Consider the following 143,772-nt stretch of genomic DNA (forward strand, 5'->3'; position numbering starts at 1 on the left):
GTAGTTAAAGTAATATTACTGTTTCTGTTTTTTTTTTAAAAAAAAAAAGTTAGATAAAGTACACTGTAACTTTTTCCTATCCATTAGTTAAAATTTTTGCCTGTTAATATACATTATGAAAAGGCTTTCCTTTCTCAGTTAACAACAATCAAAAGAACAGAAGTAAATTATTTTCCAGTTTTCACTTTTTCACAAGATATCCATGCAGCTTTTGAAATTGTGGGCAGTCAGTAATTTAGAAAGAGTCCCTCTAGTGGTAGAATTCGGGATATTTTCCCCACTTTCTGAGGGTTTTCTTTTTTCCTTGACTACTTATAACATTTTGAGGCAGCAGGTCCTATCATTGAACCTTACTCTTCTAAATATCAATTCTGGAGAATCTGCATGTCATTGCCCTGGAAGAAATAATTTGAGGATAAAATGATGTGTTGAACAGCTGCAATGCACATACTTCAATAAGATATACACAAGATTTATATAGGAATGAATATACTGCTTTTGGTTTTCTGTCAATATTGTTATTCTGATTTAAGATATTAAATGTAAAGATAGTTAACTACATAACTTAGTAAAGAATACACAACACCTCCCTGGAATGGGATGTTATTTTATTGGGACATTTAGGAAATAATTAGAATGCAACCCTCTCTCTAGAAATACCTAAACATAATCATCTCTTGATTCTTTTGATGAAACTAACATTATTACCTCAAAATAAATTAAGAAATAAAATACTGATGAAAATATTCAGCTGTCCTTTATACTCTTATCTTTTATTGCCTTTTAATCTTTCTACAGAGAAATACAGGCATAAGTAATGCAATTATTGAAACTAATGAAATATATCTTATAAAGCTTTGCTATTCTTCTAGATGAAAGTCTTCCAAACATTTTAAATTCCAAAGGATACATAAATCACAGCTTTCAGCAAAACTATTGTCGGTGGAACCAAAGCATTTGAATATCAGAACACCTTTCAGCTAGGTAAGAGGGTGAATTACAACACTGTAGATTTACTTAAATAATATATTGCGTCTGGTTGAATGAATAGTTTTGTTGCTGTGACCCATCACTGTAGAGTGTAGATGATGATTTTTCCTCTGCCTGTAATTGACTTTTCAGTCATTTCCAGAAGTCACTGATATATTTTGGATGTTGTCCCTTCTACCTGAAACAACTGTGTGCATATTTTCAAAAGCTTTCATACTGTAAAAGATAGAAGAAAACAAAAGCTGCTGGGTTTTTTTACACTTGTGACATCAAGTAGACAAATCTTTTAGAACTGTGACATAAGAATAAATTTATTGTTCATAGTTCTACTTCTACAGGAAGCCATTATTATATTGCAGGCTGTGTGAAGCTGGTTCAGTGCAGACTGTAATAATATGCAGGTTCTTCCATAGGGAAAAAAACAGAGATAAATATAGTTGAAAATTTCAGATTTGTATATATATTAAAAATGAACAAAAATGATTATATATATTAAATTGATTATTAGAAAATGGGATAAAATCTATGAACCGCCTAAATAATCAAAATGCTAAGCATTCTAAGGCTCATAAATTAGAAGATTTTCTGTAATATTGCACAAAGTATTGAATTGCCTTCTTAAACTAGGGCTAATGGGATCAAATGTAATCTCTTTTTAAGGTTCCATCTCACCATAATTGTGCCATTGGATTTTGTATGCAGATTCAAATAATCAGTTAACCTGGGGGCAATTTAGCCTTGAGATGACTACAATAACTTTTCCAATCTGGATTTACTTCAAAGGTGCAATCAAGCAAAGTTAAACATTTTAAAATTTTGGAGGATGATTGCCACCGAGAATGAAGACCTTATTGGTCCATCATCAGAATTTTTTTAGGATTGGTGCAGAAAAAATGACTCTACAGAGAACTGAACAAATGTAATTACTGGAGCTGAATTTATTTTAGATATTGAGCCATGATCCTTTTATCATGAGCCTTAACCCTTTTCTATCAGCATTTTTTCAAATATTGCCATCTTAAATTAACAGAATTCATGAAAAGAAGATCTAATTTGGGGCAACGTACATGATTTTATATGGAAGTGAACTTCAACTACCTTTTAATCTCCACCTTTCACAGTTAGTTCAGCTTTGCTGATTGCTTGGCCTAGTTCATTGACAGCCAGCACTTTGTATTGGCCGGCATCTGCTGATGTGACTCCAGGGATCACAAGGGAGCAAACTCCAAAATCATTTTTGCAGAGAAAGGCAGGATCCTGAGAGAGATTCTTGTTACCCTTGTACCAAGTGACCTGAGGGGCTGGATCTCCAGTCACAGCACAACTCATGTGACAATTAAATCCTAAATTCACCACATGTGGTTTCAGTTGGACAAGGAATCTTGGAGGTTGATCTCGGTTGATCCCCTTATATCTCAGAAGCTTCATTTCAGGTTTATCTGGAAGAAGTGCAAAAATAAAACCAGGAGAACAAAGAATTATGCTAACAATTAAGGATTTTTCATTGTTATTTCTATTTGCAAATATAGCTGGCAATATTGGCTTGATAATGATGAATTACAATAAATTATCTACCTTTTCTGTTCTCATTTAGGAAAAGTACTAAACCATGTAAGTTCATTCGGTATTATTTTATGTTCCAGATTGGAGATCATTGATCTCCAATCATTGGACGTGCTAACTGGTCACTTTGTACTGATATTCAAATCAATTCAAATCAATTCAAATCAATTCAAATCAATTCAAATCAATTCAAATCAATTCAAATCAATTCAAATCAATTCAAATCAATTCAAATCAAAGTTGTCCAATATAATATCAGATACCCTAAACATGCCTCAGGAATACACCAGTCCATGCTGCAAATGATTTTATTTGTTATAATGTGAATCCAAATAAACCCAAGCCTGAAAAAATATGGTATTTTTGGAGTCATGTTATAGATGAATTGCTTTAACAATCTGATTCATTAAAGCAATAGCCCCACATAATATAAAAATGCATTTTCGTGAATAGAGATGCTGTTTTTTAAAGCGTGCACAGCTCCCCAAACAATAGTTATCTATATTTACCCTTTTCTTTTTGAATAGTCCAAGGGTTCACTGTTTCAGAAGGCTTGCTGACCCCTACACAATTTTTTGCCAGAACTCTGAAGAAATATTCCCGACCTGGGATAAAATTTACAACTGTATATTTGTTGGTGTAAATGTCGTCAGCCACCATTTGCCATGGGCCTTTTCTGGAATCACATCTCATAACCATGTAGGTTATGTTACCGTCTCTCTTTTCTGTGGGTGAGGGCTCCCATATCAGAGTCACCGTCCCAGGGACCTTCTCAATGAGTTGTATAGGGCCAGGAGACTCTGGAATATCTGCAAAATAAAACCAAAATCAGGAAGAATGTCTAAGTGTTTCTAAAGTGGAGCAATTTGATTATTTATTTATCATGAAATTTAGAAACCCTACAGAAACTATATTTAAATATCATAGATTTAGAAACTATATGGAATAGAAAGAATGTAAATATATCGAAGAAAGAAGAATAGCTCCATGGACTTCAGTCTCTCATCCTGAAAGTTCTCCTTGATGGATAAAAAAAATAGTTCTGTTCAGTTGTTATGTCTCATTTATCAATATTTTAAATCTCCTGAGATACTTTTATAAGTGTAAAGGTGATCAGCACACATTTTCCATCTAATAAAGCCAGAGGCATGGCACAGTAAAGGAGTGTGACCAACTCTTCTCAAGCAAAAGTAATTTACAGGAGGAATCTTTATTAATAGGATTAACATATACTGTAAAGATGGTGTTAAGAGATGATATCTGCTTTGATTAAAAGAGAAAATAAGGTCAACAGATACTGTACTAAACTACCACTTCTCTTGAACATAGTAAGATGGGCCTTTTTAACTTTGTATCTCTCAGATGGGTTGTTTACAAATCCAAAAATGCCCGGATAATGTGGACAGGAATTTCTGAGAGCTGTTACCCAAGTCCATATTGAAGATGTCAGATCAGCGAAGGGTGAATTAAAACTTCATTCCTATTAAAACATATGTTTCTGTACTACTTCTCCCTATAACGTCTGTATGACGCACCATTTTCAAATGGCTTCAAACCAGTGGTGGGTTTCAAAATTTTTTACTACCGGTTCTGTGGGTGTGGCTGGGTAGGCGTGGCATGGCTTGATGGGCATGGCTTGGTGGGCATGGCAGGGAAAGGATGCTGTAAAATCTCCATTCCCTCCCCAATCCAGGGGAAGGTTACTGCAAAATCCCGATTTCCTCCCAATCAGCTAGGACTTGGGAGGCAGAGAATAGATGGGGGTGGGGCCAGTCAGAATTTTTACTACCGGTTCTCCGAACTACTCAAAATTTCTGCTACCAGTTCTCTAGAACTGGTCAGAATCTGCTGAAACCGACCTCTGCTTCAAACTACTGCTTATAACACCCTAGCATACTCTTGGTTTTAATTACCAGTAGTTACTCAATCACTTCATAAAAGGTGAGGCAACTAACAGTCTTAAAGTCTTCATTGGAACTCTTTAGTATATTGCAGGCCCACCCTTCAAATCTAAATTGAAAGGGCAGAGGCTGTCTATAAGTTAGGCAATTTTAGCTTGAAGCTTCATATGGAAAGAAGAACTCATGGGTAATGCACAGCTGATATTCTCCTTGCTGAAGGATTGTTATTTAAAGAGTAGTTAGGATATTTCATTTGCTTTTTTTCCTTTTTCAAGCACTAATGCCTTTGCATACAGAGTTTCTAACAGGCAAGAGCGTTTGCAGGATAAGGTCAAAAGAGTCAAGATGGTGACCACAGCCATGCAACTAAAGCTCCACCCCTTTTTTATGCAAAAGCACATTATATTTAATAATAAATTAAGAATGCACATTAAAAATAGGCAGAGCTTCAATTAGGGCGTCCTGCTCAAGCAAGGGGTTGGACTAGAAGACCTCCAAGGTCCTTTCCAACCCTACTATTCTAAGGTTCTAGGTTCTATATGACTAGTTTTCCAGGTAAGGCAATAGGATCAAATGTAGAACATGCATAATTGCAGATTTCCTTGTATGATGTTTACCTTGAACTCGAACTTGAAAACTGAATGTTTCCTTTCTCCCATGCTCCGTTTGAAGGCTGATGGCATAATGTCCACTGTCAGAAAGCTCAGCTTCTGGTATGATGATTTGGCTCAGTCTTTCTTTGGTGGCAATTGTGGCCTTTACTGGCAGAGAAAGCCCATCTTTCAGCCAAATCACTTCAGAAGATGGGGATGCCTGTTAAACATGAAAAAGACATTAATTTTGAATTACTTTTAAAGTGTACACATAGCAGTGGTATGAACCAGCTTCCACGTAACAGTTTGTACTATATTGCTTCTCCATTTTTTTTCTTTATTGTGGCATAATAGCAATTGATGACAGATAGACTGGAGTTATGATCCTAAGTTTCTTCCACTCGTATTGAAGTGATCTTATAGTTTGGCTAAGCCAAACAAGAACTTCTTAATTTACTGATATTAGCAAAGAAATATTCCACAGACAATATCTAGAATTCCAAGTAAACATGGAAGACATCATTTTTTAAAAAAAAATAATGCACAAGCACATAATTTTATTACATTATCATAGCAGCTCAAGATACAAATTTCTCTAATTAGAAGTAATTCCAAATAAGACAACCAAATGATTCTAAGTATTCTAGCTTTTCTTTTATTTCAAGGATTATTATAAAGTAACATATAAAATTATTTTTTAAAACAATTCCAAATCTCTACATAGCTTCATTTACTGGCATATAAAAAAAAAAAGCACAGAACAGATTTATTATATATTGCTTGCAAAGGCTATACTTACTTCAAAAGGAATACGGACATGGATGGCATCCCCTGCTTTCACATTCATGAAACTTTCAACAGTATCCTTCACTAAGAACTTGGGGTTAACTGAAAATACATACATACATATATACATACATATATTCCTACATATATACGTAAGTAAGTAAGTTTTGGCATCATATTGTTTAGTTCAGTACTGTAACTGCAATATATAAAATGCTCAAAACAACTCTTCACTCACCACTGCATATTCTATAGAATCAAGATGTTTCATCATCTAAGAAGTATGCATGCAGAACAGCTGGGTATCACCTTCTCAAATGGCCTAATATCCCATTTGATTTAAAAATGACTGTGAAAAATAATCAGTTTAATATATTTCCCTTGTACACTTGTTAAATATTAATAAGGAGAGCAATGCTGTCTTTTCCTCAGAGTCAGGCTTTTGCAATAATCTCCATTAAAATAGCTATGAATGATGATATTCCAATATATCTTGAAGGTTTCAAGTTTGGAAATACCCTAGATATGAGCTAAATATGTCCCAAGTATTCTTCTTTAGTTTCTTCTTCAATATAACTATGACGTGTCTTTTCCAGTTCTCTCTCAATGTCTTCTGGTTTTGGCTTTCTGTCAAAAATCCCCTTCTGTGTTCTTTCAATAATGTTAGCCTTTTCTAGAACCATCTAGAGTAACGTCCATGATTTATCAGGTTGTTTCCTTTTATCTTTCAAGTTCTCCCATGAAACCCAATTCTTTAATAATTAATTTACAGGACTATCCTCAACTTACCTGGGCCTTCATAAGATCTGACCTTTCTGTCCTTATCCTCATTACATTGAATCATATCATTTCGTTCTCCAGCCTCTTGCCCACCTGTTAAATAACAGCTATATCATAGATTTCACATGCTTTGTTTTTTCCTTTCACTATTTTTGAACAGAATTTCATATAAATAGGAGAAATAGTCATATAATTTCATATAAATAAGGTAGTCCAGAATTATCTCTATAAATATTTAATTTTCAAAGCAGAAATTACATAGTTTGACTTACCAGAAGAAGGTACTGCCTGAACACAAGTATCAACTTCAACTGCGTCACCCAAACCACCATCACTAATTGCTCTCACACGTAGGAAATATGGTTCCCTGGCTTTTAATCCTCTAAATGTATATGTAGTTGTTTGTATTGGGACAGTATTACACCGAGTCCATTTCAAAGTATCAGAGTGTCGAATCTCAACAATATATCCTTTGATAAAACTTTCTTCTGCTGATTCTGGTTTCATCCATGATAAGGAGAAGCTACAGTAGTCAGTATTAACCACTTTTAGATCTTTCACTGGACCTGGAGGTTCTGGAAAAAGGAGGGTTAAAATTCTGATATCATTTCAGGGTTGCTTTTTTACATTCTGTTTCCCACTGTTTCCTTTGTGTTATTAACTCTTTATGGTCCATTGGTCTACTGAAAACCAGTAGGAACCCCTGTTCTTCATTCCTTCTTTCCCTCACCACAGAACATTTTCTAATAGTAACTTACTTTGTCCTACTGTCAATGGAATAGTTTCAATTTCCTGAAAATCGAATATCATCCATTCAAAGAAGCCAGACAAATTCCATTTTATCTATAGATCGCCAAATACCTCATCTCATTATTTGGTATATGGTATTTGTTCACTCACTTCTGTTTTTTAGATAATCTTATTAGGTTTTTTTTAAAAAACTAACAGAAATTAATAATTAAAGAAATAAGTTTTTAAAAAGGAATTCGTGAATATGGTTAATGATTATCTTGTCCTTTGAGAGAATAGGAATGCACAAAATGAAGAGGGTGTTTTTTGGAGCGTTATATTTTGGGACGTGAATCAGGGGTGGGTTCTACTTGCCTTTACTACCGGTTTGCAACGGGGCTGTGCATTTCTGCGCATGCGCAGAAGCGTTCTGATGATGTCGGGGCTGGTGGGCGGAGCCTCACGCCAGTTTTACTACCTGTTCTATAGAACCGGTGTGAACCGGGGGCAACCTACCACTGACATGAATGTATCTAGAATACTGAGAACTGTTTCAGAAAGGATTCTTCTATAAATAAATAACTATAACTATTTTGAAATTCTTAAACCAGCCAAGAGTGAGTTAAGAGAACTTTCTGGAAAAATGCACAATGCTTTCGGAAGGGACATTTCATAAGGGAAGTAACATAAATATATATTGAATAATAAGCAAATAAATATAAGAGAGGAAGTAAACTACTTACTCATAGGATCTTGAGCATAAATAGCTTCTGAAGGTGCGCTGGCCTCGCCCACGCCTGAGTTATTGATGGCAGCCACACGGAATTCATATTGCAGTCCCTCCTTCAAATTATTCACTGTATATTTCCTGTCTATAGCATAAATGAGCTAGTTTTATCTCATAAACAATGGATGTATGCACATTATTGTGTTTGCAATTATTATCCTGATAATTTAGATCACATAATTCTCAATTATTTGAAATTAATTTATGCATATACTTCATCTTTGTTTTGTTGTGAGGTTTTTGAATATTCTTTGCATCTAATTGTTACGATCCATTCTGACCAAATTTCAATGAATTTAAACCTAGAGAATAATAAATAAGATTCTGTAGCATTCATGAAACTTATATAGAAATAGAAGAATCATAGCAATCCAATTTTGTGAGCACTGAAATAGAAATGCAAAAAGAGTCTCCATGATTGGAGGAGCAGGGAAGACACAAATAGGAAATTTCTATTATGACTTTAACACATTATTTTCTATCTGGTGACCAATGATCTTCTGACTTTAAGATCAAATAGACACAGCGATATAAAAGGTATCTGGGGAATATGACAAAAATAACAGAGAGAAAGTGTATCTTGGGACTGGGGCTAATGCATGATTGCAGAAATTGAAGAAAGTCATAAACCACAGGTTGTAAAATAACACGTACACATTCTCTCTCTCCCCACACTTCTCTTCCCCCCCCCCATCGCTGTCTGTCTGTCTGTCTGTCTGTCTGTCTGTCTGTCTGTCTGTCTGTCTGATTCTTCTGGGCACAAAGAATCTCAAGAAAAATCTGGAGTTTGTTTTTTTTTAGACCGGGTCGGGTGGGAAATATATATTCACATATACATATATAACTTAATTCAATAATATACTTTCCCAAAATGATACAGGTAGCTCTCGATATACAACCACAACTGACCCCAAAATTTCTGTTGTTAAGCAAGATAGTTGTTAAGTGAGTTTTGCCCCATTTTATGACCTTTTCTGCCACAGTTGCAATTGTTAAGTTAGCAACATGGTTGTAGAGTGAATCTGGCTTCTCCATTGACTTTGCTGTCAGAAAGTTGCAAATGGTGATGACATGATCCTCATGATGATTGCAGTACTGGGATCCTGCAACCATCATAAATATGAGCTGGTTGCTAAGCGACTGAATTTTGATTATGTGACCTTTGGGATGCTGCAACAGTCATGTGAAAAACAGTCATAAGTCGCTTTTTTCAGTGCCATTGTAACTTTGATCACTAAACAAATGGTTGTAAGTTAACCTGCACTGTTAACTATAAAATACAGGTGAGTATTACAATTCCCTTTAATTAAATCTTTTAGCCGCCTCCTAGCTCTTATAGAAACATAAATTACTTACCTGTTATGGGCAAATCAGTGACAGATGTCCAGAAATTACTGCCTTTCTTGCGTTTCTCAACTCTGTAGCCCAAAATTCGTGAATTTCCTATTTTATGTGGTGCAGACCATGAAATTGTGATGGCATCTTTGTTGGCACTGTTAACTTTAGGTGGAGCAGGAGGGCTTGGAGAAGCTGAGGAATTGTTTCCAAGATTTTAAAATTATGATGATTCATTGTCAACTAAGATAATAAAAAAACAGCTAAGAGAGGATCTGATTTTAAAAGTAAAGTAAGTCAAAATTGATTTTAACTGACAGGTGCCTCAAATAGCCCTCATAAAGCTATGTAAGAGGGACTGGGTCGTTGTGAAGATGGCTGCCAATTAATGATCTTCAGATGTGATAATGGTTAACATAATTAGGTTTTATTGATTTTATTACCATAAGATCATATTTCATCCTAAACCCTGTCAGATTTGCCCTGAATTTTCCTCCATCAGTGCTCTAGGACTTCTGTTGTTTTATCTCCGGAGTCCTAAAAATCAGGGAACTCCCTAGGACCCATTTAGACTGGGATCCCCACAACATTGTCCTCTGATTTCCAAGTAGCACCTCAGGTCTCAGTTGCATCATGCATCAGAGCCTCAGGAACCACCTCTCAAGTCCCCTCTGCAATCCTCTAATAAGATCTATCAGATGCCTGAGGGACTCTGATCAAATAAATCCTTTCTCCCTGCAATGAAAAGCAGCTACAATATAGTGAATTCCAAAACTTTCAGAGAGAGATCTGGCCATACTGAGATGTAGAGATTTTCCTTCCTATCCCAAGAAATAGCAGCAGTTCAAAATTGATTCTTGAATATCTTGGATCCATATTAGCAAAGTGAATAAATTTTCTATTACTATTTATTGTATTGATGAAAATCAATAAAGATAATACATTAGTATTATCTTAGGAGCTTTCTGTAAGAACTGCCAAAATAATGCATCTGATGAGTTGCCTGAAATGCTCAAGAAATAATATTTGTGCAAAGAACTCATGAGGTTGAATGGCAATGTTCATGTTCAGTAGAATGGAGTCTACATTTAATATTAATGACAAATTCTTTAGATTTTGCTATAGTGTTAGCAAAATCTAACACTGTCATAATCCTTTGACAAACATACATGAAGAAAATAACAAATCACCTTTTGCAGCAGCCATGACTTCATCAGATTCCAGGGCCTCACTGGTGCCCAAGGAATTCACTGCTTTCACCCTGAAGTAATAGCTTGTGTCATGTTCCACTTTGTTGGTGGTGAAAATAGTAGAGCTTCCACTGATTTTTCCCAGTGTCACCCAGGTCTTTCTACCAACCTGTTGCCTCTCAATAATATAACTCTGGATTCGTTTACCACCATCATCTCTTGGGGGCTTCCACTGAATAGTTATGCCATTTGCGGAACTGTCTACAACCGCTACAGGCCCTGTTGGTGATTGTGGCTTATCTAAATGAAAGACCAAAACAGACAACATGGGCAAGGGCTTTATTATAATCACATGGGAGAAGCTAGCAGACTAAGGCTAGATACAAATAAATTATAAAAAAGGAAGCTAATGATACTCTAAATGCACTATTTAATCCCTTGACTATATTGAATTGGCGAATCAGATGCTAATGGATTAAATACTAGCAACTCATTCTCATATCTCCTCTTGCTCATCTGCCTATTACTGCAATTGTCTTCTATCTGAGAAACAAGTATTCTTCCCAAATGGAAGAAACTTCCATCTCTGGTTCCCAATATGAGGTTCCTTTTTCCTCAGAAAGAACAGTACACAACAATAATGACAAAACAAATAAAACATTTGGTCAAAGGAAGAGTTCAGAAAAAAAAATGGTATAATTATAGCAATGTATACATTATATATATTGTATACTGTGTTTCTCAACCTTTTTTTTTTTGCACATGGCCTCCCTCTGACTTTTTTTTTCATCTGTATCCCCTCTATGTCCAAATTCTATTACTAGATATAGACATGAGACAGTAAGTGATGTATTTTCTGATGCAAGACAGTATTTACAATATAGTACACCTTGTTTTTCTGTGGCCACCTCACCAAATTCTGTGGCCCCTCACAGAATTTGGTGAGGTGGCCACAGGTGAACCACCTGTGGAACAGGTGAAATGTCTCTCACCTGTGGTCCCCTTTAAATGTCCTAGGGACCATAGAGGATCTTGTGGCCCTGGTTGAGCATCACAGCTGCACATTATAGTGCTACAAACAAACTTCCTGTATCTGTCTTTGATTATATTGAAAAGCATTGTCTACTTTATTTCACATCAAATTATTTTTATCCAGCTTCCCATGAAGAAGCAATAAAAATTCTTCCACGTACAAATGTTTAACAGTACTTCATTTTTTATCTGTATTATAAAAATAGTTGCTTGAATATTACAGTTCCCTCACCTATCACTTCCAGCTTGAGAGGAACTTCAAAACTTCCACACTCATTCTTTAATCTCACTTTATAATCCCCAGTATCCTTCCGGCTGGTGCTGGGTATGGAGAGTCGAGTAAAGTTCTCTGAAGAATCTATGTTTATCCTGTCATCATCCAGAAGTTCCTGATTCTCCTTTAACCACATTACTCTGATTGGCTTCCGACCTTCAAATGGAATCTTAACCATGGCGTTTTTTCCTGCCTTTACCATGATAGGTTCCTTCTTTAGTTTTTCCAGAAGTGTGGAGTCAACATTTGGAGGATCTGAAAAAGGGTACACTAAATAAGCCACTGAATGTAAACAAAGTTGAAAGCTTGCTACTTTTGACTTTTTAAAAAAGATCTTCTGACAAAACATGATATCTTCTGGCAAAATCTTCTGGCAAAACATGAGTGACTGCATAACTTTACTACTCATTGAATGTTTAAATTCTCTCAACAACAAACCTCATGAAAATCTGAAAGAAAGCTAGGAGTGAATGACATGCCCCTCCCTCAATTTTAATTTCAACCTTTTTCTAATGTATCCAGTCTTATTAATCTCCATTTATTTTTCCAAGTTCACAAATTTTAAGATTATTTGACAATAATCATTTATTTTCTCCCAATGATGAAGCTTAAGGACCTGTTTATATATATGTGTGTGTGTGTGCATGTGTGTGTTTATAGATAAGAGATGGGTTATTGGAAGAAAAGTTCATTTGTAGTATTTTAAGAGAAGGTGATAAGTTACTAAAAGTGTTTATACTTGTGATAAAGGGGGAAGTCATTTCTATATATATATTTCTTTTCTTTTTCTTTGCTATATTCTTATTCTTTTCTTTCTTTTCTCCATTTTCCTATTTTTCTTACTTTTCTTCACCTTATATTTATCTTTTTTAAAGTTTATATTTTTTTTATAGTGGCTACTTTTAATAAAATTACTATTAAAAAGAAATTCAATCTATTTTTTTAAAAAAAACTATGATTCCTACCAACCAGAACATAAAATCCCCTAGCACATGTACAATTCCTTAATAGTTTTGTTAAAACACAAAGAAAAGTATTCCCAAGATGAAGCTAATAAAATGATCCAATATTATAACCAAGGGAAGATGCTGTTCTAGACATTTAGAGCAACATAAAATACAGTACAAAGAGTGAAGGTAGGACCCATTGCTAACACTCCATAAGAGAAATAAGATTTAAATATTAGAGAAATTGGGAGTCAAGAGTTATACCAGATAGATAGGTAGGTAGGCAGGCATGCAGGTAGATGATAGATAGATAGATAGATAGATAGATAGATAGATAGATAGATAGATAGATAGATAGATAGATAGATAGGCTTGAACAGTGGTCCAAATGAATAAAATGAAATTTAATTGGAAGAAATGTGAAATGTACATTTGGGTGGGGAAAAAAGGAAATGTATAAATATAGAATGGGAGAGTTGCAATAGCACTTGTGAAAAGAATTTGGATGTTGTAGTAGATCTCAAACTGAAAGTTACAATTGCATTTTCAAAAAAGAAAAATGCTACATTTGGATGCATTAACAGGAACTTAAAGTCCAGATTATAGGAAGTGCATTGTCTCACTCTGCCTTGGTCAGGTCCCAAATGGAATATCGTGTCCAGTTCTGAGCATCACAATCTCAAAAGCTACTGACAATCTGGAGTGAATTCAGAACATGTGAACTCCAAGATGGTGAAGGGACTGGAAACCCAGTGTTATTAGGAACAGTTAAAAGAATAGGGGCTAGTTCTGCAAGAGAAGATGGGTGAGGAGAGGAGGAGAGATATGTTAAAATGTAGATATCTGTAGCTGCTATTATATAGAAGAGGGAGTAGACTTGTCACCCTAGGGTGTAAGATCCAAATTAATAAGTTGGATATTATGAGATAGTTCCACTTGATAAGAGCTGTTAACCAGTGGAATAAATTGCTTCATTAGATGGCATTATCTGATAACTGGAAATGTTTAAGCAGAAGTTGAAATGCTTTATTAGATACTGAGTAGGTGAGTCTATCAAATCTATGATTCTAAATTTAAAAGGAAGGAGACTGAGAAGCAGTCTAAGTGCTAAGAACAATAATGGAAAGTTATTGCAAAAAGAACAAGCATTAAGAGCAAGAAGCAGAGGCTTGACATTACATTCAGGTGTGATATACCCTGTAATGAAGTGGGAAAAGTGATGATACATGATCCAAACAACAAGAGGAGACAGGGAATTTTGCAAGACAGTTTATTGTAGTGATTAAGGCATTAACTAGAAAACTAGGAGACCGAGTTCTAGACCCACCCAAAGCCAGCTGGGTGAACTTGGTCCAGTCACTTTCTCTCAGCCCTAGGAAGGAAGCAATATCTGAAAAACTTTGCCAAGAAAACTGCATGGTCTTGTCCAGGCATTCTCCAAGAATCCAACACAATTGAAGAGAAGAAATATAAAATAATAGAAAATATTGCAAAAATTAATAGCTTACTAATGGTATATCTTCCAAGGGCTACTGGCTCTCAGCTTTTGCAGTACCGAGATTTTGATCTACATGGCTTATTAATTCAATGTCCTCTCCATTCCCTTCAGTGTTATGAACTCACAAAACTCTTATTCTAAAGCTAGAATGGCAATATCTATGACTATAGATATCGTTCAACCTAGTTTTATGCATTTTTCCATCAAATATTGAAAACCCTCTACAAGTGATCAATTACAATTTATGAAAGAACAATCTATGGGAAGCCTGCTGCATAATGACAGTATCAGAGAAAGCAAAGACGGTATCAAGAAATCAAGAAAGAAAAATAGACAGTGTTTGAAAAAGTATTGGAACAGGTTTCCCCAAAAGTGCCTGTCTGTAGTTTTACCAATGTATTATGACATCTCACTCTGATTGCTTCTAAAGAAAAGGAGAAAAGGATTGGCCACTCATGTATTAAGCGCATGATTAACCAGCGGCACTTAGCCATTGCCATTTGATCTGCTAACATGGCTAGGGTTACCTTCAACAAAAATAGATGCTTCTGTGCAGATGCCTTCAGCTTCAAATTTATATTTTCCAGCATGACTGTCTTCTACCTTGTCTATTATCAGTTTATGGACTGGCCCATTTTTCTCAGTAGAGAATGCTCCTAAACCTGTTACCTTGTGGGAAAGTTGAAAGAATGCAGAAAAATATGTTATCTCAAAAAAAAAACCAAAAAAAAAAACCACCATGCAACATTGAACAAACAATTCAGTCTGGTTCAACACTAACTTTACTACAGATATGCGGAACTTTGAAGTTAAACAATCACTTGTTCAGATTTCAAAATTGGGCCAATGAGATAGACAATTTTCAGAAATTAGTAGATGTCAACTACTGGAAACTTCACAGTAGAATTCACTGATCTTTTTTGTAAAAGTCATTAATATTTTTGAATAGATTCATTCGCTCATTTATGAATTCCATTTTATTGTTTTTAAAGAAACTGTTGCACAACTGTGGTGATTCTTCTTGCTTCAGATTATATTCCAATCAAATACATATGCATTTTTGTTGTTGATAATTCAACTCCATAACTGATAAACATATTACATAATTTCCTCCCAATGGAATTAAGACACGGTCTCTTTTTACTATAATTTAAATTGGCAGTAAGGAGCTGTTCCACTGGAATTTTAAATACTTATGTTAGTTTTGTTTTATTTTATTTATGGTTTCTGGTTTTAAATTTGATGGCATTCTTTCTTTCTTTATTATTTTGAATAATACCAAGAAGAATGTAGTCCCATATAACACACTGTGTTATATGGGACTGCCCTTGAAAATTATTTGGAAACTTCAACTGGTGTAGAAAGGTGTGGTGCAAGCAGTTATTGGCACCAGTTACTTGATGTATGTGATATCACTGTTCCGGGTGCTTTTGGGATGCTTCCGGGTGCAATTCAAAGTGCTCATTGTCATTTTTAAAGCTCTTCATGGCTTGGGACCAGTTAGTTACAAGATCATTTTTCCTCAATTGTTTCCATCCACCCTACCTGATCTGGCAGGAGGAGTATGTTCCTGATACTGATGGCTAAAGAGTCTCAGTTGGTAGGGCCAGAAGGAGAGAATTTTCAGTTATGACATTGGGCTTTTGACACATCAGTTGGAACATTAAGATATGAGATTAGATTGGGCCCATCTGCATTTGCCTTTCATAAGACCTTGAACAAGCCTAAAGCCCTGAGAATAGAAAAGAGCCTGTTGTCCTGGCTATGTGATTGATTGGTTGGATAATACCCAGCCTCTATGTCAAGGGTGTCAAACTCAAGGCCCGCAGGCTGCATCTGGCCCACAGGGTGCTTAGATCTGGCCCACAGGCCCCTCCAGGAAACAGCAAAAAAATGGCCTGCGGTGCTTCTGCCAGTGAAAATGGAGCTCAGGAGGGCAGTGCGGGCCTCCCGGGCTCCATTTTGGACCACGATGGCCTCCTGCAACCCTCTGACAATGAAAGCTGAGCTCAGGGAGGTTGTATGTGGCCTACCTGGGCTCTTTTTTTTGGCCGCGACAATCTCCTAGAGCCCTCTGCCAGTAAAAATGGAGCTCGGGGAGGCTGCATGCGGCCTCCCTGGTCTCTGTTTTCACTGGCAGAAGGCTCCAGGAAGCCATTACGGCCAAAAACAGAGCCTCAATGAGTGACATCGAGCTGGTCACACCCCCTGGCCATGCCCCCCCAAGGTCAAACACAATCCTGATACAGCCCTCAATGAAATTGAGTTTGACACCCCTGCTCTATGTGTTTTATTTTTATTTTTGTTACATTTATATTTATTTTTTTTTAATTTATTTTATTGTAAGCTACGTAGAGTCATGTAAAAGGGGGATAGGCAGATATATAAATTGAATTAATAAATGGATTAGTTTTATTTTCCTTTTTCCAAATTATTACTTATTACTATGATAGTACACTTGTTCATTGTTGCCGGTACTTTCAATTTGATTCCCAAATAAAATTTCATTGGATACAATATGTGTGAAACAAGGAGTCCTTCATCTATCACAAGTTAACAACATCGTACCTTCACTCCATCCTTAAACCAAGTTCCCTTGACCTGATCATTGTTGAGACGGCAAGACAACTCAGTTCGTTTTCCTTTCTGAGCATGAAGATCAAATAAACCTTGATGCAAATGGCAAAGTGGTTCTGAATAGCCAAGAAACAGAAACGCTCATTTTAAAAAGATGGTTTTTTTTAAATTATACAACATATCTTATAAATGCATATTAAAACGCACTTTAAAAAAGAACTCATTCATAAATATATAAATACCTCTCAAGTCCTCTTCAAGCAGTTTTTCTCCTCTCCCTTTCCTTGAAAGATCAGCTGGTGTAGATCCACTGGCCTCTAAATCAGAGAGCTGCTTTCTTCTGTCACCAGCATGAGATACAGCATCATAAAGGCCAGAAGCCTGGTCATAACCCAGGAACTCTTCGCCAAGGATGTCTGACTTTTTCTCATGTAGTGATCTATTAGCATCTGTAACTCCTATACTATCTCCACAATGTACAATATCTTCATTGTAGTGATAATTGAAGTTTCTTTCATTATTAAATCCTGCCTCACCAGCAATTGTGCTAGATAATGCATCATCCTTCCCATATTGCCCACTTATTCCCATTATACCACTAATACTTCTACTACCTGGCACTCCATTCTTTCCATAAAGCCCATCTAATTCTCCAGCTACACCATTTCCAATGAGGTAACCATTTTTTCCATAAAGTCCACTTACATTACTAGCACCATCAAGTTTATCTAAGATCTCTCTTTTCGAGATATCATTTCTTTCACCAAATCCAGTGCGTTTTCCACCTGCCGTGCAAATAGATTCACCTGCACCCTCAATATTCCCAGCTCCGAATTGATTAAATACACTGTCTTTGTCATAAATTCTACCAACAATGACATATCCAATTGGGCCTGCTCTACATAAAATATTCTGTCCATCTCCTCTGCCAACATCTCCAAGTCCATAAATGTCTACTACATTTGGCATTTTGTCTTTGCCATAGTTTCCATCTATATTACAAATGCCACCAGATTTATTAGTGCCTGCAGTTAATGGTATGCTCTCGATACCATCTTTGTCATATAGACTATGTACTACTGAGCCATGATATCCAATAGTGCATGTTCTATTTGGTATGCCATCCTTATCATAAGATTCATCCATGTCTTTAGAATCAATTTCTCTCCTGCCTGTGACACCAGGTATATCTCCCTTGCCATTGAGTTTACACCCAGCACAGACGCCATCCGATGTATCACCCATTCTAAATCCAGCAGTACTTGTATCATTTGGCATGCTGTTCTTGCTATAAAATACAGCAGTGCTTCCAGCTCCAATGGGTCCACTAGCACCAATTCCACTTAGCATGCCGTCTTTATCATAGAGCCTAGAAACTCCTCCAGGACTAACAAGTCCATCTGACATTCCATTCTTATCATACATTCTAGCTGTTTCTCCAATAACATTAGTTTTGCTAGCTAATCTTTCACCATTACTAATTTCATCATCAACAGTACCAATTATGATACTATTCTTGTCAAAGATTCCTCGACTAGCATCTACTTTCCTCAATATGCCACCTTTCACATAGAGCCCATCTATTTCCCTAATACCACCACCGTCTGAATAAAATCCACATGGCATAATACTCTGGCCAGGCAGTCCAGAAGTATCTGCTTCATTTTGCATAGCATCCTTTCCATAGATTCTACCAGTGTCCTTAGCATCACTAAAACCTTTGCCATACAGCATATCATGCCCACTAGAACTATCAGCTCCACAACTGCTTGCTTTATTTGGTATGCCATTCTTGTCATTGAGTCCAGTGATATTCACCGTATTACCATATTCATTAGCTCCAATTTTATCTAGCAGGACACCTTTACCATACAGTGTATCTATTCCACCAGCACTACCAGCTATATTAGTGTCTGTTTCACCTAGCATGCCATCCTTCCCACAGTGTCCACTAGTACCCTCTGTTCTCCCTAGCTTACCATAGTTTCCTAGTTTCCAATCATAAAGTCTACCTATTCCCCTAGCATCAGCTCCATTTAATTCAACTTCTTTGCCGTGGTGTTCATTGATGTTTCTAATAGTATAAGGTCCCCCAACAACAGCTCCATCAAGTGTAGAATGTTTGCAATAAAGACTGCTTATGCTCGTGGCCCTGTCTTGTCCAATAGCACCTGTGCCTCTTAATATATCATTCTTATTATAGAGTCCATCTATATTGTTAGCAAGATTACAAGCACTCATTCCTTGTAGCACAACATCCATATTATAATATCCATCTATGCTCACGGTACCATCAGGTCTAACAGCTCCTTTTAGTACATCCTTCTTGCCACTTTTGCAAGTATCAGCATCAACTATCATACTATCCTTGTTATGCAGCACTCTTAGTCTTTCAGCATCATTATGTCTACCAGTGCCTGATTCAGGTGGCATTCCTTTTGTCCCACAGTACACAACTATCCCTCCAGCACTAGGAAATCTAGCTACCATTTCAGATTCAGCCAACACTACATCATTGACATAAATCTCATTCATTGTCCCACCATCACCTAATCCACCTACCATATTGCCATAGCCATTTTTTGTGCCATCAAGCTGAGGTCTAAGGCCTCTGACTTCCTCTAAATGATTATCTTTGTCATAAAATTTCCCTGCAACTCCTTTATCACCTCCTGTTACATCAAACTCGGCTGTTAGGCAACCATCTCTATGAAGTCTACTTCTGCCTCCAATTTCTGAGAGCTTATTATCCTTGAAATAAAGCATTCCTGCACCACTTAACTCACCATCTTTAATACAGAGACTTCCATTGCTGTCAAACCTGACTCCTGATTGATGAGAATCACCCAATGTAACCTCCTTGCCATAAAGTCCTTCTACCTTTTCTGTTATGTCAAATCCAACTCCAGAGCCAGCATTGTATCCCACAATGTATTGATTGCTATTGACCTCTGCAGTGCCTAATATGGAATCTTGGAATCCCAAAACTGATCCTCTGTTAAATCTGTCTGCAGGGTCTACTCCATTAAGTGTGGAAACTTGTCCTTCTGAATTTTGCCATCTATTTGTACCTTCAGGTCCAGTGTTGAAAACTAACATTGCATTTTTCCCATATTGGGAGATCTTGTCAGTCAAACTACCTATTCCTCTGATATTTCCACCTAGCACTGCATTCTGATCAAATCCTATCTTCTCATCACTTCTCAAATATCCATCTTTTTCCAGGCTGTTATAAAGCTCTGCATTGCTATCATGGCCATTCCCATACTGGGCATCTTTGCCCATGCTGAAGTCTGCAAGGAGATCTTGATCTTTCTGCCTTTCTCCTTGGTGACGTTTCTTAGCATGCTCTTCATCTAATGGTTTGCTCCATTGTCCAGCTTTATCACTACTGTCCTCTTCAGATTGCTTTCTCTTTTCTTTAGAAGCTGTATTACAAATATACTGATGGTTAAATTGAAATGGCAAAGCCATTCATTTCTTGTAATTTAATGCAAAATAATTCAATTTAATGAATGAAACACCTTAATTAAATAAACATCAGTCCTCCTACTTTTGCATTGTGATACTGGGTGAGCTTTTTAGTTCCATATCATGATCAGTAGCAAAAATAATTGTTTATTTAAAAAAAACAGCAAATGAAATTATTGCCAATTTATCATTTATAAACATCTCATTTATGAACAGTAGTTATAGTAGCAAAATAACTATTATTATAAACACAGATTTTCAAATTGCAAGACATTATAGCTTCTATGTTATATGAATGATTTACATTAATTAATATTGATTTAACAATGATCACAGCTATCAGTTTTACAATAGAGTTTCCACATTCAGATAGTTTAGGGATATATAATGATTCCAGTACTGCTGGAAACAGTGCACTATACCAGGCAAATTATTATTATTATGTTTTTAGAAACATATTCTTTGAAATCCTTCAAAGAAAAAAAATTATTTAAGATCAGTACATTAATGATCTTTGCAAAGCACACTGGACAACAATTCCTAAGCAAATGTTATTGTTTAGAGTAACTGGAAGAAGTCATTAATGATTAAGGAATCTTAAAACTTATTCCAGTATTTTGCCATTTAAATCTCTTTGCAACCCATAATTAGGCATTTCTCAATGAGATCTTGAATATAGCACTGTTAGATGTTTTTAGAAAGGAATGGGGTACATCTGCAGGGTTATGTTGTAAGAAATCAAGATTAGATCATCACTCACATTTGACTTCAAGCCAAGTACTTGAAGAACAGCTTCCAGTATCAATGGTGTAAGTCTCTTTGTCAGAGGATTGGAAGTTTTTAATGCCTAGATGGTAAATAAGGCCATCATTCAAGATTGATATATTGTTATTGTCATTTGATTCTAAATGAGTTACTAGGCTTCATAGAAGGTTCATTAAAAATAGCATTGTCTTTCTGGTGGCACTTCATTCTCACTAGGTAGAGAGCAACAGTTTACAGGAATGTCTGAAATAATAAATTAATTGGAAATAGACATACAACAAATTCAAAATGTGGGGCAGAAGAAACCTGTAGGTGGAAAAAGCATGGCAAATATCGATTTCATTTACCAATGATTGAAGGTTACCTATCTATTTTTCAAACTTAGCTGAGAATAATCAGATTTATCATGTAGGTTTTCTCAACTAATATTTGGTGATAAAATGTCTTCCTGACAACGTCGGTAACAAAATATCAGCATGCATTCATTATTTCTATCCAGGAGCCTGGATAGCTCAACAGACAGAGCACTGTAATTTAACACCAGCTGTCTGCAATTAAAGTAAGATAGAATCTTGCCAGGCTCAAGGTTAACTCAGCCTTCCATCCTTTCTAAGGTAGGTAAATTGAGGACCCAGTTTGTGGGGGCAATAAGCTGACTTTGTATAAATATACAAAAGTATGAAGGATATTGCTTAACGCACTGTAAGCCACCCTGAGTCTCGGGAGAAGGGTGGCATATAAATCAAATAAAAAAAAAAATTCAAAAGTATTTTTACAATCCATTTTGCCTACAATCAGGATTTCCAGCACACAAACAATTAAAAATGTTTTAAATGATATGATTTTGTCTTGTTTTTATATTTAAAATTAGAAGCATGTTTTTATATCCTACAAATATTATATTAAGAAGGTAAATTACTCAAATTTCAACTTCACAATATATTAAAATGTATAAAAAGGCTTTAAGCTCACATTTTGAGAAAAATGTCCACATCGATGCAAGAAGAAACTAACTGAAACCATTTTCTTCTGTCCTAATTTCAGCTCCCAATTTATACAACAGCTTTCTGTAAATGTTGGATTCGTTTATGAGATTGAGGGTTATTTCACTTTTTGAGGCATTTCAATGTTGATTTTGTACGTAATGAATTATACATCTTGGCATCTATACTTACTATATACTTTGAAAAGGCATGTTTATTCCATATAATGATGACTTATTAATCTGACATTTTTCATAATATATTACTTAAAGAACTAATATATAAGGATACTATAAAACCTTGGCTTGAATCTTTTAATTGATCACTTTAATGCCAGTCATACTACAATATTATACTTACTACAATCTTGGCATTAAAGAGAATAGGATTTCTTTCCACGTTACATGCACAAGATCACATACTCTTGATTAGATGAGTCTAGGGTTGTCCAAAATTGCTTTTCTACTTGTTCTTGTATTAAATTATCATTCATAGAATTATTCATTTGTTAAAATCACATTCATTTTCATTATTATTCTATTAATTATTGTTCATCATCTTTAAATCTATATTTTCTCTATATTTTCTATCCACCAACCACAATGTGAAACATGGCAAATTTTAGGGGGAGGGGAATGGGGAAAATCATCTTTAAGATCACTTTTTAAAACTACAAATAATAAAGTTGGGGAAATGCAGGGTTTCTTCACAGTTGTGCTAAGCAAACTGCACTCTTAATATAGTATAATATGTGAACCTGAGAGGCAGTTTGGTGTAGTGGTCACATCAGTCTAGGCCTGTCTTAAGGAACAAAGCTGAATGGGCCAGTCACTCTCTCTCAGCTCTAGGAAGGAGGCAATGGTAAACCACTTCTGAAAAACTTTGTCAAGAAACCTGCAGGGACTTGTCTAGGCAGTCTCCAAATATTGGATATGATTGATTGGAAACATGGAAGTAGTAGCAATATCACAATCTGACATTATTTTTTTCCTACATTTATGATAGTGAACATAAAAGAGGGGAGGAAGAAGAATTGGTAACTCTAAGGAATATGAATATGATTTTCAATATGGAAATTTATTTTATTTATTTTGACTGTTCACCGCCCTGAGTCCTTCGGGAGAAGGGCGGTATAAAAAATTAAATAAATAAATAAATAAATAAATAAATAAATAAATAAATAAATGCCACTACTTTTTTATATGCTTTGAAGTTTTTCTAGCTTGTTATACTGAAGGGCAGATATTACATGATATTTACCAACAGCTGTTCCAGAAAGGTAGACACTCAAAAAATGCTTTGGAAATATAAAAAGCAGCGCAAGTAAGATTTGAAAAATTTACGTAATGTTATTCTGTATTTTTAGTGAGCTCTCTGGAATCCAACTGTGGTTGATTGAAAAAAGCTAAGCAGGTTCTTACCTGCTTAGGATTTGAATGGTTGAATGCCAGAAAACCATAAGGCTCTAGCTACAATGGAAAGTTTATTGAAATTATATATAAAAGTTATAGAAAGCAGAAATGGCAAATGCAAATCGCTTTCTTATTGCAAAAAAAAAAAAATGTTCATGAAATCAGGAACAAAGCCTGACTCAGAAGACTATTTGATTGTTATATATGTTTATTAGAAGCTGATTTAAAAACAAAACAAGAACAGAACAAAAAGCCTGTCTTTTATCATTGTCTGGCAGTTTTGGAGAACCTGGTTCTCCTGCTCCTTCTAGACTCCCCATGTCATAATTAAAATATGACATGTTCCTTATTTCTCATCTATCCTAATTTCAGTCTGAGAAAATGAATGCTAAACATGAGCAACAAATGAATATGACGTTTCAAACTTAGCTACATCTTTAGCATTTATTTCTTCACTAGTAACAAATGAAATGAATTAATCCTAGTTTGTCAGATATTTCATTTGTTATGAAACAAATGCACACCCATGTGAAGCCTTTGGTCAGGGAGCCTTACTTTCTGCTTCCAGTTCAGTGGAGAAGATATCTACATCTTCTACTTTGACCTGATAAATGCCAGCATCGTCTGGCTGTAGATCATTGATCATAAAATGGTAGTTTTTGCCCTCTTGCTGTAAGCGGTGCCTTAAGTTGTCATCATTGACTCCAAAATTGATCTTCTGGCCATCCTAGAAGATAAGAGAACAAATAAACAGGCAAAGCTACATCCTTGTAAAATAAATCTGACTTCACAAGATTTGAATTATAGTTACTTTAAGGAAAACATAGTAGGCTCTAATTTGTTATTAGCCATATCTGAATTGGTCAAATCTACCAGTAGAGTTTTCCTCCTAAAACAATAACTTGTTTAGGGATGAACAGTAGTCAATTTATATTGCTAAGAAGAACAGAAGACTGCTATAGAAAAGAAATGAATGCATGAGAGTACAAAAGACTCAAGAATCAGATTGCTATTGCCCCCATGAGGACTATTATCCAACCATGTGGAAAGGCTGCTGTTCTGCTGAATTGTATTCTTTTTGTAACATCTAACCTGGATTTGTTTTATTTTCCTGTTTCTCTTCTTTCTTCTTTCCTCTGTTCATTTATCTCTTTTATTATCACCTCCATTCGGTCTTTTTAAAACTGTTCTCCTAATATTTGTGTTTTATATACTACCATAAAGGAGGTCTATATATGAAACAATACTGGCTTGTATCTCAATTCTGAGATAAAATTGCTATTGTCAAATGAAGTGTTAATCTGCTTGTTCCCATAGCTGTTTAGCTCCAGTTTAGTCATGGCAGTCTCTCATAAAGTTCATGTGTCAAGTGGGCCAAATCACTATCCTTCCTTACTTTGTAGAGGCAAATTCTGCTCTCTGGGTTTTTCAGTTCCATCTCTAGATCAAATGTAGCATTTCTTTGCTCTTTATTGACTTTTAGATGCTTCAGATTTGCAATACTGTACACATACTGTAAGAACAAGAGAGAGGTAAATCATTTAAGATATTATAACATTTTATATACAATATTCACACTAGCAAAATAGAACAAATTCATTGTTGTCAAAGGAACACAATTTTTGCTCCATTTGAAGATGTTAAGACAATTAATTCTCAGTGGAATATACCATGCAAATAGACTCAAAACTTGCGACAGGATCCCTTTTAATGATTAGTGGTTACTTTGGCCTTAAAATGCAATGAAAGTTTGAATTCTGTTGATATTCTAATTAACATGTCAGTGACAACTTATTGAATATTTATCTAATCAAATCACAAGATATGAAGCAAGATGGTCTTACTTGAGCCTGTTTATCCTCTCTTGCCTTCTTCATTTCCTGAAGTTTTCTCAGCATCCCACGGAAATCAACAACTCCATATTTTAAGCAAATCTTCTCATAATCTTTCTTCTCTGCATTTATTAATATTTGTGCAATCTGTTCCATATCCATTTTTTTCTTTGGAACAGCTGAAGGTGTTCTACAGGTTAATTCCCAAAAGATAAACCCAGAATTGAATTGCAAGAGACCTAAAATTTGTCATGTAATTGTGGAAGAAGCATATGAGGGAAAAGTTTGGAGGGCTACTTTTTATTATTACTTTTCTTTGGAAATCCATTAGGGAAATTTCATATACTTTGCAAAAATGTATATTGTTTGGTTTATAATAACAGTCATATAGAAGACATATTAATTACAATTTATTGTTAGAAGCAAAGCTAACTCAGTACTGAAAACCTAATTTGGGGAAGTGATGAGTTTTCTATTGGTATTGTCAATAAAGAAAACTTCATCAAAGCAAATTTAACATCTATCCCTACACAGTTTAAATAGAAAAATATATTTAGGTGCTCTTGCAAGTATCTTTTGTGGGACAGAATCATCTGACACATTTAAGAAGAAAAAGTTAACTATAAATAATTGTTGATTATGTCTAATTGTTGATAGATTGATTATATAGAAGATATATTACTGAAGAATCCTTTATTGAAGACAGATTTTTATTACTAGCAGAAGCAAAACAACAACAAAACAACAATTTAGTTTACTGGAATCCGAACTTCTGTGTGCCATTGTTGTACTATTATTGCTAGTACAGAACAAAAAGAAAATAAAGCTATTTAACATAAGCCATTGTTGGAAAGCTCACCGTTTCTTTAATGTTTTTCTGAAGTCCTGAATCTCTTTCTTTAGATCTATAAAAGATTTTAAACTAGCATGAAAATTGAGCTTACATCACAAGAAATGTACAAGCTTTAAAAATGATTTAGAAGAAATGCTTTGTATCTCCATGTGAACCTAAAGCAGTATTTTTAAAACTTGGCAAATTTAAGATGTGTGAACTTCAACTCTCAGAATTTCCCAGCTAGCATATTCAACTTCTGGGAGTTGAAGTCCATACATCTTAAAGCTGCCAAACTGGTCTAAAATCAATAGCAGCTTCTTAAAGAGTTATATTATTATTCTTTTAAAGCAGCAGCATTTTTTCATGAAAAATGCTCTCATGAAAATCTGCAAAAAGTCAGATTCCTTTAATGAACAGCAGAGACGTGCTGCTTGCATGAAGTAAAAAAAAGAAGAAGTACTTGTTCCAAATCATATTTAAAGAGTACATAACAGCTCATAATTTAAAACTTACTAAAACTTTAAAGTGATTCAAAATTGCCAAGCAGTCACTAAAGACTTGGGATTGGCCTTCTAGATTACCACTATTATGATTTTTTAAAATAACATTTATGGCAACTCACCTGCCTGTTGTGTCACAGGAAGCAGTGTTTTCTTCTTGAAGTCTACTGATCCATTTTGATAAGGGATAAAAGAAAAGGAAAAGATAGTGAAACAGAATGAAAATCCTTAATTAACAATACCATGGTAAGAATACTCACAACATAATCAGACCATGCAGAATTTAGAGTGATTATAGTTAGCACTTATACAGTCTTCAGTGAGACAGATGTACATGACTTGTATTAAAACATCTGAACATTTATGGAAACAGCTTTTTTAGACAACTTACAAGGAGGTTAAATGGTGACTTTAGTTTATGAATAGGCGACATGTAATGCTATGCAATGTAAAAAAGGAGCAGGCTTTGGTCATAAGATCATGACCACATCTTTGAGGTTTGTTTGTTTGTTTGTTTGTTTTTGACATATACACACATGCATACAGTTGTTGCCCCTGATTTCAGCCCCCAAATTGATAGATTGCTCAAGCAGATTGCCGCATGCTAAAATGATTTAATTACCCTCTATAATTTTGAGACCAGCAGTACAGGCCGCTTCCCCATACTCATTCACAGCAATACAACGATACAAATCAGCATCATCTGAAGTAATTTTGTTTATCTTCAAAGGGAAAATAAAATTAAATCATGGCAATGAATAAAATTATAATTAATAAAGTTAATTATAAAATTCAATTTATATCTGTCTATCTGTCGGTCCATCCATCCGTCCATCCATCCTTAAAAATTAAATGCTAAACCTTACCTGAAAGATAAATTCATTTGTGGCAGGATTAAAAGATATTTGGTATTTCTGAGAATCATCCATTTCCCTATTACTGCACTTCCATAAAACCTTTGGTTTTGGTTCACCTTTGACCACAGCTCTGAAAATGGCATTTTTACCTGACAAAGAAGAAACAAAAAACATGTAAGCTGCTTTTCAATGGGAAGTAGAAATCTAAAATAAAAAAAAATACATATTCCCAATGGAACATTGGTCTTGAATTCTAAAAGTCCATTGTGCACATTAAAAATAAATCATTTTTTTAGAGAGCAGAATGGCAAAAAAGCATAGCAAAGGGCATATCTTAAGGGCAACAACCAACCTTGTTTCATTTCTAGCATTTAAGATCCCCATGCTTTAAATCAGGTATCAGGGACAAACCAAAGCAATTAGCACTTGCCAGGAGTTTTTACACTGATTACAATAAATTGGTTAAAAAGATTGCTATTCAGTTAGAAACTTAAGAATGCAGGTAACAAATCCTTAAGAAATCTCACCTTCCTGTAATGTTACAGTGATTGGTTTCCGCTCAAAGTCAGGTGGGCTGTACCCCTTAGGAATATCTTCTACAAACTGTGTAATGGCCACCCCAGGGAGGGCAGATTTATTCAAAGATTTAACTGAGAAGTAATAAAGATCAAAGTCAAAAATCAAAAGTTGATTGCAAGTCAACTATCCAGATATCTATTTCTACAAGATTGCAAAATGGCTAGGCATTAAGGAAATAGCATACATAAATTATATATTGTACTGTATTTTTAAAAATTTCTATACAAAACTAATTAGACCATTCTAATGCAATATGGATATAAGTCTGCATTAATATTTATTTATTTATTTATTTATTTATTTATTTATTTATTATATTCCATCTTTATTATTTTTACAAATTACTCAAGGTAGCAAACATATCCAACCCACCCACCTCCTCCTATTTTCCCTAACAACAACTCTGTGAGGTGGGTTGGGCTGAAAGGGAGTGATCCAGTTGTCTTTCATGGCTAAGGCAGGACTTAAACTCATGATCTCCTGGTTTTGTCTTAACCAGCAGACCAACTGGATCTCCCAATATGTATTGTTGCAGTAATTGATGTAGAATCCCAGATTGTAATTGAAAATATGACATTTCTCTAAATTTTCAGCTTCAGTTCTCTGCTGTCTTTCCCTCTCCTATTCTTTCCATTTCTACCATTAGAACTCAACATTTTCTGACTCTAAGCCCACACAAAGCTTTTCTTGGAGCTTAATCAGATGTTTACCTCTACACAGATAGCGTTCTCAATTATCAGAACTCCAGAACTGTGACATTATATTGGGAATATTTATAAAACCCCATTTTACTTCTGAACTACCAAAAGGATATCGAAAGTAAGATTAATAAATTAGTAAGAAAGAAGTAAGAAAATAAGAAATAAATTAGACCTATTTTTGTCATATTGTGTACAATTTAAATGATTTATGATTATATATTTAATTTCAACAGTTCAGGGGACTTATTTTTAGAAATGCTCTGTTCGGTAAATCACATATTTCTCAGCGTGTGAATTCCAACCATTTACTTCAAATTGAACGAGACTGGATAAAAATATTAAATATGTACGTCCAAGCCATTGAAATAATGTTGAGTGAATAAATCCTTTCCTGGAAGAACTAATTGTCTAAGCTTCTAGTGAAGACCTTACCTCCTCTCCAACTTGCCATTGTTTTCTGTTGACAACTGGAATTCAGCAGTTTGGTGAAATCTACCTGCAAATCAATGCCTCATTGTTATTAGTGGAAATATCTAACTATCAACATTTGGAAGAAACTGTTTTAAAAGATATCCTGAGATAGAAGAGAGGGAGGGAGTGAGGGAGAGGGGGGAGGGAGAGAGGGAGAGAGAGAGAGAATGAATCATATTGCATAAGCCAAAAATGCTTATAACATCCTATCCAAAATTGGACATTTTTCAGAGCTTAAGCTTTTAAACTTCTTAGCAGTACTGTGCTGGTTGAGAATTTTAATTATCAAAGTTCACACATCTGGAAATTCCTCAGCTTACAAAATTCAAAAACTCTAAAGATACAGTCCTGAATGTACTAGAAATAAATTCCACTCATACCACTCGTCACTTAATTTTGAGAGCAATTGCTTTAGGATGTTCAATTCTTTTCATATGTTGTTTTAAATCCAGTCTGCGCTTCTTTGAGGGGGAGTTAATGTTATTGATATTATAGTTCAGTGGTGGGTTCCTCCTGGTTCAGCCCAGTTCATTCGAACCGGTAGCGGTGACAATATGACGTCACCAAACCAATTCTCTTTGTCTGGGAGCTAGGCCCTCCCGCCCGTCCCCACGTTATTCCTACATTATATTTCTTCTTTTTTAGCCCAGCTGATAGATGCGGCAGAATGGATTGCTGCACCTCAGCTGGGCAAATTCCTAACCCACCTGCGCGGAGCGCAAGGTTGACACGCATGCAAGCAAAGTGAACATGTGTGCGGCGATCACGTGCAAAGCTCGTGCACGAAGAAAACCGGTAGTAAAGCCAGTTGGAACCCACCACTGATATAGTTCCCTGTGCACTGAGATAGGCATTTGGATTTGCAGAAATGCTGCTCATAAATGGAGAAGCTGTTTTCATGCTACCTCGTGGATTTCATCTTTAGCATATTTTAATAAGCCAGAAAGCTTAGTTTTTATTATCTGTGATTTTGGATAAATTTGTACTGAAATGAGAAAAGAATTGAGAATATGTAGCAAATAAAGACACTAGGTGGTGCTAGAGACAGTTCAAAATCAGTAACCATATTTGTTTGCTTACAAATATCAGCATTTTAGAGACAAAAATGTATTAAAGTACAAAGTTTTGTGGCATATATAGATAGTTAAAATGGAGTGTTTCCTAAACTGGTTAATGAATACAAATATACTAGTGAAAAAGAAAGCAGTGATGTCAAGGAGAAAAAAAACTGTGAAGCTGTCATCCCTAAATAATTTATGAACAAAGAAGATACAGACCTTTTGGAAAAGAACAGTTCTTACATCCCTTTGGGAACAAGTTTTGTCTGTTAAATCCTTGTCTCTGCTTTTTTTTCTTTAACCAGTTATTAAAGGAACCTGTTTTAACTTTTCTTATGCTTTTCAGGATCCTTTGATGAAAGGCTGAAGCTTTTGAAAGCTGTTTCTATTGGATCACCCATCCATGTGCTGAAATTCTGAAAGCAATATTGCAGGTATTTGTTCTATAACTGTCCTCAAGTGAACATCCTGAATCTCATCTGGGGCACAACTTGAAATCTCTGTTATCATCCCTTCAATAACAAATGCACATATACACATATATCTGGAACTAGCTCCTTAGTCATTCCAAAAAAGAGGGGTGGGGGAAATAATCTGACAAAAGAGTATATGGAGTGCAGTTGTAAGCCAAATTTATTTTTTGACCTAGATCCAGCTTTTATTTCCTCTGAGCTCAGTCTATTTCTGCTGTGATCCTACCTGCTTAAAGCAGTTGTGAATTTCAGCCTATTTTTTTTTTCATATGACCAAGCACATGTTGCCAGGGTTAATATAAATGGATCCGGGAAAGCAACTGCCACCGAATAGTCTTGTTGCCTTTCAGTCATGTCAGGATTAACTTTGCAGTGCTCTTTGGGAGAGGCCGGATGCTCTACATTCTCTACTTTTTCCTAACACCAACTCTGAGACTTTGGGAATCATGATGTGATCAAGATATCAAGGATATTTCTAGATTAATCAAGCAGTGCAGAATTAAACCAGTACTTGGTTTATGATCCAAGCTAATCATATGGTTTATGATTCAAGCTATGTGTCATTTCATCGTGCCTTCAAGGGCGTTGATCAACCAACTTGTACAATGGGTCATGATCTATGCTTGATAGCATATTCTTGTAAATGACAGCCAATTGATATTTTAGCATAAATTTGCGGGATGGATGCCATAACTGGATGTTTAACAGTTTCAGGGTCTCCAAAGCCATTCTGCAAATTCTAAATACATATTTGTACCGTGGCGATTAGCATACAGTAAACACAATGGCGCTGAATGGATTCTAATATGCAGAATTTAGAAATGTCTATGGGCAGGTGGACAATCTCCTGAAGCTTATGCAATGTTGAGGGAATATTGAGATTAAAGCTGAGTCATACAACTATTCTGTATCTCTTCTCTCCTGGAGTAGCAATTATTGTACATTGCAAGCTGTAACTCTTTGTTCTGTAGATGTATATCCAGTATTTTGAGGATCATCCATCAAGTATTTGTATTTTGGTCACCATGATACAAAATAGATGTTGAGACTCTAGAAAGGGTGCAGAGATGATCATGGGACTGGAAGCTAAAACATATGATGAACAATTGCAGAAACTGGGTATGTCTCGTCTAAAAGAACGGTGACATGAAAATAGATTTCCAATACAGTATTTGAGGGGCTGCCACAGAGAGAAGTTGTGGGTGCAACATTTTTAAGAAGAGGTTTTAAGATGAAATTGGACAGACATTTGGAATGGGGTACGGTCCCTTGTTTGAGAGGGAGTTGAACTAGAAGATCTCCAAAGTCCCTTCCAATTCTATTATTCTGTTAAGTGAGCAGATGTTGTTGCACTGTTAATGGGTTGCCTAGACCACTCCAACACAAATATTCTAGCATACAACTAGGCAGCTTTAGAAGACATGCTAAAATTAACAAATTCAACACTCTGCATCAAGGACTAGGAGTGACATGATAGCAGTGTTTCAATATCTCAGGGGCTGGCACAAATGGGCAAGAAGCAATGGGTGGAAACTAATCAAGGAGAGAAGCAATCTAGAACTAAGGAGAAATTTCCTGACAGTTAGAACAATTAATCAGTGGAAAAACTTGCCTCCAGAAGTTGTAAATGCTCCAACACTGGAAGTTTTTAAGAAGAGATTGGATAACCATTTGTCTGAAATGGTATAGGGTTTCCTGCCTAAGAAGGGGGTTGGACTAGAAGACCTCCAAGGTCCCTTCCAACTGTTATTCTATTCTATTCTATTCTATTCTATTCTATTCTATTCTATTCTATTCTATTCTATTCTATTCTATTATGTGCTTTTAGCTTAAGAAGTGTGATCACTTCCTTGGCAGCAGCTCCAAATCACTGCAAGATAAATGTTACCTCATTCTTATGAAACTCTTTATAGGATTTGAGAACTATTTCCAGAATTATTTCAAATGATATCTTTTGATACACTATCAAAACGGAGTCATTTTTTTGAAAATGTAAGGACTGAATATGTCAGAGAAATACTTATATCTTCTTTTGAAAAAAGATTTAATACAGCAGCCATGTAATACATAATCATTATCTCAGTTTTCATTTGTCTTTCAAAGGTCTGATAAGGTGTCATAGATTCAAGATGCACTGGTGAGAAAAATAAGATACTGCATCTAGGCAGGAAAAACCAAATGAACAGATGTAGAATAGGTTGTACCCGACTCAACTGTAGTGACTACAAGAGGGATCTAGGTGTCCTAGAGGACTACTACTTAAGCATGAGCCAGCAGTGTGCTGCAGATGCTTTTTTAAAAAGCCAATATAGTTCTAGGCTACATCAAGACTTATTCTCCAAACCTTCTGACGATAGGACAAGAAGCACTGGGTGGAAGCCCACTAAAGAGTGATCCAATCTGGAACTAAGGAGAAACTTCCTGACAGTGAGAACAATTAACCAATGGAACTGCTTGCCTCCTGAAATTGTAGGAGCCATCGCTGGAGATTTTCATGAAAGTATTAGACAACCATTTGATGGGATGTTGTAAGTTCTCTTGCCATGGGCAGGGGGTTGGACTAGAAGACCTCTGTGGTCTCTTCCAGCCCTAGATACTATGTGATTAAACAGTTATTTGGTCAAACCATGGCTGTTACTTGATTAAGTAATGTGTGTGTGTATGTGTATGTATGTGCACATGCACATCTGTAATTTATTGTCCATCTTTATATAGTAGTAATTGGTATGAAGAGAAGGACCAGTGGAGACATGATAGCAGTGTTCCAATATTTGAGGAGAGGGTCAAGCTGTTTTCCAAAGCCTTGTCTGGCCTTGTCTGAAGGCCAGACAAGGAATAATGGATGGAAACTGACCAATGAGAGATTCAACCTAGAAATGAGGAGGAACTGACAGTGAGAACAATCAACCAATGGAACAGCTTGCCTTTGGAAGTTGTGGGAGCTTCATCACTTGAGACTTTCAAGAAAAGATTGGACTGCCATTTGTCAGAAATGGTATAGGATCTCCTGCTTGAGGAGGAGCGGGGGCTGGACTAGATGACCTATAAAGTCCCTTCCAACTCTGTTAATTTGTTAATACTATACACATGGATCTATCTTGTTCAGATATCCAGGGACAGGAATTAATTATGAATACAATTTTGCTAATGTGAGTTTGTCCCAATTCTAGTTTTATAGTGAAGAATGGGATTATCTTTGAAATACGTAGATCTGCATTTCATTCTGTGTCCACAGGCTGAAATGCTAAATATTGGTGTATTCTGTATGCATTCAGCAAAACGTGTGTTACGTGTGTTAATCTTGGCATGTAGCTTTTAATAACTGTGAAAATGCTCTTGACATTGATTATAAAGTATTCAGCACACTTCGAAAAACAGGTGGCCAACTTGCAACTTCTAGACCAGAGGCAAGAGATATTTATTTAAAGAGTTTGAAAAGTTTAGCATGCCTTTTCTGCTGTAAGTCTTTTCTCCCAGCAACCAATGTTGACATTCCAATATCCTTGTGTAGCTTAAGTAGTTTCTGTATTTGTCTGCCTGCTGGTCAACATGCAGCAGGGATTAAAATCTAACTTCACAAATATAGAAAGCAATATAGGCAGCTTCCAGGTTTTAAATTAGCTTCTTCCTTTCCCTCAGTTAAATTTGATTTAAAGGACTGGTCAGCATTGTTTGTTAACCTAATGCATAATTTAAAAGAAATAAAGCATTGCTTTTAAACCTGACATTTAAACTTCTGCTTTTAAACGTCTTGTTTGTCCCTGAGGTTTCTTTGATGCCTCTGAAAGACCCTTGCAAGAACAAGTGAAAACATTAGGCAAAAAATGTTTGAAAGTACTCTGAAAATTAGCCTAGGTTGATTTTCACTTAATTGTCAGCTAAATTGTTCCAGGTAGCCTTATATGGTTGATACTCCTGATAAGATGGCTTCTTGCTCCAGGTAAAATTAACACTGGATATTCCAAATGTTTGGTGTGTAATATGTCTGGCATATATGTTAGCAAAATAATAATACAAGCAAACTTAAAAATATATAAATATGGATAAAATCACTGTTTTCCTCATTGGGAAGAAGGGATGGTCTTGTCAATTCTGTTACTCTTTTAGACTTCATATCAACTCACAAATCCTTGCATTCACTAGAATTTATGAGCAAATGACTTAATATACTGTAAAATGCAGTCACTGTGATTCTTAAACTCAACATTAACAAAAGCTCTCATGTCCCTCTTTAGATAAATCTTTATATTAGAGAAACCTACACTTAAAAACCAAGTGTAGGTTTCTCTAATATCCAATTATATTTACATTTACATTTTGAATGTAACTACTTTTCATTGGTGAGTTGTCATGGAATCCAAATATTATTTCCAATTCATTTTCAATCACTCCACTGACCAGTTGTATAAGTCTAACTACAAAAAGCCAATTTTGAGAAGGGCAACAAAATATCAGAAGAATCCAGAGCAGGGATTCTATGTGCTGCTATTTTGGTGCTTTGTACTCCCACTTCCCCAAACCACTTTTAAATTGGCAAAGGAGGGATAAGGGGTCATCAATGTGAATTCATATAGAGTTCAAATAATACTGATACTAACCAGAAAGCAACTCTTCCCCTATCCCTTTCAATTTATATGCCCCATGCAACTTCAGAAGCTTTAAATGGACAGTTTTGAAATCCATACGTTTTTCTGTTATTGAAGAGTAACAATTTTATTCAATCATTTAAATCATCAACTAAATTCCCCTGCCATGCAAGAGCAATCTGTAAAAAGTCAGGAGCTTCCAAGATTTGTGACTCACCTTGTTACTCTTCCCTTTGCCTTGCAAGCATCTCCCTCTTTGCTGCTATTTGGTAGCTTCTCTGTTGCAGCCAAGGCTGTGCAAATGAAGATCTAAGAACTAAATCAGTAGAAGCCTTTTGACTCCCCTCCTAATCTCTCTCTCTCTCTCTTTCTCTCTCTCTCTCTCGTCCTGTCTCTTTCATAGGTCAAAACTTGTCAGAGTCGTTCCCCCTGTTTTTTGCTGGAAACAACATCTCTCTTCTGGGCATTATTATTTCAAGCCATGTCAGAAAATGCTGAACAAATTCAAACTGAACTCAATTTTTGAGATTTCATAAATCCACCTGGCAAATCTGCAAATCTGATTTTTTTTTTTTCCTTGCAAAAAAGATCTTTTTCCCACAGAGCTTTCCTCTTGGAAAAGTTTAAAACTATTTCTTTGTAAAAGCACACTGCTGCTTGCACAGAAAGGAGACTTTTCAAATCTCGGAGCACATTGCAATCAGCAACATTAAATTTCCAAAGATCAGAAGACACATTTGTTAAGTTATGAACAGAATAATTAATATTGTTCTTTATTACATATTTTCTTAACCTTTTAATAACTGAGATTTTAAAAGGTTTATTTTATGAATGAGAGACTATAAAGGAAATGTACCAATAGCAAGTTTTAAAAGTTTGCATATTCCATTTTGACTTGAGGATGAAATTTGACTGCTCAAAGAAGAACGTTGATGAGCACTAGATGCTCCATTGGCTTCTGGGTCTTTTTCTGCATTTCAGCAGGTGCACACAAACACAGCACAGGAGCCAGGTCAGCAGAATTCATTGGTAGATAAAGTAGTCCTCGATTTACAATCACTTGTTTAGTGATCATTTGATGCTAATGTCATTGTAAGAAGTGATTTACAACCATTGCTGCAGCCCCACAATCATGTGATCAAAATCCAAGCATTTGGAAACAGGCATATTTTTAACATTTCAGAGAAGTCCAGGAAGACAGCTTTTCACACAATTTGGTACAACTTCATCAACAAGATCCAGTGTGTCCACATTTTGTGACTTTTCATCACTCAGCTTTAAAGTTTTCTTGTGGGCAAGCTGTATCTTGTTAGAGAAACATGAACATTTCAATGAATAGTCTGGATAATTTTGTCTTGTCTTGTTCATTCTTTGTCTTGTTCATTCTGTGCTTTGGTGGCGCAGCAGACTAAAGCACTATTAAGTAACATCAGCTGCCTGCAATTACTGCAAGTTCAAATCTCACCAGGCTCAAAGTTGACTCAGCCTTCCATCCTTTCGAGGTAGGTAAAATGAGGACCCGGTTTGTGGGGGCAATAAACTTTGTATAAAAAAGAACACCGCTTGGTGGGGGGGGGGCAAAAGCCCTATTAAGCAGGTATATACAAAAGTATGAAGGCTATTGCTTAACGCACTGTAAGCCGCCCTGAGTCTTCGGAAAAAGGGCGGCATATAAATTGAACCAATAAATAAATAAATAAATAAATAAATAAATAAATAAATAAATATTTCTGTGACAAATTCTGTATTTCTATGATAAATTGAACCCTACTTAATAAGCAAAAATGTACTTGAAATTATATTATAAATATAATGTATTCTATATTTTATAGGCTGTCCATATCAAAGATGTGCTGAAATTGTAGAAACGCTGATAGAAATAAATCAACAGTAGTATTGACAATCTTTCCCCCAGATGGAAACCAGTAAAGGAACATGCACAAAAATATTGATACTTGGCTTCAAATGAAATATCGTGTGTGAATTCAACAGCAATTTAAAAAAATTAAATAGCACATTTCTACAAATTTACTGATTCCCTCTTGTGGGTATCACAGCCTTTGAAAGAGTGATGTATGGTACTAAGCAAATAGCATACAGTGTGAGCAAGGGACAGGATGCCCTGTAAAATTAGTTGTGATAGTACTTTCATCAAATTAAGATGAAGACTGAAAACTAAATCTAGTTAGATATGAAGCAAGATAAGTGTGTGTACAAAAATGGGGGGGGGATGATTAAAACATGAGAAATTGGAGTTACAAAAATTTAAAGAAGACACAAGAAATAGATTTTGAGACAAATCTTTAAAAAATGAATAAAAGTGAGTATGGAAAAATCTATTCCTAGGTTTCCCTTCCTACACTCAATGAAAAATTCATATGTACTGAAAACATTTGGGGGCAGAGTTGCTTCTACTATTAGTTTTTGGGAAGAATTTAAGTATTTTATATAAATATTTATTTATATAAAACATAAGACACTATTAACATTCTTATTAATGGTGACTAGATTAGTAATAGCAAAATACTGGAAATATCTAAAAAGGACACTGGAGAAAAATGATATGACACACTTCTTTGATGGAAAAATTAATGTATAATTTCTGCTTAGTTGAAGAAAATAGATTTTTTTTCTGTGATATGATTTTTTTTTCAAGCACTCTAGTATTGAAAACAATAATCAACCACCAAGATGATCTTATGAGAATGAGGAAGCTGTAAATGTTATGTGAATATATTGTATTGTATGCTGATATTAAAAATGTCATTGTTTTGCAAAGTGTTAAAAATGTTATGATTTGAATTTGTGAGGTGCATAAAATAACAGAAACCAAAGGCACACACATGTATGATTGAAACAAAAAAGTCAGTCGAGAATTTATGAATGTTACTGTCCCAGAAATTCTTCTGCGCATGATTCAAGGTTCCTTTACAAAAGACTTCATGTATCCATAAAAGAAAGCTTTGTGCCTTCGCCTTCTTTCAATTCCCCAGTCAAGCAAGCCTTTATAGCTGCTTCACTGTCCAGTTTGCAGATCAGAACAGGAATGGATCCATGACTTGAAGAAACTATATTTATGGCAGTTTGTAGTTTCAAGGACATTCCTCCAGTAGAGTCATGTGGTAGTGCAGATGTGAACACAGTTGGCTCCATAGTTCTTTCAGGACCAATAACAATGGAATCCACCAGCCTAGCACCTATTCCAAAACAAACAAAGGATTTGGAATGCAACATACAAAAGCCAATCCTAAAATATAAGAGCACCCTGGCATGGAAACAACTACTGTATTTTTCGGAGTATAAAACACACCTTAGTTTTTGGGGAGGAAAGTAGGGGGAAAAAAATCTGCCTACCAGGTATTCATCTGGCTAGCATCCTTAGCCTGGTCAGCTCCAGCACATTAGTTTGCTCGCTGGTTTTGAGGTTGGGGCTGGTTGGGGCTAAAAAACAGCTTCTAAAGCAGAGCTGATTGTCTTGAGGGAGCAGCAATTAGAAAAGCAGGCAAAGCACAGAAGATTGCTTCACTTGCGTTGGGGCTGAAAACAGCTTCAAAAGCAAACCTGATTGTCAGCGGGAACCTGACTAAAGCAGGTGAAGCACGGAAGCAGTAAAGAAGGCAGCAGCTGTTCCTGGTAGCCATTTTGGGCACCACACGTCACGTTTTCGGCCTCCAAATGCATTGCGTTTTCAGGTGGCAATTGGCGGCAATGTGCTTTGGCGATCCCCGCAGCCTTGAAGGGCTCTCAAACGGAGCGTTTGGAGGCTGAAAACGTGACGTGCAGAGCCCAAAAACACAAGCCATGGTCGGTGGCAATCTCTGCAGCCAGGAAGAGGACATGCGGAGGCTGAAGGGTGTGGGCCGGCAGGTGGGCGGGGTTATATTCAGAGTATAAGATGCACCCAAATTTTCAGCCTATTTTAGGAGGGAAAAAGTGTGTCTTATACTCTGAAAAATACGGTAATTTAATTTTGAAAGTTTACAAGAAATTATTTCCACTGATAGATTTCAAAGAGAAACAAAGTTGGCATAATGGTTAAGACTGTGTCAAATATAACAAAATAGTGCAACCATGTTTTGTTATCCTGTTCCCCTGTACCCTTTGTGTTGGAGGCACTGCTTAAGGAGCTTCTAGGTTGACGGGATTAGCTGGTGACATCACTATTGCCCAGAGGAGCCCATGGAGGCTCCTTTCATGACCCTGTCAAGAAACAAGAGTGAATGACAGGAGCTCACTCCCCACGCAGCAGCACTTGGGTCTCAAACACAGGCTTGCTAACCTCCAACCCAGCATCTAACCACACAAGCTACTGTGCTCCTATCACTATCTGTTCACTACCTCCTTAACTAAAGGATGCATTTTTCGTCACTACAGCGCAAGCCCAAGAAAAAATATGTTTTTTTAAGGAACTGCTGACAGTTAATTATATATTTACTTTACTGATTTTGGCCTTTGGCCATAAATCTCTTCTCAGCCTTTTGACCAAAATCAAACGTACTGAACAGTACAGTAAACTCTCCCCTGCCAAATCTGAAGTACCCTTTCCATTCTGGATCTGAATAGCTGGGCATCCCTAGTTCATCTCTCTACCAAATCCTGGCCTATAAGGAATACCTTTGCATTTTGTTTACTACTCCTGAATCTGCAATTTTTTTTATAATGTATGCCAATATATATATATATATATATATATATATATATATATATATATATATATATATATATATATATGTATGTATGTATGTATGTATGTATGTATGTATGTATGTATGTATATGTATGTATGTATGTATGTATGGTAGCAGCTGAAATATGACCTGTTATATATGCGATTTTAATATTTTTATTTTTTCAAAATAATAAGATCATAATGTAATCTTACAATTCTTTTCAAAGCTATCTCTTAAAAAAAGCATGAGCGAACCCCAAGTTATATCACATCATATAAATACTTCAAAACATTTCATACCAATTTTGATATTATCTATTATTCCTCTAGTATTGACAACTTCAGCCTACTTGTTTCTGTACCTGGGGTATCAGGTGGACAACTGTAAATTCCTTTCACATCTGTGAGAAACACAACTCGCTTAGGAGAGAGTGTCTTAGCTAACACCTGTAATAGAAAAAAATAAACAAAAACTGCTTTATATTAAGTCAAATCATTGGTCCATTAACTTTCAAATTCTCTAGTGACTGATTAGCATCAGCTCTCTAATTCTGCTTAGAATGATCTTTCACAAAGTGATCTATTAACATGAGGAGCCTGAGAAGGCACTGAAAGTCACAATGCCTGGAAATATGAGGAATAATTTGAGGGAGACTTGTCTGCTTCAGAACCATAGGATGATTTCATTGTACCCAAGACCTCAGACTTTGAGATTGTGATGTCTTTTATTTAAAATTGTTATACATTTTGTTATCCAGATGTTACATGCAAGAATACCTTTTTCAAACAAAACACAATGAGACTGCTGTTATCTGTTCATGTTTGATGGCATTAAAAGTTTGTCTTAATTTGTACACAGCTCTGGATTTCTTCAGGCTACTTCTTACATTGGTATATACTTTACCCAATTAAGAACATGACTATATATATATAGTCCATAAATCTCTATTTCTATTTTTTAATCAACTACAATTTAAATTAACTTTGAATTGCAAACAACTTCAACTTAGTAATAGCTCTTAAAAAGAAAAAAAAACAGTCTGAAATAATCAGATATATCTGCAGCATATGAATTTAAAGAGTAGAGCTCAAATTTCTTGTAAGTATCCTGATGAATTTATAAATCAAGTCATTCCCATATCTCACCTCAATAATTGTATCTCCAGATAAGATACAACAGTGTTGTTCCAAGTCCAAGGTACAATCCCCATGTAATACAGGAATGTAACCTGCATCTAGAACATTCTTCACAGCATCAATACCAGCCTTAATGACATTCTTGTTTTTTGTTTGCCAGGTTCCAAAAGGCTGGAGAGAAATAACAAGCAAATAATTCTGTTACTGTTATTAATCAGAAGGAATTACTATTTCTGAAATAAGAATGATCTGAAAATTAAGGCATTTTGGTTCTGGTATGTTTTATATTCAGGAAATGACTTTGCCTTTTTACATGGATATACAGTAGCATTATTTCTTAATCTGTGTATGTGCCAGTTACAGTGGCAACCTGAAAGGCAACTATTAGATATGTTGGTATTATATAAAAGTATTTAAATTTGTTTCTCAAATTAAAATGCAGGTAAGAAACTGCCAACAAGAAACAGCTTGGTGAAGTGGTTAAAGAACCAGGCTAGAAACCAGGAGACTGAGTTCTAGTTCTGCCTTACAAACAAAACCACCTGGATGACTTTGGCCAGTCATTTTCGCTTAGCTCTAAGAAGGAGGCAATGGCAAAACACTTCTGAAATCTTACCAAGAAAACTTCACAGACTTGTCTAGCCGCCAGGTAGTCGCCAGGAGTCAACACTGATTCAAAGGCAGCAACAAAAACAACAAAAACTATCATAATTGATGAATATAATATATGAAGCAATAAACTTCAACAATTTACTTAGGGCAGAAAATGCAGGTTTTTACAGGATAAAGAAAAATTTCCAAAAAAATACTTTCAAGGCATCTGCGCACCTTCCGCCGCGCTCTAAAGACCTTATTATTTCACCAGGCAGGCCTGGCCTAATTTTCTCCCTCTTTTATAAAAGATTTTTAATTTTTAATATCTTTTAGTATTTTATATATTCAAATTTTAAAATTGGTTTTAAATTGATTGGGGTTTTAATTTGTCTGGGCCAAAACTATTTAATTTGATTTTAATTCTACTTTTTAAATTTTGTATGTATGTATTTTATTGTTTGGCTGTGCACCGCCCTGAGTCCTTCGGGAGTAGGGCGGTATAGAAATCAAATAAATAAATTAAATAAATAAATAAATAAATAAGGCAGATTCTCTTGATGATTCCTTCATCATACTGTTTTGAGTATGAAGATGCCTTCATACTCAAACAGTAATGAAATTAACATTATCTAACCTAGGCAAATCATCAAAATCTACCTCCTTCCAAAAAAAGGCGAACAAAAATTATAGGCCCCTTACCGAAATCCCCACTGCTGGAACTCCAGTATTCATCAATTGTTCTGTCACCACATGGTTCAACTGTAAATAAATAAAAGAGTGAGTCTCAAAATTTCCTGCCTCAATGTCCTCTTCTTAAATTTCCATATTAGTTAAATAATCCTTAGATAATGAAAGGAGTTAATAGACCCAGGATGATCCAGGATGAGAGCAAAAAAACAACCAGATAGTTAGATAAGGCATGGACATTTTTACAGATACTGCATAGAGAATATCTTAAGCATCAGATCATATAATTTTGCAAACAGTGTTGCTTTTAAGTGTTATCATGAATGGAGATACAATAAACCATCCTGATAACCATGTAAAACGTATGTTGTGGAGGTGTTGGTAACACAAGAGAATGCTTATTTTTCAATGGAAGGTGATAGCACCAGTCAATGGCACTCATTCAAAATTGGTCTGATATGGCTTTCAAATCTAGTTTTATTATCATTTGCTCCAATTTACTAGTTGGCAATGTGATTTATAATGGAGTGATCAGATAGACATTTCATGATTCTCCTTAAGACCCCTTAAGGGGTCTGTGAGCATCTTCATTATCTTTCAGAACCACTTTCAAAATAAGTTAGGGATATTCCTCATGACCTGGAGTATCAGAGCTTAGAAATTTTAAATGTGCGGCTCCTTCCTTCCTTCCTTCCTTCCTTCCTTCCTTCCTTCCCTTCCCCTTCCCCTTCCCCTTCCCCTTCCCCTTCCTTCCTTCCTTCCTGTGTATAATTCTGCTTTCAAAAAAAAAAAATCACTGGAGGGCAGGTAAGATGCCTTGCATGGCTAGCCAGCTGCCAAGCAAATCTTGGGTTGCAACAATTGTCTAGTCCATTGAGGTGGGTGTGGCTTTCCCCCCTGCCATATTATGTGAATCCTTGTTCATTTCCCATGTTCTGCTGCTTTTGGAGAACTGTTTGGGCTATTCTTTTGATGTCCCTTCCCCAGTCTCCTTGATCAATCTTCCAGCTAAGCCATGTGGCTCTCTAATGCAGTCTTCTGCATTAGGTTCACAGCTACCAGGAGGTGCTTTAGAATGCTGGAGGATCACTGATCTTCTTCTCTTCTCTCTATTATTCTCAACTTCCAAGATGGACCTGATGAAAGGACTCTGCTTTCTCTAAAGGATAAGTATGAGACAAAGGTTTCTTTCACAGGCAGGAAAAAGCCTTAAATGATCCCTATAACTAGAAAAGAGCTACCTTCCCAGTGGCAATTTTACAGTAAAGTTGTAACGTTTTCTGTTTCCTAGTTTTGAACCAGAAATTAAGGTATGATTCATGAAACTATTAGAATTCTCCTCTTCTTATGTTATTACAGTAATATTACTGGTATTGGTAGAAAATGGGTGGGAGGGGTTTTTTTCCATAATCTCTTTACCATTTTACCACAGGGGGGGAAAAACCCTATTTATAATGAGAAAATTTGTTCTGTAGTAAAGCAAGAAGCAAGCAGCATGTATACCAAATGCAGACATGTATTTCAAGACACATATTTTGCATTGATTTCATATATCTGTGAAACTATATATCATTTCAACATCTCCATATGCTCCCAATTCATCCATCTGTCAGACTTCAGTGCATCTCATATAAGGAACCCAGCAAGGACTACAGCACAATTCAGGAATGAACATGTGATCTGAGAACATTTGCAAGACACTCAATGATGTTGTTGCATACTGCTTGGTGGATACCTTGGTGACAGAAAGCCTGGTCAAACACAGCCCTTGTCTCAAATGATCACTTGCAGCTGATCCTCCTGATGTCCCCAAGGCAACATTAAATTCTTTTGCCTGGAAATGCCCGAAAGACCTGGAATGGCAAAAAGAGAGTGATTTATATGTTTGGTTCTCAGCAAGCAGTTTAAAAAAGCGATATTTGCCCACTGATCTTCAGAACCAAAGACAAAGGCTATACCGTAAACTAATAAAGGGCAAGTTTTCACTACTTGCTTATGATTTCTTTTATTTGCTTTGCTATAACTGCAAAGTATTAATAAGCGGTGCCTCAATTCACATGACCGGCTGTTATCATGCTGAAAAAGAAAAAGATTACATTCTTCTATTTTAAGTTACTATTTTTCAAAACAGCATAAATTGGAATCACCTAGCATCATTTTATCTGTTACAAATCTGCTATTGGTGAAAACACTGAACTGAGCATATCAGACAAACTCTTTGTTCAAAAAGAGTTCATGAAGGGCCTTGGTGGAGCAGCAGACTAAAGCACTGTTAAATAGCACTTAGCTGCCAGCTGCCTGCAGTTACTGCGAGTTCAAATCTCACCAGGCTCAAGGTTGACTCAGCCTTCCATCCTTCCGAGGTAGGCAAAATGAGGACCCGGATTGTGGGGGCAATAAGCTGACTTTGTATATAAAAAAAAAAGAACACCGCTTGGGGGGGGGGGCGAAAGCCCTACTAAGCAGGTATATACAAAAATATGAAGGCTATTGCTTAACGCATTGTAAGCCGCCCTGAGTCTCCAGAGAAGGGCGGCATATAAATCGAACCAATAAATAAATAAATAAATAAAATCTTCAACTTCTCACTCAAGGAAAGCTATCTTTTTCCAGTGAAAGGAGGAAAGGGGAAATTTTCTGGAAGATGACTTTGAGATGAGAGAGCTGTTTTCCAACTACATCTGATGTCCATCCTGTTACAATAGCTACAACAAACAAACAAATATCAGTAAAGCATATTTTGTGTCGGGTATGTCACATCTATTTTAGCCCAAAGAATGAATGCTTAACTGCTTAAGTTATAAAGAACATCACAATATGATGCACAGCATGAGGTTAATTTGTTTTTTTACAATGAAAGCCAAGGACTTCCAAAATGGGAGAAGAGGGATTATAACCAGAACAAACAAATCCACCAAGCAAAGCCTCGGGACCAGCAATCTCTCTTCGCCTTTTTCACTGAGGAGTTAGTATGCTCGGCTAAACTTCCAGAACTCTCCTGGTCTATGTGCCTTTTCAATAATTATTTTAAAGTGTGATAAAGTGTTTTTATGTATTTATCGTTTTTAATTAAGTGTTCTATGCTGCCCAGTCTCACTTTCTTGTGAGATGGGCAGCTATATAAATTACTTACATAAATACATACATACATATATAAAAAAGCAGTAGCAGTTGTGAAGAGAAAAATCATATACCTATTCTTTCATATATGGGGTATAAATAACCAGTGTTTTTCAACACTCAAGCTGCCCTGAGTCTTCGGAGAGGGGCGGTATGTAAATTTAATTAATTTAATTAAATTAAACACTCACTTCTGAAGGTCTATCTGCCTCCTCTTTCTTTTGACTTGTCCAGGGAAAGAGAGTTAAATCAGTATTGTTTTCTTCCCATTTCTATGTCTCCTTTGAACTTTAAAATGACTTTCCATGCATCTTTTCTTCATCCATTTCCCTGGATCAAAAAACTACTAGTAGCTACACATGCCCAATATGTCAATCATGCTGATGTCAGTGCATGCTTGCTCTGAAATAAACCCACTTTTCTAACAAGATATATCAACGAATACTGCTTGAGATCTCGGAAAATCTGGCACCCCTCTGAGTAATTAATACTGGATTAAATCAGGTTGACAATTGATGGGTGCTACTTTCATGACAGCCTTGGGGGGTGGGGGGGAGGGATTTTTAAAAAACAATCATCTATCCAGATTCAGGTTGATTAGAAATTTACAGAACTGTCAAGCATTCATACCACTGCTGTGTGCAGCTAAATGAAACTGATGTAAATTCCAAAACAGTTTATTGCAGAACTATGACAGAAGTCAAAGCAGCTAAAAGAAGCCTGTAAATGAAATCCTTGTAAAAATCTACTTTTGCTTCACTTTCAGACAAGCACAAGAGATCATTTTAAAAATGGGAAATGGGAGTATATTAGATACAGCTTCTATATTTATCACCATGGAATTTATAAACTGTAGTTAGAGAAAAGGAATGTAACTTTTACAAATATAAAATGAATATATTAAAAATAAAATAAAAACTTAAGTGGATAAACTGTATATTCTCATGTCATTTTATCTTGCTGTTATTTCTTTTGCAGCTGTAAATAAGGGATATGTGTCTTCTCAATCTGCTATCCATTTAATTATTGCTGGGGGGATTCTGAAATCCATATTTTCTTTTTTAATAATTTGTTTTCACCAGACTGGGAACTTTAAATTGGACTATGGTTCTTGAAAGAAAGGACTGTCCTAACCATTAAGACACATGGTTATGTTATTACTCCTGATTAACATATGTGTGTGTCACCGCATACAATAAATAATTGTCAACAAAATCTTTAGAGAAGAAACGTTCTGAATTTATTTAAGGAATAATTGTCCGCATGGAGTAAAATGCACCATGTTGTAGGTTTCAGGAATGGAACAAATTCTGGCAATCCATATATCAACTCCTGCTTTGAAGGTGGGGAGCCACTTCCTACTATGAAGGAGAAAGTCACAACATAAATATGCTTAATCCAATAACAAAGAAATGTGGTGTGGTGGTGTGTTGTTATTGAAATGACAGCTCTTAAGAATTGGAGCCTATTGCCCCAACTGAAATTTCCTCTGGAGAGTTGGAAGAACCCACCAAAGCAGTTGGAAAAGGACAGAAAAGACAGTTAAGTTGCCCGAATGGAAAGAGTGATTTTCACCTAATGATGTAGACTTTTTTTTTTCCTTCTTCTATTCAATTGTATCTGGTTCACAGAGACCAGATTTAATGAAATCAGCAATGCAAAGTAGAAATAGATGGTCCATGCTGAACACAATCACTATTGTGGCTATTTTGTGCCTCTACTCACTACTAACTGACCCTCTCTGCTAATATTTACAAAGGCATGCAGTAAGGAGAGGCATTGAAAGGCTGAAAATGCTAGTTGTCCAAAATGGGACTAAAATCATGCACCTGTTGTGAAGGACCAGCCAAGTGTTAGGTCAGACTGCCATAAATATTCCCTCACCATGAGGGCCTCCTCCTTTTCAAGCATGTTTTATGCCTCCATTATGTGCTATTTGATCCTCTGTTAATGCCACAATTACAAAAAGGCCATGGAGATGTACTTGATTGCTTGTCAATGGAATAAACACCTTTGCTGCAGCAGGAGATGGCTGAAAAGATTCAAGTTTCTCATTTGCTTACCTGCCTAGCAGGTATTTCTAAGCCATCAGATAAATGAAATATAAATCACAATGACCCACCACTAGCAACATAATGTTCTGTCCTCAATTAAAATAAAACAGATAATGTAATTGATTAACACCCCCCCCACACACACACACACATTATGGCAACAGGTGAAACGGTGTTTGGTTTAATTCTCTCCTTATTTGTTTATTTCAAAGATCCGTCTGGCCGCCCATCTTAAAACATCATTCTGGGTGGTTCACAGTAGTAATGAAATCTCAAACCATAAAATCCAAAACAAGAATTAATAAAGAAACATTTCTTTTTACTTTGCTTTTCTGTGGGAATGACACTTGTAAATGATCTGCTTGAATATATATGCAAAGAAACTTTAAAATGGTTCTTTGACAAGAGATTTAAGCAGCTTAAATAAGTGATTTTAGTAATGTAACCAGAGGCTAATTCTCTATTTGAAGAACCGTCAGAACAAGCTGCGATGATGAAGCACCATTTGCACAATTCAATTTGGGTGGGCATCTTAATAAATGAAATACAGAAAATCTCCAAGACAAAGCATGTAATCCCAGGTTAATAAAAACACAATAAAACCAATTCTGGGAGGAAGGAAGAACAAGTAGTACATGGGTGTCAAACTCGCCGCGTCACGTTGCAGTCACGTGACGTTTTGCGACATTTTCCCCATTCACGGGGCTGGGGTGGGTGTGGCCTGCATTTGCCACAGCCAGCCTGTGGGCTGCCAGTTTAACACCCCTGAACTAGTATGACACTAAGTAGCCTATATTTCAAACATGGCTAAAATAGTAAACTTTTAAACTAATGGTTCAAATAAAAACAGAAGTATAGAAAAATACTAAATGGATTCCTCATGTTTACTCCCAGGGCTGCATTTAGCACCTATGGTAATATCCTTGTTTTCACAGCTCTTGTTCTACAGGGTTATCAAGGCTATTTTGTTTTAAAAGGCACTGAAGGTGGAAGGGGATTAATTTTGTTGTTATGATCCCCTCCACCAATCTTTACTGTATTTGATTTGTGGTGTTTAATTATGAGAGTCAGGGTGAGAGAGTCAGATAAAATTGCTCACAGTTTCTATTTCATAGTGCTCGTTTAGCTTGCGGGAGGAAAGGATAGTGGGGTCCTGAAGCTGCCTCAACTGCTGATTAAACCTGGTCAAGGTTTTCTCTACTACAGTGACATGTGCCGTATTTCTAGTTTAATGAGTCTAATTGTTTTAAATTAGTATTTTTATAAAGTTACATTCTATGCAAACTGTTGTCTTTTTTGGTCAGGGAAACCCTTCCCTTCTACTGATGGTACATGCAGCCATCTTACTTCCAAGGGGAATTTATTCAGGAATGGCCTGCTTTCTGAATTACCCTGTATTCCAATTCTATTAAAATATTTGGCAGGGAAAGTAAGCCCAACAGAAAAAACAGGGTTATGAACTGAACCAGCAGAAAGAATTCCAGAATCCAAAGGGAGCAGAACAGCTTGAGAGGACAGTCCCCAAGTAGAGTTTATCAAAATACACAATTTTAGCAGAGAAAGCTGAAGCTTCCAAAACACCCAGACTATATTTTCAGGAGTTTTGAGTCTGCAGAAATCACTGTTATTCCCTATATTCGATCAGAAGAATAACTAAGGATCTTTAGAAGCAAATGTTTCTAAAAGGAAAAAAGGCCAAAATAAGAAAATGGTCTATCGAAAACAGGGCATGTTCAACAATCATAGATGGCTCTTCTAACATTTTTCAATTACATACCTAATGGCTGAACTACATGCTTCAGGGACAGGGATAGCGAGTGAGTACTCAAAGCTATGTCCCTGAATTGCTAGAAGTTAGAACAAAGCATAATTAAGAACAGTAATTAATAAGTTTTAAATGAGGATAGGGAATTTTCAAGGTGGCATAAAAATTGACTAACATAAATCATAGTTGATGATAGCTGATGATATGGTCAAACACAAAGTAGACACGAAAAGAGAAGGTAAACATAAATGCAATTTACAAGAAGACCAATTTGAAAGAAGCACTGATTTCATTTCCAAGGCTGGTCATCATTTTTAAAGTGGAGAGGATATTTGTTTCAAACTATTTTTAAGTAACAGATGTTATGAGATCACCACACATCCCAAAAGGAGAGGCAGGATGGCTATCAGTGTGCTGCTCTGAAAGGTTAGGATGGTATGAAAAAGGCACAAAGAGAGGTCAGCAAGCTGAGGGGGTATTTGTAGATAGCTCCATGTGCTACTACAACCGTATGCAGGCACGTCCCATGACAACACTGCCACTGAGTCTATAGAATTTCTGTCACATAACTAGCCCTCTATATTGGTTCTCAGACTTCATTCCTTCTCGCCAGTCCTAAGTAGAGCAGCCCACTGAGTTTACGCTATCCAGTGAGAAAAATATATGGGAATGATAAGACTCCTTCCATAATGTCACTACGCAGGGTGGATAAAAATCAATGATTTTTTTTAAAAAAACAAATCAATTTTTTTTGATTTAAATCAGATTTTTTTGATTTAAATCGGATTTTTTTGATTTTTATCGAATTTATTTTAATAAAAAACTTTTGGGGTAAAAATCTATCATAAGATAGTTTTCTATTTAAGATACATAAATAATTTAGTTTATTCAGCATGAAATGGAGCTTAGTTATGTAGCATGAGGCTGTGTATTCTGCAACACTGGGACTATCGGTGAGTCAACAGCAGGTCAAAGGAGTAGCAGAGATGACAGTTGTTCTTTAAAAATTATGATTTAAATCGAGTTGATTTAAATCAAGCCTTTTTACTAGTGATTTAAATCATGATTTAAATTGTGATTTAAATCAACTCGATTTAAATCAAATCCACCCTGCTACGCATACATGCATACAGATCAGTAACAAAAGTTGCCTAGGGTGCTTTTTAACGCTGTAAATGGATTTGAATCAACTGGATAGTTAGATTAAACACTAAAATCTAGAGTAGTTGGTTGTTGTCACAAATTCTGTGACAACAAATTCTGGTTGTTGTCATAGAATTGACAATTCTATGTGTGGTCTATTTTTATATATAAAAATATATGCATATGCATGTGTGTGTGTGTGTATGTGTGTAGAGGGAGGGAGGGAAGGAGAGAGAGGGAGGGAGGGAGAGAATGAGACTACAAATATCATTGTTTCCTTGAGCAGCTCCATATCATGATGTTCTAGCATCATCTGACATCAGAAAGCTTTAAGAAAAAAAAGGTACGTGGAATGATCCACATGGCATCCTCATTAGCAACTAGATACACCAGTAACCAAAGTGAAGAGGAGACACATGAGCTAATGACAGATCCCAATGTGTGTTTCCAGATTCACAAATCTCTCTGGTATCCTTGGCTGGCACATAAGCATAGGTATTTGTCTTAGAAACATGCTTCTCAGTTAGGACATCATATAGACAGAATCTTTGGACTTTACTGATATGCAAGTCAACTGACAGAGTTTTGTATTTTGGAGAGAATTATTACATGAGAAAGTCTTGTTTCTTAAAAAACAAAAAGACAAAGGAAATCAGCACCTGTGTTAACATGGTTTCCCAATAATAAAGTAGCACCCTCACCTTGCTGGGATCCTAGCAGTTGGCATAAACTGGTGAGTTGGCCATAAATGAGTCATGCCCATTATTTTTTTTATGGGGGATATTTGCCCTGGACCACATGCAAAGAAGGGACACTATCCAAAGCATTTCATAAATTTAATTTTAGTATTTGAAATGACCAAATAGATAAATGCTTTTATTCAGAATGTACTCCCCATACATTCTTATTTATGTATGGAGCCACTGATTTCAATGGACAAAGAACAAGGAAAGAAAAATGCCTTAGGGTAGGTTGCAGTGGGAAGGGAAGATGATGGCTTACATCTGTGATGGCGAAACTGTGACATGCGTGCCAGAAGTGGCACACAGAGCCCCCTCTGTGGGCATGCGCACCGGCCACCTGGTCTTCAGTTTCCGGCGCTCCGGTGCACACGCATACATTCCAGTTTGGGAACTCGGTGCCAAAAAGGTTCGCCATCACTGGCTTAGATATTTCACCATCAGGGCTCCCAGAAAAGATCTGATTTTGCCTGTGCCAACTACTTCAGGAGAATAAGATTCTATTCATATTTGAATACTGAAAAAGTATTCAGAAATGGGGAGAAGAATCAGATTTCTAGAATCATTAGTTTTATTGCATTTTCATCATATATATTATATCTTAAAACTACCCATTCACAAGTCAAAAGTCTGTTGCAACTGAGGGTCATTCATTTCCTTTGAAACAAGACTTACAGAAATTGGTAGACTAGACAACTATAGTTTTCTAACTCTCCATGATACACAAATAATAAGTCAATTACTTGTGAAAATATCTGCAAAGGATGACAGTATACGCAATGGTTCTTTACCCACTGCACAAATTGCTTGTGGAAAAAATACATAAAATGTAATGATATGACATACACATTTCTATTATTAGATCAGGAATGGATTACAGCTGAAGTGGGAACCCTATAGCCCTTCAGATGTAGATGACTGATATCTTCCATCAGGTCCAGCCAACTTCATCAATGATATGGAGGGTTATGATTCTATTTTGATGAATTAGACATTTCTAAGGAAATGCAGAGGAGTAAACTTAGGCCTTTTTCACTCATTTGTTAAATTTACATCCTTTCCTTCAGGACCTCAAGGTGGCATTCACAGAATTCATGTCTCCTCACCTTCTGTAATAATCTTGAAAGGTAGGTTGGACTGAGTGACCGGTACAAAATCATGCCTTGAGCCAACATGAATAAAAATGGAGTTGAACTTGAGCTGCATCACACAAAAGGCAGGAAGCAGATGACAAAGGATGCTTAAGCCCTGAAAAAACTGGAAATATTGCCTGCTATTCTTGTCTTCAGTTATGATACCAACATTCCAATATCTGCCGCAAAGAAGCCGGAGTTAACCTATTCTCCAAACAACCTGAAGGCAGGACAAGAAACAATGGACAGAAACTAATCAAAGAGAAAAGCAACCTAGAACTAAGGAGAAATGTCCTGACAGTTAGAACAATTAATGAGTGGAATGATTTGCCTTCAGAAGTTGTGGGTGCTCCAACACAGGAGGTTTTTTTAAGAGACTGGATAACCATTTGTTTGAAATGGTATAGGGCAGTGATGGCTAACCTTTTGGCCATTGCGTGCCAAAAGCAGGGGGAGATTGCATGCCCACACCAATAATTCAATGTGCCCCACCCCCCGTGTGCGACGCCCCCCGCTCCTCCCGCTTTTGGCACGCAATGGCACGGTGGGCCCAGTAGGCCCGGTTTTTGGTCTCCCCAGGCTCCAGAGGCTTTCTAGAAGTCTGGGGAGGGCGAAAACACCCCCCCCAAGGCCTTCCAGAGGCCAGAAATGACCTGTTTGCCGACTTCCGGTGGGACTGGAAGTCTGGAAACGGGACATTTCCGCCACCGGAGAGCCTCCAGGGGGGTGGGGAAGGCTGTTTTCGCCCTCCCCAGACTTCTAGAAAGCCTCTGGAGCCTGGGGAGACCGAAAAATAGGCCTTCCCCACCCACCCTGGAGGCCCTCCAGAACTTCCGGTGGGCCAGGAAAGCCTGAAAATCAGCTAGCCAGTGCGCGCATGCGTGTCGGAACTGAGCTAGGGCAACACTCGTGTGCCCACTGATATGGCTCTGCGTGCCACCTGTGGCACGCGTGCCATAAATTCGCCATCACGGGTATAGTGTTTCCTGCCTGACCAGGAAGAAGATCTCCAAAGTCTCTTCCAACTGTTATTCTATTATTTATCTTTATCACCCTTTTTGTATCTCCTTTCTATTTCCAAAGATTCAAGAAGCTAAATCCAAATGATCCAGCTACAATTCTTGGTAATCAATGTGGAATTCTGGTATTTAAATAAAAGTAGCCATGGCATAAAGACAATCTGATGCTGCTCAGAAATTGTCATACAGAAAAAAGTTCCTCTGATTAAAAATAATGGAACATGTCTGAGGAATACAGGATTGTAACATATAAGCACTGTATTTTATTTCCTTATTCCATTAGAAAAACAAACTCCACTGGAGTTATTTTATTCCTTCCATTTTTTCTATTGTTTTCCAATTTTTCAGAAAAAATGAGCCTTCCAAAAAAGAAACCTGTTCCTACCTAGTACTACCTAGACCAGGGTGTCAAATTCAATTCCATTGAGGGCCATATCAGGATTGGATTTGACCTTGGAGGGACAGCTGGAGGTGTGGGGTGGGCGTGGCCAAGGTGGGTGTAGCCATGGTGGGCATGACACGGAATCGCACCTCCGCAGACATGGTTTTATATACTTATAAAAATAGGGACGCATACATACCTGTGATTTTGTTTTTTTAAAATACTTACTTGATCACCTTATGAAAGTGAGACCAGATCAAGAAACTGACTCCAAGAAGACTAGAGCTATAAATTATTGACATGGGCTAGTAGCAGAATCCTGCAAGCCTGAAAGATAAAATATTTTACTTTTCCTCCCTTTTACAACCTTCTGAGTCAAGGACGGCCTCCTGCAGTACTCTGGAGGCCCCGATTTGGGCCTGGGAGGCCTCCTGCAGTACTCCGGAGACCCCGTTTTGGGCCTGGAAGGCCTCCTGGGCCACTCCAGAGGCCCCATTTTGGGCCTGGAAGGCCTCCTGGGCTACTCTGCCCTATTTTTGCTAGCAAAGGCACCGTGAGCCAGTCCTTTGCTATTTCCAGACCGGCCCCGCAGACCAGATCAAAGCACTCCATGGACCGGGTCCGGTCCATGGGCCTTGATTTTGACATCCCTGACCTAGACCTAAGGAGAAATTTCCTAACAGTTAGAACAATTAATCAATGGAACAATTTGCCTCCAGAAGTTGTAAATGCCCCAATACTGGAAGTTTTTAAGAAGAGATTGGATAACCATTTGTCTGAAATGGTATAGGATTTCCTGCCTAAGTAGGGGATTGGACTAGAAGACCTCTAAGGTCCCTTACAACTGTTATTCTGTTCTGTTCTACTTTACTCTGTTAGAAAATTATGATTATCATTGATTGATTTACCTATACTATTGGAAAGACTTACATCATTCACATCCTACCTTATGACTGAAAAGTAATAGTGCAACAAGTCCATGGCACCTCTGAAGAAGTCAAAAGGGAAATTCAATCAAAAGCACCAGCAATGAAAATAATCACAAGTGAGAAGGGCTAGTTCAGGGGTCGGCAACCTTAAACGCTCAAAGAGCCACAAAGGTCCTAACCGGAAACTCCCTGTTCAATTCTGGAACCAACTGGAAATCCAATTCCCCCACCATAGAGTCTCTTCCTAGTGCAGCATCCTTTTTTCTCTACCTGTCCTAACAGAAAGCACTATCAATTGTGGAGCTGACCGGCAACAGGGAGCCACAGCAGAGAGATGAAAGAGCCACATGCGGCTCCAGAGCAGTGGGTTGCTGACCCCTGCCTAGTTGAACTTCACAAGCTTGATATCTTCACTAAGGTCCTGAAAAAAGGCAATCTTGCCTTGATTTTAGAATTCAAATTATAATTTCTTCTCTAGACAAACAGTCATATAAGTTAACATGAGAACCCATGGCAAGTCACTGAGCAAACTTTAGTTTGTCATATGTGCACCATATGGAGGCTGCAAATTCCAGATGACTATTGGATCATAGAGTTTTCTGCATGTTTTTGTTTTTAATATGAATAAAGTTAAAGCATATTAAGAATATTAATAAATATTTATGGAATCATGATTATATCATTACTGAGTAAAGAAAGAATATTAAAAATATTAAGAAATATTAAAGAATATTTAAAGAATTAAAGAATATTTGTGAAGAACAAAATGCTCGTAAAAGTACAAATTAATATACATCACAGAAAAAAAAATAGGATGAATACTTCTATAAGGTTTTTCTACCACTTAGTGGTTGGCTGGATTTTTGCAGCTCATAACATAGCCAATCATTCTGTACTTGGATTTTTCACCATTCTTATTATGCATTGCATGTATTTAAGTTTTAAATGCTGCCCTGATGTTCACCTAATATGAGGCTGGGGGAACAGGGCATTTTCCCAAGCTCTAGATTGTAAATAAATTAATAATCTAGCCTAAGGTATTTTCTGACCAAATGTCACATAATGCTGCTAGTTGAGAAGCAACTGGACAATACGAGAAGAGTTGCATATACTGAGTGGGCAGCCCTAAAAATTGAATTAATAGATGAAATATATTTTCAAAAAATGACATCTAAACATACTAAAAATTGAATTAATAGATGAAATATATTTTCAAAAAATGACATCTAAACATACTATGTTCATACATATTATAGAGGTGGATATTTTGTTTTGTTAGCAAACCCACAAATGGCTGGGTTTGTACATCACACTAGGTAAAAGTCACTGTTTACAAACTTCAATGGCTAAGTTTATACAACTAAATCAATCTCAAGCAAAACATGGCACAGCGTAGGAAGTCAGTTTTTGACTCGCTGTACTAATTGCACACTATGCAGTTAGAAATAGTACATTATTTTGGTTCTGAAAACTTCTGAAATGCAGTAACGGAAAGATCTTGATGCCTGTTTATGAGGCACGTTCTTAGAGTTGAGCTAAGCCCTTCTGCATCAAAGCACATTTCTCTCAAGAGCTAACATGCTAGAAATCTTCTTGTTGGCTCCAGTTCAGCACCTTAAATGCTTCTATTCCAAGTGCTGATCTACCCGCTAAATAGTAACCCTTAATGTAATCCAATCACAGCGGGCAATGCTGTGCTGATTCCCTGTCACTGACATGCCACTCATTACAGACCTTGCCATCTGGCTTTCTTCTTTCCAAAGCTAATCCATGCCAATCAGCAGCAAATGAGAAACAGCAGGATAGCGTGCAGAAAGCGGGTGAGAATGGAAACATAAAGCTGATATTGTATGCAACCAACAGGAAGAGCAACTTGCTAAAACAAAAACAAAAACCCAGAGTTTTGTTCTCCAGGTTTAGCAGCCTGGACCACATCTACCAGAATCCACTGCCAGTGTAGCTGGTAAATTCTACATGCTGTAGTTCCTACAAACCTTTTAAAGCATTCACGTATTAAAGCATGTGATTTGGGGCCGTCGTACAATCTGGATCAGTCAGAGAGTAGTGGTCAAGTTCAAACCACCGTAATACAGTGCCCCTTCAGACCTTCCAGGCAAATGTGAATATTCTGATTCAATAATTCCATGAGTGATCAGAAAACTCTGCCAGAATCAAAGAGGAGTAAACAAATTCTGCCCAACTTTTACAAAGTTTTAATCACCTTCCTATCAGACTATGCCATTACTTCTTAGCCTGTATTTTATTCATGCTTTTCTGGGAATAAATCCCACTGAACTACTTCTGACATGCATAGGACTGCACTGTCTGTGGATTCCTTTGGGTCTTTAGACCTATTCATGCAGCCAGAACACTGAACATCTGAATATTTCTATTAATCTCCAATGCCCATTGATTCTAATTGCCCTGCAGAATTTGCATGTTTAAGGCAAACGTGTGCAGAAAGAAAGCCATGTTTGGCTATATGCACACTGAATCCTGAGAGCGTAGAAGTCTGCAATATGGGGGTCCTGGGTCATATCAAACAGTTTCAACTCTGATTTCACTGACAGCAAGGGAAGGAGTAGAGAAGTTATCTGAATTTCTCACCAGCAAATATTCTGGGTTCATAAGGCCTGAGCAGGGGTTTTAATGGTTATGTACCATCAAGTCATTTTCAACTCTTAGCAACCATTTATTTTTCCTTGCTGATCTGTCCCTAACTTGGTCCTTCAGCTCTTCCAATGCTGTCCTCATCACTACTCCCACTGAATCTATCCACTAGGTGGTGATAGTCTTTTTTCTTCCATCTTTCTGCTGAAATAACAGCAATGTATTTTATCAAAGATGACAACTGCTGCCACCTGCTGGAAATGAAACTTCATTCTTATTAAAACAAATGAAGTACCTTTAGGTCAATACTCTGACATGATGGAGGCTATCTATAAAAGGTCATGCCACAATAAGCAAGAAAAAGCTGGATATTGGATAACTAATGAATATGTAATAATTTCTCTGGGAAATCTTATCCATATGCCCATTTAAATTAGCAAAGATGCAAAACCATCACAGAAAATTCCAGATTTTAAACTAGGAATTTCAGACTTCATAATTATATTTCACCCAATTAAAAAATGTACAAATTTACCTAAGAACAATACAAAACATGAACAGTTGATAATATATTCCTGAATCTCAGGCCAGGTAACAGTTATCTCTTCATATTCATTAGCTTGGGACTTCAGAAGGACAAGAAAGAAAGAAACTGTCACAAAGGTAATTTTATGGATCAATACTTCTTCTGGATGGCCCTTTCAAGACTTGAGTACTAAATCAGACTATTTATTTAATCCTGCATAAAAAGGCTAGGCTACATCTTGTATTTAGTTATATGTGTAGCATTTCAAGAAATGTGTTATACATATGTGGCTGTTTGTACACTGACTCACTCAGACATCAAAATTGTGCAATATCAGGATTCCAGCTCATATCAAACTATTTCTCTCCTCTAGGGAAGAAGATGAATTTATTAGGGTGACTGTTGGGAAGAAAGGAAGGAAGGAAAGAAGGAAGGAAATTATCTGAATTGCTCACATAGCAAGTATTCCAGGTTCATAATGCTTGGCAAGGCTTTTGATGATTATGTGCCATCAAGTCACTGTCAACTCATAGCAACCATAGATTTTCTTAACACAACATAATTATGCACCATAGATAAAACAAAAGTGTAAGTGGCAATATTAATAACAGAATTGTCAAATGATAAGGTGAAGAATACAATGTATAACATGTCCTTGAACTGTATTAGAGCCAGAGGAATAATCTGGAAGTTGCTATCCACCAATCTACCAGGGTTCAGTTTCAGTCTCTTGACCAAGTCTTGCAAGATGTCAGAAAGATATTAATTTGAAGGTATGCAATAATTATCAATTAATTTCAGAATATTTCCCACTGTCAAGGACAATCTTTCATCTTGGATAAACCAAATTGGTCTTCCTTCTTGATCAGGTTTCAACATATCTGGATGAGGAAAATAATCAATTTACTTCATCAAAGCTATTTCATAAATATATCTGTTTAGACCCTAACCCTAACTCTAACCCTAACCCATTCCTTCAAATAAATACATTTAGGGACAACCTATCAAAAGCTTCATTTCTTCTGTTTGCCTTTATTGGCCGATATCCCTGTTTCACTTAGTTTCAATTTATTGTCCTACGTCCTGATCTAAATCTGCCTAAACTTCTGTAGTTTCAGATCTAACTGAGAAATAGAGTTGAATGTCATCAAAATCCTTGTTATGATCCCACCCAACTCAAGCTTGGAATGACTACTTCAATTTGACACCAGCACCACCTCTTCTCACTTTCCATGTCAACTGATTCTGGGATTACAGGGCATAATTTGCAGTTTGCAATTTCTATAAAGGTCTCAAGTTAATTCTTTCTTTTATTTCAGGAGCTTTGCTACCATTAATCCTGTGCCATAAAACAAGGAACAAAATACCAGATAATCCACCACTTTGTGTGGTTTATTCAAGAAGTAAATTTCAATAGGAGGAAACTCAAGGCCAGTAAACAAACAGATCATGTGCTAAATATAACTTAAAATACCTGAAGTATCCATTTATTTCATTTATTTATTTCATTTAGTTGCAATACCACACAATAACAAGCAGACTGCACTTATCATTTGACAGGATTATACATTTTAAGAATGTTAATTAACATATTTTTTTATATTTTTACTACCACACCAGGATAAAAAGACAAGGAGACATCATTTTAAGCTTTAGTGACCCAGAAAATAAAATTATTTTGCAATTCTGCAAAGGAACATTTAAAAAGAAAGTTGGTAAATGTATATTAGGGATCTTAAATTTCTGGCCCACAGGTGGCCCTGTCATCTTTTATACAAATTATACAAATTAAAACAAATAAATAAATAATCTTTTGCAGTCCACATGTAACCAACAGAAGAGCGAGGCACAGATATTGGCCAGCCCCTCTGTACAGTAATCATGAACATACATTATGAATCCTCCCTTGGGTTAGTCACTAACATGAAGCTCTGTTCCTAGGCATTGCAGCCTAAAAGGCAACTGCATTCCTAGCCTTGCAATCACAGCCACCACCACTGTCAAAACAATGATTTGTGGACTCCAACCTTGGACAGTGAAAACACCTCAGTGCAGCCTTACCTTTGCCTGTTCTGTACAGGTTTATGGCTGTACTTTTCTCCCTAAATCCATAGCAAGAAGAAACATGGCAGAGCCACTGGTGCAGGTGCCAACTCTGGCCCCATATGTGACATCTTAATGCATGGTGAGGAGTGTAACTATCTGGGCATGAAGCTGTTTCTTCTGGGCCTTGTGCCTGACAAAACCTTCATGCTGTTGCCTAATTTCCAGCAGTCTTTTTTTCTCCTGCTGTCTCAGGAGTACCAGAGTGACTTTCCTCCTCCTTTTCTCCATTGGTTGCCTAGATTTTTAGAACTCTGAAAGTGCACCTGATATGCCAATGGACAAGATGGCAATGAAGAGGCATCTCAATTCTCTTTATGCAACTGCCTCCTAAAGAAATATTTATCTCTCAGGAAATATCCACAAAATATTCCACTATGAGGTACTTGAAAGACCAAAACAAAGGCGCTTTCACTCAATTCTTTGTTTGCCATGATAAATATTTGCTTTCACTTCAAACACATGGTAAATGGGTTTATTAAATAAATAGGATATCAGTCATTAGGAGGATGTAGATCAAACATTGCATATGTTATATATAAAATATACCTTATTTCATATGTATTAAATTAGAGCTGCTGAGTTTAGTCGCAGGAAGTAGTTCATGTCCCTTGCAGTAATTTATTGGCAAGCAAACAAAACTTCCAGCCACAGAGTCACATGAGAAATTGTATTATTAGATGCTTGGATCTTGATTACGGTTATTCGATAAGACTGGACCAATTCAAAAATAAAATCTTCAGTTTTGTTGATTAATTTTAAATTAATTACTAAATATTAGGATATTAATCTATCCCGAGTCGCCAGGAGGAACCGATGCCGCCCATTTGGCATCCTGGCTCAAGGGCAGAAGCCTTCCGCTACTTCGCATGCGTTCCTACCCTGCGCCGTGCACGATTATGCATCGTCTCTCTCCAGCCTCCCAGAGCAACGAAACAAGAATAGCCGCCCTCCGCAAGGACTCCGTTTTCAGCGTCTCGAACTGGTTTTTCTGCGTCAATGCACTACCTCCTAATTTCAGAATGCAATCCACTGCAGCAGCCATTGTGTCCAGACTTGCCGGCTCTTATTTTACCGGCTGTTTTTGCTGACGCCACATCCGGCCAATTTCACTGTAAGCAATTTGAGAAAAGCCAGGCGGTTGCAGCGCAGGCAATGGAATGAAATTGAGGAGAATTTGCAAAATGACTACTGATTGCAGCATCGAACAATTTATTGCTTTTTGGGGGAGAAGGGGAGAATATGCGGGTATTTTTATTTTAACTTTTCTTCCCTGATACTCCTTTAATTAAATGCTGTTCTTTCTACCTTTTAATCAAACTCTCAAGACAGGTTAATTTAAGACAAGTTGATTCCGGTTAAAGTAAAACTGCTGATGTACAAAGGCATATAAATATATATTATGTTTATAATATATATATATAATATAAATATATAAATATATATATTTAAATAAATTTGTATATTTATATTTCAAAGGCAAACTCATATTTTATGAGTTTTGTTTTCACAACTGGAACCAAGTTTATATGCATTTAGATAATTAATCGACAAGGGGGGAAAACGGCCCTAGGCAATGCAATGCATTTGCCAACATTAGTCTCCTTTTACTCACCCCCAAAATTGCTGTACAATCTAAATCGGATGGGGGGGATCAGAAAATCCATGGGCGTTGATTATATGCCAACATAGCGGCCTCATCGAAAGAAAGGATGGCTTATAGTGGGGGAAAGCATTCTGCACATATTCATTGGCACTGCTAAGAATGTCTCCTTTTGCTGTTGTGATGGTGCTCAAAGGTAGCAAGGCAAGGACGCATGTAAAACAACCCGAAATGCCAAGCACTTCTTTACAGGCAATGAAAAGCTAGCACTGAAGTTATTCTCCAAATTGTTTGAGCAAACGTAGAGGACTCTCGTTCTAGAATAAATCGGTAAAACGACATTGCGTGTCTCTTAACCCCACATCCTGAGGAACAGCTACGCAGCCTTTTCGCCTCTCCTACTTCAATATTTTGCGGTCAACCCTGGAATCCACAGAGCGCAGTCATGACTTTTTTTTTTCTTGTTAATAAAAGGCTTGAAAATTATTAATAGTCCCTTAAATCACGGCAGCGGCTCTGGTTGGTTTGTAGCAACGTCTACTATGGTGATGTCAGCAGAAAATCACAGCGAAAGGCGGATCCGACCGTTTCTAGGAGCCGGCGCTGCTAGGTGAGTCTCTTGTTCCGTCGCCAATAGCATAAAAAAATCCCATGTCGGTTGGGAGAAAACGGGGAGCAGTTTCCTTAGCTTGTGGTACTGTGGGTGTAGCGAAGCTTGGAAGAATCCGATCTCTGCCCGTGATCTGCGTGTTTCTCTGGTGGTTCGTGTCCTGAAAAATGGTATCCTTTGAAAGGGAATTTAAAGCGCCAGCAGAAGGTGATCGGCAGGTAGGTAGTAGCTATGAACTGCTGCCGTTCCTTCAGGAGTTGCAGCAAAAGGCATCCTTATTTTAATTACCGATGTTTTTCATCATGACCTATATACAATCTCTTCACCTTTTCATTTACATAGATAAAACACAATCCAAATTCTGCCTAATGAAGAAAAATTAAGTCCGTTGCAGAGGTATCACATGCACACTTTTATGGGAGATGGAGAGGAGGTGGAAATTGTAGTTGGCCATCAAAGTTGGACATTCTGGGAAATCTGGCCATTGCATAAGAGAGCTTCCTGTCTCTTTCCCCTCTGTTTATACTTTTTCTTTCCCCTCCCCCCCCCAAGCAGGGGGAAATGCCTCCTCTTCATCTTCCTTCCCTTTAAATTTGGAGTACTCTACACCAGTGGTCCCCAACCTTTTTATCGCCGCGGCCCACTGAGCGCGCGCAGGGGTGGGGGCACGGCCCAGGAGCTTTTGCGCACGGCCCATTGCGCATGGCCCAGGAGCTTTTGCGCACGGCCCAGGAGCCTTTGCGCTGCAGCGTTCATGTCCCCCGGCCGCTGCGCGGCCCGGTGCCAGGTACTCCACGGCCCGGCACCGGTCTGTGGACCGGGGGTTGGGGACCACTGCTCTACACCACAAAGAGGAAAAAGAGTGTAAACTTTAGCAGATGCTTAAGAAAAATGCTTTAGTGAAGAATATATATGGAGATTTTAAGTCATCCAGGTCATGGTTGTCCCAAAGGTGCTTTTTCAAAAGGCAACTGGACCTCCTTTGTTTTTCCTTGAATATGTTTCCCTTCTCATCCAAGAAACTTCAGAACTGAAGAAACTTTTTGGATGAGAAGCGAAACGTCTTCAGGGGAAAAGAAAGAAAGTCCAGTTGCCTTTTGAAAAAGCAGCTTTGGGATTTTAAGGAGATGTCTGTTAATGGGTACTCCATTCCCATCACATGGTCACCCAGTTTCTCAAGACATCTCTAAAAATGATTGGAGTAGGTGTGTATCACTTCAGTCCCTGCACAGACCCATCCTCTTCAGTCTGAGCTTGACTTAAAATATAGAACTCAAACTGTAACTGTTTCATTTCCAAATCAGTAACTGCATGTGAGATTCAGGAAAGTTTTTCCAGCTTAGGTTGTGTGGCTATACATAGTCCTTGACTCACAACTATTTGTTTAGTGTCAGCTCAAAGTTACAACCGAATTGAAAACATGAATTGTGTCTGGTTTTCATACTTATGATGGTTGCAGCATCCCCACAGTCACATAATCAAAATTTGGGTGCTTGGCTACTGGCATGTATTTCTTATAATTGCACTGTTCCTGAGTTATGTGGTCACCATTTGTAACCTTCCCAGCCAGCTTCCAATAAACAAAGACAAAGAAACCAGATTTGCTTAATGACTGCAAAATTCACTTAACTATAGTGATTTGCCTTAACAATTGTGGCAAAAAAGTTGGTGAAATGGGACAAATAATCATTTAACAATTGCCTCGCTTAGCAATGAAAATGTTGCACTCAATTGTGGTTGTAAGTCAAGGACTACTTACATGATTGATTTCTAATTTGGTGACTTCTTGAACTTATGTAGAAATTGGAATACATTTAAAACTATCATCTTAGACCAAAGCTTTATGAATTAATGTAGATGTTTTTCACCCACATCATTAGCATTATCTTTCTTATCCTATTTTGACCCTGTAGATAAGGTTGTATTTATATAATTCATATGTTGAGCTATAGCACATTGGATTCGAAGACACAATAACTGGTAGTAAAAACACGGAATTTGTTCACAACTTTAAAACTAAAGGGATTTTTTTCTGGGATTGTATGACAGCTGTGGAGTGACTCTGGGCAATGAAGAGAACTTAAATAACATAAAAACAATTATAATCATTACAAAAATTAAAATACAAAGCACTCAAGAAGCAGCAAACCCAAATCACTAACACAACTGAGTGAATATGTCAGTCACTCCTTTCTCCTTTTCTTAAGATAAGAGACTTTGTTACCCAATAACTAATCCATTTTAGTTTTTTCCTGGTTACAACACCTAATAACTTGAATAATACAACTATATCTACCTTGTACTTCCCATATCTTAAGTTGGGAGGAGCCAAGAGAGAGATGGAAGGAAGAGCTGAGAAACTGCTGAAGTCAGGCCTTTCCCATTCATGACATAGTTCCCTAGTTGGTAGATGTATTCCTTGCTGGCTGGGGATATGCTAGAAGGGGATAGCAATAGCAGTAGCATTTAGACTTATATACCACTTCACAGTTCTTTACAGCCCTTTCTAAGCGGTTTACAGAGTCAGCATATTGCCTCCAACAATATGCTCGTTTTACCAACCTCGTTTTACCAACCTGGATGGCAGCAAAGCTGAGATTGGCAATGAGGACAGCAATATTTATACTGGCATTCTATGCCAGCTCAAAGATGGCTACGTAACACTTCAACACAGTATTCGGGAAAGACAATATTACTGGGTTCTTTGGAAATGTTGAAATATCCATGGTTTGTATAAGCATAGGTTTGTGTATCTTACTTTTGTATTTTTTTTTTCAAAAAAAACCCCAATCAGTTTATATGGCTGCTCATCTCAAATACATGAATGGGTAGCTACCAGTATTAAAAAGTAAATAAAATAAGTAAATTACAGTATACAAAAAATTTAAACACAAAGCAGCTAGATAAAAAAATCACAATGTAACCCAAACGTGATAATTCTTGCATCAGTTCCTATGAAATTTGAAATGCTTCATCTCTTCATAATGATGCAGTTTTTCTGTGAATTTCATTTCATTCCCATTCTGATGAACATAAACAAAAAATTAATACGTGCCATTCCTCATTTATGCTTTTTCCAGATAGGGTAATTACAGTATCAGAGTAGAACTTTGGTTTTCATATTTATCCAGCCAAATTGGGTACAAATTGCAAAGCATTCTCTGGACTGTCACAAAATAGAATGATGTTAAAATGGCTTGGATAGGTAGCTGTGATGTCAGAATGGCTTGGTTAGACCTCATAGCGCTAGAAAGAATATAGCTGGAGACTTCTGAATTCTGCCAGACTTCTGGCAGTTTGTGCAACAAGTATTTCCCAGTGGGAAATATAGCAGTGAGTTTGATAATTGGAAGATTGCACTGGCAATCAAAAAAGAGTCTACAGATTGCATAAGAAGTGGGGTTCATTATATACAGCCTTTATTCCAGGTGATATTATTCAATTGTTACGGTACTGCACGCTGGAGGGAAACATGGTACTAACCATCATCACTTTGTCTTATGAAGAAGTCTATACCAGGCACTGCATAGGAAGGGGAAGATTATTTTGGAATCTTTACATTTATGCAAAATCTTATCCAAATACTGTAGAAGGGTAACTTATTAAGTATGTATGTATGCATTAGATATGCTTCAGAAGTTTTATCAAACTCAGTATGATTCCTTTGAGTTCCTCTTAAGATTCAGAGCTTCTCAGGCATCCAGGAATAACTTGGACATATCTTACATAAGTACAATCTGCTCCAGCAGGCTTTCTTAGCTCTCAAGAGAGTTTCCTGATAAATCTATTGATGTTTGCTCTGGATCCCCCAGAGTATAAACTGAGAGCAATTTGAAATGTCACAGAACAGAAAATGAACCCGCCCTTGATGTGGTCTAAGACTGAAGCATTCAGTTCATTCTTTCCAGCTGACACAATTTTGTGGTCTCTTTTATGTGACTGAATTGGCTTTTCTGTGTCCAGGTGTTTGATTGTTTGCTGCCTAAAAGCTGAAACTTTCCAGAATATGTGTAAATGTGAAGAGCACCTAAGATAGATGTGGTAGATATTTATATATGTGGTAGATATGCATATGTAAGATCAAGTATCTTACTAAAAATGATTTTGCTTTTCAATGTTTCAGTAAAATGGAACTTGGAAAAGGTTCATTTTTATGCAACTTTTCTTAGTAAAAGATGATCTAATCTAACTTTATTGCTCTTTTTTATTTTTTATTTGCATTTTGAGAGATAGCTGCTGGGATCTCAACCTTCATCAAGATTGACCACTGATTAACTTCGACTCTACCATTAAGAGCAGCTTTTTTGAAAAAGAAATACACATTTCTTTCCTGCTATTGTAATTTTCATTACTGCACTATTAAAGTGATAAGATGCAGCTAAAAAGTTTCATTCTTTGGTGAATATGGGATATAAGTTAAACTGTGGCCTCCAGGTTACTTGCAAGGATATGAAATTTTGAAGTGTGAAAATGTGATTCAAATGAATTCATATTTCCTGTCTTTATATTCTTTTACTGTTATTAGTTTATTTGTTATGTATTCTGAACTGAAACTGAATGTTTACTTTACTTTATTGTCATTGCACATGGTACAACGAAATTAAATGCCGTCTTCAGTGTACATTATAACTATAAAAATAAAAACACGAACATACATCCTTTACATACTATATAATTGAAATTGAAAACCCGATATTGCACTATACCATAGAATTCAATTCTCTTTGTCCTTGTTTTTATTATCCTGTATCATCTGCCAGATGGTAATAGTTCCAAAAAAAGGGTGCCCAGGATGACATGGATCTTTAAGAATGTTTTGAACTTTCTTAAGGCAGCGGGAGCTATAAAGCTCTTCAAAAGAGGGGAGAGGGCAACCAATGATCCTCTGGGCAATGACATTGACCATCTGAAATGCTGTCCTATCTGCCATGCAATTTGCAAACCATACATAGATGCAGTAAATTAAAATACTCTCTATGGTGCAGCGGTAGAAGCCCACCAGCAGTTTTTCATTCAGTTGTTGTTTCCTGAGAAGTCTCAGATAGTATAATCTCTGCTGGGCCCTTTTGTACATCTTTTGTAGAAAATCTAATCTAGTTGCAGAAAAGCACAAGGTGTAACATGGTAAAATGGTAATATGTAATGAGTTATATTTAAAATCTAATGCAAGACTGATTCTATTGAAATTGTCTCCTTTGCACAAGGAATAGGAAAAGGCTGATTTTCTCTTTTACACACGCTATAAGTTCGTGTGCAACCTCCAAATCTGTTGTGAACTATTGGCTTTTGATACATGATTTTATTGCTTCAGGTTTCCAGGCCCTAAAAGGAGGAGGTATCGTCAAAATTATACATATCTTGTGGAAACCAGCTTGTCACATTCTACCAGATGAGTTGTGATATCTAAATGTCTATAATGTTATAAATGTTCTGTTGTTTTCCCTCCACCCTGCAGGTAATGTTCATTTACACGTCTGAGAAATCATGAAATCGGTGTCACTTGCAGCCATTTTTTGGTGTATCCTAATACCATCATTTGAGACCAGCAAGGTAAGGGACGAGAATAGAGAAAAAAAATTAGTTTATAATAAAATCAAATGTTTGTGTATGGATTAATTTCTACACACGAACCTGAATTCATTTACTTGCTGTAATTTTTTTGATATCTGAATATAGTCTGCAATCTTTCACTCTATTTTCTTTGATAAACACAATTATCTCAGCCTTCATATGTACTTTCAGATCCATGCTCTTCATTGTATCATATAGTCTATCAGCCAACAACACGATATTATTAAATACAAATGTACATGTATGTTCATGGCCCCAATCATCACATCTCTAATGTCAAGCTTTCCTTATCCATTTCTTTCATAAATACATTAAACAATCAAGGATATGACATACAAGGAAATCTCTATCCTTATCTTATTCCCTGTTCAGTGTTTAACCATTTACTAAACATTCTATTTATTCTCACACAGGTTTTAATTCCATTATATACCAATTTTATTGCCCTCAGCAATTAACATTCAATTTTATATGCTGGATGGGGAGCAGTGGGCTGAAACTGATTCCTGGAAAGACCAAATGACTCTGGGTTTGTGGTACTTTGGTCCATGGAGAATTGCCATCTTTGGTCTTGGAAGGGGTGGCACTGCCACAGACAGATCCAGTGTGTAATCTGCAGGTTCTTCTGGACTCACAAGTGCTGCTCAAGGAGCAGGTAGCAGTCATGGCCAGGAGGGCCTTTGTGCAGCTGTGGCTTGTGCATCAGTTATGCTCTTTCCTGGACCAACGATCCGTCCTCACAGTTAATCATGCCCCAGTAACCTCCTGTCTTGACTATTGTATATCCTGTACATGGGGCTGGTCTTGAAAAGAATCTGGAAGCTCCAATTGGTTCAAAATGCAGTGACCCATGTTGTTTTGTGCAGATGTAGATGTGCACAGGTGTCATCTCTCCTGCGGAAGCTTCATTAGCTACCGATCTGCTTCTGGGTACAATTCAAGATTCTGGTTGTCACCTACAAAATCCCCACATGATTTGGGGATAGGTTATCAGAAGGACCGTCTCTTCCCAGTTACATCCATCTGACCTATCAGAGCTGGGAGTCAGCAAATGTGGGTCCCCTCTCCTAAGGAGGTACATCTGGTGGGGCCCAGAAGAAGGGCCTTCTTCATGGTGGCTCCCTCTTTTTAGAGCATCCTGTGGAGATTAGAGTGGCCTCCACGTTGACATTCTTTTGCAAGGCCCTGAGGACCTGGTTTTGCCAAAGGGTCTGTGGAACCCAGAGTGGGATGGAGCTCATCAAGTGGCTTATTTGATTGATTGTTGTTGCTGGGGGAGGGCATTGTTTTTTATTCTTTGTATATTGGATTTTTATTTTTGTAAGCTGTCCAGAGTCGCTGAGAGTGAGTAGACAGCCATACAAATTTTCTTAAATAAATAAATAAATAAATATTACTGAAGTAAAACTTAACAGTTTTAACAACCAAGATGTAGGTCAAGAAAATACGAAGGATCACAGGTTCTCCAGCACAATATAACATGACTGGAAAGAGTATCGTTAGCTACTTTACTTTGCAGTGAGATCACACATATTGCTTATTCTACTTCTATCCTATTTTTCTTCTATAGACATTTGAAGACATCCGCTGCAAGTGTGTCTGCCCGCCATATCGTAATATAACAGGACAGATTTACAAGAACAATGTATCACAGAAAGATTGGTGAGACAAATTTCAGAAAAGATTCTCAAAGCTCATAGAATGTTTGCAAGATGTGATTGTTCTAAAAAGCTGGTTTTAAAACTGGTCTTCAGTATAGGAAGACAGTGAAATGAACTAGTCTCATGCTTTCTGTCTGATCAATTGGATACTTTCATCCTGTACATTTTATCTATTTGTATATCTGTCAAGGGAATTAACTTAGTGATGTAATAACAGTCTCAAAATGATTCCATATGATAAAAGGTTTTTAATGCCCATTGTTGCTTCTTGTTTCTCACAACTACAGTAACTGCCTGCATGTGGTAGACCCTATGCCAGTGCCAGGGCATGATGTTGAGGCATATTGCCTGTTGTGTGAGTGCAAGTATGAAGAACGAAGCACCACGACCATCAAGGTAAAATACCAATCTGTCTCTTACACCAGTTTTCTCTGTTGTCACTGTATAGAACTAAGAATTTTGGCTGTTGACAACCGTCAAAGAAACTAAAAAGAGAATCTGAAAATATACTCACAAGGAAATTAGCATTGTGAGATTGAGGCAAGAGTGTACATTGGTAGTTCTCCTGATTAGTGTTTCTCATATAGATATTACCTTGTAGTGAAAGCTGCATTTGAGAATCATATCTTAGATTTTTCCTTAAGAGATCAAGGAAATAATTTTAGTCATGTTTTGGTTATGTAAATGTTTGGTTTTGGACTGTTTAACTTTGCTGGGAAAGGTGTTATTTTCTTCATCCTTTCTTAAATCTGATGTCTTCGGACAATGCAGAATTTTGAATCTGCATAACTGCATATACTTTCAGCAGATTGAAAAGGCATCAGATTGGGGAAATCCAACTTGGTATCTTTGTCCTTATTTGGATCTTATCCTTTCTAGCACTGGTAATTTTTTAGCTGATTTCCCCTATTACAATATAGATGTTGATGCTTTGCTCAAAATATGTTCTTTTATCCTGGATCTTTGATGACATTTTGTGTTCATGCAGATTATCATCATCATTTATCTCTCAGTGATTGGAGCTCTTCTACTCTACATGGTCTTTTTAATGGTAGTTGACCCTTTTATCCGCAAACCTGATGCCTATACTCAGCCCCTACACAATGAAGAAGAGTCAGAGGTGAGTTTGATGTTCTTTAAACAGGTTTCCTTTTTCCATTTGGACTACCTGAATCTGGTGTCTTCCGTACATTGCTTCCCACACTCCCCCACTTAATAGATTGTGGGAATTAAAAGCTAATAATTTTGGAAAGCCTGAGATTCTGGAACGCTTGGCAGTAATCAGACCTTTAAATCTATGTGTTCAGTAATGGAGATTTCTACATACCAATCACTTTACAGAACAAAGTGATTGGTATGTAGAAACCTCCATGTATGTTTATTCACTTATTCACATATTTGTTCACATAACGTTTTTTGTATGCAGTGATTGAAGCCTTCCCACCCACAGAGGGTACCTTGTTCAGTATACAGCCCTTTCCCTCTAGATACCCTTCTCCCCAGTGCACACGCATCTTCATCCTTTCCAGACAGCATAATGCATGAAGAGGGTTTAAGATATGCCTCAAAATCTGTTTCTATAGTCAGCACTCAGAACTAACATTTCCAAGCTGAAACACTGCAGATAAGTTGAGATTGCAGCTTTCTGAAGTCTGGAGGTGACTGGGTTAGAGAAGGTACCTTTAAACAATTAGTGACATAAAGGAATTGGAATTCTTTCTAGGTTCTCATTTTAGATTGTGGATTGCATCTTTGAAGTTCACGCACAATAAATACGAGCATATTTTGTTTTGAAGAAAATATTTTAAAATCCTGTTAACTATGTTTCCTGAAACAACACAATTCACATTAAGCCATAGTACAAAACCAAAGGATTTTATTTTGTATTTCATTCATTCATTTGAATTAGAACGCTGAAGCAGTATCTAAAATAAGGCTGTTAGATTTTTCTGAACTACAGCTCGTTATGATCAAGACAGAGAGAAAGCTGGGAATTATATTTCAGAAATATCTCCTACTTCTGCTTTAAGATATACGACAACAGTGCAATATAACATGATTATATTGAGTATGGAAATTTATATTTTTGGTAGACAGAATGTTACCCAGACATTTCATTGTAATTCCTTTGCATTTGTTTTTATAGAAAGTAACTAACCATTTTTCATAATCTGAAGCATACTGCAGTAATATAGCTACCTTGGGATATTTTCTGTCATTAATGATGAGCAGTTTAATCTTGCTATTTTCAGTGTGCATGAATATAATATACCTGTCCATTCTGTTTTAAAAATAGTTTGATTTGTCTTTGTAGCCCAAGGTGGAGCGTTACTACTGCGCATCTGAAATGCTTTTTCTTTGAGATGTTTCTTCTTCTGTTACTGCAGGATCCCTGTTCCTTGACAGCTATACGTCCTTCAGCCAATGCCAGAACAAATACAGTGCTGGAGAGAGTGGAAGGAGCCCAGGAAAGGTGGAAGCGTCAGGTGCAGGAACAGCGGAAGACTGTGTTTGATCGGCACAAGATGCTAAGCTAGACCTTTTTAGGTGTGAGCTGCAGCTGCTGGTTAGCTAGGCAAAATTTTGTTCGCCAATACAGACCCCCAAATCTGTAGTTTAAATATCTTGCACCTGCTGTTTCTGATTGGGTTTGCTTGTTGTCCTCCTCAGTCTACCCAAGAGAATATGCTGCATTTGAAGCAAGCTGCTGGCTGCAGATTCCATCTATGAGGCTGCCACTTGCTTTATTTGTTGCTGTAAGGAAAAAAATAACTCTAGAATAACTAAAAGTGAGAAACAATTGCAACTTTGGGTTCTATAATCTGCCAAGCATTGGTCTGGTTTGGTGATAAAAATGTGGCATGCATTTATTCGTTATTGCTTACTAACCTGTGGCTTGGCTTTTAGCTCAAGTTGGATGTATTATTAATGGAATGATAACAGCAACATCCTTTTCATTCCGTTGACTGTATGCCAATATATGATCCTTCACTGTTGCAAAATACCTACAGAGAAGTGGCTTGGATCTATGTGTAACATGCTAGTTTGAAAAGTTGGCACTAAAGATAGAAATGCAATAAGGGAAATTAACTCAGCAAAAAGGAGTAATTGTATTTGGCTCATAAATTCTTACAGATTTTTTCTTCAAGGATTTTTTTTCAGGATAGTTAACTACACCAAAGAAATATGGACAGATTTTTTTTTAGCACTATCATAGTTAATGGTAAGCCATGGTTAACCCATCACAAGTATGAGTTCTGTGCTTCCCAGTCTCCTAAAGGGACCAAACCAAGAAGCTTGTGGGTGCCTCTTTCACATGCAGATTTTTAAACAATCAAGAGGTTATACAGATTCTTGTATTTCTTTGCTTTGGAGACAGCTTAATTGCTGCCTAGGTTAGATCTCAATTTTCAAAGTACATTGAACAGATGAAGCCATTGCTGTTCATACAATTGCATATGCAAACAAAGAATACTTTGCACATGTTAACTATTGAAAATCCTTTGCTTCAAGATTTATCTCACAGGAAGGAAAGTGGATTATTTAGCGCAAAGGAAATTGCCCTTCTACATGTGGCAGTTTATCCCAGTATGTAGAACTGGATTCTACTATCAAAGGACATTTATAGAAATATAGCCTTAGATTTTAATATCAGTTCAAAGAGTGACATGCAATATGCAAAATAAAATTTAACTCGACTTAATGGAAAATTTCCTGCATGCATTTGGATATGGCCTACATGGGTCATAATTGTTTTACAATACATCAACCAACCGCTTGCCCAAATGTATGGGACATTGCATTGAAATTTGTTTTGATGGTACTTGTAGCAGCCAGATTTATGCCACCAATTAAAGGGAAGTAGTATTAATAGTATGTAATGGTGAAATGTAATGTTGTAATGGTCACTCAGATGCAAAAGACACTATCAAGAGATTTTGAAGGTTGGACAGTATTTTTTCCGCATGCAAAAATATTTATGTATTAAATGATCTACTTTATCTCTTAAAATATCTCTGGCAGATTTTATCAGTCTTTGTTACTATGCAGCATCTGTTCATTAAAGAAAGTATGTACAATATCACAAATGTCAGGCATGATTCAATAACTTTTTAGCAGAAAGGGTTATCAATCACTCAAGAGTTCAGAGAATGCATAAAAACGGAGTCTAAATTCATAAAATAAATGCTAGCTATACCATATGTGGGGGCTGCTGAAATCCAGTAAATATTGCAAGCCATTAAGAGTTTTCTGCATCTCTTTGTTGTTTCTATAATCATCTATATTTTATAGCCCAATTATGTCTAGGATACATTATAATATATCTCAACAGCTGGTTACTAAGCACAGATCTGAAAAAAAATATTATCCATTGTTTACATAGAAGTATGTGGCAAGGGATTTGACTTTATTTACCGAAAACATTTATAAGCCATTTTCATTCAAATATTCAACATGATGTACAAAAATAAATCAGCAACAAAAAAGTAGTCTGAATAACTGTGTTCTAATACATCAGAAATTACATCTGATAAAATAAGACCTCAAAAATCATCATAACAATATTAACATAAGTCCTAATGTGAACAAATAATGTGTTCTACAACACTTTTACATCCCATTCTAAAGGAGAGAAATTAATGTCTAATTGTAATGTTGGGAAAAGAACAAGCTACTTTTTAAAATCTTTTTGCTACCTCTCTTCCTTTGCTTTTAATGAAGAGACACTTCTAAATATAACCTTGGTGTTGTATGCCCAAAAGTGATTTTAAGCTGGCTAAAACATTACTCATGGGGATGCCAACCAAAGGCATATATTCTAGGTCAACATTAACTACAGTTAGGAGATGTGAAAGAAAGTCTGAAGCCTGAACTTCATTTCCTAGAACCACCTCAGTGCATGACTTTTAAAAAAATCAATAGAATCATTTCATGCTATTTTGAGATATAAGAAACTTGGAGAGCATAGTTTAAAACTTCCCATAGATTTAATATAATTTAAAAACAAGTGTTAGCTCTCCATTTATAGAATTTTTTTCCAAAAAAATATACATACTATCTATCCAAATCTATGTCAGATGGTAACTCATCTAGGGCCTCAAGTACAAACCTTCCCTCCCATGCCTCCCTGGTCTTCCCTAAACATTTTGTAGAATGGGAGGATCCAAAAATATGTGTTAATTTGTGCAACATTTGTGTTTTAATTTATAAAACATTTGAGTCATTTGGTTCCAACAATCCCAGCCTATACAAACTTAGCTCCTGTGTGGCCACTTGAAATTGAGTAAGCAGCTTAAAACCTCCAAGCAAGAACGGTATACAAAAATATAACAGTACATTATTCTAAATCAATATACAAATGTACTAAAAACTATGTGAATTCCTCCAAATCAAATCAAAATATAAACACTGGTGTCCTTTTCTATTTCTTCCCATTGCATCAATGCATATCTCTCATTAAAGCAAGTCTTTGGTAAAGTTGGGATTATTCAGCAAAAGTGCATGGGAATCTGAACAGGTATCCCTAAAGTTATATTGGATCAGCAGGATGCCCTTCCCTTGAATCTATCTCAGCCTCATAATGAAAGCTTTAGATTTTAGGAATGCATAATTTTTCTTTCCTGTTATATCTTCTTTTTTTCATCAGTCATGATAACCACCTTTATTTTGTAAGCATTTTTACTGACAGCTCCAGGAAGGACTGCTTTTTAAAGAGGAATTGTGTCACTCAGAGGAGGAATTAGTTTGGCATGTTATTCCTCCTCTGAGCTAAGATGGAGATGATTCCTGAAACTGGATCCCCAAACCTATGAAGAACTTAATGGCAAATAAAGGACCCTTCAGTTTTTGGTAATGTTTTAAGACAAACTCTTTTAACAGACAAATTATCATCTTGGCTCCCCTGAATGTGACCACTGGAAGACCGTAGAGCCTTGGATGGTGCCTGCTCCATTACCTGGACTTTGGCAGTTCAGGAGGATGAAGAGACCTTATTTTGCAGACCCCAAGACCATGGCATTTTATTTCCTTCCATCACTGCCTCTTTTTTTTTTCATGGTTACAAATGTATTTATTTGATAACCAGAGGCAACCTGCAGATAGTGAATGTACCTGTTCAGGATTCTTACTGTTAATGTAAAATATATTGAGATAATTACGCCATCTGAAGGCAAAACATGCCTTGCTTTCAGCAGCTTTTCTTTTAAATCATTTTTTTTATTGTTTCTTTTTTTAAAATAATTTTATTCATAAACATTTTTGAATACAGTGTATTGTAAATACAATGTATTTACAAGAGGAAAAAAAGCCAAATAGAAAATAGTGATAAATATTAACACAAGAACTAATAACAGCAATAATAATATAACACATGTACTGAGAATAAAAGTAATAATATAACCAAATAATTTTAACTAAGTTTTTTTATATTGACTTATTTACATTTTTGCTAATGATTATTGTAGTTATAAACCATCTCTATTGTTAATACATTCATAGTCTTCCTCTAATTTCTACCTAGTCTCTAATCGCTCATAAAATCTATTCCATACCAAATAATATTCCATGTCTTCTTTATCTTTTATTTTTATTATTATTATTATTATTATTATTAATTTTTATTTTTAAAGTCTGTCCATTTCAGCACAATATAAAATTTTTCGAATTACTTCCTCATCTGGCAGGGTGTTCTCATTTTAGCTTCTCCTTCTTTCATACTGCTATTACTTGGACAATGTTTATTTTTTTTTTATCCTGCCTTTATAATTTTTATAACTGAAGGCGGTGAACATGCTGTTTTCCACACAACAGTCTTGTGAGGTGAGTTGGACTGAAAAAAAAGTGACTGACCCAAAATCACCCAGCTGGCTTCCACACCTGAGGCTGGACTCTGGAGAGCAGGACCAGAACCAATGGGTTGAAATTATATTGATGAAATACAAATTCAATATTGGAAGGTATTTATTAGATTTTTTTTTAAAAAAAATACCATCTTTATTACTTTTATAAGTAACTAGAGCAGCGAAAAGAAGTAAAACCTCTGGTAAGGAATAAGAAGCATTCACCGACCGTTTCAGTATCCTTGTTGCTTTTCAAATATGTTAAAAGACATCAGCAGCACCCGGCAAAATTGGATATCACGGCAGGAGCAGAATATCAGAATAAAATCAGAATAACGGAGTTGGAAGGGACCTTGAAGGTCTTCTAGTCCAGCCCACTGCTGGAGCAGGAGACCCTTTAACATTCCGGACAAAAGGCTGTCCAATGCCTTCTGGAAAACCATCAGCGAAGGCTACGCGGCCTTTTCGCCTTAAGACTTGTGGACTTCAACTCCCAGAATTCTCCAGCCAGCTAGGCTATGCTGGAGAATTCTGGGAGTTGAAGTCCACAAGTCTGCTTTAAATGTTCTGTTGTCCAATCTGGAATCCACAGAGCACAGCGGTTTGACTGAACGTTTAAAATAGGACTAAATTATTAATATTGCTTTAAATCGCGGCAGCGGCTCTGGTTGGTTTGTAGCAACGTCTACTACGGTGATGTCAGCAGAAAATCACAGCGAAAGGCGGATCCGACCGTTTCTAGTAGGGCGCTGCTAGGTGAGTCTCTTGTTCCGTTGTTAATAGAATTAAAAAAAAAAAAAAAAACACCCCAATGTTGGTTGGGAGAAAACGGGAAGCAGTTTCCATAGCAACCTGTTGTACTGTGGGTGTAGCGAAGCTTGGAAGAATCCGATCTCTGCCCGAGGTCTGCGGTTCGTGTCCTGAAAAATGGTATGGTTTGAAGGAGAATTCAAAGCGCCAGGAGAGGTAGGTATGCTAGTAGCTATGAACTGCTCCCGTTCCTTCAGGAGTTGCAGCAACAGGTTCCCTTATTTTAATTAGGGGTGTTTTTCATCATGACGTATATACAATCTCTTCACCTTTTCGTTTACATTTTTTTAAAAAAAATCCATATTCTGCGTAATGATGAACCATCCGTTGCAGAGGTATCACATGCACACATTTTTGGGGAAATGGAGAGGAGGGGGAAACTATAGTTGGCCATCAAAGTTGGAAAGTCCCGGAAAGCTGGCCATTGCGCAAGAAAGCTTCCTGTGTCTTTCTCCTCTTTTTATATTTTTTTAATACTTTTTTTTGTACCACCCCCACCCCCTCGAGCTGGAGGAAATGACTCCTCCTCTTCATCCTCCTTCCCTTTAAATTTGGAGTATTCTACACCACAAAGAGGAAACAGTGTGAACTTTAGCAAATGCTTAAGAAAAACGCTTTAGTGAAAAAGTAATCCAGGAATAAGAATCAGGCAGAACACACAAGGAATACATAGTCTTTCTTTGCAGTATATGCAGTGGTGGGTTTCAAAAATTTTTACTACTGGTTCTGTGAGTGTGGCTTGGTGGGCGTGGCATGGCTTGGTGGGTGTCGTGGGCGTGGCAGGGGAAGGATACTGTAAAATGTCCATTCCCACACCAATCCAAATGTCCAATCCACCAAATGTCCAATCCATGGGTTACTGCAAAATCCCCATTTCCTCCCGATCAGCTGGGACTTGGGAGGCAGAGAATAGATGGTAGCGGGGCCAGTCAGAATTTTTACTACTACTCAAAATTTCCACTACCAGTTCTCCAGAACTGGTCAAAACCTGCTGAAACCCACCTCTGAGTATATGCTTTGGGATGGGTGGAGCTAGAAATCATAAGAGTGGCAAGAGATGGGGGTTCATGGGTACTACAGTCCCATCACATGGTCATCCAGTTTCTCTCTAGCATCTCTAAGAAATGATAAGAGTAGGTGTATCTCTTCAGTCTCTACACAGACCCATCTCTCCTCTTCAGTCCAAGCTTGACCTCAAACACAGATTCAAGTTTTGGCTGAAGATGATGTCATTTCCAAATCAAAAACTCCATGTAAGATTCAGGAAAGCTTTTGCAGCTTATGTTGTGTGGTTATTACATGATTAAAATCCAATTTGCTGGCTTGTTGAGTAGAAGTAGAAATTGGAATGCAATTAATATTATCTACTTAAACTAAAGATTCATGGAATAACATACAATCTATCCCAGCAGAGTTTCGTGGGTCTCAAGAAAGTTTCCTTATAAATCTATGGGTGTTTTTCCCTGGACCCCCAGAGCATAAACTGCAAGCAACTTGAGATGTCAAAAAAGGGTTTCTTGTTTTTAAACATGCTGTGAACCCATCCAAAGTCCAAAGAGCATTGGGAGGTTGCAGAGCAGTTCCAATAAAGTGAAGAAATAAAGCTTCATGAATAGAACAGGCAAAGAACCTATACTTTGAGTGGTCTAATAGTTGAAATATTCAATTCACATTCTTTGCAGGTGATGGAAGAGTTTTGCGGGTTTTTTTATGTGACTTGACTGGCTTTTCTATGTCCAGCTGTTTGTTTGTTTGCTTGATTGTTTGCTGCCTAAAAACTGAAACTTTCCAAAATATATGTAAAAGTGAAGAGCATCTAAGATAGATGTTGTAGATACCATAGGTAAGATCTAGTATCTTGCTAAGAATACTTTTGTTTTCAATGTTTCCATAAAATGGAATTTGGAGGAGGCTCATTTTTACACAAACATTTCTTAGTGAATGATAATCTAATCTAACTGATTAATAGCTCCTTTTATTTTATTTACATTCAGATAGACAGCTGCAGGGATCTTGAGCTTGCTTTTTAATTAAGACAGACCACTAATTAACTTCGGTTCTACCAATAAAAGCAGCTACTTTGAGGAATGAATACATATTTTGTTTCCTATAATTGTAATTTGCATTGCTGCACAGTTCATACTGCTACTAAAGTCATAAGATAAAGATGCATTTTAAACAGTGTAGTTGAAATGTTTTGTAAACATGGGGAAATAAGTTACAGCGTGGCCTCCATTTTAATTAAAAGAACATGAAATTTGAAATAATAAAATTGTGATCTTTCCTGTATATTTATTTTTTTCTTAATGTTATTAGATTATTTGCTATACCTGAAAGCCACTGTACATCTGTTGCAGACAAACCAAAAATCTAATCTAGTTGCAGAATAGCACAAGGTGTAATATCTGGTAAAATGATAATATGCAATTTAAAATCTAACTCAAGATTGTTTCTAGTCAAACTCCTCTGCCAAAGGAATTGGAAAAGACTGATTTTGTCTTCTCTTCCATGCATACTGCAAGTTCTTGGCTTTTGATACATTGCTTCAGGTTTTCAGGCCCTAAAAGGAGAAGGTATTGTCAAAATTACACATATGCTGAGGAAACCAGCTTGTCACATTATAGCAGACGAGTTGTGATCTTTAAAGGTCTATAATGTTATAAAGAATTGGGTTTTCCTTCCACTCTTCAGGTACTGTTCATTTACACGTCTGAGAAATCATGACATTGGTGTCAGTTGCAGCCATTTTTTGGTGTATACTAATACCATCGTTTGAGACCAGCAAGGTAAGGGAGGACAATAGGGAGAAAAACTGATTATGTTAATGCTTATCATTTGCTTTTGGATTAATGTAATAGTCATGTCTACCTATGTCACCATAGCAGTATATGAAGCCAAGCCAACATAGCTCAGTTCAAGCATTTCACTAAATCATGGTTTATTTTTAATATAATTTGTTGATAGCAATAGCATTTAGATTTCTGCTACTATGTGCAATTCAATTATAACAGATATGCAGAAATGCCCATTATGCTATTCCTTTTTTGGGCAACAGTGTTATATAGAGTAGGGGGAAAAGTAAGAAACAGCAAGCCAAAGAAATTAAAGGCATGAGGTTAAAAAAGGGAAAAGGACTCATAGCTAAAATGAGTTTAAACTTCTTCATATACCATATTTTTCGGAGTACAAGACACACTTTTTCCCCCCCTAAAAGAGGATGGAAACGTTGGTACGTCTTATACACCAAATACAGCCATTTTTGGCCTCCTGAAGCCCCGCCGCGCTCATCTCATTTTTGTGAAAAATGGGCCCGTTCTTCGCAAAAATGGGGTGCGCAGAGGGTTTGGGAGGCCTGCAGAGTGCTCCTGGAGGCTGGGGAGGGAAAAAACTTTTTTTTTTCTTACTTACCTCTTCAAAATCTTGGTGCGTCTTATATACTGGTGCATCTTATAGTCCAAAAAATATGGTATTTCTATTTGTGCAAGCCGTCCTTCATTCCACCATATCTATTCACCACTTCATACACCCCTTTTTTATTCCATAAACTTTTCACCTCTTTCTTTTTGAGAATGTCATCAAACCCAGCCAGCATTACTTCCTTATCTCCTTTTTGCTTCAACAGCTCTTGTCTTCTGGCAGCTCCTCACATGCATGCACTAGGAACAGGCTCCTCCTGTTCTTCTGTCTCTTGGCTGTCCGCCTCTGGAGGCTCCGGAGTCTGCACATCGTTCCCAGATGGCCCTGGCCCCATCTCTGCCTCCGACGCAGAGCCCTTGTCCAGGCCTTCCCCTGAGTCCAGTACTGGCCCATTTTCCTCCCCAGTCTCCTCACTGTCCGACTCCACTGCCAGGTCTGGCTGCTAGCGGACCACAACAGTGCGGGAGAGAGGCATGCAATCTGTCCCACCATCTATCTTTGCTTGACTGTAGCTGCAATGGGGTAGTTGGCCACGCAGCATGTCCAGCAGACCAGATCACATGCCTTCCCCACATGCCTCTGCCTCTACCTGCTCCTTAGACGCTGGCCTGGCAGTCACAGCGCTCGGACTCACCTGCAATGTGCAAGTTGTGCAGCCCCAGAGCACATCAGCCAATAGGCTGGCGGGCTGCAGCTGCTGCCAGACACTGTCGGACCCCACGCATTCACTGCCTCCAGTGCATGCGCCAAGGGGTGGGGTGCCCGGTGGGGTGGGCTAGGCCAGGATAGCACGAGCTGGTCCCTCGCCATCTCCAGTAACGTGTTTTTCTGAAAATAATGCAACTTTTGGAGCCAAAAATATATATAAGACCAGATCTTATTTTGGGGGAAACATCTTCATATTACTTGCAATCTTTCACTTTTTTTTCTTGAAGAACACTATTATTTCAGCCTTTCATATATACAATTTCAAATCCAAGCTCTTTAGCCAACCACATCAATACAAAAGTGCATATATATTCATGGTCCCAATCATCACACTTATAATAATAACAAACTTTCCTTATCCATTCTTCCATAACTATATTAAACAATTAAGGGAATTTCATGCATGTATCCTTGCCTTATTATCTCTTCAGTGTTTACTCATTCACAAAAAGCATTCTATTTATTCTCCCATAGGTTTTAATTCCATTATATGCCAGTCTTATCATCCTCAGCAACTAATATTCAATTTTATATGTTATTAAAGTAAAACATGCAGCTGCAATAGCCAAGATGTAGCTCAAGACCATAAGGGTTACAGATTCTCCGGCAGGGTATGAAGTAACGGGAGAATGTTTAATTACTTTACTTTGCAATGGGGCAAAACAATTGGTCACACACTGCTTCTCTTATTTTTCTTCTATAGCAATTTATGGCCAATGGCTGCTACTGTGTCTGCCCACCATATCAGAATTTAAGTAAATTCATTTTCTGGAAACAACTATTTCAGGATGATTGGTGAGACAAATTTCAAATGTCATAGACTGTCTGCAAGATGGGATTGTTCTAAAAAGCTAATTTTAAAACAGCTCTTCAATATAGGAAGTCAGTTCAGTGAAATGAACTAAAGACTCGCACTTTATGTCTGTTTACATTGGATACTTTCATCATGTGCATTTTATCTATTTATGTCTGGTCATTTTGATCAAGGGAATAATAGTTCCAAAATTAGGGTTTTTCCAAGAGCTATTAGATTCATGTTTGATATTTTATTTTATTTTTCATTTACTGGATTTATAGGCTACTCCAATCATGAATGACTCAGATGAAGAGAAATATTCTAGAAAAGGCCACATTTTTTACATCTGTAATTACTTTCTGTTGTCTCCCTAACAACATTTTCAAAGCTTTGATGGAAATCGTAATGTTTTAGGTAGGAATCAACCGCTGAATGCCAGTGTCTTTGTTAGCTATGTTAGCTGCTGGAAGATGAAATTCTGCAGTTCTGGGAATGCTTTGAAGTTGTTATGTAAGAATTATTAAGTCATATTGAAAAAATAGGTGCAGAAACATTTTGATATGAAAAGTGACTGAATTAAATATTCTTGCTCTAGATATTGGCCTAAAATTAAACAGTCCAAAAAAAGCCAAGAGGTACATGAAATTTTTAAAATGGATAGATTCTCTCCTTTTATTCATTACACACAGCAATTAAATGTAGAATTTTTCAATTAACAATGTTTTCTTTTTTGTTTAAACTTAGAATCTAATTATAATTTGGAGCAAATTAATCTCTTAAATCAACTTGAGACCATGGGTTAAGACCATAATTTGATAACCGGTTAATCAAAATTTTCCAGATTTGATTAAATATGTTTAATTGATGTAATGAGTGGAGAAAATAAAGGTGAATGCTTGGATAAAGGGTTCATGTGTATCTTTGCTTATTAAACCATATATGATCATCCATAAACAGTCAATATGTCCAGCTAAATGTTACATTAAACTCAATACCCTCTGGAGCAGGTGGACTTCCATGGGATAGATTTTTGATGGTTGTTGTTGCTTCTGGTTTCTCACAATTGCAGTAATTGCCTGTATACAGTGGACCCGATGCCAGTGCCAAGACATGAGGTTGAGGCATATTGCTTGCTGTGTGATTGCAAGTTTGTGGAAAGAAATAATACCACCACTAAGGTAATCCTCATCATTTTCCTCTCAGTGCTTGGAGCTATTTTACTCTTCAAAGTCTTTTCAATGGTAGTTAAGCACTTCATCCATAAACCTGATGCCTATACCAAATATCAGACTATCTCTTACATCAGTTTTCTCTGTCTTCTTTCCTCAATGTATAGAACTAGGAATTTTGACTGATTCCAACTGTCAAGGAAACTAAAAGAGGCTGAAAATATAATCACAAGGAAATTGGCACTATGACATTGAGGCAAGAGTGTCTACTGTGGTGTTTCTCATGTAGATCTTGTAGTTAAAACAACAGATGTTGTTGCATGAGAGTTAACTTCTCTAGAAAAGCAAGTACATGCATTTGGGGATTCATCTTATGTTTTTGTTTTGGATTGTTTCACTCTGCTAGGAAAACGGTCATTTTCTTCATCCTTTCCTAATCTGATGCCCTTGAACAATGCAGAATTCTGAGCCTGCAGATTGTTCCAAAGTTTGCAAAGGCATCAGATTGGGGAAACCAGCCTGATACTTTTGTCCATACTTTGATCTTCTCTTTCTAGCAGTGCTGATTTCCTTTTTTGCAATAAAAGGGAAATTCCCTTTTACGCCTTGCTTAAAACATGTTCTTTTATCCAGTAATGTTTGATGATATTTCACTTCTCTGTTCATGCAGATCATCCTCATCATTTCCCTCTCAGTGTTTGGGGCTATTTTACTCTTCAAAGTCTTTTCAATGGTAGTTAAGCACTTCTTCCATAAATCTGATGCCTATACTAAGTCCCTGCACAATGAAAAAGAGCCAGAGGTGCGTTTTATCCTTTTTAAACAGGTTTTGTTTTCATTCAGACTGTCTGTATCTGGTGTCTTCCATACATTTGTTCCTATGCTGCCTCATTCAATTGATTGTGGGAATTAAAAGTTAGTAAATTTGGAAAACTTCAGAACCTTGTAGAAGGTTCATCTTGGCAGCAATCAGGCTGTTAAATGTATGTGTTCAGTACAGTAATTGGTGTTTAGAAATCTGCATGTATCCTTATTCACTTATTCACATAAAGTTTTCTGTATTCATAGAATCCTTCCCACCCACAGAGGATATCTTGTTCAGTGTACAACCCTTTCCCTCTAGATACTCTTCAACCCAATGCATGCACAAATTCATCCTTTCCAGACAGGAGGGTTTAAGATCTGCCTCAAAATCTGTGTCTATAATCAGCACTCCAAACCAATATTTTCAAGCTGAAACACTGCAGATAAGTTGGGACTGCAGCAGTGATGGGAATTTTACTATTGGTTCTGTGGGCATGGCTTGGTGGCCATGGCATGGCTTGGTGGGCATGCAGGGGAAGAATACTGTAAAAATCTCCATTCCCTCCCCACTCCAGGGGAAGGTTACTGCAAAATCCTCATTTGCTCCCGATCAGCTGGGACTCGGGAGGCAGAGAATAGATGGCAGCGGGGGTGGTATTTACCAGTTCTCCGAACTACTCAAAATTTCCGCTACCGGTTCTCCAGAACTGGTCAGAACCTGCTGAATACCACCTCTGGAGTTTGGAGGTGACTGGGTTAGAGAAGACAGCTTTAAACAATTAGTGAATGCAAGATTTCATTCTAGATTGTGGATTACATCTTTAAAGTTTACACACATTAAATATGAGCATCTTTTGCTTGTTTTCATAGACAGTAGCCATTCTTAATGGTCTGAAGAATGTTGCACTATTACCACCGCTTGAAAATGTTTTCTCTTGTTAATTATCAATAACTTAATTTAATCTTGGTATTCGTAGTGTGCATATGCTTATATTTGTTCAATTCTGTTTTAAGAGTAATTGATGTGTCTCTGTAGTCCAAGGTGGAGCATTATTACTATGCATATAAAATGTGCTTTTTGGTGATGTTTCTTCTTCTATTTCTGCAGAATCCCCACACTTGATCTCCTCCTCAATCCACCTAAGAGAATATGCTGCATTTGAAGCAAGCTACTAGTTGCACATTCCATTGATGAGGACTGCCATTTGCTTTATTTGTCGTTGTCAGGAAAATAATAACTGTAGGATAATTATTCGACTTCCAAAGTGAGAAACAATTGCAACTTAATTTGGGTTCCATAATCTGCCACGCATTGTTCTGGTTTGGTGATAAAAATGTGGCATGCATTTATTCATTATTGCTTACAAACCTGTAGCTTAGCTTTTAGCTCGAGTTGAATGTATTATTAATAGAATAAAAACACTAACATCCATTTCATTCCATTGGCTGCCAATATACGATATTTCACTCTTGCAAAATAGTTACAGAGAAGTGGTTGGATTCTGTCTTTAAAATGCTGGTTTGAAAAGTTGGCACCAAAGACAAAAACGTAATAAGGGAAATTAATTTAGCAAAAAGGAGTTACTACATTTGGCTCATAAATTCTTACAGATTTTCCCTTCAAGGATTTTTTTTTTCAGGATAATTAACTTTACACCAAAGGAATATGAACAGATTTTCTAGCACTGTCATAGTTAAGATGCTTAACCCATTACAAGAATGACTGGATGAGCTCCATGCTTCCCAATCTCCTTAAGGGACCAAACCAAGAGGCTTGTGGATGTCTCTTCCACATGCAGATTTTTAAACAGTCAAGTGGTTATACAGAATACAGATTCTTGTATTTTATGCTGGATTCACTGGATGCAAAGGAAATTGCCCTTCTACAGTACAAGTGGCAGTGTATCCCAGTATGCAAAACTGAATTCTATCAAAGGACATTTAGAGAAATATAGCCTTACATTTTATTATTGTCCCAAGAAGTGCCATGCAGCATACATCTTTTAAAATAAAATTTAAATTGGCTTAATAGAAAATTTCCTGCATGATATTGGATTTTTCCCTTGGCCAACATGATTACAATTACTTATTTTATTCTGTTTTACAATAATCTTTCGCAGATGTATGGAACCTGTAGCAATCAGGTCTAGGTCAACAATTAAGGGAAAGTAGCATTAACAATATGTAACTCTGAAATGTAATGTAACGTTGTAATGGTCTGTCAGTACCTACTATCAAAAGACCTTGGAGGATGGACAGTATTTTTCTGCATACTTAAATATTTCAGTATTAAGCAAACTACTTTATCTCTCTTGAAGTATCTCTGGCAGACTTTATCTAATCTTTGTTGCTATGCAGCATTTTTTCATTAAACACAGAAAGTTAGTATAACATAGATGTCAGGTATCATTCAATACTTTTTGCTCAGAAGGAGATATCATGCAAAGGTTTGGAGAATATGTAGAAATGGGGGGGGGGGAATCCTAAAATATATGATAGGCTATATCTGGGCTATAAAAATCCAAATGACCACTTATGGGCAGATGACCACTTATGGGTATATATATGGTCCAGCCATGTCTAAAATACAGTATGCACATTGTATCATCAGCTGGTTACAAATCATACATCTGCAAAAAATGTTATGCTTATTGACATGGAAGTATGTGGTGAGGCATTTGATTTTATGTACTGAAAATATTTACAAGCTATTTTTTTTAATTCAGATATTCAGTGTGATGTATAAAAAAGAAGTAACAGGAAAAAAAGTTGTAAGATGTCAACAATAAAATATAATAAAACAATCACTAAAATGAATCATGTTGTTAATATTATTAATACAGTACTGGCAATAATTCCAAATATTTCTAGTACATTTTGTAAACTATTGGGTTTTGATTAGCCACTTACAGTAGCAAAAATATAGGAAGCCATCAAAACTTATCATTGGGGTATTAGCTTAACATTGTCCCGCTAGAGCTGAAACTCATGCAGTAATATCAATGGCGATGCTAGCGTGAGATGAACAAAGCTGCTATCTGGAGGAAAGCAGATGGAAAACTTTTTGTACAACAGTGATTGGTCTTGACTTGTCAGTATTTCAGGCAAGAATTTCTTTCCTAGAGATTTGGGGGATTGAACCTGAGACGGATAATGTTTAACACCCCACTGCTAATGAAGAGAAATTAATATCTTATAATATGTGGGAAAAAGATTTTCCATAAAATGCCTACTGTTTCCATTCCTAGCTTCAATCATTGCCCCTTCAGTCTTAGTAATTCATTCTTTCTTTCTTTCTTTCCTTCCATCCATCCTTCCTTCCTTCCTTTTTCTGGACACAACTCTTGCTGAAGAACAATGAACAAAAATAACTGGCTTTCTAATTTTTCCATCTTCACCGATTTTTTTAAATCATTTTTTTTAGAAGATCATGATCTTTTTGCTGTTCTTAATTACCCTTAAGTTTGGGTTATTTTGAACTTTAGCTTTCCTGATACTATCCCTACAATTCAGGGCTACCTGTATACATTCTTCCCTGAAACCCTGTTCTCATCTTTACCTTCTCTTCCCGACCTCTGCTATTAAACAGTACATTATTGTAAATCAGTATACAGATATATTAAAATTCTATGCAAATTCCCCCAAAACAAATAATATAAACATCAGTGCTCTTTTTCATTTCTCCCCATTGTGTCTCTGTATAGTTCTCATTAAAGCAAATTCCTGTTAATAAAGTTGTTTGGATTGGTCAGCAAATAAGCATGAAAACATTTAACGGAGTGTCTCTCCGTTATCCTGGATCAGCAAAAAAATTTTTCACTTGAATCTACCACAGCCTCATAATTAAAGCTTTAGATTATAGGGATATACAAACTTTCATTTCTAGATCATTTTTCATCAATTATAACCAATCATTTTTAACAGGTCCAATAGATTAATAGAAATAAATCCACCAGGAGATTATTCTGTGAATGTTTTTAAGGAACAAATCATGAAAGAACAGTTTATGCTGAACTAGTTAACTTAAGTGAATATTAATTAAATGAGTAGTGGGGCCTTTAAAACAGTCTCTCTTATCCTCTTAGCTTTACAACACTTAATCCAAACACCATGTCCATACTGTGAAGTCTAGAAATGAGATTCTGCAGTTTCAGCAGAATTCAAGCCATATAATCATCAACTACAATACATAATGTTCATATTCTTTTTTGCTTTTTGTCCATGCTGCATCTGTATTTGATGTATTTGATGCATCTTCCAAATCACTAGTAACTGATTTACCCTGCCTGTAAACCGCCTCATAACATCCATATCCTTCAGTTTATCAACTTTCTGTTTAAAAGAGGGTCAGCAATCTTCAGTTATATTTTGAGAGAAGATGTGACTTTGAAAATATTAGTGGAACACTATCCGGCACCTTTAGAAGAATGCTGACATAAACAATAATGGAAATATGAACTGTATAGGAACTGTTGGGATTTATTGCTTACATACATTTATTGCTTACAGTTGAACAGTGAAGTCTGATTCGGTGTTAATACTTACATTTAAAGAATATAATGAAATGTTTTTATCGAAGGCTCCAGGAAGGGCTGCATTTTAAAGGGGAATTGTGTCACTGGCATGTTATTTCCTCTCATCCTCCTGAACTAAGATGGATGTGGTTCCTGAAACTGGATCCCAGACCTATGAAGAACTTAATGGCATATAAAGGATCCTTCAGTTTTTGAGAATGTTTTGAGACAAACTGTCTTAACAGCCTGAGACAAATTATCATCTTGGTTGTCCTGAGTTTGGCCACTGGAGGACAGTAGAACCTTGGATGGTGCCCCCTGGGCTTTGGCAGTTCAGTTCTGAGGACATCTTATTTTGCAGACCCCAACACCATGGCATCCTGATTTTCTTCCATCACTGTTTCTTTCTTAAGCTCTTCCATGGTCTCCAGTTTAGTTTCTCCTTTCACATCGCTGCTCCTTGGACAATTTCAAGAGCTTTGTGCTTCTGCCTCTTTTTGTAGCTGTTGTCAATCAATAACAACTGGTTCTCTAGTTCTTGTTCTTTCCTTTTATCTTTGCAGCCCTTTCTCTTGTACATTTTCTTCCTTTTCCTGGTATCTGCAATCTCAACATTCTAAAAGCTACCTGAAAGATAAATCTGTTCATCCCAAAAATTCTGCAGTCACTTTGGACCCACTTGTTTCCTTAGCTGTAGAAATTTCTGCTCTCTGAGAAAGACATTTTGTCCGAAGGGCAAGCAGTGATACAGGGGAACCTACTGTGTACAGATAATCCTTTATTTACAACAGTTCATTTAGTGACTATTCAAAGTTACAACAGCACTGAAAAATGAGACTTATGACCATTTTTCACAGTTACGATCTTTGCAGTATCCCCATGATCATGCAATTGAAATTCAGATGCTTGGTTCATATTTATAACCGTGCTGTGTCCCAAGGGCATGTGGTCACCTTTTGCGATCTTCTCACAAGCAAAGGCCATTTCAAAGCATGGAAATACTGGATTTTGAAGTCCCTAATAGAATTTTGGATGGCACCTGCTTACCTACTTTTTACTTTACTTACTGACTTTGTCTGGTAACTCCATTTTTCGCTTTATTGAAATTGTTTGCAATAATGTGGTTTGTTGCACACATCTTGAGACCCTTTTCCTATTAGCTTCTTATAATGGAATACTTTGTATCATTGTTTTAAGTTTATTAAAATAATAGAATTTTCAAATATTTTATATGAAGTTACGCATCTGTTATATACAAGTCTTGAAGATGTTTGATGTCTAAGAACTAGATGTCCTCTTGAGGTTAGGTAGTTTGGTTCACATCATCCTTTTATATGCTTTCAATCTTTTGGTGGTGGTTATTGTTTTAATTTAAGAACAATTAGATTTCATTTAAGAATGAGTAGATTTTCAAATGTTACCTATGTTGAATTTGGGCCAAACCACTTTCAAGAGCATTCCTTTGGATAATGGTGTTTCTACAGCTGGATCCAGTCTTGGCAATCACCATCATTATGAGAATACCCTAGAGGAGCATAAGGCTTAACCCTTCCATAATGGAAAATCTTACCTACATAACAGTTAAATACAAACAATCAAGATGCTGTCCTTTATATGTAAACATTTTAATGTGCACAAAGAGGAAGCCAGGGGCTGCAGTCCAGAGGCTCTGGTTAGGTCTCAGTTACAGCTAAAATTGCTAAGTGTTAAGCATTCTGCAGTTTGAGGCTTACTGCTGTCTTTGCTTTTGGGCGGGGAGGGCTTTACATGTCTAGCATTTGTCATGATGAAATAAATTATTATCTTACAAATGATATGATAGATTGTGGAATAACATGAAACTAGTGTTAACTGAAAGCTATGGCATGGATGTGTTTTTTAAAAATAAATAAATAAAGGGCCATCGGGGCGTGAGGATATGTGTAGCTATGGCCTTCCTAAAACAGGTTTGTGCTTTCTTCCTTCATGGTACCTTCTATGGTCAGGCAGTCTTGGCAGCTATTTTTAAATTAACATGTAGTTCTGATAGATAAGTAGAAGTAGCAGGAACCATGGTTGTAGCACAGCGTGGTTTGAAGGTTATCCAGAGGACAGTTGAACTACAAGATCAGAAAGTTTTATATGGAAAATATGCAAAATCGATACTAAGCCTACTCTCTGAACCAAAGGATAAGAACATACTCATACATAGAAACTATTGCTGGATTGGGATAAATTTTACTTAAACATTGCTTGTGGAATGAAGTCCATTATTTCACCTGAAATCAGCAGACTGACTTAGGACAAGTGTCTAACTCTTACACAGTTCTGTCCTCCAACCACAGAGGCTATCCAAAGTCTTAGAAGGAATATATTGACATTGCCAATGTTGCACTAGAGCTAGCCTATTATTAAAACCATCCTAACAACAGTCATTTGGGTCTATGAGAATGAGGGTGGGGGGAGAGAGTATACTCCAGACCAGGGGTGTCAAACTCAAGGCCTGGGGCCCAGATCCAGTATGCAGGGTGTTTAGATTTGGCCGCAGGGCTGCCCTGGAAACATTGAAGGACCAGCCCGCAATGCCTCTGCCAGTGAAAACGGAGCTTGGAAGGGCTGCGTGCATTTTCACTGGCAGAGGGTTGCAGGAGCCTGTTTTAACTGGCAGAGCGCTCGGGCCTCCACAGGCACCCCGACATGAGTGACATTGAGCAGGCCACGCCTACCCTGGCCTTGCCCCCTGCTCCCCCAAGGTCAAACACAACCCTGATGCAGCCCTCAATGAAATCGAGTTTGACACCTCTGCTCCAGACTATAAAAGCTATGCAAATAAAACAAATTGTAGTTTGACCCTGAAACATAGCTCCCACAGCTTGCATTTTGCTTATCACCCCTTCACACTTCATAGTCCGATCCAATTTTAGTCATGCTAGCTGAAAACCTTGAAACTTTTGGTTCAAAGTTAGAAGGAAATCATTTTAGGGATATGCAGAATTAATTCAAAGTCACTACAAAGGGTAACCAATATTTATACAGCTATGATAATTAATCAATTTGCATTAACTCATAATCTTCGAACATGGATTGGATTGATTACTATATGGGCCCTTATATTTTCACTCTCTTTTATGTTCACTGAGGCTATATGTATGTTTTTAATAATGCATTATTATTATTACTATTATTTGCTGCAGCAGGGAAATTGGCAAGGCCTTTCAGTGAATTTATCCATCTGCTGTTAACAAGCCTTGCTGAATGCATTCACATCTGCAAATGCCTTGGATACCCTCTGGTTCAAATAAATATATTTGGCAGGTCCAGGATAATGCAGTTCAAAAAATAAAGTTATAGAACTGACAGATTAGATTCAGGTCTTCATATGGCAACTTGTGGCATGTTCCCTTTCCCTGAAGCTGCACTTGAACTTTCATATTAACTGCCAATGGGATTTAGTCACTGGAAGGCTGGAGAGACTCCAGTTGAAGCCCCCTCACAGGCATCCAATGACTTTCATCAGTTCCCTCTCATAGCCTTTTTGTGATGTTAAAATCACAAAATGAAAAACTGCATATGTCACATTGAATTCTGAGGAAAGAGGTGGGAAATAATAATAACAGCAATTAAGACAAATGAAGACATGAAGGTTTTAAAAAGAGGTTGTAGTAGAAAATATTATAGCTACATTATAAATGCACTCTTGAACATAATATAATGCCAGCAAAATACTGGATATCAGTATCATTAATAATAAATTTTAGTAGGGAAATATTTGCCTTTTTTTTTTCAATCTCCCGCTGTAATAAAGCACAAAACAGATATTGTACAAGAAGCAAAAGAAAAAGAAAAACCAAATCATGACTGGACAATATAAATGAAAGACAAAGGATAATGACAGCACCATGGATTTTCTAAAGGACTTTCCCTTCAAAATACAATTACTTCATTTTTCATCAGGCCCTGACATCAGTCATCAGCAGCACCACATGACAAGCACTTTTTGCCTGGCCAGGATTTGAGGGGGGTGGGGTGGGTGGGTTACTTTATGGCTGCTGATAAAGCTTGCAGTGTTAGACGATTAATGCTTACCATTGGATTCATGCCTTGCCCTTGCAATTTAATCTGCAAAATTAGTTCCAACAATTAGAAGACAATGAGCAGAATGATGTCATTCAGTGCTTTTTCTCTAGATGGCCTAACAAAACAGAACAAAACACTCTGAGGAGGCGCCTGTTACAGCCTTTAAAATTGTCTCAGTTTTGCAGCTTAGGGAGGCTTCACACATTGAATAGCTAAAAAAAATAAAAATAAAAAAGAACCTTTGGTTTGCAGCAACTGTGTGGTCACCCTGCTCCCTGCTTAGAAATTGTCAACCCTCAAATTGAAGCAAAAATTTAAATTCCCAAGGCAGGAATTAAAGAGCTAAAGGACTACAAGTAAATAGTGTTTTATTGCATTGCTGTTGTTTTACAATATGAATTAATGAAATGAAATGAACTTTGATTAATGAAGTCTGAGTTGTGAATTGAAACAAATTGAGTCAAAGTGTGTGATCAAGGGAATCTATGCTTGCCCTCTCAGGGGGTTCATTATGTAGAACTTAAGTAGAACCTACATGTTGATAGCTAAACTAAGAAGCACTGCAGATGTCTGGATTAAATGATTCAGGAGTTTTCCTAGTCGGCATGAACACATTTGATGATGTCAAAACGAAGTTTAAATACAAAAAATTCTTCTCACCATTGATCCTTGCATAAGTTGAGACAGATCTATATTCATAGACTTATCCACCTCCAAGATACATTTCAGAAAAGTAAATTGTACCTGTTCCAGTATGGGAGCATTTATATAACCCCACAGTTTTGCACCATATGTGATCATTGGGACTATTTTGCTGTATATACCTTTATGATTGGAATTAGAGAACTTGTATAACTAGGGTTGGTAAGCTCCCTTATGGCATTGGCATAGGCTGTAGCCCTTAGAGAACTCCTCTTAAAAAGTGGGAGCCAGGAACATTGGTGTAGAGGAGTTTGTCATTGATCCTGTAGCACATGATAAATTGTTCCTAGCTATAATCCAGATGGTGATTATTTCTCCTAAACATGCCCCAGAAATTTCAAATGCTTATGGAGGAAAAGTTCCCTTTTTATTGAAGAAACCATTTCATAACTTCATAGCTGCATTGTGGGGTGTGTATGTGTGTGTGTGTGTGTGTGTGATTTTGTTTTTCCTAATAAGAGCTGGTGGAGGAGAGGGTTATGAGATAATTCTGCTTTGCTCTTAATCTACTCCAGTAAGAATTGTCTCCCTGTGCTTGTAATAACTGAAGAGAAAAATTGAGACATTGCTGCATGTTACATATTTGCTGTAGTGTGTAGTTTGGCTGAAAGTCACACCAACATTTGGAGGAAGGAAAGTTTAGCTTGTAGCCTTGGCCTCCATCAGTTCCAGAACCACAGAATATTTATGTATTTTTCTTTCTGCAGCTGTTAGGTGTTGGTGTGTTGCTTATTTTATCAAGGCAGAGGTGACTTCAAGTCTAGCTCCCACTTCAGCAAATCTATGAACAAGGATGCTAATGCACTTTTGGCTCAAATTGAAAGCGACATTATCTAAATGTTAAAGAAATAAATGTTAACTTGCAAAATGGAGATTATTTGTTACATCTGTCTGTCTGAGGGGCTGACAGATAAAAATCTATAAAGATAGCAAGCTAATAATTTTTTTCCTGGTGTGACATGAACCATATAGGAATACTCTCCATATGCTTAATATCAGTTATGTTAAAAATGGGGATGTGTCAGCTCTGTTTTATGTCTCAAGACCTGCCAAGGTATCGCTCCCATTTTAAAATTTTATTTTAACGTTTCCCTCAAGATCCAGAACTTGCCATTTCTTATCTCTCTCATTCATACCATTGAATAAAAGACCAAAAATGCAATGTCTGAACATTTGGGGCTCTTTTTTAAAACATATATTTAAAATAATATGCATCAGATGTATTTGACTGAATAATAAGAATGCCCCAAATAGGAAGTGAGTTTTTAAAGTTTACCGTAGTATCCAAGCCTTCTAATAGAGGACTGTTCACCAAACAATCCCAGCTAATTAAAAGTATACTTTGAAAAGCATGAATTGAAAGAACATTTATTCCCACAGGGAATATTTTACATGATGCATGACTTATGAGTAGGAAAAAAAAAAACAAGGCTGATGATGCAATTCTGCATCTTTGGCCTTAAATGGCAAAATGTAACTGTATATGTACCAGCTCAGCTGAGCATAATAGCCAAATTTCTTCAGATTTTATTGGAAGTAAAATACTGTTAACATTTGGTGAAGCTAAAAGATTTAAATTAGATGAAATAAATAAAAATCAAAGTAGCACAATGCATATTTTAAATATAGATTCTAAGTACCACAGATTTGGGCTATCTATATAATGGAGGGATGGATGAACACAATATATTGTTTAAATTCTTAAGCTGACCATGCTGAAGATGAAAAGAAGTTCTCCATACAGTATAAAACCAGTCCAAAATACTTTTCATGGATAATTTCTTGAGTCTTTTCTAAGTACTTTTTTCAGCGCAAGGATGAACGCTAGTATATGGTTAATGGAGTAATTCCTGGTTTTGAAGTAGCTACTTCCAAGTCATAGGCAAGGCAGTGCATATTTCACTTTCCAAACATAACTAGCCAATTAAAGGTTAGGATCAGTGCAAATTGTGCTTATATCTCAGTGCTTAAAGGGGAAGTGTAGATATCATGTTCGTTCTTATCTATAGTTAAAACTCTCTGCAGTAACAATTTTAGGCAAATAGTCATGTTCTTGGCTTAAGCAAGCTTCAGTAGCAACAAGGAAGATTCCAAAATCAATTTGAGATCCGCTTAACAATCTAAGCATCTAATCTATTGCAATTACACATATTTTAAAAAACAAAACGTAAAACATCTAGTTTTGAAGGTCAAGCAGATAAAAAAGGAGACCTTTGAGCAGCTGTAGGGTCTCTTATTTACTAATGAAACATGTCCAAGAATAATATTGCAGGATCCAATCTGTGTCAGTCACCAGACCAGAGATTTAGTCTTCTCAGCTTTTGGACTCATGTTGGAGCCCATCTTCAATAACTTCTTTCTAGCAGAGTATGTGTCTTATTTAGTTATTAAACATACTGTATATCCTGCTTTCTTTCTCAAGCTATCTTACCTATTTCCTTGATCTTATCACAATGCTGTGAGTAAGTTGAACTAAGAGAACTAAGTAAGTTGAACTAAGAGAAAATGACTAGCTCAAAGTCACCCATCCAGGAAATTTCCACAGGTGAATGTCAACTTGAGCACTGATTATTTCACTCCCAATCCAAGACTTAAGCATTATAACAAACTTCAGTAACATGTCTGGTACCACGTTTTCTACTATTTGGGTACCAGGGGAGACTTCTTTTTAAAATTTGATTTGACAAGGCATTTCCAATCGTATTAGCTTTTGCTGGTTTACCTTCTACTTTACCTCTTAATTCAAACAAGAAAGTGAAGGCATTGTGTTTTTATATTCTGACTTCTTGTATTCTAACTGCCTAGGCACTTAGATATAAATGGTATAATAATATGAACACTGTGAATATACTACAAATTAGTAAAAATACTACAAACTAGTAAAATAAATAACATTAGTAATAAATAAAATGCTTCATTTTATTTTAATGGAAACATTCAGTTGCATATTACACATTTGGGATAATTATGCACCAAATGGAGTGCAGAATATTCACCCTACATATCTGAATCACTGTAACACCTGTCACAATAAAGCTCAGCAGTTACATTTTCTTATGGCACTCTAGTATCTTTTTCTATAATATCTGCATTATTCTGTGGGAATAAAATCTATGGGAAATCTGTGGGAATCTTAGTGGGATCTGTGGGAATCCAGGAGCAAGAGATTCCAGGCTTTAATATTCCCCAATGTACAACTGTCATGTGTTATCCAACCCAATCTTTTCACTTCCCCCTATATTTTTTTGAAGAGTATTGTCCTCTTGATATATTTTTAATGTCCTCTTACTAGGAAGTCATAGCTCTAACTCTAACCAGGCATTCATGATCTCTCCAATTCTCACCCATTTCTTCCATGCTATATTTCCTCTATCTTCTTAATTTTAATCCATATCAAACTGAAATGGCTTTCAGGGTCTTTAGATTTAGAGCATGGATATTTAAGTTGAGAGGTAGCCCTTAGGTACGGCTAGCATAGCACTTTCAAAAGTTTCTACCAAACTGTAATTTCTAATGTGGTAGAAGATACAAGAGTATTAACTACATGGAGAACAAGTATAAATATATTTAATTTGATTCAAGTTAAGTCTAACATGATTTAATACTTTAATCAGTATTATATCTGTTAGATCAGGCACAGGAAAAGGAAGACTGGACCAGCTCGATACATTAATAACTTTATTAAGTACAAAGTGGAGCACAGTCGACCGAACCTGTTGCACCACTGGGACTGGGTATGCGCTTTGTGCCAACGCCTTGTTGATGGTACAACGGTAATCGGCGCAGATGCGCACAGACCCATCATGCTTCAGTGGGGTCACAATGGGAGTCTCCCATGAGGCATGATCGATCGGTTCCAGGACGCCCTGGGCGATCAGCTTATCCAGCAATGATGGTGGTCTGGTGCACCGTTCTGTTTCGGGGATATTCCTCCTCCCCGTGCCGGGACTGGGTTGAGGACCGTTTGGATGTCCTCTGATTGTCTTTGCGATTCTCCTGGAATCGTGGTCTGGGCGGTTCCGGGGCTGGATCTGTGGCTCTGCAGGCCTCGGCGATGTGCCCCCTCTTCAGGCATCGGCGGCAGGTCGCGTCCCTCCATCTGCAGTTTGCCCTCTGCAGCTGCCGCATCGTTCTCCCCGGTCACCATGCTGTGGGTTTTCCCGCCGGGGGGGGGCGGGAAACCTTGTGGACGGCCATTTCCTCATCAGACTCGGATTGCGTGGTTGCCTCGTCTGATGAGGTCAGGCCCGACTTGTGGATCTTATGGATCCCTCTTGCTTTTACCATTGCGGCGGCTGCTTGCTCAGATGTTTCAGCCGCTGTTGCTTCGTCGAGGACGTCTTTGAGCGGGATCCTCTTCCGGCTGAGGAACTTTTTCTGCAGCCCCACATCTCTCATGCCAAAAACAACGCGGTCTCGGATGGCATTGTCCACGTTATCGAACTCGCAGTTGGCAGCGAGTTGGCGAAGCGCTGCCACGAATTCCTTGACGGATTCACCTTCCCGCTGGTTTCTTTGCTGGAAGGTGAACCTGTTCGCGATGGGGGTGCCTGTAGGTGCATAATGCTCCTGTAGGACTTCCTGCAGGTCGTTCCAGGACATCTCCTCAATGTCCCTGGGTGCCACGAGGTCAATCGCCATCTCTAGGACGTCCGATCCGCAATGAGCCAGGAAGAGGGCTCTTTTCCTCTCATCGTCGAGGTTCTGGTATCCATTGCCTCGCAGGAACTGCCGGAATCGGACCATGTATGACCTCCACTTCTCCCGGGCTGGGTTGAATGGGTTCAGCGCGGTCATCGGGGCTTGCGGGGTAGCCATTCTGGAAGTCGCTGTGGTGTAGTGACTTCAGCTTGGTTGGGCGATCGTGCCAAGAGTCTTGTTCGGGTTCTTCTCTCTAGTCCTTCGTCGCCAGTGTTAGATCAGGCGCAGGAAAAGGAAGACTGGACCAGCTCGATACATTAATAACTTTATTAAGTACAAAGTAACGAGTCAAGACTGGCTGGCGCGCTCTCCTTATATTCGCTCCCGGCAGATGCACCGCCCCTTGACAGGGATTCAAATCTCCCGCCCGATGGCTAGCAGCCAATCAGGGCGGATGTCCTTATAAGGACATAACAATATCCCACCCTCTTCTTTGCCCTGGATTAAAGCCCTTTTGGGCAGAAAAAATATACACCACATTTCAGAGAAAAATTGCTCTTCAGGTTTCTGAAAATAGGGTAAAAGCAGTCTTCCACTAAACCGATACTAAGAGAGTAGTTTGCAGAGGTAGTTTGCATTTTTGATGTTTTCCAGACAGAACCACATTCCTGTAACTTTGGGATGACTGTGACTCATTATTTAGGTATTCATTATGTTTAGTAATTGAGATTTATTCTGACTCTTAGCATTGATTCATGATTCATTATTTATTTATGTTTTTAAAAAATGCTGCAAGGAATTCTCATAACTGGGCACATGGCATGCTGTAAAAAGAATCAAAGTTGAGTGTAAGCATCACTGAAGATAAATTTGCATTGCTTATTGGAACTGGAAGTCATGAGGACATTGATGTCTTGATAATCATGTGATGGTAACTGCCAAACTTTTGAAGTGTCCCATTTGTAATTTCCTTTCCTTTCATGGCATTTTTATGTCAGGGTTTCTTTTTTGGTGAAAAATTATCCTATGTTTTATGACAATTCCAAGAATTATGAAATACTTTTGCTTAGTTGTTCCAACTTTTCATTGTATACAGTATGCTATTCTGGATCTCTGCCTAATGCTATTTTAAGCCTTTTGAATTATCTTACAAGAGATTGCTTTCCAATCAAATCATCTTATGTTTTCTTAGATTTTAATGCTTTTAGCAAGGTTTAGCCTAGTTTGAGACTGAGATGAAGAAAATACAGTAATCAATTTACAGCAATTAGCAATAGCACTTAAACTTATATACCGCTTCATAGTACTTTTACAGCCCTCTCTAAGTGGTTTACAGAGTCAGCATATTGCCCCCAACAATCTGGGTCCTCATTGTTACATGAAAAAATATTCAAAAGCTGAAATGATTTATTCAGGTATTACTTTACCATAACTGAAAAGGCTAATTTATCTATTCATTTATGGGTCCATTCATTTATCTAAACAATATCACTTTAATTCTGCATCCACAAAAAATGATGCCCAAGATTTCATATGGACTGATTTGTTTTCCAGAAACCTATTTGTTTGGTTTATTTATTTGCTAAAAAAATAAAGAAGACTTGGCAGAAGGTGACAATGCTCATGTGGTGATTATGTTAATTGTTGTTGGTTTTTGTTCCTCAGATGCTGTTTGTGCTTATATGGTTTTTTAAATGATTTTTATATTGTTTCTTGTTTTTTTGATATTGCTTTTTAATTGTTGACTGCCCAGAGACCTGAGATAGGCAAATATATTCAAAATAATAGGTACATGTATGCATATATACATGCATAAATGTATTTAAACATATATATTATACATGGGGCTGTCGTTAAAGAATATCTGGAGATTTCAGTTGGTGCAAAATGAGGTTGCAAGGGCAGTTATAGTGTTCCTAAAAGGACATATATTACATCTTTGTCTAGTGAGCTGCATTGATTGCCAGTTTGTTTGCAGGTACAATTTAATATGCTGTTTTTAACCTTTAAAACTCTACGTGGCATGGGACTAGATTATCTGAGGGACCACTTCTCCCCAGTTACTTCTACCTGTCCCATCAGGTACATGGGACAGGCATGGGACAGGCATTGGGAGAGGCATGTGGCAGGTCTTGTCTGCTAATGAGTCCCATCTGAGAAGAAGCAAAAGACTTTTCTACTATGATGGCCAATCTCTGGAACTTCTTCTACCTTGAGGTGAGGTTAGCCCCAATCCAGATGGCCTTTCAGAGAGTCCTCAAAACATGATTTTTCCCCCCCCCCATAAGGCCTGGGGATCCCCTAGCAGCAGAGTATCCATGCATTTGTTGCACCATGATTAACTTCTCAATTAATCTTCTTGCCATTTTATTTTTATGTACTGTATGTTATGTTTTTATGTACTTTTATGTTTTTATGTACTTTTGTGTTTTTAAGTTTTTTATGTACTGTATGTTATGTTACATTATGTTATGTTATGTTATGTACTGTTTCAATGGACTGGTATCATTTATCCAAAATTTCTAGACATTCAGAAGAGAAAATTACTAGAATCATGCAAGGAATAGGAGGCCATAGATCAAAATTCTAGACTAGCAAAGATTAGAAAGAGCCATGTAACAATAAAACTGGACCAAAAAAGTAATCCATGATCAATTTTTATCTTTATTCTAGATAAAGCCAGCAAAAAGAATCAAGAAATGAAATCATAAAGTCAGAGTGATTAGAAAGTTAAAGTCTCCAGAGAGAAGGAGAAGGTTGTATTGAGAAGATAGGGAACGAAAAAGGGAGATGAGACAATGAAGTATAAGTGAATAGTTAAATTTTATTAAAGAAGGAATATAGTTTGACAATTCATAAAATTAAGAGAGAGACTGCTCATAATTGCATGTTCACAGTTTGTCAGCTACTTCTCTTTTATGAATTTCTTATGACAGTGGCTAAAAGAAATAAAGAGTTCAACATGGGTGGATGATTGGTTACACATATTTTTCCCTGAGCTTTATTTTGTAGACAGGGAACAAAAAAAGTGCTTGTACATGTATTTATAGGGCTTATCAGTTGCTCAATTTAGCTGCTTCTGAGCAGAGTACAGCTATCTAAATACCCAGTTTGAGATAAAAACAAGCGAGTATTACATAATCCAATTTATACTGATAGGGGCAGACTTAAATTCCAAGGCTGGTCCTGACAATAAAACTCTATATGTACAATACCATTTCCATTAAACAGGTTTAGAATCTGATTTCCTTCCAGATATTAGGCAATCAAAGATCTGAAAGCAGCCTTTTCAGATGTATCCCCTGCCCTAAACAACTAATAGCCTCAATCGTTGCATTTTGAACAGGTTCTTTAAATCAAGCCACCCTTCAGAGCTTACTTATTGGAATGGGTCCAAGGGTAGCCTTATAGACAACATAATTGTATAATCCAATTTAAAATATAAATTGCAATATAAATTGCATATAAATTGCAATAAAATAAAATAAAATAAAATAAATAAATAATAAAATCAAAGCACACATAGCAATTACATATATAACACCAGGAATCATACTCATCACAATAAAAACCAATTCATCATGTAATGAGACAGTCACTTAACAACTCAGCTCCATTTACTACTGTATTTATTCCACAAGTATTATTAATACTGCTGAGCTTAGGTAAATTTAAATACTGCTAATAGAATGTAAATCACATTTGGTTTGGTAAACTTTGGTATGCAAATATATTTGCATCTGTTTGCATATATTTGCTTCTGTCAGGGTGTGTTTTATAATGCAAATATGTTGCTTTGCTCTTGCTTGTTGAAGTTTGGCATATGAGTATATTCTGCTATGTTCTTGCATGTTATTACAAATAAAATTAAACAGCATAAAACATCATTTTTACATACTTCCTGTATGTAAAAAGATCAGCGTAGTTGCTTTTGCCATATTTGTGTCTGACAGGGGTACCCCAGTTGCCTCATCTGGCTAAGAAGTAGGTGTCATTATTCTGACTGAAAGTCATAACCTGTTGATTGCTTGACCCAAAGAATTGGTTTATGAAATTCTTTTCATAAGAGTTTTGTTTTCCATTTTTGTTCTGACTGAATATGGAACATTCAAGCCATTTTGACATTTGTTCTGTTGGACCAATGTCAATCCAAATTTTCTGGTGATTTTTTTTTTTTCAACTACGACTGTTTTGTTCCTAATTCCAAACAGAGTGGTTTCCATTTTGCTTCCTTTGCATATCAGGCTTAATATGTATCTTCAGACTGGTTAGACTTGTTATATACGGTAAATTTTCTTTTTTACTATATTACATTTTGCTGTCTTTTATTCTTGCTATTGTAACTTCCCTTTTTTCCTGTGTTTTACTCATGGCCATCTTAGGTTTCAGAAAAGGAAAAAATTACCTCTATATCAGGGGTGTCAAACTCGTGTCGTCACGGCATCATCACATGACATATTGTGACTGTTTTCCCCTTTGCTAAACCGGGAGTGGGTGTGGCCAGTGCATGATGCATGATGCATCCAGCCCACAGGCTGCGAGTTTGACAGCCATGCTCTTTATTTTCTTTCCTCTTATACTTCATTACTTTCTATTCTTTCTGTGTCCTGAAGAATTGACATTTTCACGTAGCTTTTTCTGCAGTCATACAGAAATACTTTCTTCCAAGATATGTTTCCAATTTCCAAATTTTACTTAAAACATGTTTAGAAGAGAAAATTTCAAGATCAAGGTACAAACAATTGAATTGGCTTCATTCCAGGTACTATGCAGTTTCATCATTCAAAGGGAATAAGAAAAAGCTGGTTTGAAAGTTACCCTTTACCATGAAAATAATCTGACAAATCTCTTGGGTACACAATATCCCATCCCCACTATAACATTGCTTGGCTGGACTGTCGGAAACAAAACAATGTATACATTGAAGTGAAAGAGAGGTTTCCATTCATAAAGCAGGAGCCAGGAAGCTTTCATGACCTTTAGCAAGCATCCAGTTCCCATTTCACTGCAAGTTGAAGAATTTATTTCAGATCAACCCCCAAACAAAAATGCTTTCATTAAATTTTCTTCTAATACACCTCATAACCATTAATGCAATCTCAGTGCAATCCAGTTGCTTGGAGTTATTTTAAAACACATTACCATATCCATATGCCAAATATCAAATATTACTTGTAGTGGTGCATTTTCAAGTGCAGCAGTTGTGACATATTGTGATAACAGGCATGCCTCCAGGAAGATCCATTATCACAAAAGTCTTCTTAAATGACAAGCATGCAAAGCATATAAATTATTAATAAGCCTTTACAGTTAGGTTTATAGAGAATAAGGCATAGTAAACTAGGAATAAGCTCCAATAAGATTCAATGGTGCTTCCACACTGATAGTATCTTTATTTTAAACAATAGGACAAACAAACTTGCTAGCAGAAATATCACCAGGAAAGGAAATAAAAAATAAAACTTGAAAATTTAATTATGTCATCTATTCCCCATGTAAGTCAGGCATCTATGCATTTTTGTAGATGACACTAACACTTCTTTCCTAGGAGTGGTGGAAAAGCCATCTTCATCTTATCAAAATAAAAAAAGCCAAAGGGTTTAAATAAAAAATAGTCACCCTGAAAGGGATATATCAAAATATACAATTCTGTACTACATTTCTGGTACACATCCAGTTTAGGATGAAATCAAACCTGCTGGGTTTTGGGTTTTTTAAATTACATATAAGAGAATAGTATTCCTAATGGGTGTGCCATGTGGACTGCTGAAGAAACACCCATCCATCAATTGATCAATATACAGTATTAAACAATGCACTTAAAGTCATCTTCCAGTCTGATGATTGTTCTATGTCTACATCCAAGTTCTTGCCTCTACATTCATAACTATGTTTTAAACATGTCTCTTAACCAAAGCATTTTCATTTCAAATGTTTTCTGAATATTTTAAATTGCAAAGTCATTGTTTAAAAACAACTAATTTAAAAGTTTCATTGCTTTTTTTGAGAGAATATTCTGTACAAGTATTTTTTTAAAATAAATCTTGTAATATGTTGCTTCCTGGATATGAAACAGGGTCAAATGCTTTCCAGTGGTAGGTCAATTCTGTTGAGAAGAATCCAGGAGCATAAGCGGTAGATAATGGGACATTTTATTGCAAGTAGTTGATGATGATTATTATGTAGTATTTCCTGCAAAATATTCCATTTAGTTTTAGTAGATACTTTCCGGGCCAACAGTTTATAGTTCCATTAACTTTTTTTTTTTTATTTCTCAAAAATGGCTTTAAAAATTCTTAGGCCTTTTTCACTTGATTTCTTATTCCATGATTGGAATTTCCTTTGGAAAATAGTTGCACACGTCTGATGCCAGATTTCATTACCATATTTTTAACAGTTTATCTTATAAAGATCTTCATTCACAAATATTTTGTTGAAGGAAGAAGTAAATCATTCCATGTATGTGTTGAGTCACATTTTTTGTATCTGTTTGTACAGTCTTTCCGAATAAAGTTTATTATGATAAAAATGATAGATGTGTTCTTATAATCCATTTCCTCTGTTGTTCTTTGTCACGCCATATTAACAACTCCAGGAATCAGAGCAGGCATCAGGAACTGATATGGTCAAGCACCTGCTCCAGCCTTGCTTCACTATTGCAAGACCAAGATATTTTGATCCCAAATCAGTGGTGGGTTTCAAAATTTTTTACTACCGGTTCTGTGGATGTGGCTTGGTGGGCGTGGCATGGCTTGGTGGGCATGGTTTGATGGGTGTGGCAGGGGAAGGATACTGCAAAATCCCCATTTCCTCCTGAACAGCTGGGACTTGGGAGGCAGAGAATAGATGGGGGCAGGGCCAGTCAGAATTTTTACTACCGGCTCTCCAAACTATTCAAAATTTCCACTACCGGTTCTCCAGAACTGGTCAGAACCTGCTGAAACCCACCTCTGTCCCAAATGTATGTAAGAATCTAACCTAGATAGTAAACCTTAGCTCTGAGTATTTATTCTATGCTACAGTAAGCATTGTATACCACACTGATTGGCAAATGCATCCCTGACTTTCTACACTTAGCCATCATTCCCATTTCTCCACTATTTTCCACCTGAGATACCTGTTTCACTCTGCCTAATCATAAAGCCAGCCATAAACCCATTCACCTGCTATCTCCAAGAGAGATTTGCAGAGACAGTAGCAGGTGCAATATGCCTTGCCACAAATCATGGGTGGGGCTTTAGATTGAACCAAGAAGGAAAAGAAGGAAAGCAAATGAGTTCTAGAAATTATTACAAAGAAGAAGAAGAAAAGAAAAGAAAAGAAAAAGAAAAAGAAGAAAAGAAGAAAGAGGAATACATTAAGCCATCTAATCCAAGAGTTCCAAAAGAACATTGGCATTTCTTTATAGCAAATGCACTGCAGTTCTGTGCTCAAGATTTGCACCACACACATACAAAATCATAGGGTTAGAATGGGATTTTAGAGACATCAAGTCTAATCACTGCTCAATGCATGACTCTAAATTAAAACATCCCCAACCAATGGCTATTTACCCATTGACTAAATATTCAATAAAGGAACACACAGACATACCCACCTAGTTCATTTGCTTCATATCCCAAATTTTCTCCAGCAATTCCAGGTTACTCAGGTGGGAATCTTATTTTATCCCCAAAATAAAGTACTGAAAAAATGACTGGGCTAAAATCACTAACTGAGCCTCCATACCTAAGATGCAGTGATTAAGGTCTTTCAGCAGAACCTGGTATCAGTTTGCAATTATTTTCTAAAGGAAATTTCAAACATGGAATAAAAAATCAAGTGAAAAAAGCATAAGAATTTTAAAAGCCATTTTAAAGAAATAAAAAAAATGAAAAATATCGTTAGTGGAACTATAAACTGTTGACCTCAAAAGAAATAGCTTTTCTATTAAAACTAGATGGGATTTTTTGCAGAAAATATTACATAATAATCATCAACAACTCCTTGCAATAAAATGTTCCTTTATCTAGCACTTATGCTCTTGGATCTTTCTCAACAACAATGAAAAAATATTACTCCTATTTTTTCACATCTTGTTTGACATTTTAAATTAGAAAATAATGTTTTGAATTAATATAGAATAGAATAGAATAGAATTCTTTATTGGCCAAGTGTGATTGGACACACAAGGAATTTGTCTTGGTGCATACCAAGTGTACATAAAAGAAAAGATACATTCATCAAGAATCATAAGGTACAACACTTAATGATAGTCATTTGATGTATATCATTTGATGTATAATATAGATCAGTATTGTGAATTTGACAAAACTGTATTCCAATCAGATCTGGAATTACAAGACTCCAGGCACTTTCATGTCATATTTGACAGTGATGCTGACAAATACATGGATTGATAAGCTTTGCAAAAATTGCCGGGGCTGTAGATATTCACATATGTGCTGTCCATATATATGAACAAGATGGATTCAGTCCAATGGAAAAGAGTCATAGCAAGCAACATTTAAACAAAGTAAAAGCAGAGATTAATAACTACTTTGAAGGAATCTGGGAGTATCCATGAAAACTATGATAATAATACTCTGCCTTTTTGTTTGAGAATATGGGAAGGAGTGACAAACCTGGCCAATTCTTAAGTTAATGTGACATTTTAGTTAATTAATCAAAATTTAATGAACAGCAGATTTTTGTAAGATTAAGATAATATTCCAAAGATAATATTCCTTTTCAGGCATGGACATAAAACTTCTTAGTTTTTTATTATAATATAACTTATATTATAACTTATAATATAAGTTATTATTTAGAGAAGTGTTATAAATTTCAGTAAATTATATGTATGTAACAGATAATGTTAAAGAAAAGTTGATTATATTATGTGACATGCTTATTGCATACAAGCTTTATTGAGACAACACTTTGTATCCTAATATTACATTTGTGACCATTTTATGTTATACTCTATTTTTGCTAATAGTGACTGATATAGCATTAGTAGGAGATAATGATTTGAAGATATTCTGAGTATGAAATTAATTTGCAGGAATGCTATCTGGGGAAAAAAGGAATTTTCACATTTGTTTTTTAATTAGGAAACCAGCAGTCAAAGAATTCAGCTAAAAGGAAAACAAATTTGAGCCAGAGGTCCACTTTAAGAGTTTGGTTTCACAGCAATTGTTTTGCTGTTTATTTTGATGAGGTTTTTTGCATTTACTTGCTCTGATTTTGTAATATAATATCAGCCTCCCAATTACATGCTCGCTTGCAGTCTCTGAAAATAAGCCAATTCTTGAAGCGTTGTCCTTTATTTACCTGACACAATAGAAAGAGCTAAATATCCAGTGATGAGACAATAGCTAATGAAGTGGCAACAAAGTTTCGGTTTCATATTAAACTCTACCCTGTGATTAATAATGATGAAGAAAAATGCAAATAAGGCAGAAACTCAAGAGTCAGTTTTAGGCTGTAATCCTGTACATATTTACCTGATAGCAATTCCTACCAAGCATTATCTCTTTACTTCCGATTGAAAATCATCTCAGGAAATGAGAGATGCAGTTTCCAGCATGTTCCAACAAAACAGATATAATTGTGATGGCTATGGCATTTTGTGTACCCCTCAGGCAATTAAATATAGAAAAAGTAAAAAAAAAAAAGTAATATTTTGGGGATAATTTCCAATAACTGTCATGGGAAATATATGAAGTGAGAACTTGATCTGTATGTATCATTTGTTAGTTGAAAGTTATGAAACACACTTTTATTTTAATGAACTCTTTAAACATCTGTACTTTTTCAAATTAGTTTAAATGTACAGGGTAAAAAAGTACACAAAATATTAAAAGAAAGAAAGAAAAGATGCAGTAAAAAGAGAACACAAAAACTCATTTTTAAAATCATTTAAAAATGATTCAACCCATTTTTTAAAACGTAACATTAAACCATAGAGAGGGGCTTCTCAGGGTGCCGTCGGTCAAACAGTGTCGACTGGCGGCCCCCAGGGGGAGAGCCTTCTCTGTGGGGGCACCTGCCATCTGGACCAAGCTCCCCCCAGAGATACGGAGGATCCCAGATCTGCGAACTTTCCACCGTGCCCTCAAAACATTCCTATTCCAGCAGGCTGGTCTGGCCTAACTTCCCTTTTAAATTGCTATTTTTAAATTTGTCTTATAAATTGGGGTGTTTTAAATTTGTTTTGGGCCAAAGTATTTAATGTATTTTAAATGGTTTTTAATGTTTGTACTATGTGTATTTTATCTTTTGGCTGTTCACCGCCCTGAGTCCTTCGGGAGTAGGGCGGTATATAAATTTAATTAATAATAATAATAATAATAATAATAATAATAATAATAATAATAATAATAATAATAATAATAATAATAATAATAATAATAATAATAATAATAAGCCTCTGACTTAATGCATAATAAAGTCAAGGAATTAACTTCAGCCAAGTACATTTGGCGAATTCGTAAGATATTAATGTCCAAATTGAGTGGAGGAAACATCATAAAAGCCATAATACCTGGGCTATACCTGTGATTAGATATTCTGCAGGAATAATTGACTGCACCCAGATGGAGTTAGACAATTTGGACAGAAAAACAAGGAAGCTTATGACAATGAATCATGCCTTGCACCCTAAAAGTGATGTTGACCGATTATATTTACCAAGAGCAGAGGGTGGTCGAGGACTCCTACAAGTAAAGCAGACTGTGGAAGAAGAAAAACACAGCTTGAATGATTATATCCAGAAAAATGAAGAACCAATGATTAAGGAAGTAAATAAAGGAGGCCGTTTAAAGAAAACTAAAACAAAAGCAGAATATAAGAAAGAAGTAATTGAGCAACGAGCTGAAATTGGAAAAGCAAAACTCTGCATTGCCAATACTTGAAAAGTATTGAAGGCAAAGCTGACCAGAAACTAACTTGGAACTGGTTAAGATCAGGAGTACTGAAAAAAGAAACAGAAAGCTTTATTTTGGCAGCTCAAGAACAAGCCCTAGCCACAAACAGCATGAAGGCAAAAATTCAACATGTTACCACCAATAGCAAATGCCGCCTCTGCAATGAGAAAGATGAGACAATCGACCACCTGATCAGTAGGTGCAGCAAAATTTCACAAACTGACTACCTACAACGCCATGACCATGTTGCTAAAATCATTCACTGGAAATTGTGCCATAAGTTTGGATTTGAATACAGCAAAAACCATTGGGAACATCAGGTTGAGAAAGTTTTAGAGAATGAGAAACTCAAGATCTTGTGGGACTTTAGAATTCAGACTGACAGGCACTTGGTCCACAACACACCTGACATAACAATAGTTGAAAAGAAAAAAGTATGGTTCATTGACATTGCAATACCTGGTGATGCACAGATTGAAGATAAGCAACAAGAAAAAATCACAAAGTACCGGGACTTGCAAATTGAAGTGGAAAAAGAAATCGTGTGTTGTCCCGATTGTAATTGGAGCCTTTGGAGCAATACCCAAAGGGCTACCCCGCTATTTAGAAATTCTAAATTTGCCGGACTTGAACATTTTGACTCTACAAAAAACCACCTTACTCGGAACAGCTTACATCCTCCGATGATACCTTAACGGTTCCTAGGTCCTTGGTTAGGACTCGAGCTGCTGAGCTATTAACCAGCCTCAAAGGTTGTGAATCTCACTAAAGATTAAATAATAATAATAATAACCTTGGCGTAGAAGTAATGTTGACTCATCATCTCATAGTTCTGATGGCTACTGGTTCATAACCAAAATGAACACATATAAATTACAGAGGTTTATAAATTTGGGATTGCAGATTGAAGTGTATTTGTTTTTTTGCTACCTACCTTCTGTGTTTAATAAATCCATAATCCTGAATATCATGATAAATTTAAAATTCTTGTAAAATTCTTGTTGTTGTTGGTTGTGAAGTCATGTCTGACCCATTGTGACCCCATGGACAACATTCCTCCAGGCCTTCCTGTCCTCCACCATCCTCTGGAGTCCATTTAAAGTCACGCCTACTGCTTCAGTGACTCCATCCAGCCACCTCGTTCTCTGTCGTCCCCTTCTTCTTTTGCCCTCAATCTTTCCCTGCATTAGGCTCTTCTCCAGTGAGTCCTTCCTTCTCATTAGGTGGCCAAAGTATTTCAGTTTCATCTTCAGGATCTGGCCACCTAAACAGCAGTCAGGGTTGATCTCCTCTAGGACTGACTGGTTTGTTCGCCTTGCAGGCCAAGGGACTCGCGGGAATCTTCTCCAGCACCATAGTTCAAAGGCCTCAATTCTTTTGCGCTCAGCCTTTCTTATGGTCCAACTTTCCCAGCCATACATTGCAACTGGGAAAACCATAGCCTTGACTATACACATTTTGTTGGCAGGGTGATGTCTTTGCTTTTTAGTAAGCTATCTAGATTTGCCATAGCTTTCCTCCCCAGGAGCAAGCATCTTTTAATTTCTTGGCTGCAATCCCCATCTGCTTGTAAAATTATTGATATATTATTCAACAGTATATTCACATCTTTAAACCATAATGAGTTTTGTAATATTTTATTAAGAAATTTGTGGATAACCAAATTTAGGTAACTATGAGACAAGTCCATGTCATATCACTGACTCAGAGAATCAGTGATCACTGTTTTATTTCCTTTGTGCATTAATACTGACATGCATTTTCCTCTGTAGTCTTCATGTCCAGTTCATGCTACTCAAATGATCATTTCCTTTGAATGTAAAGACAAGCAAAATAGGAGCCACATTCTTTTGCTTTTTAAAATCATTTGTTAACATTTTGTAGGAAGTGAATTCTGAATTCTGGAAAATTATACAGGCATGGATCATGGAAATCACAGGTTATAACCTAATTCTGAAACCAGAGTACTATCTACTGATCATCAGGCCAGACAACATAGGCACAAATATATGGTGTCTGTGTGTATTTATCACCACGTCAGCAAGAATATGTTTCGCCCCACATTGGAAGGGGAAAGACCTGCCGGCTGAAGATTTGATTTTGGAAAAATTTTTGGATTATGCGGAAGCCGACAGACTGACTAAAGCATTGAGAGATCAAAAGGACTCCGTATATTTCCAATGTTGGGACAAATGGTACGTTTGGTTGAACAACAGACGCCCAAAAAGTCAAGTATAACCAGGATTATGTTTAATATATGTTAAATCTGACTGAAGCCTACATACCGTAGAAAGTGTAAATATCATGTAAAGTTCCTGTCGCGATCATTTGTTTGACTATTTCTTTTTTTTTTGATGTATTGTTTTAAATAAATAAATAAAAAATAAAAAAAGAAAAAAAAATAATAATAAAAAAAAGAAATTTAACCTATAGCCAATGTTTTTCTCCCAAATATTTAATTGATCACTCGCTATTCCTTCTGCTCTGTCCTCGCCTAATAAAAGGTTATAAAATTAAAAAAAAAAAAAACATTTTGTAGGAAGTTAGCACCCAGCCCTCTCCTAGAAAAATGAAATATTCTAGGAAATATTAAAAAGGCAGAATATTATACCTCCCTGGATGAGAAATGGAGAAACATGTTTTTAGGCAGGAAGCAGACTCACTCTTATAGCCCCCACCTTCCTCAATATCCCACAGCAGATGTCAGCACATAAGAGATAAAGAGATAGCTAGGTCTATTCAAAAGCAAATGCCCTCACCCAAGATCCAACAAAGATAGGATTAGCCCTCTACCCATCTAGCAACAGAACTCACAACATGGCACCTGAGGAGATTGCATCACCCAGCAAGGCTCAATCAAGCCTGGGACTCAAAAGAAAACCTACGAAGTTACCCCTGCATGGCCCCATGGGAGTCTGACAACCAATCAGAATACAAGCTCAAATTCAAAGCCCAACAGAGGGTTTTAAAATCCCCCCCCCCTCTCTCTCTCTCTCGTGTTTTCCCTCCTTACTATGATGAATTCCATCTTTGCAAAGCAGCCCATCTTTCATGGTTTGTACCATCATTGAAAATTCCAAATCTATGTTGTATCAACATTGGCATTCTCTCCTGCTGAGCTTGCAACTGGTTTGCCTGAAAACCTAGTCTCAGACAGAAAGAGACAGTGCTACAAAATATTCTGGAAGGTTAATGACTGTGAAAGGAAGCAATGTCTACCAGTCTGATTCCTGTTAAAGAGATCCTTACAGTCATTTTATTAATATACAGTGGGAGTCATTTTAAGAGAACATCCATAATAAGCTTTCAAAATTCCATCCAAAAATGTGCCTCTCCCTGCACTAGAAAGATAGAAAACATACATCAAGAGATTCAAGTGTTTACTTTTTGTAGGATTTATAATAAAGTTTCATTAATATCATAGATGATTAAAACAGCAGAAAAAATCAAACCAGGATGACTTGATAAAATTATAGATGAACCAAAATGCTGAGCTTGTGATTTTCTAGTTCATAGTCATTTATCTATATACAGTGATACCTTAGTATTCAACTGCTTTGAAACTCATGAAATTTGATATTTAACGCATACTGATGCGAAAATTTTGTCCCGGTACTCATTGTTTGTTTGGTACTCAACGCACCAGCTAGATCTTGTCAATGTTGGCTGCCTTGTGACATATTACATTATTTTTTATGGGAAATATTTGTTTAGTACTCATCATTTTTGGTACTCATTGCACCTCCCTGAATCAATTAATGATGAGTACCAAGGTACCATTGTACACTCTTTCTGTTTGTAGTATTGATCGATACATTGATTTAACATTATAGTCTTAAATATCTGACATAATTGATAGCATAATTTCTTTGAGGAATAAAGAAACAAAGACTTAAGCCAACTTCCACATGGAATTATTGAGCCGGGGTGGCACCAGGGATGAAATGCTCCTGGTTCGGACTGGCTCGGGCGAGTAGGTAGCGATGACAGCGGGCAGTTCAGAGAACCGGTAGCAAAAATCCCTGCCCCCGCCCCCCATGCCCATCTGAGCCGTGCGATCATCAGAGCCTTTTTTTCCTTTTAAATGGCTCTGACGAGCCAAACTCTGACAATCCAAGCTCTGACGATCCAAGGTGAGTTGCCTGCTAATCAGGCAACTCAGCTTGGATTGTCAGACCCATTTAAAATAAAAAAGTTTCTTCCCCCCCTCCCCGCCACCCCCTGCAGCCTCCAGCTTGCTTACCTTAGCTGCTGGTCGCAACGCGCTTGCTGTAATACCTGCAATCCATTGCATCAGCAAGCAACTGAATCTCCCTGCCTGCAATCAAGCTCATCGGTGAGCAGCTCTGTCTGCAACTTTAAGACTTGTGGACTTCAACTCCCAGCAAAGCTGGCTGAGGAATTCTGGGAGTTGAAGTCCACAAGTCTTAAAGTTGCCAAGGTTGGAGACCTCTGTTCTATTGGGTAAGTTTTGTTCCCCTTTGGGAGCTTTAAAAAAAATAGTTAATTGGGGTTTTTTTTAGTTGTTCTCTTTTTAGACCTAGCCATTTAAAGTTAGGAAGTTTTAAATTTAGCTGCTTTTATATAAAAATAAAAATAAATTAAAATAAAATAATATTTGTGCACCTTTCTGAGATTTCTGTGGTGTTTCACTCTAACTACACAAACCCACAAAATCTCACAAAGCTGTATGTGGAATTTTGTGTGTGTAAAGTGTGAAAGTTGGTTTTTTGGGGCTTTTTGTGGCTGTGTGAGGTTCCTGCTTGTTGCAGGGCCATTTTGGGTCTAGCACAGCTGTTTTTACATTGTGGGTGAGCCAGTTGTGTTGTGTTGTGTTGTGTGTGTGTAAAGTGTGAAAGCTATTTTTTTGGGGGGGCTTTTTGTGGCTGTGTGAGGTTCCTGCTTGTTGCAGGGGCCATTTTGGGTCTAGCACAGCTGCTTTTACATTGTGGGTGAGCCAGTTGTGTTGTGTTGTGTTGTGTGTGTGTAAAGTGTGAAAGCTGTTTTTTGGGGGGGCTTTTTGTGGCTGTGTGAGGTTCCTGCTTGTTGCAGGGGCCATTTTGGGTCTAGCACAGCTACTTTTACATTGTGGGTGAGCCAGTTGTGTTGTGTTGTGTTGTGTGTGTGTAAAGTGTGAAAGTTGGTTTTTTTGGGCTTTTTGTGGCTGTGTGAGGTTCCTGCTTGTTGCAGGGGCCATTTTGGGTCTAGCACAGCTGCTTTTACATTGTCGGTGAGCCAGTTGTGTTGTGTTGTGTTTTGTAGGTTAAAAAAGGGCAAAGAAGTGACATTGACTTGGCCACGCCCACCCAGTCACCTTACCACCAAGCCACGCCCACTAATTAAGCCACACCCACAGAACCGGTAGCAGAAAAATTTAGATTTCACCGCTGGTGCCACAGTAGTTAGAATGCAATACTGCAAATTATTTCTGCTGACTTCTGGCAGTTCAAGTCTCACCGGCTCAAGGTTGACTCAGCCTTCCATCCTTTGGAGGTTGGTAAAATGAGGAGCCAGATTGTTGGGGGCAATATACTCACTCTGTAAACAGCTTAGAGAGGGCTATAAAGCACTGTGAAGTGGTATATAAGTCCAAGTACTATTGCTATTTCATGGTATGGTTTCAAATCTATTAAAAAGAGAGTAAAAATTGCTGTTTAATAATGCTTAGAACTAACCCTTAATTTTGCTTATACTAAAGAATCCATTCTGTAAAAGTCAGTTTGGATTAACTATAGTTTCTAATCCCAGAACCATATCTCAGAATCATGCCAAATTTTAAAATACTAGAATCATAAAACCATCAAAATACAAAATGCAAAAATAAAGTCATCTACAACAAAGTTCTCCGACGATTCTCCTAAGGCCAAAATAAAGTCATTTGGAAACACACACTTGGGTATTCTAAAATTATAAATGGATGTTTCCAATACTTGCCAGATACCAGTTCCACCTCTCCAAATATATCAGACTTCAATTTCCATAGTCCTTAGCTGTTATCTCCAAAGTGCTTACTGCAATACGCTGGATGCATTTGAGTTTTAAAATAAGATTGGGGTATGCGCACCAGCCCCTTTAAAAACGAAGAGCATCTCCATCTGGAAGTGTTAATTTTCCAGCTATCATCTGGAAGAACAGATTTTATGGGCAGAATGCCTGCAACATTGTCATTCCAAAATCATACATTCTTGGAAATCACCCGGTGTTTAATCATATGTTTTAATTTCAAGCCCCAATCTATATTTTTACATTGCATTCCAAACATACCTCTGTGAAAGGTACAGCTGTCTCCCTTCAGCAAGAATTTCTGTCTATCCCTGAATAGCACCAGGTTGGAATGTATGTGCCATTATACAGATGTTTTTCTTTAAAAATTTACATATTAGCAACTAATATTTCTTGCATGGGAGTTTTGAACTTTCTCCTATACTCAGTATGTCTGAAATGTGTTATTTCAAAACTGGATCAGCATGCTAAGTAATAATTTTGTTGTCCCTTTCCATAGTTTATGCTGATGTTTCTGAAAATGAGATTTTCCTCTCATTTCATTTGGCATCTATGATTTTAGTATTCTTAGATGGAGATGTTCTTTGTTTCTAAAAGGGCTGATGGTACCTCCAAATTGAAAGTGCATATATACAAACATAGACCCATGCACACACAAACTAAGCAATCTATCATTTCAGAGATATTCCTTTACTACATTCTTCAATGACTTCCACAAAAGTTCTTTAAAATTCAGGGATATATACAGAGAGGTTTATCTGTCTTGAAAATAGCCCATGTTGAACTGTCAAATATCAGAAGTTGACCACATGAAATGTTTTATAAGATTCTGTATTATGTCACAAATGCTTTATGGTGATTTTTATGTCATAAAGTGTTCTATACAATTTGCCAACTTTCAGGCCTGTGAGAATCATGTGGCCTGGATTTTGCACACATTCTGTAAGTTATCCCATTTGAGGTACCTTGGTTCAAAATGTTTTGCCCTATGATACATTGTTTCACCCAATGAAAGGCTGTAACCGTGAAAAATTTAGTAGCATTTAGATACATGCACACGTATATAGTAGACATTCTCTCTCCCCCCCCCTCTCTCTCTCTTTCTCTCTCTCTCTCTCCCTCCCACCCTCTCTCTCTCTCCCCCTCCACACACATGGCAAGAATAGCACTGTTCTCTGGCAGACAAAATCAAGAACAAGCAAAGAAATGTTTTCTCCTTTCTTGGCTGTCCTAAGAAGGATATATTGACCAATTAAATGTGTGACGCCAGAGTTTCTCTATAGTAGTATGGTTTATCCAAGGGTAATGGCATTCAGAAATAGTAGTATCAAAGCTATTATTCTTTTGTTATGTCAGAAAAGGCCTTGGGGTATAAGTTCACACAATTAAGAGACCGACAGTGATAATGTTGGTATGGCTAGCCAAGTCTCCAAAGAAAAATGCAAAATTTCAGGAGACTTAATAGTTCTGTTTCTGTGCACCTGAAACCAGCATAGAGAACTTTGGAGAGGTTCACCGTATATCTGTAGGTTCTTTCCAAAAATAATTACTATGGAAGCTTGTGGTTTTGTAAATACCTGAAAATAAGACCCTGTCTTATACTTTTTTGAACTCTGAAATAAGTGCTTGGCCTTATTGCCATGCTCTCATAAAACTGATTGGGCTTAATATCAGGCAATGTCTTATTTTGGGGAAAACAGGGTACTATCATGGTAGGGATAAACAGACAGTATTTATTTATCAAGGGAAAAAACCCCCATCAATGATATAGTTACATGCAGTGGTGGGTTCCTCCCGGTTCGGCCAGTTCCCCCGAGCCGGTAGCGGTGATGATATGATGTCGCCGAACCGGTTCTGCCCCCCTGCCCCCCCACCCCCCTGCGTTATTCTTACCTTTTATTTTAATTTGTTTAATTATGGGATATTTTTAAAATTTAGCCAAATTGTTTAATCTGTTTTAATCTATTTTAAATTTTGTATTTCTGTGTTTTATCTTTTGGCTGTGCACCGCCCTGAGTCCTTCGGGAGAAGGGCGGTATAGAAATCTAATAAAATAAATAAATAAATAAATATTTGGCCCCACCCCCAATCTATTGCTGCCTCCTGAGTCCCAGCTGATGGCTAGAGGAAAAAAACTGTTTAAACTCTTACCACAGGGCTTCAAAGGGCCACCCTACAGCTGATCAGTGTTAAAAGAAAACAACTGAGTAGACCTGTGCCTCCCAAAATACATGAGTAGATCAGTGCCTGCCAAAATACAGGAGTAGATCAGTGCCTGCAAAAATAAATGGGTAGACCAGTGCCTGCAAAAATACATGAATAGACCAGTGCCTGCAAAAATAAATGGGTAGACCAGTGTCTGCAAAAATACATGAGTAGACCAGTGCCTGCAAAAATACATGAGTAGATCAGTGCCTGCAAAAGTACATGAGTAGATCAGTGCCTGCAAAAATAAATGGGTAGATCGGTACAGCTCTGCAAGCAGTTAAAAGCCTGGTAGACCAGTACCTCTGCTAAATCCTAAATAATTGTCACATGACCATCAAGCCACTCCCACAAAATAAGCCACGCCCACAGAACTGGTAGTAAAAAATTTAGAACCCACCCCTGGGCACATGAGAACTATGGAAGATGAATACATGGGATTGTACCTAGGGATACCATTCTACTTAGCTATACTAACTCCATTTTGTCTTCAAACATGGAAGTCACTTACTCAGAAAGTTAAGGTACCCACACAGAAAGTTAATGTGGCTAATTTCATAGCCAAGCATTAGTTACTGCTATTGCAAATAGAATTCCTCCAAAGCTAACTGCTAATTGTACGATCTTAAATAAAAGACTTCTGTGTTTCTTAGTAGTGCAGGCATAAATAAAACTGACTAGATGCTTATAGCAACCAGGATAATTTTTTTCCCTGTATTTCCTTGTATCTGAACTGTCTGAATAAGCTTGCTTGATCCTGTATTTATAAGCTTTGGTTTTGCCCAAGGAAAATTGCCAAACTGATTCTTTGTGTGTTTGACTAGACTACAGAGGCTTAATAAAGACATTGTCAGTCTGGTGACTGAAAAGGGGGAAAAATGCTGAGGGAACTAAGGAATTTATCCAACAACGCAATCAATTTCATTTTGTACACATGCTTGTGGTCCTCTCACAAAGTAAGTTGACGTTTGGATTCGGCAACCTGCTTTGGGGTATGGTACTTCTGTTTAAGTTTTTAAAATTAAATTTATATAAGAATAATTCAGATGTGCTCTGCATGAAGAAAGAATTCTGCAGACACGGAGATACTTGTTCCCTTCTAGAGATTTCTACCATTAAAGATATAGCATTATGAGCAAGAGGTTAACTACTCCTGATCCTAGGTCTTCCTTGTGACTTTTTTTTTGTGTCTTTGTATCCTTATTTCTTTGTGAGTGAGTATGTGTGTGTGTGTTTTATTAAAGTTATTTTCACAAGATTAAAAGGTAAACACAAAGCAATATAGAAAAAGATATAAGGAACAAAAAGAAAAAGGTGTTGAGAACAATGAAGAATGAAGAGAAGGAACAGAAGACAAAAAGACACAATCTATTTTACAACAGCCATAAATATACATGAAATCATTTACCCCCTTCAAAATTACATACCATGGTTCCCTTCTCCCCATATCCAACCCATATTAATTGATAAATCCAGAAATCATCTGTTTATTTTTACCAATTTTCATCAAAATATCCAATAAAAGTAGCTATTGTTCCCTATATAATCAATTTAGCCTTTTCTGCAAGTTTTTCCATGGAAAGGTCAAACTTTCTAAGGATAAACATATTGGCTAAAAAATCGAGAATATCTGCATTTCAACTGATTATAGTTGTTGAACCATATGTCTTCATGTAATAAGGTTTTAATTTATATAATAAAACTACATATTAACAGATTAAGGGCATAAGCTAATAGAAGGAAAGCTTGAATAAACAGCAAGAATAAAAGCAGATTTATGACTGAGCATCTGCCACATGTTTCTCAGGTGACATCACAGCTTAATGATGAAAATCTCTGGAGTGGAGTAATAAGATCAAAGCATATGAATACATAGATCTTTTGATCTTAGTGGAATATGTACACTTGAATAGGTAATAGCTTGCCTCTAGATGGTGCTATATAGTCAGAAATTTAGAGAAATTGAAGAATACATTTTTCTATAGATGATTTAAATTGACCTGTTATTCTAGCATGCCCTTCCAGACACGTCTTGACCTCCCTATTTACATCATAGTCTACAAAGACTATGACATACATGCTTCCTATCAACAATGAGAAGAATTAAGGACTTCATTGTTAGTAGACTTAAACAGAGAATCCGTTTATCTTTAACTGAGGCTGATGTCAGACTTTATGTTTTAAATTATGGAACTCAATAGTCAAAACCTCTTGTTTATCAGCAGAAAATATTCTTTAAATCTGATTATTATGCTACAGAAGCTTTTATTGTGATATTATTATTATGGTTCATTACGCAGTCAGCTGGATGATGAGACTGGCTTTGGCATTTTTATCTAACTATCGAGTCCTTTCCAAGGACCTGGGATAGGCAGATGTGGACGTTTGATTATGTTACAGATGTTGCAGGATGTAAGATGTTCTGTGTACAGCTGCCTTTTGCAATTGACTGATGGTGAATTTGTCGATGCTGATGACGTTCAAAGGGTGCTCCAGTTGTTTTGGGATTGCACCCAAGGTGCTTAGTACTATTGGTACTACCTTTGCTTGCTTTTGCCATCGTCAGTCTATTTCTATTTGCATGTCTTTGTATTTTGTTATCTTCTCCACTTCTTTCTTGTCTATCCTCTGCTCTCTCTCGGTACTGCCATGTCCACTATTCAGACTTTTTTGTCTTTCTTATCAACAGTTGTTAAGTCTGGGGTGTTATGTGGCAGGTGCCTGTCTGTTTGAATTCTAAAGTCCCAGAGCAATTTAACTTCATTTTCTATGACTTTATTTTATGGTGCCACCATTTATTTCTTCCAGGCAAATGATATTTATGGTAGATCTTCCAGCACATTGTTGCTACTTTGTCATGCTGTTGCTGTTGTTGTTGCTGCTGCTGCTGCTGCTGCTGCTGCTGCTGATGATGATGATGATGATGATGATGATGATGATGGAAGGCATAACCAAAGAAATGTTGCAGAAAAACAGAATATCTTTCCCTGATTCACACAGGCTTGGTTTACTTATCTAATTGTAGACTCGTTTAAAATACACTATAATAAACTGTGATTAGATTTGGTTAACCCAGACATTATGATCACGCTTTATTGCTTACTATATCCTTCAAGTTAGTCTTAACTCTTAGTGATTGCCTGGACATGTCCCTTCAGATTTGTGGGCAATGTTTTGGAAGTAAGTGGTTTGCCACTGTCTCCTTCCTAGGGCTGATGGTGACTGCCCCAAGATCACTCAGCTGGCTTTCTGCCTCAGGTAGAACTAGAACTCACAGTCTCTTGGTTTGTAGCCCTATGCCTTAACCACTATACTAAACTGGTTCTCTTATTCGTATAACTTGTGGAATATATGACACATGTGCCAATGGCTTGCATATACTTGACATAACTATTTAAACTATTTAAATGTGACTAAACTGCTTTCTGAGAAATGGAATTTTCTGGAAGAAAAGAGGCAAAGGCCTGTGGGAGACACTAGTCATAGCTGTTTGAACAATATTGAAAAAAATTTTTTGTAATATCCCCAAATGTTCATCAATACCGGTTCCATGGCTAACCTGGAAGTTAGAGTATACCGGTAGGCAGGTGCTTCATGCAATTATCCCATACAATTAGGAATTCTCAACCTGGGGCCCTTTGGCTTTGATGCAGTTTTGGGAGCGGGGGTGGGGGAGCACACCAGCATAGTGTGTGTGTGATGAGCCTTGATGGTACAGTGGTCTAAGCATCCTGTTATTAACACAGCTGCCTGCAATTACTGCTGGTTCGAATCTCTCCAAGGCTCAAGGTTGACTCAGCCTTCCATCCTTTCTAAGGTAGGTGAAATGAGGACCCAGTTTGTGGGGGCAATAAGCTGACTTTGTGTAAAAATATACAAAAGTATGAAGGCTATTGCTTAACGCATTGTAAGCCGCCCTGAGTCTCCGGAGAAGGGCGGCATATAAATCAAATTAAAAAAAAAATCCAAATAATTAGAATCAAACATGCTCAATTTAATCTGTTAATATACTTCTTCAGTCAAAGTAGAATATGTTCAGTTGCCTATGCATGTTTTGAATACATAGGGAAATCATATCTAATGAGGGTAAGTTTATGGACCAATCTTATATTAAATGTTGTTTATTAAACAAGAAAAAATCCAAATATATTCAAGGATAAAACTCAATTTAATCAGGAAGAAAAAAAAATGGTAGCCAGAGTTACCCTGATTCAGACTCAAATTTTAATACTGTAGCTTTCCCCAGTTTCTTTTGAATTTTTGCTGACATCATGACTGAAATGTGGCAAGGCTTTAAGGATTTGTTTATAGATAAGAGATAAGATATGTGAAGAAAAGACCATATGTTGTATTTTAAGAGAAGGTGATAAGTTACTAAAATTGTTTACATTTGTTGTGATGAAGGGGGAAGCTACTTACTTATTTATTTATTTATTTGCTTTGTTTACTATATTCTTATTTTTTCTTCCATTTTTCTTCTTTTATTCTTTGGTTTGTATTCCTTTTTATTGTTTCAATTGTAATTTTTAATAAAATTATTATTTAAAAAAACGATGTCCTTTCATGTTCTAAATGATAACAGGAAGTATTGTCTTAATGAGATTTTCATTTGATATTCTAGTACCCTTTTAAAGTGTTGAATGCTAGCAAGTCCAGTAGACAAAATTTTTTTGTCTTAAATAGTCCTTTACAGAAATTATGTTTAAAACTATGAGTATGGGGAAGTTTTCCAATCTTCAGTCACATTTATAGTCAACTTGAGTGCAATCTAGTTACATAAGCATTTAAATTCAGGCATTTGTATTTAATGAAGTTTTTTTCTTTTTGAAGACTGTATTAAGAACAGTCTTTCCCTTCACAGAAATTCCATTTTTACTAGGAACACAAAATCTGTCTCTGATTATAATTATTTTTTTTTGTTCAAGACAATCAAAGAGAGCACCAGTGCTTCTCTCTTTAAAAAGGACAACAGAGTCAGCCGACATCATCCAACTGGACTTCATCATTGCTTTTTTTCTTGTGGTTCATGCTCTGAAAAGAATTCAGCATCTCAGGTCACCCAAGTGCTAATTGAGGTCTTGAGGAATTGAAGCTGTAGAAAAGGGTCCTGTTTAAAGTCCCTTTTTCCCATTTCATTATTAATCTGAGTAAATGCAGAATAAATTTTCTCCTGTGCTTATATTGCACAACAGCTAACTTGAGGTATATAGCACAAATAAGTAACATTTACTTAATTCCAATATTATCCTTTTAATAAGGCGCAATGAGCAGTAATAGCTTTTTTCCCCTTACTAATTTAAAGGAAAGGGAAAATAACCCATGGATTTATTTATTTATTTATTTTCATTTGGGCATGTTTCCAATATTTGAAATGGATGTAGACATTTGCTATATAGGTATAACACATTTTTTCTTTCTTTTTCTCAATATTTCACAAGTTTATAAGCACATGAGGCATGGTGGTACAGTGGTTAGAGTGCAGTACTGCAGGCTACTTCTGTTGACTGCCGTCTGCCTGCAATTTGGCAGTTCAAATATCAGGCCCAAGGTTGACTCAGCCTTCCATCCTTTCAAGGTGGGTGAAATGAGGACCAAAATTGTTGGGGGCAATATGCTGACTCTGTAAACTGCTTAGAGAGGGCTATAAAGCACTGTAAAGGGGTATATAAGTCTAAGTGCTAATGCTATTGTTATTGCTAGTATGGTGCCGAAAAGGTCGCGCAGAAACATCACGCACATGCGTGAGTGCTTGTCAGGGCCACGCTCCAGAAAAGCCGAATTTGCGGGTTCTAGTGTGCATGCACACCCGACGATCAGCTGGCCGGCCCACATGTGCAGGCAGGTTTCAGCACTGCCACATGCGCGAAGGGATCGCACTCCGGAAAAGTCAAACTTCCGGGTTCTAGCACGCATGCACACCCGACAATCAGATGGCCAGCGTGCATGTACACACCAGTTTTCAGCAGTGCCGCATGCACGAAGGACAGCTGATCATCACACATGCATGCGTGCCAGAAACCTAAAAGACAAACAGGCAAGGCCATGTGTGCTGGGCGACATGGGTTCGTGTGCCACTTTGGGCACGCATGCCATAAGTTTGCCATTACTGTGCTAGTAGCTGATGTAAAATTCAACTCCTGAAATTGTTGAGGAAGTCGTGTGATATGAGATTCAGCATAACTGCTTGCCGGATTTTCCCATATTATCTGCTTAAAAGTGTGCAATATGTTACTATTTCTGTTACCAGGAGATTCCCTGTTCATTTACTGAACAATAAGAAGTCAAAATAAAACAAAAAGAGGTCAATCTTCTATGCTGGTGTGCTCCCCCACCCCCGCTCCCAAAACTGCATCAAAGCCAAACGGCCCCAGGTTGAGAAAGGCTATCATAGGTGATAATTTATTATCTCTTCCTGGTAGAATTGAATGTATTTCCTTATTTTCAAGGGCTGAAATATCTAATTATAATGTTTTTGTCTCTTGTGTACATTTAAACCATGAACATAAAAAATGAACTTTTATATATTGATTTTATAGATACGTCTTGCTGTTAGTGAACTTCTTCAATTGGAACAGCAATGACCCTTTGTGTGTAGCTGAAGAAATGAAAACCTACTATCTGTAGTGAGATCCCAAAGTATATATTTGAAGTTTAAGAAGGTGGGTTTTTTCACTATAATGTCTTCAGTAACAATTCTTCTTTTATACTCCCAAAAGAAATTGGCACACAATATAAGGTTGGAAAAGTTTTCCTTGGCTGTCATCTATTATATCTAAGAGCTATTTATTTTTTTAAAAATCATTCACTACCAAGGATAATAATAGTATATGTATAAGATAGTAACTGAACCATAATATTGCAATGATAGTTGCTATATTCTGTTGTATTCATTTCCTAGAACTAAGGAGAAATTTCCTGACAGTTAGAACAATTACTGCCTCCAGAAGTCGTGGATGCTCCAATGCTGGAGGTTTTTAACAAGAGATTTGTCTGAAATGGTATTGGGTTTCCTACTTGAGCAGGACTAGAAGACCTCCAAGGACCCTTCCGACTCTGTTATTCTGTTATTGATTTAAAACTTTTTTTAAAAAAATATTTTTTTATTCCAAGACATTAAATTTATAGAATATGGGGAACTATATTTTAATCCAAATTGTAGATTACTTTACATTATCTTACTCTAGCTGCCTTGCTCAGTTTCTTGTGAACTGTTCATCCCATTGCTTTGTATTCTTGAAAAGAAATCATAGGTTTAACAAATCCAATCTATTCATGTTCTCAGCAGAGATAGATAGATAGACAGATAGACAGACAGACAGACAGACAGACAGACAGACAGATAGACAGACAGACAGATAGATAGATAGATGATAAATAGATAGATAGACAGACAGACAGACAGACAGATAGACAGATTGACAGATAGACAGATTGACAGATAGACAGATAGACAGATAGACAGACAGACAGACAGACAGACAGACAGATAGATAGATAGATAGATAGATAGACAGATAGACAGATAGACAGATAGACAGATACATACATACATACATACATACGTACATACATAGACAGACAGACAGACAGACAGACAGACAGATAGATAGACAGATAGATAGACAGACAGATACAGACAGATAGATAGATACATAGACAGGCAGACAGGCAGACAGACAGATACATACATACATACATACATACATACATACATACATACATACATACATACACAGATGACAGATAGACAGATTGATTGATTGATAGATAGACAGACAGACAGATAGATAGATAGATAGATAGATAGATAGATACATACATACATACATACATACATACATACATACATACATAGACAGACAGACAGACAGACAGACAGACAGATAGATAGATAGATAGATAGACAGACAGACAGACAGATACACATACAGATAGACAGACAGACAGACACATACATACATACATACATACATATATACATACATACATACATACATACATACACAGATAGACAGATAGATAGATAGATTGATAGATAATTATCCGTTATTGAAACACATTTGTTTAACATTTCAGAGAAGACTAGCATCCCCTAAATTCTGGTAAGCTGTTTCAACCTTTAGAACTTGAACCCCCCAAAATGTGTTTGGAAAGCAATAAATGACCAGAAGAAACTGCAGATATAGAAAATATGGTCCCATCCAGAACCACAATCTGATTAATCTTATTTTGTTTTGCTCCTGATAAAAGGAGAAATTATTTTCTGACAGCCTTTAACACAAAACAGAATATATAGCACAGAGAATAACTGTCAAATACATTAAAATATGTATTGAATTAAAATTGTTAGTAATAGTGAACTTACAATTCAGTTACCATACATTTGAAATCAGTTACAATGGTAAAAATACAGGTAAACCCTACTTTTGTTTGTTTAAATAGAGCATTATTTCTTTGAAGTCTTGCCAAACTGTGGGGAAAGTCTCCTGAAAGTCCTTAATGTAATGCACAGATCTGAAGAATAATATCCTGGTTTTTGTTTTGTTTTGTTTGAATAGTCTCATTCTATTGTAACCTATAATTCTGACTAGGGGGATGAATTAAAATGGAAATGTAGTAAATTTCTTAGAATGATAAAATGTTGTAGCTGCCAGATTTCCAAACTGATTCCTGCCTCAGAGGCTGAATCAGCCTGAACAGCAGCTAACCAGGAGTTGTAGTGGGGACCTACAGAGTGAAATGGATGAGACAAAGTTGGCTTATGATGCACTCCTCAAAGTGACTTTCAGTTATTCAGGTTGCTTTTGACCACAGATTTAATGCTCTTCTGGAACAGCACAAAACATGTGTTCCAAAGAAAAAAATATCTAGATAGAGTTGAACCTGTTTCCAAAAAAGAATCTATGTGGTTTCCTTTGAGTGCACAAGGGCAAAATACTTGTGCAACACCAGAGTAAGTTTTGACAGATAGCTAAACTCACATTCTTCCAAGCCCCAGTCTCCTATCCAATATTAAGTACATGGATGCTGTGGTGTTGGCTGGTGAAGTTTATTTTATTTTATTATTCATATTTCTATACCAGCCACTCTCCAAGGACTCTGGGCAGCTTACACCAAAGACAGTATACTAAATAGCATATTGCCCCCAACAATCTGGGTCCTCATTTTACCCACCTCGGAAGGATGGAAGGCTGAGTCAACCTTGAGCCGATGAGATTTGATCCGCTGATCTGCTGAACTAGCAGTCAGCTGAAGTAGCTGCAGTACTGCACCCTAACCACTGCGCCACCTCGGCTCTGTTACCAGTAGGTGGGATGTCAGGGACCAATCCCTATTCTGAATGTGCTCTGTACATTATAATACAGATGGGCATGATGTGACAGGATAAAGATTACCAACGGGAGCACAAAATTCTATGCTTTTGTATTTTTCTACCATCTCTAAAAGTGGTGGATGCCATTCTAACTTTGCCCTGTGGAAAAGCTTTCAGTTTAAAAAAAATCTAAGGGCTGAAACTAGGAACCTGTATATGAAAAGCAAAAATATACTACGTAAAACTTCAAACGAACTCAGTCTCACCCTCTGGCTTACATCATACAGTACATAAACATTGCCAGAGGCATAGACACATAGCCAGGCACATAAGGAGTTACCAAGTACTTTAATTTTTGATTCACAGAATACAGTATTATCTATAATCTGTGAGATTAGCCAAAATAAATAGGAAAAGTGATAGTGAGATAAAACAAGACATAGTGTCAACAAATGACATGTCATGGAAATGCAATATTAATCATCTCTACTTTTGAAACTTCTGGGTGGGGAAGAATGACAATTAGTTTTTCTATTTTATTTCTACTACTGATGACTGCTAAGGATAAAATTTATCATTGAAAAGGCCTGATAAGCCATTTAAGTATTTGTTTTGTAATATGTAGAGATTTCAGAACGTTTGATGAGTACTGTATATTTTAAAAATAAGGAAGCACTTTATGGTTCCCAGAGGCTAACTGTGCTTAGTAGTAAGGATTCTTTCTTTGATTCTTCATGAAAATCAACATGGCTTTACTAAAGTTAAGTAAGATACGCTGAAGTTAAATTTCAGTGTGAGATTTTATAAATGAATGTTGGCAAATAAAATTTTCTGACTTCCTTCTTATTTTAGCTATTTTGGGATTATTATTGTTTGGCATGTTCAATATGTGTTGTAAAATTTCATTAAAACGGCAGGCATTGTGATTATTAATTTATTAGTTTTCATGAATCTTTTTCATTTTCATTTCCAGCACATCATCAATTAGTTATAATTGTAGTGTTTTATATCCATCCAACATCACATTTTCTCCCAGCTCTGAAGTTTTAAATAGAAAATAAAGGAAAATTGAAAGGACACTAGGATACAGAGGATCAGATTAGTATAAAATTAGTATTAAAAACATCAACGAATGGGAAAGGAAGAGGAAAAAATGTGGAATGGATTGGAAATACTTAAAGGCTCATCTTTCCATGAGAATGCTACCTCCCAAAATCTAGATCTGGTTATCTCTCAAAAAGCAAAATAAAAACGATTGATTCAAGATGAGCTATGCATTTCAGAGTTCTTCCCTTTATTTCCTTCATGATGGCAAGCAAAACAAATGGTCCCCATTCATTTCTATTTTTCATTCATTACAAAGTAAATGTAAAAATATTGGATGTATTCATGTAATGCTTTAAGAACAATCCAATATGACAACTTCAACTGGCCAGAATGCAGTGAACAAGTCGTTCCCAGAAAATGGTATTGGGAACACATGACTCCCTATGGTTGAAAGAATTCAATGTATCTGCTCAATAATAGTAACTGTGAGGAGAATCTTGAAATCCTAGTGGACAATCATTTAAATATGAGCCAGCAGTGTGGTCCAGCTACCAAAAAAGCCAACACAGTCCTAGGCTGTATTAACTGACAGATAGACTCAAGATCATGTGAAGTGTTAGTACCATTATATAATGCCTTGGTAAGACCACACTTGTAATATTGCATCCAGTTTGGGTTGCCATGATATAAAAAAGATATTGAGCCTCTACAAAGAGAGCAGAGAAGAGCAACAAAAATGATTAGGGGACTAAGGAATTGGGTATGTCTAGTTTAATGAAAAGAAGGACTAAGGGTTACATGATAGCACTTTTCCAATATCTAAAGGACTGCCACAAAAAAGAGGGAGTCAACCTATTCTCCAAAGCACCTGAAGGCAGAAAAAGAAGCAATGGATGAAAACTAATCAAGGAGAGAACCAATCTGGAATTAAGGAGAAATTGCCTGACAGTGGGAAGAATTAATCAGTAGTTGTGGATGTTCCATCACTGGAGGTTTTTAAAAAGAGTTTGGATAACAATTTGTCTGAAATGGTATAGGATTTCCTGCTTGAGCAGGTCATTGGACTAAGAGACCTCCAAGATCCCTCCAACTCTGTTATTCTGAATTATTTCCAGAATAATCCTGGAAATAATCCTGACTGCTCTGAAGGCAGAACAAGAAACAGCAGGTTTACATTACAAGGAATTAGATTTCTGTTAGACCTCAGGAAAAAAATGTCCTAACATAATATCTGTTCAACAATAGAGATAGTGAGTAATCCTTTTTTGGAGATGTTGGAAAGAAGATGGATTGTTTTCTGTCAGAGATGTGGTAATTTAGTAGAGTATTCCTACAGTGGGCAGAGGGTTGGACTAGATGGTTTTCAAAGTCCATTCCAGATCTTGCATTCCATGATTTTAAGAGGAGAACTGGTGAAAATTGCTATTACTTCAAGCTTCTGAAAGCAATATTTCCCCCTCAAATATGGACTTAATTCAACCTACACTCCACCAGACAATGCTCTGAAAGCATTCCCACTTAATGCAAGACCATAGGAGAATCACGTACAAATAGCAGTATTAAACTGGAATGCAATCTACATCCAAACCAACTGAGAGGTGTCCCAGAAATACTGGCAATAAATTCACTAAATCTATATATGAGAGGAGAGAAATATTATATTATAAATAAACATAACCACTTATGTGCCAGACTGTGGGTTCAGAGGATCTGTCAACACCTTGGAATTACATAGGAACAAACCTAACAAGCTATGAACAGGAAAGATGTACCCACCTCTGCAATAAATTATCTGAGAGGAAAAAAACTTCCTGAAAAGAACAATATGCCAACATTACGTAAAGTGAAATAAGATTTATTCCAACTGATTTTCCTGCCTTCCTCAGTAGCTAGAGTTTATAACATTTATAATGTGGAACACTAATAGCAAAGCCATTTAAAAAGGATCTTGGCTAATAGGAAAGAAGGCAGAATCTGAATAAATGTTATTAAAAAATTCCTAACAGTAAGTGGAGTGGGTTAATTACCCAGAGAATTAAAGGGCTTTTCCTTTTGTATTTAAAAACAAGTTGAAAATCCTCTGTCTTTTCTTAAAAGCCTCCAGTGATGAAGCACCCACAACTTCTGAAGGCAAGCTGTTCCACTGGTTAATTGTTCTCACTGTTAGGAAGTTTCTCCTTAATTTCAGGTTCCTTCTTTCCTTGATTAGTTTCCATCCATTGTTTCTTGTCTTGCCTTTTGATGCTTTGGGAAATAAGTTGACCGCTCTTCTTTGTGGCAGCCCCTCAAATACTGGAATACTGCTATCATGACACCCCTAGTCCTTCTTTTGTTTAGACTAGCCATAACCAATTCCTGAAACTGTTCTTCATATGTTTTAGTCTCCAGGCCTTTAATCGTCTTAGTTGCTCTTTTTTGCACTTTTTCCACAATCGCAACATCTTTTTTGTAATGTGGTGATTCTCCAGTTTAAATAGGATAGCCATGCTCCAGTACCTTTTTTCTTAAATACTTCTTTTTCCATGGCATCCCCTGCCCTATGGAACATCCTTCTTCAAGACTCATTAGAGTCATACATTTTTAAACTTCTGAAAAGTTTAAAAGTCTGACTATTTCCTCAGGTGTTGCATCAGAAAGTTTATTTGTAGCGTCAGGTTTTCTGCGTTGGGTTTTATTGTTTGCAGGAATTGAGAATGTTTAGTCTAGGGAAAAGAAGGACTAAGGTGACATGATAGCAATGTTCCAATATTTGATGGGCTGCCACAAAGAACAGGAAGTCAACCTATTTTTCAAAGTACCAGAAGGCAAGATGAGAAATAATGAATGGAAACTAATCAAGGAAAGAAGCAACCTAGAACTAAGGAAAATGCTCCTGACAGGAAGAAAAATAAACCAGTGGAATGGCTTGCCTTCAGAAATTGTGGATGCTCCATCACTGGAGGCTTTTAAAAAAAGACTGGACAGCCATTTGTCTGAAATGGTATAGGGTGTCCTGCTTGACCCCCCCTCTAGTCCCCCCTGCTGGACTAGAAGACCTCCAAGGTCCCTTCAAATTGTGTTATTCTGTTATTCTGTTTGTGTATATTTTTATCCTTGAGTGTGAGTCACCCAAGTTTGGTTTAAGATGGCCAGGCATATACATATTTGTTTTTTAAAAAACTGTGAAATGTTGCCCCATCCTGAATTATACTAGTGTGTCTTAGCTTTCAGGAACATAGATTTCAAAATATAACAAAGACCAACTATATAGTTTGGTGCTGATAAATTGAATGTCATTTCATTTCAAAAAGAGTATTTTTTTAAAAAAAAGCAGGACTGTTGTAAAAAATAAGATATCAGCAGACAGCAGACAGAATGATTTACAAATCTAAAGAAAGTAGGTTTGCATTTCACTCTTCACTTTCTTTGTGAGAATTGCTTGGAAAGGTAGTTCTTATCCCATTTTTTCCCCTAAAGAAGTAAGTGATAGTAAACTTCAGAACTAACACTTGCTAATCAATCTCTTTTGTTTTATTCATTACAAAATATTTGATCTGTTTGTTTCTTTCCTAAAAATCATCTATCCTCAGCAAGATGGTATGCTTAGAATTTATGAAGAGCAAAGCTGAAAATTTGTGATTGGAAGTGGTAAAAAGAGAGATAAGTGTGTGGGGGGGTGGCGGGGGGGTGTTTCAGATTTTCTTTGCGCCTATCTGGATTTTCAAAGAAATAGGCACTCCAAGCTGAAATTTCCCACCATCTACTATTGCATCTAAAAGCTGAAAATAAACAGCGCTAGCAATTAATCTGCAATTTGGACCAATCCCACCATTGTGTGCCCAAGTCAATTACTCATAACCTTCATTTTCTACTCCTGTCTCTCAATCTTTTCCCAAATACAAAACCTGCTACCTGTTACTTTCTCAAAATGTGCCTGTCTTACTGTATTCTCAAGAGTGATTCGCTGGGTCTGTGCATGGGCTGCTGGAAAGAAAATTGCTTCCATTTCAATAGTAGCACCATCACCCCTGAGGGCCCTCATATGCCTTCAACTTTGCATGTATATTCTGTCAGAGAATTCTGGGTTGCTTCTACAATAGGAAGGAACCCAATCTTCCTTCTTCTTCTTCTTTTATGAATTTCTATACCGCCCTACTCCCGAAGGACTCAGGGCGGTGCACAGCCATGAAATAAAACACATAGATATACAAAATTTAAAATAGAATAAAATGAATTAAATAAATTTGGCTGAATTAATACCCATAATTTAAAATACCCATATTTTAAAATACATTAAAAATTTAAAATTTACACTTAAAAGGGAGAAGATTTAGGCGAGGCCAGCTTGATGAAATAAAAGCGTCTTCAGCTCGTGGCGGAAGGTGCGCAGATCCGGAATCCTCCGTATCTCTGGGGGGAGCTCATTCCAGATTGTCGGTGCCCCCACAGAGAAGGCTCTCCCCCTAGGGGCCAACAGCCGACATTGTTTGGCCGACGGCACCTGGAGGAGCCCCTCTCTGTGGGAGCGTACTGGTCGGTGGGAGGCTGTTCCTGAGAGACCCTACCTAAACTGATCCCACCTTTCGCTTTAAACTGAGCTTTAACCTCTGACCAAAAAGTTGTGCTTTCATTTTTCAGCTGCTAGCAAGTGTATATTAGTATTAACATAATAAGAAAAAAGGGGAAAGGATTTATATTTTTAAAAGTCTCATGGGTTGTGGCATTAGGGGTCAGAGAAAGCCATGGTGCTCATTAAGAGCTCTACAGGGAATCTATAAATTATTTGGCCTCCAGCAGGAAGGAAAGGCACTTATCCAGTTTGCCTGATAAATTGCCACTACTCTGGATATTTTGGACAGATTCGTATCAGCTCAGCATCATGACCACTGACAAGGGATTACTGGCCTTGTAATCCAAACCATCTGGTGGGCAGATCTTTAGGTTTAGAAGCAGAGGCCATGGATTTCAAATATTGGATTGTAGGAACAAGCAACAGTCATAGACATGTTTTCCTGGATGATTCTGGACACCCATTATTGAACACTGAATTAATAAATGTCTGGACAAATCCTGCATGTCTGCTCTGATATTAAATGCCATTAAAAAGTCATTACAATACTATGGCATCTGCAATTAGCAACACAATTAATTATCTGAGTCACTCACTGGAATCTGAAATGGGGTGACCCTGCAACAAATATGTGAAGTCAACTGGTGATGAATTCTGTCCACATGTTCAGGCAGAGCAATCACCCCAGTGAGTTGGCATGTATTGCTTCTGCAGATTTTGTTTAATTGTGATAGGGAAAGTAAAATAAGACATGAACTGGTGTTATAGTATATTATTCATCCAATATTAATTATTACCTCTTAAGGGTAATAGGGTCAAAGGGAGAGTTGGGCTTTCCATCATGTATAACAGTATTTTAAAGAGAAGAAAAATGTATGCTGAGAGAGTATGGAAGGAGTCTGAAGGTATCAGCAACAAAGCAGCTTTGGAGAATGAAATATGCTGAAAAGAAAGGGGCTTTAGTTTCTCATGTGAGATCCACTGAATCAAGGATTGGATTTCTGGATCATTGATTTCTAGAATTGCACTTATTCCTAAAAACAGTAACAAACTTGATCCCAAGCTCATACGTTCAGCTAATAGGGCAAGCAAGGGAACTGTTAATGTAAGAGATTTATGTGATGACAGCATTAATGAATTGTAATGCATATAGTTTTGGTGGGAAGTTTAAAAGAACAATAGCACGTTGGTGATTGGCTAACTCCCTGGCCGGAGAAATATATAAAGGGAGCTGTTTCACTGTATACTTTGCTGGATTCACATTGTGAATTAAAGAGCTGTTGTTACTGAAGACCTTGCTTCTGCCTCCTCATTTGCCCAACTTAACATTGGTGATGAGGGTGGGATTGAGGTGAACAAGAAGCAAGCTGAAGAGCTGATAACAACGAATCCAGATAGGCAGACAAGCTCTATGTGAGATGACCAGGATGTCTGCTTTTGCACCGCCAATGCCTTTTGACTCAGCCAGAGAGAAATGGGGGTCATACATGGCTCGGTTCGAGTGTTTTCTGAAGGTCAGCGACTTACAGAATCTCTCCGACAACAGAAAAAGAGCTCTCTTCCTGAGCCACTGTGGCCCCGAAGTCTTCAACATGGCTAAGTCACTATCTGAGCCGACCCCGGTTCAGTCGGTACTGTGGCAGGCCTTACAATCCTCGCTTAAGGTGCACTATGCCCAGGTACCCTCCAAATTCGTCCAGAGGTACGAGTTCCGGCAATGGCTACAATGAGAAGGAGAGCTGATCAGCACTTACACGGCCGCCCTGCGCAAGGCCCCCACACACTGCGAGTACCGAGACCTCGATGACGTGCTCCTAGAGCAACTAATCTGTGTCATTAGAGATATTCGCCTAAGAGAAGACTTCTGGCCAAGTCAAATCTGACCCTACACAAAGCAAGAGCACACGAATCCTCCACTAAGGCTGCGGAGACCCTGCAATGACCAGCACCATCACAGATGATGCACAAGTCAGCCCCGGTGCACAGTGAAGCAATCTAGACCGACAGCGGAGAAGAGTCTGACAAAGATGTCTTCCAAACAGAAAGGCATAGATGTGAGCAGAGAGAGCATCGAGAGGACTGTGCGAGCTGCGGAGGGTCACACCAACGGCAGACCTGCAAGTTAAGAGATGCCATCTGCAGACGCTGCAATAAAAAAAGACATTTGGCAAGGGTGTGCAGGGCAAGTCTATCATCCAGCCACAAGCCAAAGAGGGGACCTAGCCAATCTGAGCAAGCAGAGCACAAATGGGCCAACAAATATGGTGACCCAAAAAAGGGCGCAAACTTCAAAAGTCATGAGACCTGCAGCACCAGAGTAGGTCAAGCAAGTACAGCCCTAGAAAAGAAGATACACACCATGGAAATAGAAGGACACCCATGTAAGATGGAGATCAATACCGGGTCATCTCTATCGATCATATCCTGGGCCACCCTGAAAATGGCCATACCAGCTTGAAAAGATGTTTTAAATTTTTGGGGTTTTAAATTAAGCCAAATTTATTTAATACTTTTAAATTATTTTAAATTGATGTCTATTCTGTTTTTAAATAGGCTGTATACTGCCCTGAGTCCTTCGGGAGAAGGGCGGTATAGAAATAAAATTATTATTATTATTATTATTTATTAACTACAGCTACAGCGACTATGGCTACGTGACTACCAAGGGAACCACATTCCTGTGGAAGGAGTAGGCATGTTCCAGGTCGAGTACAGATAGCACCAGAAGAAGCTACCCCTCACCGTGGTCAGCAGACACCTACCGAGCCTCCTGGGCCTGGACTGGTTTAAGGCCCTAGGAATGGGAGTCACCAGAGTCCACAGCACGAATGGCAGCCTCAGGGACGACCTGATGCAAGAGTTCCAGGACGTGTTCGATGACAGGCTGGGCAAGTACGTGGGGACCCCTATCTTCTTTAACTTAGACTCTAACGTAGCCCCAATCAGGCTTAAGGCTAGAAGAGTGCTTTTTGCAATAAAACCAAAAATTGACCTGGAGCTGGACAAGCTCATCAAGCAGGGGGTGTTAGTCCCTGTAGATCATGCTAAATGGGAAACCCCAATAGTGACCCCGATCAAGCCAGATGGGTCTGTGCGCATCTGTGCTGATTATAAATGCACGATTAATAAGGCTCTCCAACAAAGCACTTATCCTGTTCCAATCATGCACCATTTACTTCATTCACTGGGCCCTGGCAAGATTTTCGCCAAACTCGATCTTGCACAGGCGTACCAGCAACTGTTGGTAGATGGCGCTACCGCAGAGGCACAAACTATCGTAACTCACAGAGGTGCCTTCAAATGCACTCGGCTACAATTTGGAGTCAGCGTAGCCCCCAGCTTATTCCAAAGCATGATGGAGCGTCTGCTACAAGGACTTCCAGGGATAGTCCCCTATTTTGACAATGTCCTTATTACTGCCGCAGATGAGCAACAACTAGGAGACCGATTAAGATGAGTGCTAGGAAAGTTCAGGAGCGCTGGCCTCAGAGTAAAGCGAAACAAATGCATGATAGAAGTCCCCTCTGTTGAATTCCTGGGGTACAGGGTGGATGGAACTGGCATTCACCCCACCGAAAGCAAGATAAGGGCCATTAAAAATGTGCCAACTCCCAAAAACAAGGCTGAACTACAAGCCTTCCTGGGTCTTCTAAACTTCTATGCCATATTCCTACCAGACAAGGCAACAGTAGCTGAACTCCTACACCGATTATTGGCTAAAAATGCATCCTGGGCTTGGGGAAAGACTGAGGCTGCCGCTTTTGCCGCTGTAAAAAAACTCTTGTCCACGGACAGTTTTCGAATACAATACAATGCAATGCTTCCACTTGTGCTAGTCTGTGACGCATCCCCTTTTGGAGTAGGGACCGTCTTGAGCCACAGACTACCGAATGGACCTGAGGCGCCTATTGCTTACTATTCCCACACCCTGTCCAGCGCCAAGTGGAACTCCAGTCAGCTAGACAGGGAAGCCCTAGCAGCCGTCTCAGGAGTAAAAAAGTTCCACGAATACCTGTTTGGGTGGACTTTCGAACAAGTCACGGACCATCGGCCGCTTTTGGGCCTCCTGACACGGGATCATCCCACCCTGCTGCCTTGTCCCCACGAATGACTCTTTGGACTATCTTCCTAGCGGCATACTCCTACCACCTTGTCCACTGACCAGGAGTGAGTTTAGGGCATGCCGATGCCCTCAGCCAATGCCCGCTACCGGACATCCTAGAAGACCCAACCCCTGAAGTACCAGTCCTACTAATTGACGCTTTGGACTCAGGGCCTCTCACTTCTGCCAAAGTGGCCAGAGCCTCGGTTAAAGACCATGTACTGAAGACTGTCATGAGCTGGGTCAGGAGGAGGTGGCTGGGAAGGACTGAAGGTGAGGAATTTAAGCATTTTGTATCCAAGCAAAATGAATTGTCAATGCAAGGGTGGTGCCTACTGTGGGGTGATCATGTCATTGTACCCTTATGCTTAAGGGAAAAGTTTTGTTTCACTGTATGCTTTGCTGGATTCACACTGTGAATTAAAGAGCTGTTGTTACTGAAGACCTTGCTTCTGCCTCCTCATTTGCCCAACTTAACATGAATGATCTACAAGACTAAAGTAGCAAATCAAAAGCTTAAAAACTTTCTAACTCTATCAAAAAGGTTAGGGAAGATATCACTTGCATCTGCCTGGAAAACTTTACGAACAAATGTCTTTCCTTTGAGTACTTCACACTCAATATGGACTATCCAGGCTATGAGAAGGATAATAAATAAGACTATTTAGCTTTTTAAGAAACTGTGCTTGAATTTTTGTTTACATTCCGTATGCTTATCAGTGAAAGTTTTTAAATGAGCAAACATGGTTTAAGTTTATTTTCTCGTGAACCCATTTTAGGATAGCATTTGGAACTAGGAACTATGAAGCATACCAGAAAAGCAGCTTGAGACCAAAGGGCAAAACATAAGACAAGCTGAAGAAGGATGCTTGACATTAAGAGTAAAGTTTAACACATTTCCAGCAGCTGCCAACATATTTATAAATGTTACTCAGATGAAAAAGATCTAAGATTAGGAAAGCAGCTAGAGAAATTCTTTGTATGTACGTATGTATGATTCTTCTTGTCCCCAGTTAACAGATCTTTTGGAACAAAGCTGAAGAAGACATCTGACTGACAACAGGAAGATACATAAATTAGATACAGCTATTTTTGAGGAATTTGTCTAAACATTTCAAGATAGTAACAGCTACTGCATTTTGAAAGCTGATTCATGGCCTGGGGTGTTTGGAACAATGTCCCTAATTTATATCTAATTCCAAACATGCGATATTCCAGATTCAGAACTCAGGCAAAGTTTCTTGATACTCAGTTTTTAAGAATAGTTGTTATGAAAATTGCATTACATAGATCCTGCCTTAAATAAGAAATCTACCATATATTATTTGTTTTCCCCAAGGTGCCACCAAAATCACAGAAACACCAATAAACAGGGTTGCTTATGGGGTGGAATGGCTTGAACATCTGGCATCTGGAGAACAAGATTCTTCAAGGTCACATTGCCTCGACTGTTTTCTCTATTTTTCTCTGCCATTTTTAGGAGAGAAAGCTGGCAAAATTGAAGATTTAAGTAATATCTTGCAGACTGTGTCCAAGTCCCTCTCCTACATCTCTATGATTGGCGAATCCTTGAAGGGTTATTTATCCTGATTAGTGGCAAACATTGTCTGTCCCAGCTGAACACTCCTCCTCCATCTCATATTGAAGTTTCCCTTATAAGGAAAGCCTGAGAAGAAATGCATCATGCTATCTGGGCCTCTACATCTTTTTAAATTAGAATGCTAAGAAAGCCTCATTCTGTTTGGATATCTTGAAATTATTCTTTCTTTCATCATCTACAATTTGTAAATCATTTTTTAAATTGGTTTTGGAGTCTGAACTGGTAAACGTTTAAAAACTAATTTCATTAAAAGTAATATTTGACCATTGTTGTATTATGAGGCAAGAGGATTACTAATAGGAGCTGTGGTCACTACCAAAAGTTCAATTCTGACTGGCTCCAGGTTGACTCAGCTTTCCATCCTTCCAAGGTTGGTAAAATGAGAGCCCAGATTGATGGGGGCAATATGCTGATTCTGTAAACTGCTTAGAGAGTAAAGTAAAGTATGAAACAGTATATAAGTCTAAGTGCTATTGCTATTACTATTACTAATAATCAAAAGTGTCTGAAAGAATTCAAAGTGAACCCAACAGCAAATGATATGCCTTAGGTAACTCACATCAGTTACACAATAATGCAAATTATGTACTGATTTTAATTCAAATCATTTGCATTACATGATACATATAATGTCACTTGCACATGCTAAAAATCTTCTACCTTTTATAATAGGATATGAATTCCTATCTACCTACTAACAAGTGAGAAGCATCAAAATGTTTGGGGATGCCTATACTTTTGCGTATTTTTTTTAAAAAGCAGATAAAGCTTAAGGGGAACAATGAAGTGCATAAGCAGCTAGTTCAGGGCATGCTGACTGGGGAATTCTGGGAGTTGAAGTCCACGCCTCTTAAAGTTGCCAGGTTGAAAAATACTGAGCTAGATGAAGAAAGTGATTATTAGGCTAAAGAGAGTGATTATTAGGCTAAAGAGAGAAGAGTTTTGGAGAGGGGAAAGAGGAACAGAAAATTAAATGTGAAGAGAATCAGTTGGATGATCATACTGGCCAGGCATTCTTCACGCTGCAACATATTGTTGCATGCTTCTCTAGTAATGATCTAACACATTTTCAATGGATTCCATCTCAGACACATCAACAACAGCCAAACCTCCTACAAGTGATCCCATCCCATTGGGTTCACAACCCTTAGTGATCACAGAAAAGGAAGTACAAGACCTATTTCACAGACAAAAGCCAGGAAAAGCTCCAGGCCCAGGCAAGATAACTCCTTCTTGCTTAAAAGTCTGTGCTGACCAATTGACCCCCATCTTCATCCGTATCTTCAAAAAATCGCTAGAAATGTGCTATGTTCCTTCTTGCTTCAAACGTTCTATTATTATTCTATTATTATCCCAGGGCCAAAGAAGCCCACCATCAAGGAACTGAATGACTACAGACCAGTTGCTCTAACATCTGTAGTCACAAAAACCTTTGAAAGGCTAGTGCTGTCCCACTTGAAAACCATCACAGATCCACTGTTAGACCCCCTGCAATTTGCATACCGAGCAAATAGATCAACAGATAATCCTGTTAATATGGTTCTGCACTACATCCTACAACATCTTGAAAGACCTACTCAAGGTTCCTCTTTATAGACTTTAGTTCAGCATTCAACACCATCATTCCAGACATTCTTTTAACTAAGCTAAATCAGCTAGCGGTACCTGAATACACTTGTAAGTGGATGATAAGCCTCCTAACAGACAGGAAGCAGCAGGTGAAGCTAAGCAGAATCACATCAGATACCTGTACAATTAGCACAGGGGCCCCACAAGACTGTGTGCTCTCTCCACTTCTTTTCTCTCTATATACCAATGACTGCATCTCAAATGATCCATCTGTTAAACTACTGAAGATCACAGATGACACAACAGTGATCAGTCTCATTCAAGACAATAATGAATCTGCATACAGACAGAAGGTTGAACAACTAGCCTCATGGTGCGACCAGAACATTCTGCACCAACTCAGAAAGCTCAAACTGCCCAAGGAGCTGCTGATACAGTTCTACAGAGGAATTATTGAGTCTGTCATCTGCACCTCTGTAACTGCCTGGTTTGGTTCTGCAACCCAACAAGACAGACACAGACTTCAGAAGATAATTAGAACTGCAGAAAATACAATTGCTACCAACCTGCCTTCCATTGGGGACCTGTATACTGCACAAGTCTAAAAGAGGGCAGTGAAAATATTAACAGACCCCTTGCATCTTGGACATAAACTGTTTCAATTCCTACCCTCAAAACGACGCTATAGAGCACTGCACACCAGAACAACTAGACACCAGAACAGTTCCTGAACGCCATTACTCTGCTAAATAAATAATTCCCTCAACACCGTCAAACTATTTACTAAGTCTACACTACTATTAATCTTCTCATCTTCTCATCATTCCCATCACCCATCTCCTCCCACTTATGACTGTATGACTGTAACCTTGTTACTGGTATCCTTACGATTTATATTGATATTGTTTCCTGATTGCTTATTTGTAACCTATGACTACCATTAAATGTTGTACCTTATGATCAGTGGAGGGATTCAAGTAATTTAACAACTGGTTCTCTGCCCTAATGATTTCTTCCAACAACCAGTTTGCCAAACTGCTCAGAAAGTTAACAACCAGTTCTCCCGAAGTGGTGCAAACTGGCTGAATCCCACCACTGCTTATGATTCTTGACGAATGTATCTTTTCTTTTATGTATGCTGAAAGCATATGCACCAAGACAAATTTCTTATGTGTCCAATCACACTTGGCCAATAAAGAATTCTATTTTATTCTATTCTAATGATCTAACACATTATTGACATGTAGTAATGCATTTACTGAACTATAAATTAGGTGATCTATGAAAGTTTATTTCCTGGGAAACCAGAACTCTAAACAATCTGGTATGAGAACTATGGGGGTCCTTAAATTCTCAGATCATAAACTGTTTTGTGAAAACAAGTGGCTGGTCTTTCTATTTTTCATGATTGTTTACAAAAAAGGGCATTTTACTATGAAGAAGCTATTTCCAATATGCCATGAGAATTTGTTGAGCCAAGTCCCTGGGGAAGGGCATAAGTCCAGCCCAGCCATGCTTTTGCATTTTAAAACAAGATTGGAGAGATTGTTGATGATCTATGATGCAAAACATTAAAAGTGTTTTTATTTCTGAAAAATAAATTGACGAAAAACTGCATTTTGATAAATATCAGCATGGAAATTCTCAAGGGAAACAAAACGGGAAATGGTTAGTTGTGTCAAGCGGGCTCCATGGACACATTCCAAAGTGCCATGGTCTGAATCCAGATGAACTTTCCAATTCTCCCAGGGTTGTAGTTTTATTTTGTTTTTTGGGAAGAGAAAAACAGAAAGCATAGAGCCTATGAAAAAATAGGGCAAAACAGGACATTTAACTATGATCACCTCTGTACAGGAATCTAAGAAAGGAACTGTTTGTACCATTTTATATATATTGAATTCCATGTAAGTCAATGAAACTTCTATAGAAATTGGATAGCATCCTAATAACTTAAGTATTGGATCTCTCCTGGAATGATATAGCACATGTGGTATAAATTAATATGTGTTGACTCTTCGTGTAAGATTCATAAAAGTATACTCTGTTGCCAAAGCATTTATAAAACATCTGTTGCTATGTCGGACAGGAGAAAAATAGAAAACTCTGTTTTTCTGTTCCTTTTCTTACTTCAGGATATGAATTGTGGAGTTTGATGTCTTTTGTTGCTTGGAAATATGTCACAGTGAGCCATCTGAATTTAAATTTTCTTCAGACAAGCTTAAGCTATAACTATTGCTGAGTGAATCTTATAAAATGAAATGAAGCTTATGAGCAATCAGTCTAGGTAAGTGATTAGCTCTGCTTGCATCTTTATGTCATGGATTATCACGTGGGTTATTTCTGAACCTCTGCTACTCACATTGATTAGAACAGAAAAGAGAAGGCAAAACCTTGTTCATGAAGTCCCTGGAGATAATTAACTTCTGCAAGCAAATAGAAAGATCTATTTTATCCATTGTAGGTCATCTTGATAGAACTTTGTTTTGCCAGGAGTTTTATCAGATCTGATATTATGGCAGCATTTGCAGGCAAGAGATCTACAGTACATGAAATAATGGTTGTCTGTTATTGAACTCAAAACATCAGACTCAAGAATCAAATAAGCTCAACTACTGAGTTGAGAAAAGATTACTTAAATTAAAGGTAAGTTAAATTTTTAAGGTATGATTTTCACACAGTGCCTTATGGGAAGCATCATTCTCCCTTTTAGCTTGTGTACACTTTCATCTTCAGGTATATGATTCAGGCATTTAGCAGTTGTTATCATATTATTATTCATTTCTTTTCTTTTAATACCAATGGATTCTGGAACTCAATTACATTCCAATCAGAAATGCCAACATGATGAAGTATCTTCCTCTTTTTGCATAAGTAGAAAATATGCTCTTTATCTATGCTACTACTTAGATTTAATAATTTTACTTTAGACTGATAGCAATGATGGATAAAATGTCTTCTCATTTTAAAGCTAGGAAAACTTCAAATCATCTTTAAACTGCACTGGGGTAACTTAAGCAACTTACTATCTTTAATCCCAAGAGCACATTGATTTATATACCACTTCATAATGCTCTACAGCCCTCTCTAAGTGATTTACAAAGCCAGCATATTGCCCCTAACAATCTGGGTCCTCATTTTACCAACCTTTGAAGAATGGATATCAATATCAAACATATTGTTTTCTGGGTCCCTAAAATAAAGAGGAAGATATAAAATATAATAACAATATGCAATAAACCTTTATAGTATAAAATATGTAAATAAAAGGCACCGCAGAATGAATTTCTAGAGGCATTTATTGTATGAGAGCAAATTGGTCTGGATAGATTATTTGTAAATGTAGAGATAATGCCAGCCTTTGGCAGATGGATTTTGTCTTAAGACTGCTTTTAAAGGAAACAACAGTTCTTGTCTAGAAGTTAAAATGATTAATGATTTTAGACATAATTCTCAGTATATATTAAGACTCAGATAATGTAGTGCATTTTTCATAAGTGCCTCTTTTAAATATTTAAAAATACTGAGATATTGTCAAGGGTTGTTGGCAGGAATTTGGTTTCAGAGCACACACAACAGTCAAAAGATATTAAGCAGTAGCTCCCATTTTAGAAATATTCTTGGTTTCCAGAAATTTCAGCTATTTATAAATGTCAATGTTCACTTTTTTCCCCTTTCTAACATGATTATATTAAATGCTTGGATTGAGTTTAAAGAAAATTCATCCGAGAAACTTTCTTTAAAAAATGACTTTTTCATTGCTAACTTTCCCTTGATCAGCAGTAAATAAATGGAGAAATGCCCAACAAGTTCTAATAACTGCATTTATGCATTTATGAATATTTTATAATATTTTACTATGTTTTTTTTAATATTCTTATAAATGTAGAATATTTTTGCAAAATAGGTTATAATTCCAGCAAACTTATAACAAATATTAGTATATCACATCATAATTTATAGGATTAATGTTTTATCTCACCTCATGCATTCATATAAACAAATACTGTGTTGATTATTGAATTACACCTAGTACACAGACTTACCTATCTTGGCAGTTCCTATACATATTTTGCAGAGTATAACTTGTTTGCTAGAAATTCTGGGAATTATACTCCAGTATATCTTCAGGACTTCAGCATGAAAAAGACAATATAAAAGCAGTTATTTAGGCATCCTGCAAAAACCATTATAATGTTATGTGAAACATTATGTCTTCCTGCAAATGATGACTTATCCAAATTACATAATTCATGTCCGTTGTTCAGTTATGGTGCCCATGTCCCTTGCCCCTCTACAAATGTCCATAGTAATATATGAAGAGACCTAACACTACTGTCAGGGAAAATTTTGGAAAAGATGTGAGATTAGAAACAACATACCAGACTTGTGCAAAAGTTTCTGTAACAATATCTTGGGCCAGTACAAAAGAGTACAACTATATAGTCTGCACATGGAGA

General features: G+C 37.1%; 4 protein-coding genes across 12 annotated transcripts; 2 read left to right on the forward strand and 2 right to left on the reverse strand.

The window, feature by feature from the left end:
* Window positions 1-591: 591 nt before the first annotated feature.
* On the reverse strand, window positions 592-35,830 carry IGFN1 (immunoglobulin like and fibronectin type III domain containing 1). Of its 5 annotated transcripts, none has more exons than XM_087889335.1 (25): window positions 35,723-35,830; window positions 29,350-29,413; window positions 28,165-28,287; window positions 27,647-27,786; window positions 27,403-27,502; window positions 26,903-26,944; window positions 26,305-26,350; window positions 25,458-25,635; window positions 25,010-25,126; window positions 24,169-24,340; window positions 21,214-21,300; window positions 17,225-20,410; window positions 16,974-17,098; window positions 14,933-15,074; window positions 11,919-12,215; window positions 10,655-10,954; window positions 9,486-9,659; window positions 8,086-8,214; window positions 6,886-7,188; window positions 6,623-6,706; window positions 5,847-5,935; window positions 5,072-5,267; window positions 3,063-3,362; window positions 2,089-2,429; window positions 592-1,206 (listed from the first exon to the last, which is right to left on the reverse strand). In XM_087889335.1, the coding sequence occupies exons 2-24, from the start codon at window positions 29,366-29,368 to the stop codon at window positions 2,092-2,094; spliced, it is 6,687 nt and encodes a 2,228-aa protein (XP_087745461.1). In that variant the 5' UTR covers window positions 29,369-29,413; window positions 35,723-35,830; the 3' UTR covers window positions 592-1,206; window positions 2,089-2,091. The 5 variants fall into 5 exon arrangements, with proteins under 5 accessions (XP_087745461.1, XP_034270808.2, XP_087745460.1 ...); XM_034414917.2 differs by having other exon boundaries at window positions 26,903-26,947; XM_087889334.1 differs by having other exon boundaries at window positions 592-1,394; window positions 26,903-26,947.
* Window positions 35,831-38,228: 2,398 nt separating this feature from the next.
* On the reverse strand, window positions 38,229-61,210 carry LOC117663776 (uncharacterized). The gene is made up of 6 exons (XM_034414230.3): window positions 60,998-61,210; window positions 44,328-44,445; window positions 42,605-42,664; window positions 41,321-41,482; window positions 40,537-40,621; window positions 38,229-38,702 (listed from the first exon to the last, which is right to left on the reverse strand). The coding sequence occupies exons 1-6, from the start codon at window positions 61,159-61,161 to the stop codon at window positions 38,446-38,448; spliced, it is 846 nt and encodes a 281-aa protein (XP_034270121.1). The 5' UTR covers window positions 61,162-61,210; the 3' UTR covers window positions 38,229-38,445.
* A 608-nt stretch (window positions 61,211-61,818) lies between these two features.
* TMEM9 (transmembrane protein 9) lies at window positions 61,819-73,642 on the forward strand. Of its 2 annotated transcripts, none has more exons than XM_034414232.3 (6): window positions 61,819-62,329; window positions 67,785-67,879; window positions 69,471-69,562; window positions 69,849-69,957; window positions 70,550-70,681; window positions 71,949-73,642. In XM_034414232.3, the coding sequence occupies exons 2-6, from the start codon at window positions 67,814-67,816 to the stop codon at window positions 72,096-72,098; spliced, it is 549 nt and encodes a 182-aa protein (XP_034270123.1). In that variant the 5' UTR covers window positions 61,819-62,329; window positions 67,785-67,813; the 3' UTR covers window positions 72,099-73,642. The 2 variants fall into 2 exon arrangements, with proteins under 2 accessions (XP_034270123.1, XP_034270124.1); XM_034414233.3 differs by having other exon boundaries at window positions 62,296-62,547.
* A 3,184-nt stretch (window positions 73,643-76,826) lies between these two features.
* Window positions 76,827-86,917, forward strand: LOC117663778 (proton-transporting V-type ATPase complex assembly regulator TMEM9-like). Of its 4 annotated transcripts, none has more exons than XM_034414234.3 (6): window positions 76,827-77,156; window positions 79,902-79,996; window positions 82,039-82,130; window positions 83,201-83,309; window positions 83,971-84,102; window positions 85,213-86,917. In XM_034414234.3, exons 2-6 carry the CDS (start codon window positions 79,931-79,933, stop codon window positions 85,225-85,227), a joined length of 414 nt encoding a protein of 137 aa, XP_034270125.1. In that variant the 5' UTR covers window positions 76,827-77,156; window positions 79,902-79,930; the 3' UTR covers window positions 85,228-86,917. The 4 variants fall into 4 exon arrangements, with proteins under 4 accessions (XP_034270125.1, XP_087745464.1, XP_087745466.1 ...); XM_087889338.1 differs by having other exon boundaries at window positions 77,113-77,366; XM_087889340.1 differs by having other exon boundaries at window positions 77,118-77,370.
* The last annotated feature ends 56,855 nt before the right edge of the window (window positions 86,918-143,772 follow it).

This window comes from Pantherophis guttatus, chromosome 3 (genome assembly GCF_059756535.1).
Source record: "Pantherophis guttatus breed Tessera chromosome 3, ASM5975653v1, whole genome shotgun sequence".
NCBI classification, from domain to species: domain Eukaryota; kingdom Metazoa; phylum Chordata; class Lepidosauria; order Squamata; family Colubridae; genus Pantherophis; species Pantherophis guttatus.

Excerpts from the sequence above, each read along its gene's own strand:
- LOC117663776 (XM_034414230.3), bottom strand. The coding sequence starts at position 61,161 with ATGGCTGCTGCAGTGGATTGCATTCTGAAATTAGGAGGTAGTGCATTG. Across the intron at positions 41,483-42,604 it reads TTCCAGCAGTGGGGATTTCG|CCTTTTGGAACCTGGCAAAC; the intron begins GTAAGGGGCCTA and ends ATTTCTCTCCAG. Across the intron at positions 40,622-41,320 it reads CTGGAGATACAATTATTGAG|GTGTTAGCTAAGACACTCTC; the intron begins GTGAGATATGGG and ends TTTCTATTACAG.
- TMEM9 (XM_034414232.3), top strand. The coding sequence starts at position 67,814 with ATGAAATCGGTGTCACTTGCAGCCATTTTTTGGTGTATCCTAATACCA. Across the intron at positions 69,958-70,549 it reads GAAGCACCACGACCATCAAG|ATTATCATCATCATTTATCT; the intron begins GTAAAATACCAA and ends GTGTTCATGCAG. Across the intron at positions 70,682-71,948 it reads ACAATGAAGAAGAGTCAGAG|GATCCCTGTTCCTTGACAGC; the intron begins GTGAGTTTGATG and ends CTGTTACTGCAG.
- IGFN1 (XM_034414917.2), bottom strand. Across the intron at positions 26,351-26,902 it reads TCCTGTGACACAACAGGCAG|ATCTAAAGAAAGAGATTCAG; the intron begins GTGAGTTGCCAT and ends AATCTTTTATAG. Across the intron at positions 21,301-24,168 it reads CACTGAACTGGAAGCAGAAA|GCATTAAAAACTTCCAATCC; the intron begins GTAAGGCTCCCT and ends TTTACCATCTAG.
- LOC117663778 (XM_034414234.3), top strand. The coding sequence starts at position 79,931 with ATGACATTGGTGTCAGTTGCAGCCATTTTTTGGTGTATACTAATACCA. Across the intron at positions 79,997-82,038 it reads CATCGTTTGAGACCAGCAAG|CAATTTATGGCCAATGGCTG; the intron begins GTAAGGGAGGAC and ends TTTCTTCTATAG. Across the intron at positions 83,310-83,970 it reads GAAATAATACCACCACTAAG|ATCATCCTCATCATTTCCCT; the intron begins GTAATCCTCATC and ends CTGTTCATGCAG.